This window comes from Crocodylus siamensis, chromosome 10, assembly GCF_052110815.1.
Source record: "Crocodylus siamensis isolate JL-2025a chromosome 10, ASM5211081v1, whole genome shotgun sequence".
NCBI classification, from domain to species: Eukaryota; Metazoa; Chordata; order Crocodylia; family Crocodylidae; genus Crocodylus; species Crocodylus siamensis.
The window spans coordinates 33,107,415-33,251,593 of NC_143404.1; the positions used below are offsets into that span (position 1 = coordinate 33,107,415).

General features: G+C 47.3%; 2 protein-coding genes, 1 long non-coding RNA gene, 1 other non-coding gene and 1 pseudogene across 4 annotated transcripts; 1 reads left to right on the forward strand and 4 right to left on the reverse strand.

Annotated features, from left to right (window-relative positions):
• Positions 1–5,262: 5,262 nt before the first annotated feature.
• Positions 5,263–39,247, reverse strand: ETF1 (eukaryotic translation termination factor 1). The gene is made up of 11 exons (XM_090065020.1): positions 39,104–39,247; positions 38,875–38,983; positions 20,564–20,739; positions 19,065–19,204; positions 14,766–14,904; positions 13,187–13,377; positions 12,454–12,583; positions 11,399–11,554; positions 10,714–10,778; positions 8,877–9,024; positions 5,263–7,470 (listed from the first exon to the last, which is right to left on the reverse strand). The coding sequence occupies exons 2-11, from the start codon at positions 38,958–38,960 to the stop codon at positions 7,388–7,390; spliced, it is 1,314 nt and encodes a 437-aa protein (XP_089921146.1). The 5' UTR covers positions 38,961–38,983; positions 39,104–39,247; the 3' UTR covers positions 5,263–7,387.
• Positions 39,248–39,463: 216 nt separating this feature from the next.
• On the forward strand, positions 39,464–62,865 carry LOC149856395 (uncharacterized). The gene is made up of 3 exons (XR_016444472.1): positions 39,464–40,992; positions 53,684–53,827; positions 61,833–62,865. It is a non-coding gene; the product is annotated as an uncharacterized LOC149856395 (long non-coding RNA).
• Positions 62,866–80,208: 17,343 nt separating this feature from the next.
• HSPA9 (heat shock protein family A (Hsp70) member 9) lies at positions 80,209–113,821 on the reverse strand. Its single transcript, XM_090065019.1, has 17 exons — positions 113,599–113,821; positions 112,165–112,223; positions 110,337–110,424; positions 110,064–110,245; positions 109,064–109,188; positions 103,911–103,984; positions 103,721–103,827; positions 102,567–102,729; positions 101,730–101,822; positions 98,413–98,622; positions 95,426–95,653; positions 91,087–91,191; positions 89,649–89,766; positions 87,458–87,552; positions 83,513–83,605; positions 81,612–81,752; positions 80,209–80,971 (listed from the first exon to the last, which is right to left on the reverse strand). Exons 1-17 carry the CDS (start codon positions 113,674–113,676, stop codon positions 80,912–80,914), a joined length of 2,019 nt encoding a protein of 672 aa, XP_089921145.1. The 5' UTR covers positions 113,677–113,821; the 3' UTR covers positions 80,209–80,911.
• LOC149856397 (small nucleolar RNA SNORD63) lies at positions 94,573–94,644 on the reverse strand. Its single transcript, XR_016438406.1, has one exon. It is a non-coding gene; the product is annotated as a small nucleolar RNA SNORD63 (small nucleolar RNA).
• A 6,760-nt stretch (positions 113,822–120,581) lies between the features above and the next one.
• Positions 120,582–121,268, reverse strand: LOC149856398 (uncharacterized; annotated as a pseudogene).
• Positions 121,269–144,179: the final 22,911 nt, after the last annotated feature.

Below are 144,179 nucleotides of genomic sequence, written 5' to 3' on the forward strand. Positions count from 1 at the left end.
TGAGATGCAGCAGCATCACCATGGTGGCGAGTTGTTTCACCTCCTTGCCCTGCCTAATCTGCCTTCAGCAGTGCTGGCAGATAGCGAACCTGGGATCATCTGCTGGCTCAAAATGTTCCTACACTGTGCTACTTTTCTACTTCTGGGTTGAGGGTGGGGATCCTGCCTTATTCCCCTCCTCAGCAGGCTGAGGCACAACAGCAGGAAGAGCTGCCTCAGCTGAGCCACTTGCCAGAGCCTCCACAACCTCAACCTCCTCCGAGGTGCTACTTTCCAGAGAAAAGGACCTGTGTCTAAGGGAACTTCGAGGGGTGTGGAGCACAAACTCTGATTCCTTCTTGGTCCCCAGAATTGCTTGAGCCAGGGCGCAGCCGCTCAGGTACCCTGGTTCCAGCTCCAGTTCCTCCTCTGGCAGTGGGAGGCTCACGCTGGGAGATGACACTGGGGTGGAGGAGACAGTGATTCTGCTGCTGGTACCTATTTCTGGAGTTAGGGGAGGTGGTGCAGGTGCAGGGACCTCAGCTACTGCTCCCACCTTCTTGCTTCCACTGGCAGCAAAAGCCTCACGGCTGCTTGGGAAGAGGATGTGTCTATGTTTGGGTGGGGAGGGGGATTGGACTTGCAGCTCTAGCTCTCCCCCTACCCCCTTTAGGCCCTCTCTCTCCCCTGCCAGAAGACCTGTAACCTGCTTTTCCAGCACGCTTCATATTAATCTTTCCTGTGCTGCAAAGGTATGTGTGTGTCTGACTTCTAGCTTGTTTGATTTGTTTGCTTTGCTTTGTGTAGTAGACCGTGGCTTGATTATTGATTGATTGTTAATAAAGTATATGGCATGTGTGTGTTGTTGTTCGGTGATGTGCTCTCTGTTCCGACTCTGAATGGGTGATTGTCTGCCTTCTCCCTCTTGTCTTCTGAGTTGTGTTTCTTGACTGTGTTGTGTAACGTACCTAAAATTCCTCCTCCTCCTCCTCCTTTTTCTAAGACTCTGAGTTCTGTGTTGTGTGTTAATCTCAATCTGAATCTCTATCTGACTTCTTTTGTGTTGTCTTCAGTTAGTATGTAAACTATTAAAACTAACTATAACTAATAATATTAATAACTAATGTAATAACTATATACAATCTCCTCTTCTTCTATAAATATCTGACTTCTTCTATGATCTGTGTGTGTACTGTGTGCTTCCCTGCACAGTGATGGATCACACTACCAGGGAAAACACAGCTTGTTTTTGGTTTTTTTTGCAAACTTAAAAAAGAAGAGAACAAATATAAATTGAAAGAAATGAACTGGATAAGTATTAAGTAGAGAGATTCTAAACTAAGCTAAGCTATATCCTATCCAATTCTTCCTACGAACAAAAAGGAGCGGGCGACAGACTAGGAAGCAAGTCAGGCAGTCCAGTACCTTTCTGACGCTGCTGCTCGCTCAGAACAAGCTCACAAAAGGCACAGCAAGCCTGCAGAGGCTTTTATGCTGTTTCTATGTCCCTCCCCCCAGACACTGTGATTGGAAGGGCAGTCAGAGAGAAATCACACTCACTGACCAGCTAGAGATGTCAGTCCTCCCCCCCTGCCCCGCTCCCTCTTCTAAGTTTCTGTTTCCACAGAAAAACCGCCTTTCAAATTGCTGAATCTCTTCTGAATCCATTTGGAGGCTCCAAATCAATTTGGAAAGTTTTAAGCTTCTAGCGATTCGATTCGGTGATTGGGCCTCTGAATCTCATCCAAATCGAATCACGAACCGAAGCTTCGCACAGCCCTACTTTCTGGGCCCTCAAGGCCAGCCCCAGCAGCAGTTGGCTGTATTCCAGGTTTGCAGACAGCCTCCCAGAGACAGGCATAGCTGAATGATCCTCTTATGCTTCCTGTTCAAAACACACATAGCATTTGCAAGAGCCTCTCTGAACCCAGATATCCAAACACTAAAGGATTTCAAGGACAATGATCAGGCCCAAGCACCAAACTTTCCCAGGATACTACTACAAAATGAAATGCAGGATTTAATTTTGGCTTCACGTTTATAATTTTAAAAATACAGTAGCCTTGTCTACACACCATGGAAAAGGCTGTATGTGCACAACTGCATATAAGCTATTGGAAGAACACTGATGTTCTGCAGAAAAGAAAGAGCAAATTAAAAAAAAATCTCTCAAATCAGAAAGCAGCCCTGGAAATAGAGGCATATCCAACGTGGGGGATACCAGGAAGTTAAAATGTTTTCAGTGACATCTGAAAAAGGAATACTTACCTACTTCACAGGCACTTCCCCATCACTGAATTAAGCAAACACATATTAGAGCGGTTTCCAGCACCTTTAAGACAGGAAGTGAATACTGAGAATTGGAGCTGGATGGCTCAAGCAGATTGAACACAGCTCTGAACTATGAAGTCTAGAGAATGTCTTCACAGAGAATGTCTTGCACAGAGAAAGCTGGTCTAACTGTACCACAGTTGGTTCAATAAAAGACATTACCTTAAGAAATCCTTGCCTCTTGCATAAAGAAAAACAGGCTATTAAGAAAGCCACAAGAGTCTTTGTAAGACAGTTGAAAACATATCTGCTTTGATGTGCTGTAATTACGGGGCCTCAGAACAGTCTCCAAGAGCTGCTCTAATTAAAGTGCTTGAAGCATCTCATGTATCAGTGTCCCCGCGCTTCAAAATGCTGGCAGAGGTGCTTTATCTAAAGTTCATTCAAGAAGCTTTAGATTAAGTGCCCCTGCCATCATTTTGAAGTGCAGGGATGCTAATACAAGATACAGGAAGCTGCTGGAGTGTGGCAATTTTCATGCTCCAGCAGTCTTGATTGAGTCTGCTCCAACACGCTAGAATTACAGTGCATCCGAGCACCCTCCCGGCTCGTGTATAGGCATCCAGTGTTTTAAAGTGACACTTGGGCTACTGTGCACCATTTAATGCACATTAAAGCATCACTAAAAAAGGTGCTATTTAGTTGATATGCATTAGAATAGGCTAATGCACATTAAAGTGCACATGTAGATGGGCCTGTGCTTCTTGAAACTCTTCTTGCAAAATAATTTCTCAGGTGCTTTATATTTAAGGCACTGCTTATTTACCACTTTCAGTTCAACAGAAAGAAACTTTATATACAATGGGATTTTAGAATGTCCAAGTTTGAATTTCTCATGCCATGCTACTGATGTTTAGCTTTCAGGTGCACATTTTGGAAGCCACTCTGGCTAAAACAAATACAGATGAGGGGACTTTAATGAAAACTGGAAACAAGTTTGTGACAAGGGGCTCCCCCTCAGGGCCCAACATGCTTGGCCCAGTCTGCCCTGCTCTCACCTGCCATGCCTAGATGTAACTAAATAGATGTGAAGTAGGAAGGTACCCCATTTTATGACTCTGATGCTTTGGACCAAATGCATGGCTCCGTACCATCCCTACACCATGTCCCAAGCCTTGCAGATGGCATCCAATTCCATGACTCCCCTGGCCCGTTTCTGGACTGCACTCAGCCTATCACACTCATGCACTGACCCCTCTCTGCATCCATCACACACACTGACCCCTCACCGGGTCACTCACTCACACGGTGACCCCTCACTGAATCACTTCCTCTCATTTTAGGCCTCACTCACACATTAAGCTTCAGGTCCCACTTGGTGGACCTTGGCTCTGGCCCTCCTCTGGGCTTACTCCCACAAAAGCCTCAGGACCCACTCAGTGGACTTTGACCCTCCACCCTGAGGCTCTCATTTCCCCAGGCCTGATGCTTTTCTGTCAGGGTGTGCTCCCCTAGCCTTTCCCCACCATGGAGTCACCCTCAAGGCAGTAGGGACCGAGACTTTCCAGTACCACATCCTTGCCTTTCACTGGAGAGGCACATGTGTGGCATTTCCTGGGAACTGCCCCACCACTGGCACCCAGCCCCAGCTGGGTGCAGTTTCAGGTCTTACCCAGTAGGCAGACCCTTGAGTCCTATCCTTGAGCTCTCCCCTGTTCTTCTCTGGAGTACCTCTCTACATACCTGAAGTCATTTTACCATCTCTGCCCCTATTTTGCTACAGACCTGGTCTTGTACATCTTTGCCTTCAGATGGTCCTACTTACCCCCTTTGTACAGGCACAGGTGGCCCCAGTTTCCACCTCTTGCTGCCCACACCCAAGGGACCTTTGTCCACCAATGGCCTGTCCCCACTCTCTGGCTAATCAGGGTGCCCTCCTGGGTCCTGGTCCCAGCCTGTGCCAGTGGGGAAAGCTCTCTCTGCACCCTTGCTCTCTCACCAACTCTGGGGCCTCATACTCACCTCTGCTCTTCAACCCCATTGTTATTCTATCACTCCCTTCTCCCTGGCACTGATCTACTACTGCCTCTGCCCCGAAGCTCTCTCTATTTCTCTCTTCAGGTGGCCCAGTGGCCACCCAGGCAGGCATGTCTCCCTCTAGGCCACCCTTGGGCCTTATCCAGGGATGAATGTGGGCTGCCCCAAGATCTTCCCAGGGATCCTTGCCCCAACAGGCCCCTAGTCTGGGCAGCACCAGACTCTACACTGACCCCTCTGCCCTCTAAGTCTTGGGCCTGAGCTGTCCTGCTTTCCAGCCAGTCTCAGGACCACTCCCAGCCTTAAGTCCTGGCTGCCCCTGCTTCTTGGTCTGCAGGACACCCTTGTTCCTGTAACCTCATGTGTGGGGCTTGGGACCCTCTTGAGGTCCCCAGGAATCTCCTCCATCCCCATAGTTCCTACCCTTGCCTCCAAGGTCATTTCTGGGCCTGCAGTCCTCTGGCTGGCAATTGCAACTCCCCAGGTTCTTCAGATGAAACTTAGACTGCAGCCCTCACCAGCCTCAGTCAGCTTCTTCCCTGGCAGTCACATGAAGCTCCCAACTGGCTGCACCTGCTCTGAACTGGCAGTCTACTTATCACCTGCCATGCCTGACTGAGCCTTAAAGTGGCAGGCACGCACTGTGCCCTGCCACACACCTTCCCCCTTACCCCACCTGAGAGAGCAAAGTTATCTCAGCTGGCCAGTTCTCCACAGACCCACTGTGCCCTGCCATGAAGATGTTCCTTAGCTATATTTGAAAGCTTTGATATCAGGATTGTTTAACTTCTCGAAGTTAGCTTCAGCTCACAAAAGCTTGGACAATTATCTACCCTACCTTCCACTTGACTTCAGACTAAACACGGCTAACCACCTCTTTCTAATTTCTGCTGCCCAGTCATGATGCTGAAGCCATGCTTCCCTTGGAGAGTAATTGCTGATTTTAAAGAAAAAATAATAATCAAGAGTCCATGCTATATTCTTAAATATGGTTTAATACTCTTCTCCATTTCTGTACATCACAACACCAAGATATCACTGCTTGGGATCTCTCTGCAGAGGCTATATAGTATGCAAAGGCTAGGATTTTTTCACCCCCTTTTAATGTGTTTGTATGTGTAAGTGTAATACATATCAGTATATATTGATATACACATCAATATATAATGCAATATATATCACTGAAGAGAACACATTGATTAAAGAAATACAAAAATTTGGCATCATTTCCAAACTTAAATAGTAAAAATAAAAACTACAAAAAGGAGCTGCATACCCTAATGTATCATGTGAAACAACAAGCAGTATATTCAAAAATGTAAATTTACATCCAATTTTTCTGGTCTTGTCATGTCACATTAGACCCATTTACAATGGCAAAATCCAAAACATACTGCTTTGAAGACTGTATATTTGCTTGCACTTGGGTTTTGTGCAAATCTAGAGCAGAACCAATCATATAAGAAACACTTTGATATGAGATTCCAGCTTTAATGTGAAAAGCATGTTGTAGACAATGGCAAACATCAAGCTGTTTGCTGCATAATAATCCAGGGGTACAGATCATATTGCTCACACCTGATGGTCATTTTGGATCTCTAGGAGCACAGCGTGACAGAAGTTAAGACAAACTCCCCCATTTCCTTCAAGTGAAATAGGATTATTGGAACAACAGGCAAGGATGCTGCTTGGGAACAAGCAGCTGCTTTCCACCAATGTGCTAAGTGTCTGAGGCCAGTGGAGAACAGACATTAAAGAGTGTCAAAAGTACCCATCAGAAAACCCACTAACCCAAGAGACTGCAGAAAGGCCAGACCTCTTACATCTCATGCCAAATGTCAACTTAAGCCTTTGATTTAAAAAAAGAGAGAAAGGAAGAAAGAAAGAAAGAAAGAAAGAGAAAAGGATGGAGGTATGTGGAGGGAGGGCTAGAAACATAGCCATTTCTACTGTTTAGAAATGTGGCAGGCATTACAAAACTTGCTCAAGCCTGAGTACAACAGAAGTGGGTTCCCACTTCTTAGAGCTGAGCACCCAGTTTGAATGAGCACTTAATGATCAAATGAGATACAATCCTTGGTGTGGAGGAGTTGGCTCTCTCCCAGGGATGTGCTAATGTTCAGTGTACAAGTATTAAATGGTCCAAGTCCTCCTCTACCAAGGATGTAATCAACATCTCGTTAGGTAATCCTGTGCAATACTTGCTGCTATTTAGACATTTATGGTTTCAATCAAATTTACATAATCAAGGCAGTCCTAAAATAAAGGTAAACTCTTATGAAGGAAGAGCAGAGCTTAACAAAAAGTGTACCTGACTTTATTTAAGTCATGTGTATATTTCTGCTGAGACTGGAAAAAAATGAACACCAGACCATTTTTCTCTCAAAATTAAGTCTGGCAACATTTTTGTTGATTTTGTGATCAGTGAAGTGTGTTTCCTAATTTGTGGGAGCAGAGTTTTTTCAAAATTGATTAAAATAAGATCATTTGGGAGGTTTCTACCAGCCCAGCTATTAATTTGCAAGCCAAACCTTGTAAGCCAGCACTTGAGAAGAACCTCCTCTTACTCTCCCAATATTTAGCAAATGCCAATCTATCATCACGTTTCTTCTTCTGCAGTCTAAGCTGAGAATGCCATGTAAATGGGTCATGTCACTGCAAAATGCAGCAACTGATTTTCCCCAATCAAAATAAAAAGAAACAAACCAGTAGGATCTTACTTCTATTAACTTTTTCAAGGAAGAAGTTTTACAGCAGTTAATGCATCATGAAGGTTAAAAAAAAAATCATTTTCATAAAATACAACCAATTTCACCATTGAGTAAAAGTAAAAACTGGGATTTCTTTTAAATTAGTCCGAAGTGGCATATAGGAACTTAGTAGCTTGCTGCTGTACTGACACTATGACAAACCAAAGTGTAGGTTTCATTTCTTTTTTTTTTTCTTTTTTTTCTTTTTTTTAAATCCAATGCTTGTGGATCAAGTTCTGGAAATGTTCCAATTCTAAGGCAGGGATCTCTTGTGTTTTCCACCATGAGTTTGCTCCTTGGGTTGGATGCTGGAGGGGTGAGGCACGTTTTGCCAGACCCAGGTCGACTACCTAGTAGTCATCAAGGTCAAAAAATTCGTCATCTCCTCCTTGATATTCCATTCCCTGGAAATCCACTCGGTACCGCAAGATACCTAGGGGAAAAAAAGGTAGGTCTGAGTATCTCCTTAATTCAATGAGCTACAAAAGGCTCATTACAAATTAGATGATTAATACCAGAGACTAGCATTTAGGATGTGGAATTCCCCATAGTAGGAATCCACAGATTTAGAACTTAAAAGCTCCAGTGAAGGATTTTATTCCTCTCCCTGCCTCCCCCAAATATTCAGGTGGTTTCCAGGGCGCTATATTACATGGAACAAAACATTAGATACAGGAAAAGCAGCCATGGCAGCATGGCCTTCATTTTCAGGTCAGCTAAAAAACCTGTAACATTGAACAGGTCTCCGCTGTGACACTGACCATCTCCATGCAACATCTAAACTAGTCATACACTAAGGCCAAATCTACCCAAGTTAGCTTCACTGTAAAGTTTGAGCGCCAATGATTTTACCAGGTGTGGGGACTTATCCCTCTGACCATGGTAATGCAAAATGCACGGGGCAAGCAATTTGTGTGTCTAGTGGAAAGCTATGCCTGTGACTAACCTCAAAGTTAGAAGGACACAACCTCTTAGGGTTGGCAGAGTTATAGCTAGATGGGGAAATAAGGTGTCCCAAGATAAGTCGTTTCTGCTGGTTTAATTAAGATGTCTACATTTCTGGTGGATGGAGGCGGAGTGGGAACAACAAATAAGTAAAAGATCTACCCAAATTGCAGTGGAAGTGCGCTGTGCAGCAGCTCCTTTAATCTTGCTCTTTTTGACATGCTCCCCCCACCCCTTGATTAGTGGAGGGGCCAAAGTGGCCCTGTCACTCACTCCTAAATCAGCCAGGAAGCAAAAACTGTGCTTTCAAATGACACAGTTTTTGCCTCCCACCACTGATGGACTGCAGGGCTCCAGCAGCCCCAGTGCTCACTGCTGATTGGCCAGGAAGCAAAAACAGCATATTTAAAACCATGGTGTTCATCTCCTGGCTGATCAGCAGCGAGCTGTGGAGCCACCAGGGTCCCTTTGCCAAATCAGCATGGAGGGGGTGGGGAAGTGCACGCACAATAAAAAGAACAAGATTAAAAGGAGCTGCTCCACAGCACACTTCCACAGTGATTTAAGTAGCTCATGGAGACAAGGACCACCAGGTTCCCCAGGGAAGATCAAATGGGCTATGTAGACCAGCTGGAGAACTGCTGCTAGGTAATGCACTTCATGCCAGCCTGTTTTACCACACAGACTCTTCACTATGTAGTTAAACTGAAAACAGTCACAGAGCAGACACAAATAATTCCCTCTACACACTTCATGGACCATAATTCCCTATGCAAAGCAACAGAAGTCTGGGTATGTTCTAGTCTCATGTTACTACCAGCCTGGCTGCAAATCAGATGGCACCATCAGTGTTTTATACTTGGCTTATTCCCCCTCCCCGCTCCTACATTTTACCTCCAATTCCTCCAAATCCTTTCACAAATTGGGATCCTTCCTGTGACTTGTCTGTAACGATTTCCAATGTTGCTCCAAATTTTTTGTAGTTGTTAGCAAACCATTCCAGAAGGGGCATACTTTCTATCAGTTCATGTTCCTGGCCAGTCTACACAAACATTAGAAGAGGAAAAAAGAGTCAGTCATCACCATCACTGCACCTGTTGAGGTGTCATTTCCATACCCACCCCCAATTCACTTGATGGCTTAACTAACAGAAGCCAGCACAGGCTGTGCTCTCAGCCAGGAGGCAGGCAGGTATTGATGACATGCCCGAAGTCAGACTTGGAGACACTAGCATTGTGCAAAGGTTTAAGTGCTAAACAACTGGAAGTTCTGACATGTGTGTACTTTTAGCTACCATTGCAGGGAACAGGACTGCAGAAAAATGAAAGAAATTGAACAAAGGGATCAATACAGCTGATATTTTGAGCCACCGGGTAAGTTTTGACAAGTGAATGTTTTAAGCTAGGTATCCTATGAACTTTTTGGCTCTCTATTGTATGGCAGCCAAACATGGACCCCTTATGCCAAGGAAGAAAGAAGACTGAACAGTTTCCATCTTTGATGTCTCTGCCATATTCTGGGCATAACATGGCATGACAAAAATCTCTAATATCGCTGTTCTGAAATGGGCTAAGGTACGCAGTATGTTTGTGCTCCTGAGACAGAGATGCCTCCACTGATTAGGGCATGTGAATCGCATGAATGAATGCCCAAGAATATACTCTTCAGTGAGCTAGCCACTGGCAAACATCAACTTGGATGGCTCAAACTACATTTTGTTGATGTCTGCAAGAAAAACCTCTGCAAGCTGTGCATCGAAGGCCAACGCTGGGAATCAATTGATTCGGACTGCTGAGAGTGAAAAGCCATCATGACACAGGGTCTACGTTGCTTTGAAATGGAGAGGGTCAACAATGAGATACAGAAGAGACTTTAGAGGCAGGTAAGACAAGACGGTACTTGGCACACTGGCACAGGCTTAACTGAGTTTATATGTGCAACTTGCCAAAGGATCTACTTGTCACACACTGGACTCCTCAGCCACTCAAGAAGCTGTGGTGGTCCTTGGTAACCCACAAAAAGTACAATCTCCATGATCTCCTGAGACTGATGGCTACCAATGATGATGTACCTCTACCATTATACATTTTGTATTTTAACCCCTTAAATGCCAATTATTTTTATTAAAATTAAATCTGCATTACACAATTTTGCTAGCTTACACCCTACAGATGTCTTGTGTACCCCCAGGGGTAACACATACTACAGTTTGGCAGAACCCTAGAAGTTCCTCTAACCCATGACTGGCAAGAGGTTCCACATTCAGTGGACTATCATACATCTGTTCCTCACTTACCTAGAGGCAGATTCCCCAGTGTTTCACCTGCTATAGTCATTTTGATTTGACCACTTACAGGTGTGAATGCTAATGTTTCACAGTCACTTTGCTCTAGTGCAAGGCATAGCAAAGAGAGGGGGACAAGGCAAACATCAAGTGGAAGAGGATGTGGTGCTTCCCAGTCCCCTTTATACTGGCTCCTTTGTCTATGAGCAGCTGTGGGGGAGGACCCGAAAAAAAAAAAATCTAAGTAGTAAAAAACAAGGGGCAAGTCTCAAGTTCTACTCAAGGTGAATGGGAACAACTACAGGGTAGTCCATTAAATCGCATGTTAAAGCCAGAAAAGAGGACAGCACTCAAACATTCTGCAACAAATTAAGTGTGTAGAGATTCAAAGGCCTGCACCAGAGTGACCCTTCCTGAAAGTAGTACCAAACCCAGCAGATTAAATACCTCTTTATCTGTGAAGTGGGATTTATCTTTCTCTTGTTCTGGTGTCAAATACAAGATCTTCTCCTCTATGGAAGAAACACAGTATGAGAAATTTGCTGCAACTGCCCAAAGTAAGTTAGGAGCTAAAGACTGAGAGAAGCAGTCACTAGGAGTCAGACCTCCATCTGCACAGCCCTTCTGCCTGTCTGGGGAGGCTGCTGACAGGGCAGGACAGGCTACACACATAGCCACTGCACACCTCCAATGCAAAAATGGGAAGAGGACCTGGACATTAAGGGACAGACAGAGCCACAAGGGAATGGTGCATCTACCCCAAAGGCAGCCAGACAACCAGTACATACAAATACATGTCTGGGTGGTAGAAGGATAGATCACTTTTGCCCCCATGTTATGCACTACTAGTGCATTTGCCTGCACATGAAGTCACACCTTCGCAGAGCCAAACCCTCTCCATCCTCACACAGGGTAATCCAATCATGTTCATACATCCTGGAAGACATTAACCTTTAGAAATTCCCACAGCCAGCCAGTAACTATTAGAGCCACCAGTGGAGGCAGGGGGGGAGGAAATTAGAAGATGGACTTTTGCCCAACAGAGGTTCCCTCAAATGCAAAGAGAATGTTTAATAGCTACCCACCAACACCACCCAGAGCTTTTTGGATCAGGTCAGATGTGGCCACATACCTTCAGTGCCTTGGCAGTGGAGAACGTATCTCATTATATCCAGGTTTTCATAAACTATCAGTATCTCTACTGCTCCCATTTCCAAAGCCTTTAGTGTATCTTCAACACCAAAGCAATACTTCCCTGAATCCTGACTGATTTCATCAAAGTATCGGCCTGCATTCAGAGCACAGAGAAACAGACTGTCACAAACATAGATCATGTCATATGGGTTGTTATAAAATCTATTTTTTTTTTTTAAAGCAAGTGACCACAGTAACACATTTGCCTCCTTTTCCTGAAACAAAGGCTCCTCATGCTTTGAGAGACTGTCATATGTACTCGTTCACTTGAAACTTACCTTGGATTCTCAGTGATTCATGGTCTCATTTCAAGTAAATGCTACATACCTTTATCCCCTTCAACAAAAGACAGCCTACTAGTATGAGCCTCTTACTACATTTTTGTATTGGCAGTGCATGCACCCGCTAACCAATCACAAATGGGGATCATTTCTACCAGTATCTTTAAGGCAAAGAAAATCTTAATTCTTATTTTGTTGGAGATGGAAGAGACCCGAGTAGGGATTTTCCCCAACTGTGCTGGGAGGTCTGAAACTAAGGATGACCTTCAGAAATAGGAGGGAAAGATCATACAGCAGCGGTGGGCAAAATGTGGCCCATGGGCCAGATGTGGCCCACCAGGCCATTCTATCTGGCTGGCGGGGCCCCTAAAAAAGTAAGAAAATTAATATTTATCTGCCCCTGGCTGCCTATCATGCAGCCCCCTGATGGCTTGCCAAAAGTCAGTAAGCAGCCCTCCACCCGAAATAAATGCCTGCCCCTGTCATATAGGTAGGTTGGTTGGAAATGGGGAAAGGAACTTTCAGCAAGTTCCTGTAGCAGTTGAAATGATGCTGGGAGAAGAGAAGGGCATCATGACTGATGACTTCTGCCCAAGCCTTTCTACCAGTTAGGACTGAGCTACTGCAAAGCAGGCAGCATCAAGAGCAGCATGCACAGCAATGCAAGGGATACCCATCCATGGAGTCAGCTCAAAAGGTGGTGTAGTCATACCTATTAGTTTCTTCTCTTGAATGAATTTCACGTTGGAAAGGACTTCGGTGGATAACTCAATTGCTTGATTGAATCCATTTTCTCCACCATATGAGATGTCAACTAGTTTCAGCACTTTGGATTGCAACCGCTATCCCCCACAACAACAAACAAACAAACAAAAAAAAGAAAAAAAGAAAAAGCCAGCATTAGGCAACTTATAAAGTAGCACCTGCCATAAAGCTCTCTCAAAGCCATCCAAACAAATATTTGGTGAAAATACTGAGGTTAATCTGTCTTAGTTCACTTGCATGCAGGGGTTCTGAGCATAAGGTATTTATGTACCATGTTCAGATAGCAAAACCAAACAGATGAGGTTTAGCAAAGTATAATTCTACTAAAGTCATTGCTTTTACTGTGGAACCCAGACAAGGATGAATAACCCTATAACCCGCAAGGCCAGATTTTCCACAAAGTACACTGTAATAATGGGAAGCAAAATCCAGCTCCTTGCAGGGGGTCATTGGGATTTGACTTCCTCCCTAGAAGAACAGCCCACTCTAGATTACCAGAATTTCACAACTGAATCAGATCATGCTCAGATTAAGATGTTGCAGTTTAGGATTTCTCCTGAGATGCATCTGGTGGCAGCCATGAGTCACTGCCTGTGTTAGCACTACTATGCTACTATGAACTGGCTCACTCCAGTAGATAGCTTATGCTTCATTCTGCACACAAGACTACATTTCCTCACCTGATCAAACATGTCAGATTGACTTAGTTCTGTTTTGAAGTCAGCTGATCCAGCTAAAACGAGACCAGCCACATTCACCTTGTCACCAGAAATGAACAATTGCACAGCTGTCTCTGCTACCTTCCGAACATAGTTGTGTCGCTTTTCCATCCTCAAACGAGCAAAACGCAAGGCAGACTGACCTCCTCTACCTTTAAGAGAAAGAACAGATCTCATGTAGCAAATCTGAAAGACAGAGAACTCTTCTCATGGAAGCTAACACATGATCCCAACTGGGTCTAGAATAAATTAACCCAAGGGCTGATGCAGTCTTCAGAATTAAGTTTCTACAATAAGAGGAAAAAACATCCCACTAAAACAGCATGAAGTGACTACACATAGTGTCCCATTAACAACTGATGACTCTCTACATGCCCTTTGCATAGGAAAATGTTTCACAGACTAGAAGGCAGATCCTATTCTACTCTGCATTAACTATTTCAGGGACTCAAGCAACAGCAAGAGAGCAAGGTGCACCTTGGAATAGCTGATTCAAGGAGGCATGAGCTTTCATAGGCAACCACCTACTTTGTAGGTTGAATACTACATGAACCAGCTAGACTCAAGTCAGGCAAAAGACAAGGCAGGATGGCACCTTGCAGTATAACTGGTTCAAATAGTATCTAACAAAATAGGTTGTTGCCAATGAAAGCTCAAACCTCTCTAACCCAGTTACAGTCTAAAGTCTACCCTGTCTTTTGCCTGAGCTGAGACTAACATAGCTAACCACCTCTCAGTGGATGGCAAATGTCCATGGATGGAGTCCTCCCCTCTCCTGCTTACTGCTTTTCATGACTGAATCCTAAAGCTAAGACAAAAGGGTGTTAAAGAAGTTAGGGGCATTAAAGTTGCTTCAGGGATGGACAGGGTGGAACAGGATCGCACTCAGCCACCAAGTAGATGAAAAAGTATCTGGCCCTCATGCTTACTTCATTATGTATAGTATTGCATCAATACAACACTCATTTCACGCTGGTGCTGTCTCTTGTAGGGAGTTCCACTGGTGTAAGTATGCGGGGCAAAAACTAGATGAAATAGGAAAAATTATTAACCAAGACTATGCAACAGCTGGTTAAATATATTATTCAGTTTTAATATCCTGTTCCATAATATTTGTGCAACTAACCTGCGTTTCTAGCTGTACTAAATTCTCATGCAATATTACATGAGATTTTCCTATGGTATTTAAGATCCATTATAAACTGGTGTTCTTGAGAAAGTTTGTAAGTGGCACCTAATTTTAGGGGAAGACTTCATTGGAAAGTTTCTTTTTAAAAAAGGACTGACATTGACAAGTCAACATGGTACTCAGCTATTTGAGACTAGCAAAAGACATCAGGAAAATGCATTACAGGATTCCAACCTAAAGAACCAAACCAACATTACTCATATTTCTGCTTCAGTGGCTAGGTCAGGTAGAGATTTCTTCTTGGGTGTGGAATGGAACTCTGCCTCAGGATTTAACTGTACTTTAGGCTCCTGCCCCCAAAGCTTTCCTTTCTACTGAAGGCATTTTAGATCTGTTACTGCATTGCATTACCATGCTTCTTTGGGAGATCCACAGTGAATTTGTGCAGGACTTCTCTTGTATTTCCTTGAAGAGTTCCAAAGAGTGCGCCGCTACCATCTATTACGATAAAACCGAACTTGCTGTCATCAGACAGCAGTGCCGTAAGAGCCTGAAATGAAAATAAAATATGGATTACCAATAAACACCATCTACTGATATCAGTGCTTTGGCCCCACAGCTGGTTAATGAAGAGCATCAGGCATGATACAGATTAATGAAGCCACAGATCAATGGTTCTGGCTGTTTTAATGAAGCAATCAAGACCAAATGACAAAATAAAGGATCCAAGAATTCTCCTGCATGTTGTGTATTCAAGTCTAGTGTTGGGGCAAGAGGTCACGGGTTTTAGGCTGATGGTAAGTTTTCCAGATCACTACTTTACTGCATTGCTTATAAGGGAGAGATGTAGCAGGAAAGGTGTATGTGCATGAGGGGAAAGTAGAGGAATCACAGTAAGATTAACTTGTACCTTTGTGAACCCAAATTACCTGGCCATCCTCAAACCATATTCTTCCCAAATGCATGCAAGTGGAAACAGGAACTAGTTTCCCTCCCTCCTTCCAAATGTTCCTGCCTAAAGAATTTTGCTCCATCCACTGATCTGGCTATTCGGCAGCGAAATGGATTTAGCTTCTGTTCCATCAGCCACCCATGCAGCCCAACCGTTAGCTAGGCAGCAATCAAGGAGATTCGCACTTGCCCACACGAAGATTCCCACAACACTGAGTCAAAATCCACAGCAGCCATGACAACTCTCATCTGCAGGGATGAGCAAGTATGAACAGTAATCACCCTCACATTGCCTTATTAGCTATGGGCAGAAGCCAGGGAGTGAGTGGAGAGAAGATAGCCACAACCTCTGGGGAAAAATTATTACCTCCAATCTTCTCTTATGCAGCAGCAAAAGTTAAACCAATTCAGCTTCATGTTCAGCAGTTAGCCATTGCTTCCTGCTCTAGTCAATCCTTTAGGTTGGGGTGCTCAGCCTCCAGACTGCAGGCCTGATGTGGCCCACGGGGCTCCTCACAGGTCAGTAAGTTTGGTAGCAGGGGAGGGTGACCATTAATATGGCCATACTTCCTCCTATTAAACCCCATTCCCTGCACAGCTGGTAGGAGCCAAGCTAGTCCCTCCACCCCACCCCACTTTTGGATAAGGATCAGGTCACACCCCCTTCCCCCCTGTAGGGCCATGCTGGGCCTAGCCAGGCCCCTTTCCCCCACTGAGGATGGGCCATGCCCCCTCCTGCCCAGGCTGGGCCGCACCCCTTTTCCTCCCCACTAGCTGGGTTAAGTTCCTTTCCCTGCAGTATGCAGAGGCTGGTTTGTTTGCATGGCCAGAGGGTGCCTGCTGTGCCCTCACTGGATTGGGAACACTGGCTGCATCCAGCCCATGGGTGGACCAGGCACTGCCAATCCAGCCTTCCAGACAAAAAGACGGGGCACCATTGCTCTAAATCACTCTCACCAGTTAGGACTGGTCATCTCCCAACACAAACTGTTTGCACCTTAGTTTCTCCAAAGCAGGGAGAAGCATTTCAAGTAGCCATCAAGTCAGGATCAGCTTGTTCAGTCTGACTCCAATTTTTTCCTAATCCTAGGTCAGGCATTCTAGAACTTGTAAGCAGTGCCTGAATTAATGCTCTTCCTACTCTTCAAGAGTCTCCATTATGCTAATTCTCAGTAAGTGAGGCCAAACTTGTGTGCATTTGCCCTTGAATGAACTACTGTCCACCTACATCTGCCAAGTTAAGCGAATAGTCAGAAAGCTCTTTCTGAAGTTATATTTAGAGTGGCAATAAAGGATCGGGGAAATGAAGAATCTGCCCAATTACAGACCTCTGGTTTAATACTAGAAAAAGTTATGGTTTTAGCTTACAACATAGGAACTTAAGCTGCCTGTGTGCCTGCCAGGTAACATTAATGTAGTGAATGGAAGGAACATAAAGCATCTGTCATCTCTATCCGAAGTCCACACAATCAAACCTACTGCTTTCAAGCTTAAGGGAGGGGATAAAGGTTGGGGGATGGGGAAATAATCATGGAAGCTAAGCAGCTAAGATTTGTTGAGACATCTTGGCCAAAGTAAATATTTTTATTAATATATGAGCAGTGCTAGTGAATGAGAGAAGGAAGTGGAATATTAAATTGCAATCTATTTGCAAGCTTGGATGCTTATCTTGCTGGGGTCCTTTGACCCTAGCTGACCTTCCTGCCCCTGGGGCAGGGGCTGGACTTGACGATCTTCAAGGTCCCTTCCAGCCCTAACGTCTATGAAATCTATGAAAAAAATAATTGGGATGGAGAGCCAAGTAAGTTGTATGACTGGGATGAGCGCTCCAACCAAGATATTCAATTAAGTCAATATAAATCCTAAACTTAAGCACAAATGTCAGAGTTCGTATCCCTGTTGGGAGGTTACTTCAATTCCACACTTGCAATAAAACTGGCTTATCAGATTTAGTGATTGCCAAGTAGAAAGGGACCTAAAACCTGTGTTATTTATTCAGTCTTATTTTAAGTAAGTATCAAATGATCACGAACTCCCTAGTTTCCCCTTCTTCCTCACTTTGTATCTGGATTCTGTTTTTCTAGTGACAGAGCCTAAAATAATGGCCTGTTGCTTTTATTTAGGACATTCCCTCCATTTGGGTCACACTTTTTTCCAACTACAGTTTGAAGATGTGTTCTTGTTCTTTTTCTGCAGAGCAACTACAATCCAAAATTTGTTGAGGTTACCAAATCAAAGATTCCACCCCCTTGTATTCTAGCTGGAAGCAGGGATCCAAGGAGCCAAATGTGCTGTTGTTGTATTGTGATGAAAATGTCAATGTGCCATGTAAGTCGTGTTGTCAGTCTGCACTGGAGAACAGAAGACAGCATGCTATTCCACAACCATGCCCATTCTGCAGTGCAGAACTGCAAGTAAACTACAGACATAGGGGAGCAGACAAACAGAAGGGCCATTACTGGGGCACTTTCCTATCTGTACCTACTATCACAATTTCCCCAAAAGACTGACATGCTGACCAATACAGTCTCAGCAAGGGCTACCTTTTGTTGCACTTCCTGATCCTTCTCCCTCCCTCTTCAATCTTGGGGTCTACCTTCCTTGCTGACCTTCCCTTCCTGTTCTTCCTTATGATCTCTTCCTGTAACAGTGTGCTGGTAGAGGAGTCCTAGCAGAAGTGCCTTGTTTAGTGATCAAGGTGGGGGCCCCACCTCAGCTGGCTGAGACACAGCTGTCAATGCCATCAACTTCTTACAGATTGAGAGGCTGTTCTCTTACATGTGGAGAAGCCCATGAAAGAAGAGGCAGGGATGGGAGTTATGTACTAAATCTCTCAGGAATACGAACTCAATTCCTGTAGCATTTCATTCTCAATACCACAGCACCTAGGAGGGCCAGTCACAGTCCAGGATCCCTCAAAACAAGCTTTCCAGGGTCAAAACAGTCTTACAAACTAGGAATTCAAAAGATGTGAACAGCAGCAAGCACTGCGGTGACATTCCAGCCCTATTAACATGGGTCCCACATGCTGACTTCTTACTTTAGAGAAGCATCCCAGTTTCAGGTACCAGGTAATTCTACCTCAGTTTGAAAAGGGTTTTATCACTGCAAGTCAGTCACAGGTGCCAAGAACCGGTGTTAGAATCTGTTATGAATTCTAGCAGTCTTGCTCCATTCAGCCATAGGACTATTTTCAGGGCTGTTGCAGTTTGCACTGTTTTATGGAGCTGAAACATGCCTTACGTTGCTCATGTGAGTCAGGTGAGTGGCTGCCTGTGTGGTACTTAACCACATTTTCTGAGGCTGAAGAGTTTCACACATGCACACACACACAAAAACTAGAGATAGAAAGCTGACAGCAAGATGTGTATAAAGACTAGCAATGCTAGATTAGTTTGGCCTCACCTTGTGCATAGCATGGAATAAGATTTCCACAGCACTCAAGTGTCCCCAGTTACAAAGAGAAACCTGAACCTATGGATTATACAAACTCATAAAAAAGACCCACCTGAACTATGAAGTTCTGATACAATTTGAGCCAATTTAGTCCAGGACAAAAATCCGCCTAGCAAATTAAGATTTCTGAATACTAACTGGTCATAGGCCCTTCTACAGCATTTTCCATACAAGGCAGAGTTTCTGCTGCTACAGAGAATGTGACCCCCACCACTTATGAACTGTTTCAGTTAGCCTAGCAAAGTTCTCTGAAAAACTGTTGGCTACAGAAAGACGAGCAAACAAGCAAAGGACTAATCTTACCTCTGTATGGAATTTGTTGTCACACAAATACAATGATGTATTGATTGGTTTGAATGGTTCAAAGTCTATGTTGACTTTCTTTTCTTTTCCTTCTTCCGTCACAATTGTTCCACAGTAAACAACCAGACCATTTGGAGGTACTATAAAGGACATTTTAAATAATAAAATTTAGGCTACTAAATATCAAATCCTACCATCCATCACTTAAAACTACAAATACCAGGATGCCAGAAATTAAGGCATAGATTTAGTTTGACAGCATCTATTTCCCTTTACTGTACAAATTCCCACCATAAAAAACAAAACAAAAACCACCTCTGAAGGACTTGTGTATTTGAGGGAAGAAACAAACTTAGGAGGAAAGCACAAGGTCATTTCTAGGAAATGGCTGAAAGCAGGAAACTTACAGATAGGAGAACAACTTGCTGGTAACTGAATGCTTTGTTATGACAAATACTTTGGTGGGGCTTAGATTTTTAGAATTTGTACCCAGCTGTCAAGCCATGAGCTGGGAAGCAAACATGTACAGTTTGTAACAGGTGAATGAAAACTAAACAGCTTTACCCTTCAACAAGCTTTAGTTAAAGCACCCCTGCTGCCATTTTTCAGCACAGAGACACTGATACACATGATGCTCTGGGTGCTTTAATGAGAGCAGCTTCAAGAGCTGCTCTAATTAAAACACCTCTCCCTCTCCTTCTCCACCACTCCCAGATCACCTGGATAAACAGTTCTGAGGTGGTACCTCTCTCCTGGAACTGGTCTGATCCTATAACCCTTGGCCTAACTGACCTAAATTGGGCTACTTGTCTATGCAGCTTTAAAAAGCTGCATGACTGGATCCTTCCCTTCAGAAGCACATCTCTCAGGATCAATTCAGGGTTTGACTCAAGGTACACAAGCTTTTCAAGTGTGAACATGGATACCGTTTCATGCCGACAGATAATGGCTCCCATTTTTTGTGTGGGTGACCCCACTTCCGGTCAGTTTCCAACCATAGATATTATCATTAAGTTTCCATGGAACTCACAACCAACTTCTACATTTCCCTTTTAGTGTGGGAACTGCCAGTCTAATCCTGTTGATGTCAGCTTGGCTTGTCAGTGTTATTTCAGTTCTTAAGATTTCTAAATTTAGTCTGCAAAACAAGCCTTAAGGTGGGGGAAAAGGGTGCAGTTATGACAGTGCTCAGATCCTCATAGGCATGAGGATGAATCCCACTGCTCTAAGAATGGTACAAACATGTCAAAGGCAGTAGAACAAATCAACAGAAAGGCCTTTGCACTTTAAGGGGAAAGGATTCAAGGAAGTTTCCTTAAGAAAGACATACTAATAGCAATAGAGAAAACTTGTGCTGCAAGTGCCATGAGCAGTCAACAGGCCAAAGCAACCAATTCAAGCTTGTTCTTGTCAGTCTGTGACAACAGCCCATGACTATCTCTGAGGTAAGGAAAGTTTTGAGGAAAAGTAGCAAGCATGAGTCCAAGGAAAGGCATTACCTTTGTTATAGAGTTTGAGTCTTTGCTGTACAGATGTAATGGCTCCCAGAACTGAAAGGCGATTCACTCGAGACTTTATGTTTGAGGCGGTACCAAATTCATCTGCTAACATTTTTGCCACTCGTGAAATCTGGTCTTTGGGGGGAATGATCAATGATATCATGCTGGTGCCATTGCTGAGGAAGAAAAGATTTAAATTAGCATACAGTTTACCAACACATTAAAGCAGTATACATTGATGGGTGCAAGAAGACAGGCAAGTGGATGTTATGAACCACATCCTAGGATAAACTGGGTGCCTCACTTTACCATTCACACCACACTCATTCTCCTTGCACCATCTAGTCAGCTTACTGCCTAATGCCTTTAAGGTCTTCAAAGCAGCATGTTGGGTCCTACCATAGGCAACATGTAGGGAAGGGGTGGGGGGGGGGCACATGTGCCCACCCTGAGATTGGTCGCAGCTGAAGCCACTGCTAGCTTCTGCAAGCAGTTGCCGCCCACACCTGCCCCCTCTAGCCCCCCTCGCTGCCAACAGTAGGCGGTCCCCACCACTGCTGTGGTGCCCCCTCAAGTCACAGGAGCCACCAGTCATTCATGGCTCCTAGTAGGATAGCTACCTAAATGGCACTGAATAAAAATCAGCCTTGGTGTCACCCAGTACCTCTAAGTTGCAGTTAAATCCCAGAGGGGTTTGTTGTTTAATGTGAAATGCTGAATTAACAATGGTCATATTCTAGCTAAGGCACATGAAACTTCATAGGTTCTTAGACTGGTGGCTTGCCATCTATCTCCTTGTTACCTCTTTATTCTTTGCTCTCTTTGTTCACACAAGACAAAAGTAGAGTGAAAGGCTAAAAAGTTACAGAACCCAAAGACTAAGTCTTTCAGACTCTAGTACAAGAAGCTAAAAGGAAATAAAGGTGCCAATGCATGTCAGAGGAAACAAGTTTTAAATACCATAATCCTGGTGACTGCATGGTAGGCACGTACATCTGCTCATTTAGTATTGCTAACTCCAAGAACATTCCAAAGTCCTGTCTTCTGCTCCTTGGCCTATATCCAATAAGGAGGACTTGAGCACCAGAGGCAGAACTTGGATGTTTCAGTTACACCTTGAGTTCAAAACCCCCCACCCAGCTGCTGCCAAACACAACAAGGTGGTTTCCTGTTTGACTCGAATGTTCTCTGGATACCTGCAGTTCTGCTTCTGCCCACGTTCAAAACTGCTGAAAAATAAGCAGTCCCGTCCATCACCTGCCAGGCCTGATCAGGATGCACAAACTATATGTCCTTGTGCTCGAGTCCACCCAGGCTCCCAATTTAGGCATACTCTGGGAAAGCTACTCAAACAATACTTACCCCACAGCCTGCACACATATTGTACATTTTCCAGGCATTGGGTAAAATGCACACAACAGAAACCCAGGATTCGCTCCTCTCAGTCAAGTACCCAGTGTGAGTAGAGAATGCCTGAGGAGTGGGACAGCCCTTTGAGAACTGTGAGATGGATTTGAATCACTGGGCTCAGAAGAGAATATAATCCAGGTCTCCTACTTCCTAGGTGAAAGCCCTAAATACTGAACTAACACCTGGAAGTGGAAACCTTTCATCTTTGTACTGAGTCCTTTGAAAATAGGCACTTTCCCTTAGAGGATTTGGGTGGTAAAGGACAAGTGGGCAGAGGTGACTCTGAGGATCTTTTTCTGCTTGCCACTTTGTGCATCTCAGGTTGGGAAGTCATCAGATTCTAGTCAGCTCCCTTTTCTACTGCAGTAGCAGTCTGACATGCAACATTTGTGCTACATACATAGTGGAGAAGAATTTTAAGTATCGCCGCTGGGCTTTTCATGGAAGTTACCTATTATTATTACTATTATTAACGACTTTCATTTCAGGCCACATCTGATCTAAGAACATCCAATAAAACAAATCCCTTATCTTCAGGATGAACAGTCAGTTTTAATATCAGAGCTTCCCACACACTAATTAAAAACAGCTGTGAAAAGTCACTTACACACAAGTTATTCCCAGGAGGAACTTGTGACAGATCTGCAAGCACAACTCTCAACTTCCAGGTTACATCAGCCAAGAATATTCTATACTACTCAATTAAAGCAGCTGGCTACACTGCAGAATGGCAAGTTCCTCAAGGGTGCATAACCTCCTGTCATTCCCAGCTGGCTCCTTTAAGCAAAAAGCTAATCACAATGAAAGCACCTCTTCCAAACTATGCGCTTACTTCAATAAATGCTACTTTCAGAAACAGCGAGGTACTACCTCTGAATCTACCTGAAACACTAGGAGACAAGAAGCTTCTTCAGATTACACTATTAGTGGAAATCAGTTTACTTGCTGCCTTCCCCTCCAGTCAATCAATGATGTTGTCACATCCCACACCTCCCCCTTAACCAATTCTACACACTTTGTACACTCGCAGCAAGGCCACAGAAGAGATATTTCAGATCACATGACCCCCCCACTGAAAACACTGAGATTATACACTGATGGAGAAAAGGGCACTGGTGCAGAACACAAGGAGTAACCATTGCTGAGGTTTGGTAGTCCTGTGCCTCCTGGTCTGCTACTGGCAATGTTATCTTCTCTTCAGAAAATTGTCCAATCACCTTTCAAATCCTAACTTCACTCCATGTTCTTGTAGCCGCCTACCTCGTAGAAGTCTACACATTCTTGGCATGTACTACCGTACCTCTAAGGAAAAGGTTCCCTCAGGTAAGGCAGCACATGCATTGGAGTTACTCTCAAAAGTAACTAATAGGTCTTAAGGCTCTGCTTTGTCCAGCACATCAGTAATGTCCACATCCTCCATTCAGTTGAAAAGCATACCCCATGACTTATGGAGAAGGCATTTCTCAGGTTTAACATACTTCACTTACTCAGCTAACACTACTTCAGACATTACTCTTTCTATAGAGAAAAAACAAAACAAAACAAAACAGCATAAGAAGGATGCCAAACAACCTACTGCAGTCTTACTCTACTTGAAGCTGGCAAGGAAGCAGTCAGATGATTCAGTTACTCAAGTGTCATTTTCCAGTTTCTGTGTCATCTCTCAGCAAGACTAAGATTATGTGGGCCTGTTTATTAGTTTTTTGCCAACACTCTGCTGCCACCTGCTGGATACAAGTTATCCACCAAATTACTTTTCATTAATAGACAACACAGAAGTTCAATAACCAACTATCTGCACTGTCTTTAAAACACAATGCTCTGGGTTCCCAGATTTCTTTGCTTTGTAGTGGTTTCCCTACATGGAACTGTGATCTGTGAATGCTTACAAGAGATGCAACCTCTTTCTGTAAATTAAGACAGAGAAAAAGAGAGATAAGCAAGGATTCAACAAAACACCAGCTCAAGGGAATTTGCACAGACAGTCGCTTTCTACTGAAGAACTATGTAGCTCTGACACCAATAAGATCACAATAAAACTATCAAGAAATAGTACACTGGTGCCAGCAGCAGCCTGCCACAGGAAAGAGCTTTCCCCTTCTCAAAGCAGCCACACATCTGCATGTAAATTGTGCTGTTTGACAGCAAGGTCTGCATTCATGTAAGCTCAAAGTTGTATTGGTCAGATACAGCACCTTGTGATAAACTGCAAGAGGGACTCTGGCACCACCGTCTTAAACTTGTCTAAGACTAACAAGTGGTTATTGTGAACGGTATTCTAGTTTTAAGATGGGTCCCAGGTCAGGCAGACACTAATAACCCCTTTGCCACACTGTCACTGCACTGAATGAGGATTTCTACATGCTGCACATATTACAGGGCTCAGTGTCTATTATATAACTCAAGTGATGTTATAAAATATACTCTTCAGAGTGAGCCAGGCCCTAACCTAGGTAACCTGTACTCAAAGTCCACTGCTCAGCCTTCCCTATTTTCGTTACTACGTAACAAGTGGGCGGAAACCGTTTCAGCACTTGCCAGACCTAACTTTTATACTGAGGTGTGAGGAACTGTGCTTCACCATGCAGTGTTTGCTTCAATTAAGTCTTATAATATAGAAGAACTCCAAATATCAAAGGCTTGGCAGGAGACATGGAAGTTATTTGGATTAAGGGAGGGCTCACACTGGCAGCTCAGCACAGAACTCCTGCTGGAACTGGCTCTTCCTGTTCTTGTCCTTCCAGGCTGCCTGTGAACCACATAAGCCTGAAGAGCTTCTCTCACATACAGGCACACTGGATTTATACCTCTAACAGACAGCTATTCTAAGATGTCTTCCTCAATGTTTTTAAGCAAGGTCAAAAGCTTATCCTACATCAGCTGGAAGAAGCTCAGTCCCTGGTGAAACCCTGCTAAAAGTTGCAGCTGAAGCCCTTGCGCTACAACTCATCAGGGAACTTTTGAGCTGGTACAGGCACAATCGCTGTCACCTGCAACAGGCAGGGCAATTTGTCTGTATGGCAGCTTTTCTGCATGAATCAGTGTGCCAAAGGTATCTGCTCAAAGGAGTAAGCACCCTCCATACAGAGCAGCAACAGATGGGGCAAACTACCGTACAGGGGAGCTGAAAGAAAGGCCTGGACAGGTAGTTAAACATGCTTGGGGGTTCTTGTCCACACAGCAAAAAATGCAAGGCAGCAATTATGTAGCAGTCTGGCAAGGTAGAAACACTTGACTTGATTAGTTACCATGGCACCCAACCATGCTGGGTGCCAGCCATGCCAGCCAGTAATTGGTAAATTAACTCAGAATTAGTGTGGCTTGGGCCACAGCACATGCCAGCATTAGCAGTTCCAGAAGAGCCAGAGAAGGGCAAAATCTGAAATGTCTCCCAGGTTTCACTCCAGCACAAACTGAATAGTCACAGTGGCTCCCAAACTGACAGATTGCACACCAATTTGAAACCATACAACCTTAAGTACCACCAACAATTTTTTGTCATATAAAGTAGTTACAATAAATCTGTTAATGCATACCACTGACGGGCTGTCTGAGTACCACTGGTGGTATCCGTACCACAGCTTGGGAACCACTCCAACATGCTTTCTGGCCTCCCCATGTATAGCAAGTTCTTCTGAGGTTTTCAAAAAGTTCTTAAGGACCTGGGCAGTCTACTCTGTAGTCTGACTGTAGCCCTGGAGTCTTGCTATAATTAGAGCTTTTATTCAGTTGCGTAGGGCATATAACCAGAGGATTTTAGTTGCAGTAAGGCTTAGTTGTTGGTGCTACTAAGGTAGCAGTTATCACTCCTATTATTATGTGATTTAATCATTTGTTAGCCATGTTCTGCAAAGAAAAAGTGAGCAGCAGTGGTTTTTGTAGACACCCTCCTCCACTCAGGCTCCAGGGTGCTCAAGAGTTTCCCTGTTATTATTTTTGCCTGCCTTGTAAAGTTTTGCTCTCCCCAAGATATCCTCAGGTACCTCAATGTAAGCTATGGTGGCTTCCATAGAACTTGAGGCTGCAAAACAGTGCATTGTAAAGGGGGCTGATATGAAACAACAGGCAAATTCTCAAGGAGGAGAGCATGCAGATAGGCATTTTGTCTGTCCTAGGTGCCACACGGCAAGCATTGACAGCACCAGAACCCAAAGCTGCCTATAGATATGCTCATTCATGTTCTAATGAGAACACTGTTGCCTCACCATTACGTGTCTTAAGCCCCTACACGTTTTCAAAATGGCCGCAGGGGCACCTATGTAAAGTTCATTCAATGAGGTTTAGATAAAAGTACCCTATGGCCATTTTGAAATGCACAGGGGCTTAATAATACATGTGACAGTAAGCCATTTTAATTACAGTGGCTATCCAGGAACCACTTTAATTAAAACACCTGCCCAAGCACATGTATAGGCAGCCCAAGTTTTCCATTTTCATTTGCAGAAAGTATCCTAGTATCACAGGACAAGCAGTAAATTGCATTTAAAAGCAGCTGTGGAGCCTCCTTGTGAAGAGGTCAGCTCATGACAATTGGCATTTAAACCATCTACTCAAAAAAGTGACTAGGTTGCATTGTTTCAAGATGTCATAAATACCTCAAATTCTGCTCTCACCCCACCCTTCAAGTTCCACCTGAAAACCCAAGTGGAAACTGCCTTATGAGTACTGAATATCCCATACCGCATTGTCTCTAAAATGGCTGCCTCCTATCCCAGGCTCCCATATTTATCGTTTTTTTTAGTATTGCCAGCTTTGCTCTCAAGTTTTCAGAGCACTAAGTAGACAATGGCAAGCAATGGGGTTTGAAAGTTAAGCTTGCTCACACCTGCCTCCCTGAATCATTGACTTGTGTTAGCAGAAGAAAATTAGCTTTTTAACACTGGACTAAGCTGAAGTGCCAGAGGAAGCAGTTCTGCCAGGATACATACAGCTAACAACTGAGCAGCAACTACTCCACAGTCAGTTTTCACAATAACACCACAAGTACCTAACAGACATAAGAAATGTTTGTAGTTCACTAAACGCGTTAAGTACAGAGCTGGCTTAAGTTTAAAGGGCAGTAACATAAGAGATCACCACTCCAACCAAGCCTTTCATGCTACCTAGGACTTTGAAGGGAACACTACATCCTTATTTAGGTGCTAGACTGTCAAGTATTACAGCAAAAGCCACAGGATGCACCTACTGATTTTAACTACACTCAGCGAGAAGGCTAATGGAACCACTGGAAACAATGTTTTGGGACAGGATAGTCACCCTTCTGCTGCAACTGTACTGTCTCCCTCTAAAGAGTCAAGAACTGAAGCAGAGTTCCCTCCAGGTCCCAGCTGCTAAAACTGCAAAATAGACATGCAGGATATATTTCACCGGTGCTATGTGCCCCGTAAGTGCGCAGAAAGCTTTACAGGCAGTATTTCACTTGGATGCTTTGCACATTTGTTCAGCAGGCCACACTTTTGAATGAATTTCCAGAGGCAGTACTGGCCTTGAGATGCATCCATGGTATTTGCAAAAACAAGGAAAGCTGCACTCATAACAGGATAGGTCAGAGAAAGCAGGTGCTAGCTGGAAATTCACCAGCTTGCGAGAATACTGCTGGTCTCCAACCTGTCCTGCCACACTTGAGCCCAAAGGTCTCACTACTTTCTCCTTCCTACTAACCCGCTGGCAAAAGGAGGTGTCAGGCCATTTTCTCTTTGAATGCTCCAGCAAGGACTGACACAGGAAAGGGATTGCAATGCTGCTTAGTGGGAAAGCCACTGGTCTCAGGCCAGTATATGTGGATTCTTCCAGCTAATCAGGAACATGAAAAATACCATGAAATTTATTCCAAGAAACCAGATTCCCTGCCATTAGATTGGTAGGTTGCAACTTTAGATTTTGCTTCAACTCAGGCTTCAGCTCTCCTTATTGCATGCATACTTTGTATGCAATAAGCAGCAAGCATTTTGTACCTCCCAAGACAAGAGTGGGTCAGCAAGAATGCCTCAGTTTTCCCCCATGGCCCTGCAGGCCAGATCCTACTGCCTCTTGACTTCATTTCCCAGATTATACAGCAAATAATGCCAGTTTGACATTTTCTACCTATGACTGTCCTGAAGAAGAGATTGCACACCCCCACTGAGCCCACTTCTATGGAGAGATGGATGCAAGGGAAAACAGTCCCCAGGCCTTTGGACTCTACAGAGGAGTCAAGGACGAAGACACAATCCTAGACTAAAAGGGAAGTGACAAGGCTTCCTCCCTGCTTGTACCTCACTCCCTGCAGCAAAGAAGGGATGCCTCCAGATATGACAGATGGCTGTTCAAGTGCAGGAGCAGAGGCCATACAAGCGAACGTCTTGTTGTGGGTCAGGCAAGGTAGTGCTTTCCCCCAAGCAGTTCCTGGCCTGCTGCCAATGTCTGACTCCTGAGCTTGGCAGACATCATTCCTCTGGGGTAGGGGAGGAAGTGAAAGAACCAGGTCACATACCTCTCTCAGAGAGAATGAGGCCAGGTGACTCTGTTGATCTCTTATAGCTGCAACAGTGCATGCAGGAGAAGCAGATGCTGGCAGGATCCTTTCCATAGCTCCCAAACAACAGAACACTTCCTTATGGAGGGACTGGTAAAGCCAGCAGCAGTCCCAAAGGAGCAACTGAGTTCCTTTCCCTGCTCTTCTCCAAACTCCAGGTTGGCCTCATCCCTTCCCAAATTAATACGGGTCCTATAGTACAACTAATGCTGTTCTTGTCATTCTTGTACTTGGGTCCTGGCTGGAGCCCAAGGTGAACAATCTCCAGAAGCTCCAGCTGAAAGGGAGCCCCCAGCTTCCCATCCAGTACTGCTGCAGAGCACTGGAAGCTGGCTAGCAGACAGCTCCACCCAAGAGGTTGCACATGAGGGGTGGGCGGGGTGTTCCTTCTACATCTTACACAGGACTGCAGGTCCCCATAGTTACTACAACTTTGAAATTTTTGGGTGAAAGGCAATACATTGCCAAGTATCACTTCACAAACATGTTTTTACAGAAAGCCCTGCTGCCCTGGATAATTCAGATGCAGCAGGGCTGGACATCCAGTTACCAGTTACAGAGGTGAACACATACCTAAGTCCCCAGTCTGATACTCCAATAGAGTAACTGCAAAGCTAGATCTGCACCACTTTCATTTACTATACTCTCCAAGTCCAAAAGCTTCCCTCCTTTAGGCTCATGGCCCAGTTGGTACAGTGCATGACTGGAGCGACAAGTCCAGATTCAAGATATTCATGCCCCAAGGGGACACGGAATAATGAAGTGATTGAAAAACAACTGCCAGGAAGGCCAGCAAGCACATCTCTTTTTAAAGCTGCTCACTTGCACTTTCACCAAGCTGCTATCCTTCAGTGAAGTCAGGGCCCCATTCATAAGCTATGTATGAACACCTCTGTGGACAAATCAAGCTGTCAGGCAGTAATTCACACACTGGCATGAAGGGATATCACAGGTCAAAACTGCCAAGAGTCCCAGATACTTCTCTGCAAGCTCCTTCCTGAAAATATAGCAGTTTTCCCAGACCAAGCAGGCATCAGAGCCTGGCAATCGGAGGCACCCCAGACCTCCCCATAGCAATCTAGCAGCTCCTGGCTCTTGAAGACAAGCAGCCAGGTGCTCTGGAGCACAGCTCTATTATCTGTGCTGTTGAGCTCTGTCAGAGCAAGAGAGAGTCTGGAAGAATATAACATGGGTATGTTTGACTCCCAACCTGGTCATTCAGGCTGGGAGTCAAAAGCACCCTTATGTGATGCTGGACACACAACACCCTTGAACAGTACTGCCTAAAGAAACTGGTGTCTTAGACTTGCTAGCTGGTGCACTGGTCAACTAAGGCAGACCTCTGATTTTTGGAATAGGCCTCCTTCAATAAGGGCAAACATGTAAGGGCAGGCTGCCTACTGCAAGGGGCATTAGCACAGGGTTGTCAACCCATGCTTCACAGATCAGGATGAACAAGCCTATTACATGGTTAAGGGCAAGCTCTCATTTGGAGAAGTAGGACTGCCCTAAACTAAGATGGCTAGGAGGTGACTAGCCTCCCTCCCATTGTAGTCTGGCCTGTAATATGTGAAATACTCTAGATATAGACACAGATGAGGTAGGGAAAAATGTAGCGATCAAACATGCCAAGGGTAACGATCTTTTTACAAATGTCCCAAATCATTTCCATGCCTCTCAAGCAACTTACAGTCTGGCTACTACCTTCTAACCTTTCTGCAGCTATCCATGACCAAGAGGGAGTCAGAGTTAGTTATACTGCACCAGCCCCAACAAGATGCAATCAAAATGCAAGCTGGTTAAGTCCGACCATCAGGCTTTGCAAAGCACTTTCCGAGGTTTAACCTAAGCACTTCCATATTTTAACTGAAGAAGCTACATTTAACATGCCCATTACAAACGACAAGCACAGGAGCAAGCGTAAAGTTGGGGAACCTTCTCACTATACCTTTCACTTGACTTAAAAGATAAAAGGATCAGTTAACAGGACCAGTTATTTGGAACAAAGTAAAGTGACACCAACCATAGGAACTAAAAATGTCTTACCTATATTTCCTACTGGAAACAAGCATCTTTAGCTGAGCTACAGCAGGGTAACATTTTACAATTGAGACAGTCACTAATCAGATATTCAAAGTTCAGAGAGCAAAATGAGACCTGCACAGGCAGAATAAGTCACCTCAGAGAACTCACATCACTGACTGATGAGAAAGGAATGACACAGAGTTGGAGTCCATGTCACCACTGACCTAGAGCTCCTGATGTTGGGTTATTAGCATCCCCCAGAAGGTGCTGTTTTATATGTCACTGGCAAGTGGGGACTCCAGGCATATTAGCAAAAAACTTTTAGTGCACTTCTCTTGTCTACAACAGCTCTATATATTTGACTAAGCTAAGCACCTTCTCTACCTTCTGGAAGCCTTCAGAAGAAACTGAGAATTCCTCTGACCCAAGACAAATGACTCATCAGCAACTAAAGTAAATCTCATATAGCGTCTCTTCTGGATTCTTGTACAACAACATTCAGGCCCTCTTGTCCCAACCCTATTCTCAGTATGAACATGCAGTTATTTAAGAGAAGAATGTCCCAGTAAAACTCAAGCAAAGAGGTCTCAAAGCACCATGTCCTTTCAATTCTAGATGCATCATCATTTGAGGGAAAATGGGAATGAGTTATTAATATAAACCCTCAAACTTTACAGGCCTAGAAGGGCTAAAGCAGGATGGAGAACCCTCTTTCCTGCGCTCTGAGAACTATCCAGGGACAAAGTAACATTACAGCTCAACTCATCCACCTCTCACTGCAAAGGGACTGCATAATACAGCCCTCCAAAACAGAAGACAGAAAGAGCCACAGTTGAAAGCAGTAGCCTAACTAAGGTGGGTGACTGGGGGGGGGGCGAGAGAGGAGAAGACCTGCCAAAAGTGCTGCTGGGGCTAGAGGGTGGACAAATAAAATAGCTTTTGCTGTATTAGTCACCACTGCCCCTGTGTGCAGAAGCTGCCCTGGGGCCCAGCTGCATTCTTATGCTGCTGGTTGAAGGAAGAAACAATAACAAGGCATAGGCAATGCCTAAAAGGCCCCAAGGACATACAGTTATGTGTTGCTTGCAAGTTGCATTTTCAAAAATGCAGTGATGCTTCTGCAATCTCCCCGTTACTCCTGCATCAGCTTTTCCACAGGAGACTGGCATTCCCTTCTATGTTACTTTCAGGTTCTTCTGTTCCCCAAAGTATGCTGTCTTGCATTCCTCTTTCCCCTGAATAGCATTTCCCAAAGCCCTGTAAGTCTAGTTTTGCTAGGATTCTCCCCTCCAGTAGGCACAAACGTTGTCTGGATGACGAAATAACTGCCAAATGACTAAACTTGCACAATGAGTAGTGCTATCTTCTAATCTAAGAGAAACTCCCCTACAGGAGACTAGATTATGATCTGGGTACCATCCCCAGATAGCTTTGTAGCCCATACCTATTTAGTGAGAGCAACCTACCACCTCTGGGTCTATCTATTCACACCTGTCTCAAGCCATTTGCAGAAAATATACACCCTGCTAACTTAGTCCTGCCTCCTGCTTCAGCTCCAGGTCCGCTTCAGCACAGGTCTGTGGCATTCTGAGCTTGTCCCACTACATCAGAGTGAAGCCCATTTACTAAAATTTTATTGCTATCTTTTCACAAATTTCTTATTCTTTTCTCTAAGAGGCCTGCAACATAGGCACTGGAGCTACATGGATGCAGATGCAGCACCAAAATCCTTACATCTCTCATCTTTATGAGCTCTCACAGACACAGAGGCCATACAGACGAACACATGGGACATTTTGACACATGCTGGGACACAGCACCAGCTGTGCAGGTGCTTTTAATTAGTGAGCCATACTAATTAAAAGTGCCCATGCATCACATGCATCAGCAGCACTGCATTGAAAAAATGGCAGTGGGACACTCTGAACTAAAGCTCACCGAATGTGTTTTATTTCAAGGTGCCCCACTGCCATATTTTCAGCACAGAGACATGCAGTGACACTGATACACATGGTGTGGAAGGCTTCCAGAGCACATCAGTTTCTTTGCTCCGGCAGGCTCAATGAATCAAGTCTGCTCCAATGGCTGGATTTCCAACATGTCAGAGCAGGCACCACACACATGTATAAAAGCCCAATGGGGTCTGCAGAAACTGATGACACAATGAAGAAAGAGCTACACAAATGCAGACCCTGCTTCTCAGGATACAGAGGAAGGGCAGGGCCAAACTGGAGCCTTAGGTTTCAGTTAAGAGTGCAGGGCAAATACCTTCTCCTGTGGCAAAAAAAGAGAGCTCTGAAGTGACATGTTATGTAGGACATAAACAGAAACCAGCACATAAATAAGGAAGTATACCCCAAATTGCTCTATTCCAGGTTTGGTCTCCATTTAAAGTCTTTTCTCAAGCTACAGTAATACTGATCCAGACCACAATTACTCCCCGTTCCTGTACAAGCACCGCATTAGGGTACTGCACAAATTATACCATCAACATAGTTACAACATTAGCACTGAGACTGCTTTATTACACCTGATGTTGGCAGAGTGAACCATTCATAGCCAAGATGAATTGAAGCTTCCTGAAATGAATATTATATACACACAAGGTCTATATAAAGAGACATCAGAATTCAGAAATCCAAATAGATATCATACCCTCTCCAATGCAGCGTGCTACCACTCTGATGCCCTGTGGTAAACACCTTCCTTTAGTCAAAGCCCCATCAAACATGGCAGCAACAAGGCAACAGTCGTTGTGGGACCTTTCAGTTGGATGCATCACTCCCATGTGTGAAATAAAGGCAGCCTTGCAACAGCCTTTGAAATGCTAACTATATGCTAGTTAAGAAAACAAAGAAGTGAAAAGTCCCAGCACATCAACCATCATGCCATCCATGTACCTGGCCCACCCCGGTTTCCAAAGCCAGCAGTTTTCTTGAAACTCCTGTGTCACAGTCTTGCCAAACTGTCAGTTCATGAGAATGACACGGGGTAAACATGGATCAGTTCTACATGCTTTGTTCTGCCATGAGTCAGACCAGACTTGCCAACATGCCTTCAGCCAGGGTAGATTTCAATTAGCATTGCACAGGGCTGCAGCAGCTTAAGGCTACTCCTGAAACAGGTCCGTTCCAAATGGATCAGGAACTGGCCCCATGGTCCAAAGGAAAAATTCAGCTATGGCAGCTTTCTGCCACACATACTAGGTCCCACCCTCAACAAGATATAGGTCACCTAGCTGGCACTCAAGTATAACCAGTTTTGAGACTGGTCCTCAGCTATTAACCAGCCAATTCTGCAGCTGCTCCAGCACACATGTTTGCACTTTGATCTTTTTGCTTTCCTACATTAGAAACGGAAGAGATCCGCTTGACAGAACCCATCTCCCACTTTGCTTGTGGGCAGCTCTGGGAACCTTGATCAGTAAGTTTCCTCTACTCAGTGTTTTCCCTGCTTGGTTTGGCTGTGTTAAGACCAGCATTTCAGAACAGGTAGCCTGTGTATGAGAAAGGTCAGAATTAGTTTACTGATTTTTATTATCTGCAAACAACTGCACCACTCCACAATACAGTTTCATACCCCCTGAACTACCCACCAGCTCAACTTCATAGAAGAGCCAGAAATACTAACTGCCCCAAAAGGAAACCTCTTCCCTTGGATGTAGGGAATGACAGGTGTTCAGGACACAGCAGAGCTCCTTAAGGGCTTAGCCATTATGCTGCAGCTCCAGGTCTAAAAGTTCATTCCACCCACACGGAGACGTTGTCACATTATGTGCATGATCAGAGCAGCCTGCAGAAATTAAGCTTTTTTCCCCCTTCTAAAAAGCTTGCAAACATGATCCAGGTGCAAGTCCAACAGTGGCTTATGCCCAAGTCTGCAAGGAGATTGCTCAGTGTTGCCTAGCAGATTTGGGTAGTGGTGACAACAGCTGAAGTTACAGGGATTCTGGTTGTTTTTTCTGCTACCAATTCATTGACCTGACCACAGAGGGAACTCAAGGATCAGGCTAGTTTCACACTGCTAGTAGGAAAGCTGTAAGGAACAGCAACACAGGCAAGCATGGGAATTATGCAAGGTGGGGCTGAAGGGGATCACCAAAATAAAGCTTAAGGAAGCAACCATTTCTTATTCTTTCCTGTCTCCTGCAGCAACTAAACCATTCTGGCTAGACAGGGAAAGTGTTCAAGACCCTAAGAGCCAAGCAGGGTTCAGGAGAGAGTCCCTTCCCACATACAGTTCAAGCAGAAAACCTGCTAGCTACAGACTTATTTGAAGAGTTGAGTTCCTGTGAAGGGCCCAAGCACAACCCTGTGCTAAGAATCTCAGCAAAGACCCTAGCTGCACGTCCTGCTACTCCAGCCTCATCTGCTCACTCACACTATCCAGCAGATACTTGCCTCACAAGTACCCAGCTATGTTCTGGTTAGTTGGATAGAGACTTATTAGCTTCCCATAAGACCAGAGTGGCAACTTATCAAGACAGGGGAGAAGGGGAAGGGGAAAAGGAGAGGGAAGAAGAAAAAGTGTAGCCATTCCTAGTTTAGAAGGGGGACAATGAGCCCAATTGCTGCAGCTGGAGGGAGAGAAAAGTTTCCAGCAGGGAGAGAAATGTTTGACTTTGGAGATTTTTGCTAACCAGACATTGATTTAAAAAGCTGTATAGGCAGAGCCATCCCTAGGGGTTTGTGGGACCTGGAAGGGGGGACAGGGAGGCAGGTGGTGAGCAGCCAGAGCTGAGCACAGCCTATGCAGCACCGACTGTGGGGTCTGGGACGGTTGCCCTGATCTGCATCCCCTACCCCAGGGATGACCCTGCATACATGTCTCAGCAGCAACTGCTACCATTGTGCCGGACACGAGATCCAAAGTTTTATTAGGATCCCTCAACTGTATTGTTGCTGGCTAGTCTACATCTGAAACATTTGGAGTCCTGTTGTGTTTTCTTAGGTTTCTGGTTGGATACCTGCTTCTTACCTCATCTGACTGAGACAGGCTAGAAGCATTTCTTGCTCTTGCACACATTGGCTAACCCTTTTGATTACATCTGGTACATTTCACTGAGATTTGACAGAAATGGTCAAAGGGAGGGCAAAGCTACCTATCTTCTTATCTGGTCACCTTAACAAACTAGACCCCAGATTTCTTGTGCCAAACACGCCCCTTGCCTACACCAACCTCAGAAACACCCAGCATGTGAAAGTGTTTCTGGGTCATTGTGAAAAGCAAATGAGTAATAAAGGGTGGGGACACAATATAGTCCCTGCCTTCTGCATCACCCTGCTTCTCCAGGGTTCTGCCCTCCCACCCACCCAAAAATCCCCAGAGCACATGGTCTAACTTCAGAGGAAAGGGAAATGACTCTCCCAAGTACAGGAAAAGCATATTCCTCTGGTTGAGATTTCTTGGGCTTCCCCAGTGGAAAGAGCTGCTGAATCTGTAACTCCCCATAGAAGGGCCTGTTCCAGGTTGGAAGAGCAGAGATGGGGCTCCCTGCAATCCCATATATTAGAGTAGGACTTGCTCTTGTCTACCTGACGAGCTTCATGCAGACACCTCGAGCCCCATCTAGGCAGAATCTGCTGAACTTGCAGCTGGCTGCAAAAAGTAGAATCCTAGTGAAAACATGGTAGATAGTGTGACACATGAGCAGGTCTAAGTAACCTCTGCTGACACCTACCAATTCTTCACTGGGATTTTGCTATGTGCCAGGTGCATACACTACTGTCCCCCATTTCTCCTTAACTGCATTCACTCTGTTCCAATGGATTTTTTAAATCAGGCTAGTGGTGGCCCAGCTCTCTCATCACGAACCCTGCAGCAGCCATTTATTCCAAATGCAGAATTACCACCAGAAGAACTGCAACTCTCACCTAGAGCTGCTTATAATAATACATTTTAAAACAGAGCTCTCACAGGACAAGGGTTAAGACATTCCCCTCACACAGCCCAGCCATTTTTCACAAAGCCAAAAAGAACCCCTCGCTGTCTGGAGCACAGCATTTGCTTTCACAAGCAGATCTCACACAAATCTGACACCCTCTGTCTCCTCTAGTAACATATCTACACTGTAGCTCATGTAGATGGGTACAAGCCAACTCCAAACCAGTAAGCTCAAGCTCTGCCAACAGCACAGCCACAACAGTACACAACTCAGTGGACTACAAATTGCACCTGAACAGTTAAGTAAATCCTCAAGCATCTGACACTGCTAGCAGTACCAGAGCTAAGTGGCTGAAAGCTGGCTCAAGTACACCTAGACAAGTAGCAGACATTTACAGTTTCCTTATTGTATTCTAAATCCATAAGCCATCTTCACTAGTTATGCACGAGTTTCAAATGCTCCTTCCCCTTGCAGCCACATAAATTTTGGAGTCTTATTCCCTGGAAGCCTGATCTAGCCAGCAATCAAATACATTGACTGGTAAGAGTCCTCAAGAAAAAGCAACAAGCTAAGAATTTAATAGGATCAAATTTTTAAAAGGTTTCACTGCCTGTTTTGTGGAACTGGAGTTCTTGTCTCCAACACAGGGAGTTGGTCACAGTTTTGGCAGACAGGAATACTTAAAGATAAAAACAAGATAAAGTAACAAGCACACAAAACTCTACTTAGCTGGCTTCAGAATGGCTTGAAATTCAGGTAGAGCCCTCTATACTTTCCGCAGCCCATTCCTCGTATCCTGGATAGAACCCAGCTCTCCTTCAGAAGGGTCTGGAGGAGCCTCCGCACCAACTGCAATCCAACATTCTGAGAAGGCCAGCTGGCCTGCAACAACTGGGCCAGTAACTGCACATCCCCAAGCAGGGTGCTGGACACGTGGCATGCTCTGGGTGGTGTTCTGCAGCCAGGAAGAAAGGCAGCATTCTTCTTAACCCCTACTTCTCCTAGAGGAGCAGGAGCCATCTCCAATCACAAACACAGAATACCTGGGGTGTCTCCATTGCCAGACAGCTGAAAATAGTTCCTCCTTCTTAGACTAATCTAAGCCTCCAGAATACAACACAGGCTCACGAGAGTACCACAAAGACAACAAAATACCTTTCTGAAAAGGGAAAAGATCTGCTCCAAGAGTTACTTTGGTTAGTAATTCTTTATTGCCATGTGCCGAAAGCAGACACTTTGTTTTTCCTCCCAACCTGGCTTGCTTGCATTACGTATCCCAGCCCTCAACAAAGCTTTTATTTTCAGCCGAAATCTGAATCACTGAAGGCATCTGCTTGTTTCAACATTCTGCTTAAACAAAAGAACAGCAGAATCTCGTGAAGAATGCCAAACCTTCAGCCCTTCCCTCCCAGCTGGCAATATTGAAGCCACTACAAGTGAAGGAAAAGTATCAGACAGTTTCCAAACTGACACCCGTGCCCAGTGTGCTGAACTTTGCTTGGGTGCAGTCATGCAGTGGTTACTTTGTGTACAAACCTAATGCTCCCCTGAATTTCAGGTAAGCTGAGAACATACCCACCTTCAGGAACTTCATCTTGAACCGTGGCTGCCCAAAATACACCACACAGCAACCGCCAGACTTGCTTAGTGATATGCCTGCATCTCAGGTTACAGACTACTAGTGCTAGGATAGCTCGCTTTTCGCCAAGAAAAGTATCCAGTTACTACCAACATGCACTAACAGCTAGTTAACTTATCATAACGGATTGAAGCCTAGGTATAAAAATGGCCCCTGCATCTGAAGGCTCACATCATGGGACACCATCATATTTCTGATGCTCTAGGTAATTCAGGGAGCCTTTGGGTTCTAGAGCCTCCAACTTCATCCAGAAGTCTTTGCAGATTTCTTTGCTAGGACATGTCCCAGCAAAGAATTCAGATACTAGAGCAAGCTTTGGGGATCTGGCCCGAAATCCCGTCTCCCACAGCAGCCAAAACGGCGCCTCAGGAGACAGCGCAGCAAACCCCGCAACTGATCACAACAAACGGCAGGCCCATGGAGTGAGAAACCAGCCCCACTTTAACCAAGGACAGAGGCTCCTGACAGGGTCCCCCCTGCCATGGTACTTCATGGCTGAGTGCTCCCACCCAGGCAGAGGTGATAGGACACCAATGGCAGCAGGGAGAGCTGTGCCTGCTGCCTGCCCAGCCCCATTACAGAGATGTTGCAACAGAGATGTGGCCCCTGCTCCCTGCCCACACCGCACACCCAGAGAAGTCAACCCTTGCGGCCCCGACATGGTGCGGCCAGGGGACAGGCGCTCCCCGCTGGGGCCTCGCCCTGCGGCGGCGCTCCCCGCCGGCGGGAGAGCCTGCGGCCGCCCCGCCCCGCCCCCGGAACAGGCTGCCGCCCGGGCGAGGGGGAGGCCGCAGGCAGTGATCGCCCCCCCGTCCGCTCCCGCCGCCGCCCGCGCTCACCCGCGCGCCGCCTCCAGGCTCTTGATGAGCTTCTTGATCTTCCAGATCTCCACGTTCCTGTCGGCAGCGCTGGGATCGTCCGCCATCTTCTCCCTCCGCCTCCTCCTCCCTGCGGCGGCGGCGCGGGCCCCCGGGCACAGACACAGCGGTTAGTCGCGGCCCCCGCTTGTGCCCCCCATCCCCGCCCGCCCGCCCGCCCACCCGGCGCGGCCCCCGGCGCGGCTCTCACCTCAGGCCTGGGCCCCCCGGCGGCGGCGGCGGCTCCTCCCTGCGCGGTGGCGGGGCAACAAGGGGCGCGCGGCGGCGGCTCTGACGTCGGAAACCGGCTTCTCTCCCCCTCTCGGCGCTGCATGTGTTGCAATCTGCTCACATGGGGCCTGTGACATCACTTCCGAGGGGCACCGGAGAGGAGGGGGGACGGGACGAGCGGGCGCCGCCAATCGCCGCTATCCCTTTCCCGGCTTCCTATTGGCTGTTCTCCTCGGGCCGCGCAGTCCGCGCTGCTATTGGCCAGCCTGTTCGAGCCAGGGCCCTCCTCCCGCACAGGGCATCTCGGTCTCTGCAGTTCCGCAGTGGCGGGAGGGAGCAGAGCGGCGCTCTCGGGAGCGGCTCGGATCTCGCGAGATTTCAGCAACGCCGCGTCAGGCTGAGGAGCCAGGCTTAAAGGGCAACGCGCCCGTCTCGAGGCCGTGGCTGCGGGTGGGGCCCGCCCAACTACAAGGCCCAGGCCACGTGACTCCCCACGAGCAGGGGCTGCACGGGTGGAGCAGGGCCCAGGGGTGATGTCCGGCTGAGGGCGCTCCCGCAGGTCGCAGCAGGCCTGGTCCCCAGAGTCCTGGGGCAGAGGAACTGGGCTGAGCTCATACCAGGCCCCGGCCCTGGGGCCGGAACGAGCTGCGCCACGAGCCGCCTCCCAGCCCCGAGCTAGCGCCCTCGTCCCGCGGAGGACCTGGAGGCGCCGGCAGCCGTCGGCCGGGCGCGTTGGGAGGTGCGGAGATGACCCGCGGACCCACCTGCTCGCGGCGCTGGGCAGGTGTCTGCTCCCGGGGCGCCTTAGGCGCAGGCCAGGAGCGGGGCTTTGCGGTGCTGGCAACGAACAGGTGGGATCCAGTTGTTGGGAATCCGGAGTCCGGTTTGGAGGGAGCAGCAGGCCCCGTGCTCACCTCGCCGTCTTGTTCCAGCCCAGGCGGATGGGAGCCCACCCTCCCCTGGGAAAGAGACTCCATTTCCTCACACACCTGGTACCAATCCTCACTAGGTCCAACAGACTCCTGCATAACCTTGTATTTTAGCCTGTAGCTCCATGCAGCGAGCTTTGTTGCGCTCACCAGTGATCTGCTGATCTCAGAGATTTCCGTGTTCTTTGCTGAAATGTAGGAACAACAATTTTGCCTTTTATCCAGAAGTCTGAAAACTGTTTCCAAACATCCATGAATTCAGAGCTGATCAGCACACAGCTTGTGGGTTCATATAATTGCATCAAATCTGAACTGGGGCGTTCCTCACCAATGTATCGCCTCCCCAAGCACACAGGCCCACAGCCATCTACACAATGAGAGTGCAGACACTGTGTTACTTGTTTAATCCCAGCAGTCTCCCAGCCTCAATCCCTGAATTATAAGAATAACTGCTCCTGTCGCTGGGGTCACAGTGCTCAGAAATTCATTCTTCCTTAAATTGTTAAGCATGTTTTGGAAATGCTTCTCTTTCTGTTGCAAAGATATGGCTTCACTCAATGATCTAAACCTGGTGTTTGTGCCTGGAGCGGAAGCCGAATGCTGGGTGTCCTTGGCCTGTGGATCCACGCAGGCCAACTACAGAACAGTCTCAGGAACAGGGACATTTACATAGAGCCACAGAGCAGATGCACAGCAAAGGTGTGGTCACAGAACAGAAACTCTGCTGACTTCTACAAAGGGCAACTGGGCACCCCACTCCTGTCCATACTGTACTTGCCACATCTGCACTGGAGGATGCAGCCTCTCAAGTACACAGCAAGGAGATGGAAAATAGAGAGACTGAGGTCGATCTAGACCTTTGGAAAACCAGTCGCTCTGTGAAATACAGTGGGGTTGGGATCATGCGAGAGGAACCAACCAGACAGAGAAAGGAGCTTAGGCAAGTGCAGTGTTGTATGGGTTTTTGTTTTTTTTTTTATATGCCCATATTTCCTTTCATGTTGATTCTTATACCCCCTGCTTGGAAAATGGCAGTCTTTTGCACAGCCTGAGAATGAAGCAATGGGCTTTTAAAATTGCTTTGGTATTTTACAAACACCTGCTAGTTAGAAAACAAGATGAAATTCTGGGGCCCCTGCAGGACACGTTAGGAAATTTGGTCATCACACCAGACGACAAAGCCAACATATTTAACGATTTCTTTGCCTCCATTTTCCTGAGCAGGGACCGGAACAGTCACCCCGCTGTTGGGCCCCCTCAGACTCCACAGGAGGCGCACCTAGGCCAAGGGTTAGTAAGGAATTAGTTAGGGAACTTCTGGAGGGACTGGATGTATTCAAGTCAGCTGGTCCGGACAATCTCCCTTGAGTACTGAGGGAATTGCCTGAGGTCATTGCAGCACCCCTGGCACAGATTTACGAGCACTCATGGTGCTCTGGGGTGTGGTGCCAATGTGCTTCCCATCCTCAAAAAGGGGAAGGAGGAGGACCCGGGAAACTATAGGCCGGTTAGTCTTATTTCGATCCTGGGCAAGCTTTTTGAGAGAATTATTCTGGCGTATATCCACGAGGGGCCAGCAGGGTTGATTATGCTTAGGGGCAACCAACATGGGTTCATTAGCGGCAGGTCCTGTCAGACCAACTTGGTGGCCTTCTATGACCAGATCACCAAATGCTTAGATGCAGGGGTAGCAGTGGACATAGTCTTCCTGGACTTTCGGAAGGCCTTCAACACTGTCTCTCACCCTGTTCTCATTAAGAAACTGGGGGCCTGTGGTGTCAACACCCACACAGTCAATTGGGTCGCCAACTGGCTGGAGGGCCGCACCCAGAGAGTGGTGGTGGATAGGTCATTTTCAACCTGGAGGGATGTGGGCAGTGGGGTTCCACAGGGCTCGGTCCTCGGGCCCGCACTGTTCAACATCATCAGTGACTTGGATGAGGAGGTAAAAAGCACCCTGTTCAAATTTGCTGATGACACTAACATGCGGGGGGATGTGGGCACACTAGAAGGGAGGAATAGGCTGCAATCGGACCTAGACAGGTTACAGGGGTTGGCGGATGAGAACAGGATGGGATTCAACACTGACAAGTGCAAAGTGATGCACCTGGGGAGGAACAACCGGCACCATACCTACAGGTTGGGGAACTCCCTTCTTGTCAGTACAGAGGCGGAAAAGGATCTTGGAGTCATCATTGACTCCAAGATGAACATGGGCCAGCAGTGTGGGGAGGCAGTCAGGAAGGCCAGCCGTACCTTGTCATGCATCCACAGATGCATCTCAAGCAGGTCCAAGGAGGTGATCCTCCCCCTCTATGCGGCACTGGTCGGGCTGCAGCTGGAGTACTGCGTCCAGTTCTGGGTGCTGCACTTCAAGAGGGATGTGGACAACATGGAGAGGGTCCAGAGGAGGGCCACTCGCATGATCGGGGGCAACAGGGCAGGCCCTATGAGGAGAGGCTATAGGACCTGAACCTGTTCAGCCTCCACAAGACAAGGCTGAGGGGGGATCTAATGGCCTGTTGGAAACTAGTCAGAGGGGACCAGCAGGCACTGGGGAAGTCCCTGTTCCCCTGAGCTTTGCCAGAAGTGACCAGGAATAATGGTTACAAGCTGGCAGAGGGTAGATTTAGGCTAGATATCAGGAGGCACTTCACGGTCCGGGCGGCTAGGATCTGGAACCAACTTCCAAGAGAAGTGGTGTTGGCTCCTACCCTGGGGGTCTTTAAGAGGAGGCTAGATGTACACCTTGCTGGGGTCGTTTGACTCCAGTACTCTTTCCTGCCATGGCAGGGGGTTGGACTAGATGATCTACTCAAGTCCCATCCGACCCTAGAAACTATGAAACTAAAGGAGTAGTGTTGGCCATAACACATCAGAAAGGCCTTCTGCACAAGAACAATGTGATCTGTATGCTAGGGCATCTCCTCATAAGTGACTTGAGAACACTGAGTGGTACCTTTGCAGGTGAGTTCCTGGGCAGTGGAGGTAAGTACTTGACAATTTTTTTATTTTAATTTTTAATTTTTTTAAAAAGCAGAGACAAAGCTTTACCCACAAGTAAATATCTAAAGGTAGGACCCCAGTGTGAATGGATCTCTTGTGAGAGGTGGTATGTCTAGCCCAGGGTTTTCACTTTTCTTTAGCTTGCAATGTAAACAGGGTAGGTGAGTGTTTTGATCACGTATATGCAGGTATCTTTTTATCCTGGAGGACAATTTCTAAATACATTTTCTGGCAGCCATTCTTTAATCCTCTCCCTGGGATTTCTAAGAACAGCAGTTTTGTTTCTTCCACCATGATAAGATGTCTTATGCCACTCTAGGATGAGTCCCAGTGGCACCATCACTATGAACAGCCAGGCAGCAGACAAATTGAGCTGACTCCAGGATGTCTTATAAGCAACTGCTTTCTCAAGGCCTTTTTCCTCTCTGAGTGAGCTATCAGCTATCACCTCCCACATTGGTAGTAAGTTATCAACAGTCACTGCCCTGTTCCTATACTCCCAACTTGGGACACTTCCACCAACTCTTCTCCCTTATGAAATTTCAGGGACTCTGTACACTATCACCAGGCCTGCAGCTGCACAGAGGTCCTGAAGCAGGTGCCCAGAGAAAAGGCTGCCCCTTTGCTTATGGCCCTTAAGCTCTGTAAAGGGAAATATCTTAGGGAGGAGTCCTCACAGTTATCTCATCCTTTCCACTACTACTATACGTCTAACAAACTCTATCTGTATTTTATCAGTGTGCTTGGCTGGAGCGTCTTTCTGAAGTAGGGCCTCCATAACCACTGAAAAACTGATCTACACGAGACAAAAAGATGTTCAAGGGCTGACAGGGCCTCTGGGTATTTCAGCTACACAGAGACAGAGCGAAGAGACTGGTGGAGGGACCACCTGCTGGAGAAACCAGGCAAGGACCAGGGATGGAAGGACCAACCCTTGAAGAAACAGGCAGGCTGGGAGGTACCAAAGCCAGTACTCAAGGACACCCTGCCACTCTGTAGGGAACACACTTCAATGTTTAAATTCAGCAGAGACCAGTGCCAGGTGCTGCTCTTAAGGAGAAGTACAAAAGAGTGAAAAAACTGGCTAGGCGGCAGCATAGCAGAAAGGAACCTGTGGTTAGAGTGGATCACAAAGTCTGAAAGGCATGAATATGATGTTGTAAAAAAAGTAAATCTCATTCCAGAGGTAATTCCAGAATCATAAGAGGTTTGAAAAACATGATGTACAAGGAAAGGTTGAGGGAGATGAGTTTGTTTGTTCTAGCATAGAAAAGGGGAGATGTGATAAAAGTCATGTAGTACATAAAAGGTTGTAATAAAGAGGACTGTGGTCAGTTGTCTATTATGGCCACTGTGGAGATAAGAAGAATTTGACTTGATCTTGCTGCAAAGCAGGTTTAAGCTGTATACAGAAGAAAGTGTCATGAAATCCTGTAGCAGGCTCCCTACCTAGGGACATTGTGGAATCTCCTTCATTGGAGAGTTTTAAGAATAGATTAAATGAACATCCATCAGGGATGACTTAGGCATATTTGACCCTGCCTCAGTGCAGGGGGTTGTACTAGTTACGTTTGTGAAGAATCTTCAAGCCCAACCTTTCTGTGAATCTGCATTCCAGACTGTCATTGAATGAAATGCCCAAAGGGCCCCTCAGCAGCTCCCTTGCACACCACTCTGTGTTCTGTGAACCTAATGCCTCTCCCAGTGCATGGTGTAGGCATTTTCACCACCACCTGTTCCAATCCATGTCTGTGAAACAAGTAAAACTAAACCTATAGAAGGCTTTGATCAGTATAGGCTCCACAAGAACCTTGCACTTTCCTTGCTGTTGTTCAGACGTATAGCTTCTTGAGTTAGGGCAGCAAAAGATCAGGCTCAGTCCCGGGAACCAATTTCAACACTAGAAACAGGATTGGAAGAGGCCTCCTGGGTCATCATACTCATTTTCCTGCATTTGTAAGTAACTGTTAACCATAGGATCTCCAAAATCACCACTTCAAACCCGCACCCACAGCTGCAAGGCACAACGCTTGGAACACCACTACAATATGCTACAAGTTAGAAGGAAAGATGAGGGCGCTGGCAATGCCCTGCCACCTCATTGACAAGGAAGTAGTTGACTAATACACACCAGGAAGATCCTAGGAAAAGGATCGTGACCTATACTACAGAGGAAGGTAAAACCCCTGCAGTCTGTGGTAATTTGTCCTAGGAGAAAAATTTCTGACCCCAAATTTAACAATTGGACAGGCCCTGAGCAGAACAGCAAAACCCTCTAGCTAGGAACCTCTGAGTTTCTAGTGGCAGCAGGAGTATCAGCATACCACAGTCGACATGAACATAGTGATTTGGGAAGAATGCTAAAATAATCTCTTTTTCTGCTCTCAGAGGCAAAGTGTGCAAGGAGGAGGCCAGAGTGGAGCTATGCATCCTATGTATTGTCCCTCCTCAGTTTGGAAAGGCTACTGATTTAAAACACCCTGTTTCCTAAATAGCAGAATCTATGTAATGGGTTTGCACTCCTGTGTGGTGACTGCCCCTGCTAGAGCTTTTTTATACCTGAACTAGTTGGCCACTGCATAACTACAGTTTAGGGTTGCAGATTCCAGAGTGGGATTACTGCCCACGTTTTGACTGCCAAAGTAGCTGTCATTTCAATGCCTCCATGCTGAAGGGCTGGGCAGAGCCCAGCACATAATTCTAGGAATACAGCTTTTTTCATTTGAAAGATCTGCAGCCAGTGCCGATCCCAGCATATACAACTGGGCTGAGCCCAGCACACAACTCTAGGAATACAGCTTTCTTCATCTGAAAGTTCTGCAGCCAGTGCTGATCCCCCAGAACTGCTCTGCAGTGCAATCCTGCTACTCAGTGCTTGTTTCATGTGCCAAGAAATTCCACTCTACAGTGTTTAGCAGGTCAGCGAGTGCCTGTAGCACCCACCCATTCTCAAAAAGTCCTGTGTCATCCTCCTCAAATCCCCAGTTGCTGTTTATAGTAAGTATTAGTGCCATTTCAGTTCTTCAAGTTTTGAAGAATCAAGCAATCTGTAAAATGAGAATTCTGGTGCTGGGGCAGGATTCATGTTGAAAAGGTGGATGCAGAGAACATGGTGGGATAGAGAAAAGATAGTTGTTTAGGTACTGATTCCCTGGATGCTGCACAAAAATATGCCACATTGATTACACTGACTGATGGTATGAGGGACACTGGGATGCCTATATCTGTATAAGCATGATAATGTACTACTATAGTGCACCACAGCTTCAGCAGTCACTGCTGCATATGGTGAAGTGGTGAAGCTCCAGTCTAATTGCCCAGGTCTGTATGTTCTGTTGACCTAGAGCAGGGGTGTCAAACAACGGGCCCCAGGCCTCATCCAGACTGCAAGGGCTCCTCCTAATCTGTCCATCAGGCAGCAGTGTGGGTTCAGGCCAGGCAACTACAAATAGCCATCCTCATGCAGCACGAAGCTGGGGCCATGCAGTGACATAGAGTTCTGACCAGGCAGTGACCTGGAGCTGGGTCACGCAGCAGCACAGAGCTATACTGGGCCAGAGAAGACAAATGCTTCTGGCTCTGTGCTGCATGAATATGGCTCCAAGCAGCCATACACTCCTGGATCCATGCTGCTGCATGCCCTTGACACTTCCAACACGTCAGAGCTCCATGCCATTGGGCAGCAACATGGAGTTGAGGATATGAGGCTGTACAGAGCCATGTTCATGCAGCTGTACCTCCTCAGCTCCATGCCACTGCCCAGCGACACAGAGCTCTGGTCAGGTGGCAGCATCAGGAATGTGGCTGCATAGAACTACAGGGCATGCACTTCTGGTGGCCCACATTGCAATGGTTCCATGGCCAAATCCAGCCTGTGTGATTTTTCCAAGGCTGAATCCAGCTTGTGGTATCCAGCCTGTTTGAGACCCCTGGTCCAGAGCACTGTCTGTTGTAAGCCAACCCAACAAAAGGCAGCATAACTTCTAAATTCAGATAAACCCTCAGTGCAATCCAGTAAATACCATCCACAAAACAGTTCCTACTTCACTTACAATGCAGGCAGCTCTAAGGATTTTAAAAGGTGTTAAATTGCTATAGAGTTTTCTGTTGAAGTAATTTAATTCAACTGAAAAATAATCATCCAGTGTAGACAGGCCTGCTATGTGCCTAGTCCTCTGATTTCCTGGATTCCACTCTGAGCCATTGCATTGCTTAAATCAAACTAATACAGATAAATTATTTGACAAACTGTGTAGCTCCATTTCCCATGAAGAAGACACTCATCCACTTCACAGATGGATGGAGTGATGATGATGAAGAAAGCTGGCCAACGTCACAGATCAAATCAGTAACAGAGAAGCTAGCAGCCAACCCTAGATTCCAGAAAACACTCCCTCACATAGTGCACCCTTCCTGGTTCAGAAAGACAAAAATCACCAGAGCTCTGCTTGAGCCTATTTAAGCCTATGAAGTTGTCAGACTATGGAAACAGTTCTTGTATCTTTGATGCCAGGCCGCAGAGTTGTGTGTGAAACAACTCAGACTCCAAATATTTCCATACTAATTAATGCTAATGATTCTTCTTTTCTCCTTCTTCCATATTTTTGGATGTGGGGATAGTAAGGAGATTTGCTCAAAAGGGAAGGAAAGAGATTGGCAGGATGAAGACAACAAGGCAGGAGAGATCATAAGAGGAGCAGTTACAGAATGAAGCCGAGTTGAAGAAATTGGCAGGAGTGGGATTTTGATTCTGCAGTATGACACATTCAGACTTTAAGTAAATGATTACTTAAAATAACATGTTTCTCTTCTGACCCAATGGGTGTTAGGCTCATGGCAAGGTATAACTTTTATGAGCTCCCTGGCTCAACAGCTCCAACTGGCTGGACTGATGTTAAGGCACAATCCTTTGTGAGATCACTGGACAAACATCTCTTGATCTGATGTTAAGGCAAGGCACTGGCACCACGGGAAAGGTTTCTGTTGATAAGTGCCTCAGCACCTCTACCTTGTTGGGTTGATTTCAAGAGACAGATTTCTAAGAGGTTATTGGACCAGCACCTGTAGCTTGGTGGTTTTATATGAAAGCCCAGACATCTGGGATGTCTGTGGCTCAGCACTTCTAGCCTCAAAGAAAGTGCATTGACTGGCTACATACCTCTGTCTGAATCAAGGCAGAAGATGTCAACTTGCATCTATGCTGGAAAAAGGTGGGCTTACATCCATGTTACTGATGTGTTAGTCAACCGCAGCTTACTTTGACCTCATTTCTTAATCTAGACAAGGCCACAGTTACTAGCAGTAATTGGGGTTGGGTATATTTATCTGAATGAAGCATTAGTGGCATATTTAGGACAGCCCAGAATGTGTGAAAGCTGCAGTGATGGGAATTTCACTGGGTCAAGTTCCAAGTTTCTCAGTTGCACTGCAAGGCCTAGGTAAGAAGCCTGGGAGCAGCCAACTCCCTCTCCAACGAGTGATGCCCAACATGGAGGCTGTAACTGTATTTGCCTTCATTATTCCTTCTGCTCACTTGCAGCCCTTGGTAACATATTTACTGAGCAGCAGTAAGAAGTTTTAAGTGCCACTGAAATAGTGCTCAGCTTGCTCAGACTTTGAAATATGGTACTAATGAACATTCAGTGTCCATGGTGACTTAGCAAAATGTATCAGCAGGTGCTGTAGGCCCAAACATGCCCAAAGAGGAGCCTCCATGCATACTTCCTCCACTTCTTTGTCCTTTGGGTGCTAACTGCACTCTGACACCCCTGTGGACTCTCCATCTGGGCTCCGAGCTGAGTGCATTGCAAGGCAAAAAGAGTTCTGTTCTGGGTTCCAGCCAGCGTAGGAGGCCCTAACTTCCTACCACATGGTTTATTTTGCTAATTGTTGCCCCTTAGAGCTCTAGCTGTCAGGTGCTTTCATCATGGATTAGGACACAAACTAGCAGGCATGAAAGTACTGGGACCAAACCAAACCTATTAAGCAAATAAATGTGTCTCGTGTCATAACCTAGGAAGGGTGACATGGGCTCTAAAGGGCTGCTGAAGGGAAGGAATGCCAAAGTTGAGTGTCATAGGTGAGAAGTCCCTACCTGCAGCCCCATGTAAGTGCCTCCCAGCCAGGACAGGCTGGACTCTCAACTTCCCCATGCCCACACTGTTTAGGTAAGGGGAATCCATCTCCTGCAGCAAGACAGATACCAGAGGGAACCAGTATCTGGCCCAAGGATGAAAATGAAAGTTTAACTCCTCCTCTTTCCTGCCTTCCTTGAAAGCTCCGACCTGAAATGGGCCACCTGGTTTGGGCTAACTCAGAATACACCTGGGACAGACAGACCCAGGGCTGTCAGGAGACCCTGAATAAATGGACAAGGCATCACCAGTTTCAACAGTGGAACTGCACAGACTCAGAAGCTCTGACAACTCCAATACCAGGCACAGTAATGTTGGTCATAGATTACTCTTACAAAGCACTTTTCAACAGCAGGTCTCAATGTACTTTTCAAGGACAGTCAGTAGCACTATTCCCATTTTGCAGATGGGGGAAATGAAGGCACAGAGGAAGCCATGATTTGTCCAAGATCCTCCAGCATGCCAGTGTGAAGCCAGACACACAATCCAGGTGTCCTATCTCCTACCGCAGTGCTCTATGTCAGCCAGAACCAACCTTTCTGGCAGGTGTGCCACAAATTGCCCTGTGCTCCCTGCCTGATCTGGTGCTGTGCTTTCTGTACCCTCCCACATCTGCCTGTTCTCTCCCATCCTGCTGCAAGTCACATACAGAGGCTGCTCATGCCACTTATGTCACACACACATGCTGCAGGTTGGACACCCCTGCTCAAATCCATTCTACCCTCCGCCCCACCTTGAGTCTTGAAAACTGTGGGAGGAGCATTCATGTGACCTAGCAGTAGTACTAAATGCTGCTCTAAGGTCCATGTTTTTGTGGGGGAGAGTTATAGCTAGCTCCATAAGGAAGGGACTTCCAAGCACACACAGGAAGGTGGAGAGTGCTTATTAAAAGGGAGCAATGGATACCCATGAAGACCCTGAGAGAGCCAGTCTTTCTGCTTTGCTTGGTACTATGGGAAGTTCTACACCAGCAGGTCCACTGTTTTGATGCTATAGGTTATCTTTGCAGGGACCTTCCTCCTAAATGAGGGTCTTATGTATACTGGGGCTTTCTCTTATGTTATCCACTGTGTGTTCAGGGAGCCCTTCAACCCAAGTGGCTTCAGTCTACCAGGAATGAGTCAACTGCAGCAGAGGAACTGCTTCCTTAGCTTAAGTTGCTTGTCTTGGGCAGCTATTGCCTGTGTTCTTGAGCTGACTTTTGTATCCCTGAAAGAAAGGCTGTATTTGTGCTGTTTGCCCAGTCCACTGAGTGTTGCAGCCCCTCCAGTAGTGCAGTCCCCAGCAGAACCCAGCTGTGCTGTGGATTAACAGCCTCAGCATGAGCCTCTCCAGTCCTTTCCACTAGCAGGTGGCTCTGCTTACATGTCAGTTCCCAAAATGAATCACTGAGTTACTGTCCAAGTAACAAATGAAAAGTTTCAGAACCAGAAAGGAGTTTCCCCCAGATGAGTTGAGACAGCAATTTCCATAAACACACATTAACAACAGCCTGACTGCCTGCTGGAAACGGGCCCAGTGCACTCCCTTTATTCAGTGCTGGCTTTAACACACTTGTGCTGCCCCAAAGTGCTGGCTTCGGGTAGCGGGGGATGTTCATGCTGCTTAAACAAAGCAGTTAAATGCAGTTCTGTTCACATGTAGTTGCTTCTTCTAGAAGACCAGAAGCATCTGCCCAATATAGGAAGTATCCCATACCATCACAGGGCTACTGCATGTACGAAAGCATTAGACCGGTCTGTTTGATCAGCTTCTGTGCGTTTGCTGGCTCTTCCATTCCTACCTCAGCTGATGAGGCTTCATCAGGAAAAAAAAAAAAACAAAAAACAACAGGTGCATAAGGTTTGCCCCAATTAAAAAAACCCCAAACATTGGTCCATCCATTCCAGTATTATGCCCCCAGTAGTGCTGCCTTAGGCCCAGATCCTTAGAGGTACTAAAGTGCCTAACTCCCCTTGGAATCAATGGGACTTAAGTGACTAAATACTGTTAGAGATCTGGGCCTCAGGTTCCAGAAACAGGAACCATGTAAATACATAGTTAAATAGAAGCCATTTTGCTTAATGCTTCAGAGAAAGGCCACAAAAACAAGCGCTTTGAATCTAGCTCATTCTGTTGTGCTACAGACAGAGGAAAGATTTACCTTGCATGGGAATATAGTGCTCTCATAACAGGAACAATTCTCAGGGTGAAAGAATAGTTCATGCCAATCCCAGTCAGCCCCAAATTTTTTTTGCTGAAATTTCCAGTGTGTGAGCCAGTTAGTACCAGTTGCAGTGCTGTTTGTATGATGTGGACAAGCTGTCCATTGGGAACAGGGAATACATTATTTTATGCACCACGTGTAACTACAGACTTGTACCAGCATTCCACCAAAAGGCTGTGGACTGGAGTCACACAATGAGAACTATTCTCTGTCAATACTGACCTGGCCTGGGTTTGAACTCATCCCACAGAATGGCTACACAATGTCTGTTGTAGACATGTGTGAAAGAAGGGCAGCCTCACCTTTAAGTTCCCATACTGAGACCTGGCAATATTGCTTCAGTTCCCAGTTCTACAGGTTGCTAGTGTGACCTTGGGCAAGTCCCTTAATCTCTTGGTTGCTGTGCCTTAGCCGCAGGACTTATATTTACACCAGTGGTCTTAATATTGGTGTAAACAGTTGGAACAGACCTCAGGAAATGTGCTCCACTGCAGAGTGGCAGACGGTCACCTCCAGAACCAGGGCTGCTCGCAACACAGCAGTACCAGTTCCTCCAATCTGGCTGCAGAACAGGTACGAGGGCCCTGGCAACTCTGGAGGAGAAGGAAGGAGGCGGCAACTGGAGAGGAGGCAACTCTACACTCTCCACGATCCAAGCAGGCTGAAGGAGCCAAGCAGTCCAGGAGGAAAAAGCGTGGAGTGATCGTCATAGGCGACTCCATCCTGAGAGGTACAGAGGGCCCCATCTGTCACCAGGACCCCTCAACATACAAGGTCTACTGCCTACTGGGGGCAAAGATTCAAGACGTGAAGGGGATGATCCAGGCTGTGATCCTGCCCACCGATTACTACCCCATGGTCTTAATCCATGTGGGTACTAGTGATGCAGCCAGGAGAAGCCCTGATCACCTGATGGTGGACTACCACGCTCTGGGGGGGGTGCTAAAGGAGACAGGTGCACAAGTGGTTTTCTCTTCTATCCTACCAGTGAGCGGACGTGGAAGATGACACACAACGTGCATCATGGAAACCAACTGGCGGCTTTGGGAATGATGTCTCAAGGCAGGCTTTGGCTTCCTCGACAATGATCTACACATCCTCACGGAGTGGGGCTTAGGAGTGGCCGTGATCTCTCTAGCGCCCCCTACTGTGCCAAGTAGGCGATCCAACACCCTCTTTCTCGCCCACCACGGCTTGTTGTTATATGGTTTTAGAAGGGAGGCTGCCTCTTGTCGTCTTGGACACGGTGCTAGGATTGTCAGGGCTCCTACTCTGTACAGAGTGACCTGGTGCACCCCAGCCTTATGGGCTATGCGTGCCTCCAACCTCCCCTTTAGCATGCCCCAAGCCTTGCAGATCTTCCGGACGTTATCCCGTCAATCTACCTTTCCTAGAGGCCTTCTCTAAAGGCCTCCACCCAAATGTTCGCTCTTGCCGGGCTCTCCACTCTCAGAATGCGCCCTCTCCCGGGACTTCTCTCTTACAGACAGGGCCCTACTGGGGCCTGCCTCCCATCTGTCCCACGGTCACTTACACTCGGGCCTGTGCCTAGCGCTTCCCGCAGTCACTTGCACCTTGTCACCCGCACTTCTCATGGTTGGGGCTCAGGTGGCCATAGCCATGCCTGGCCCCCTGGCCCACCGTCTGGGGTCTTACACCCTGCTCAGGCTTCTCCCAATAGGGCTCAGGCAGCCGTAACCTTACCTGGCCCCCTATTCCGTATGAGTGTGCCCTCACTGGCACCAGGAACCCCCACCCCGTTGGGGCGCTCCTATGAGGCCTCCTTCCACCCCTTATAACCTCACCCGATCCTCCGGTTCAACAATAACAAACTAGGGAATATAAGCCAAAAGCCAACCAGCTATCACTCAAAACAAACCCCCTGGCTAGAACAAAAATGCTGTGCCACCATGGCTCACCTTCCAAGCCTCCCTGTCAGGGTTCTCTCCACCCCAAACCATGCTGCAGCCGCTCGGGCGGTCAGGCTGCTCTTCTCTGCTCTGCGTCGCTCTGCACTACTGCTCCTTAGGCTGCCAGAGGGGAACTGCTACCTAGGCTTCGGCCTGGGCTGTTTATGAAGGCCCGGTCCTGCCCCCATCTGGTCACCTGACCAGTGTGGTTGCCCCAGCAACCGGCACCTGAGCTGCCCTGAAGATTGGCAGCTGCCCTTCTCCCTTCTTAGGAACAGGGCACCTGAGCGCCCCTGTGACAACCATGACAAGAGACATGCTCAGATGGGATGGGCTCCACCTTTCCCCTAAAGGTAAGCGTGTGTTTTCTTCTAGGTTGGTGGATCTCCTCCGGCGGGCTTTAAACTTGGCTCGTTGGGGGAAGGGGAAGAGGAGGGCAGAGGAAGCCTTGGACTGCCAAACCAAGCAACACCCACAAGTACAGCCCAGCCTAGACTGACGAGCGAAACATATACACAGGTAAGCAACAGGGGCCAGGGCAATGCTGAAAATAGGGGGCCAGTGCACACATCCACAGGAGGCCTCAAATGCCTCTACACAAACTCTCATAGTGTGGGAAACAAGCAGGAGGAACTTACCCTCCTGCTAGCTGACACGAACCCTGACATAGCGGGGCTCACTGAAACGTGGTGGGACCCAATGCATGACTGGGCAGTGAATATCAAGGGCTATAGGCTGTACAGGAGGGATAGGACAGGGAGGAAAGGTGGGGGCATGGCGCTCTACATTAAGGAGGAATACACATCCTTGTCAATTAGCAAAGAATCAGAGGAGCGGCACACTGAAGTGCTCTGGGTTAGGATACAAGGCAGTCGAGGGGAAAGAGATTTAACGGTGAGGGTCTACTACAGACCACCCGACCAAGGCAAAGAGCTAGACCAGGAATTTTCAAGTCAGCTCATGGAGGTAGTTAGGTCAAAGGACGCGGTCATCATGGGTGACCTGAACTTTCCAGACATCTGCTGGGAAGAGTGGTCAGCCAGGTCTGACCGCTCACGTAGGTTCCTAGCCAAAACGCAGGACCTCCATCTAACCCAAGAGGTGCACAGCCCCACCAGGGGAGATGCCTTGTTGGACCTGGTGCTAGCCATGGGTGACGACCTGGTGAGGGGGCTGTGGGTGCTTGACTACCTGGGCAACAGCGATCATCACCTGCTGGAATTCACCATCCAGCACAAGGTGGCAAAGGCCTACAGAAAGGCAGCAGCCCTAGATTTCAGGAGGGTTGACTTCAGTGAGCTAAGGAGAATAGTTGGGGAAGCACTGAGGTCCTGGAGGGGAGGGGAGGGGAGGGGAGCCAGGTGTCCAAGAAGAGTGGTCACTCCTTAAGAAGACGATCCTCCAAGCCCAAAGGGAGGTAATCCCAACACGGATCAAAGGGAACAGGAAGGCACATAAGCCCCCATGGCTCATCAGAAGCATCCGGGAATGTCTCCTAGCTAAAAGGGAGGCGCACACCCAATGGAAGGGAGGGGCCATCACCAGGGAGGACTATACTGCGGTTGCTCGGGGATGCAGGGAGGCAGTCAGGAAGGCCAATGCGGAGATGGAACTGGGACTAGCTACCCAGATCAAGGATAACAAGAAGTCCTTTTTTAAATACATGGGGGGCAAAAAGAAGGTAACGTGGAGCCCCTGCAGGAAATGCTAGGAAATTTGGTCGTCACACCAGATGACAAACCCAACATATTTAATGATTTCTTTACCTCCATTTTCCTGAGCAGGGACCGGAAGAGCCACCCCCAATCTGGGCCTCCCTTAGACCCCAGGGGAGGCGCACCTAGGCCAAAGGTTAGTGAGGAACTATTTAGGGAACTTCTGGAGGGACTGGACATATTCAAATCAGCTGGTCTGGACGATCTCCACCCTCGAGTACTGAGGGAATTGGCTGAGGTCATTGCAGGACCCCCGGCACGGCTTTACGAGCACTCGTGGTGCTCTTACGTGGTGCCAGAGGACTGGAAGAGGGCCAGTGTGGTTCCCATCTTCAAAAAGGGGAGGAAAGAGGACCCAGGAAACTATAGGCCAGTTAGTCTTACCTCGATCCTGGGCAAGCTTTTTGAGAGAATTATTCTGGCACATCTCCATGAGGGGCCAGCAGGGGAGATTTATGCTTAGGGGCAACCAACACGGGTTCATTAGCGGCAGGTCCTGTCAGACCAACCTGGTGGCCTTCTACGACCAGATCACCAAATCCTTAGATGCAAGGGCAGCAGTGGACATAGTCTTCCTGGACTTTCGGAAGGCCTTCAACACTGTCTCTCACCCTATTCTCATTAAGAAACTGGGGGCCTGTGGTGTCGACACCCACATAGTCAAATAGGTCGCCAACTAGCTGGAGGGCTGTACCCAGAGAGTGGTGGTGGATGGGTCATTTTCAACCTGGAGGGATGTGGGCAGTGGGGTCCCCCAGGGCTCAGTCCTTGGGCCTGCACTGTTCAACATCTTCATCAGTGACTTGGATGGGGGGGTAAAAAGCACCCTGTTCAAATTTGCTGATGACACTAACATGCGGGGGGATGTGGGCACGCTAGAAGGGAGGAATAGGCTGCAATCAGACCTAGACAGGTTACAGGAGTGGGCGGATGAGAATAGGATGGGATTCAACTCTGACAAGTGCAAAGTGATGCACCTGGGGAGGAAGAACCAGCACCATACCTACAAGCTGGGAAACTTCCTTCTCGTCAGTACAGAGGCGAAAAAGGATCTTGGAGTCATCATTGATGCCAAGATGAACACGGGCCAGCAGTGGGGATGCTGTCAGGAAGGCCAACCGCACCTTATCACGTATCCACAGATGCATCTTAAGCAGGTCCAAGGAGGTGATCCTCCCCCTCTATGCAGCACTGGTCAGGCCGCAGCTGGAGTACTGTGTCCAGTTCTGGGTGCTGCACTTCAAGAGGGATGTGGACAACATGGAGAGGGTCCAGAGGAGGGCCACTCACATGATCAGGGGGCAGCAGGGCAGGCCCTACAAGGAGAGGCTAAGGGACCTGAATCTGTTCAGCCTCCACAAGAGAAGGCTGAGGGGGGATCTATTGGCCTGTTACAAACTAGTCAGAGGGGACCAGCAGGCATTGGGGAAGTCCCTGTTTCCCCAAGCACTACCAGGAGTGACCAGGAATAACGGTCACAAGCTGGCAGAGGGTAGATTTAGGCTAGATATCAGGAGGCGCTACTTCACGGTCAGGGCAGTGAGGATCTGGAACCAACTTCTAAGAGAAGTGGTGCTGGCTCCTACCCTGGGAGCCTTTAAGAGGAGGCTAGATGTACACCTTGGTAGGGTCGTTTGACTGTAGTACTCTTTCCTGCCATGGCAGGAGGTCGGACTCGATGATCTGCTCAGGTCCCTTCTGACCCTAGAAACTATGACACTACAGTGGCAGTATAACTTACTCAAATGTAGTGTAGAATTACCCTAAGGAAAAATCAGTGGTAAAATCCTATTGGTATAAATTACACTGGTATATGTGTCATGTATCTTAACTTACCAAAGTAGCCATTTGCTTAAGGCAAACAAGCTCTTATCTGCTCTATTACCACCTAGTGGGTGCATCTACACGAGATGCTTAATGCACAGTAGACAAATTCTACTATGCATTAGCACATCATGGCAAAAGCCATGCTAATGTGCAGTAGACTGCATTAAGCATAACAGAAAGACTGTGTGCGTTTGCTACTGCGCAGTAGTGCTGGCTACTGTGCACTTAGCACGTCATATTAGGGGTACTCAATTTAATGCACAGTAGCAGCAGCCCATTAATGCATGTGTAGACATGCCTAGTGGCAGCTGATGAAGTAGGCCATGGCCAATAAAAGCTTAAGCCTTTCCAAATGAGTTAATTGCTATCTGTGAGATGCTACCATGCCCTGTCTTCTGCCTAATGGTAAGGTACTAAAATAGCATCTCCTGTGGCAGTTGCCTTAGGAGAGCTGGTTCTTGGTCTGTTCCCAATTCTGGCATAATTTACAAAAGTGATGCAAATTGTATCACTGCATACATGACATGCTTCTGACCCCTCAGTTCCCACCTCTGTTTATCTTGTCTACTCAGACTGAAAGCTCTTGGAGGCCTAGCTCTTATTTTCTGTGTGCAAGTGTGCACAATGTGTCTGGCACAATGTGGCCCTTGTCTCAGTTGGCAGCAGAAGTGTAACTTGACATTTTTGGTGCTCAAACTGACATGGAGGGGAACACTTGCCTCCTCACAGGTTGCTCTAGCACGGCAGTGGTGCAACAGGCTGCTTGAGCACAAACTCCCCCAACACCAGCTGTGGCGGTGGCATGGGCTCCCTGGGAGCTGCCATTCTGGTGCCCCATTTGAACTAGCACCTAGGACTGGTGCCCCACTTGCCTACCCCCTAACAAGTCTCACTACTGATTAGTGTAGTAATGACTGATGTCCCCACAGAACTTTCTAGGATTAGATCAAGTATTGCCTCATCTGTAGCTGTCTTCATCATAATAGGAATGGACAAGAGTCAGGGATGTAGACTCATGGACATTAGAGATGGAAGGGGCCTGGTTGGTCTTCCCATTGGTACTCCTTGCTGGCGCAGAACTGTTTGCTATGGAACGAATGTGACACCTCTGCCAGGTCTGTCATGCAGCACCTCTAGAATGGAACAGTGGTCACGTGGCCTGTTACGTCTGTGAAGGAGAGTGTTTCGTAGTCCTCGGCCTTTTGCTGTTAGGGAAGATTCCTTTGCATAATTCCACCTCCTGGTGCTTGATTCCAACATTCCTTACACATGTGCTGTGGGCTGCAGCTGGGTCATCAGCAGCACACAACAGCTGTCTGCATCTGGCATGAACATAAGCACTGGACCTTGACTCAGCTTTCCAGCAGCACCCATCCCTGGCTTGGGTTAATGCAAGCTGAAGATAAGCCATGCGACTGCCTGGAGTCCTTCCAAGCAGCTGAATGACAAGAGCAGGGAAGCTCCTTGCCTAATGCCCACAGAGCTCAGATAGTGCTGTCTATGGGGCCAGAGACACAATCAGGAAAGCCCAGTTAGCTCATCACACCCAGCTGGCAGCCGATCCCCAAACCCTTGTTTGGAGAGGGGCTTTTTTAAACTCTTCAGGTTGGTTTTGTCACTTGGGAGCTACACTTGGGAGACTTGTGTGCAAGAGAGTCCTTACCTCCCAAACAGCAGCCACAGAACCTCTCACATTTAGAAAGAGCATAAAGCCCATCATTTTTCCCCCAACTGGGATAGATGAAGGATACAGATGGGGGCTACTGCCACTGATTAAAGCTACATTGAAGAAAAATGCCTGAAAATTATGTGATGGAAATTATGACCCTGACCCAGTAAAGCACCTTAAACATTAGTAACATTCGTGGCTTAAAAGGGACTAGTCACATGAATAAAGGTAAATACCTATTTAAGGTTAGGTTTAGCTTCCAGGTGCCTACAGTATAAGTCAGGAGTGATTCTGCTGAAGTCAGTACAGTTACCTGCTTCACCTGACTTGGGGCAGGGAATGACAAAACAGACTTTCCACAGCTGATACTAAAAAATGGGGTGTCACTCAATGTGCAGAATTACATTCTGCTGCTCTCATATCACCAGTAGAATAAATCAGACTCTCTACCAAAAGTTGTTTTGCTACCTTGTGCCCTGAGAGTCATATAATATATGACATGTTCCAGCCCAGAGATGGCTACACTTTAAAACAGAAAAAGCGATATCTGTCTGTAGTGTAAGGGCTGATCCTGCAACCCTCTGTCCATGTCTGAAGAGGCAGTTTTGGGACTCTTCCTGATGAAAGGTGGGGGATATTATTTTAAATACAAATGCAAATATCAGGAGGAAACTAAATGGAAATTGTCTGCTTCAGACTCTTTCCACCTCCCTGCTGCCCCCAGAAGTTAACTACCAAGAGACAGGATATAACAACAGGCATTCTGCAGGGGACTGAACTGTGACTAGCTCATGCCTCTGGTAAGCGCACTTAAAAGTTTGCAGACTCGCAGGGCACAGCAGCCCCCTTGGCTCAGCAAAGAACTAGCGGACATCCTGCACCTAAGAAGAAAGACCTACAAAGGATGGAGGATGAGTTCCACCTCCAAGGAGTAATATTCTGCACTGGTCCAGACTTGCAGGGAGCGAACAAGGAAAGCCAAAGCTACGATGGAACTCCAACTGGCTACTAGTATCAAGGATAATAAGTCCTTTTTTAGATATGTGGGGATATGGAGGAAAAGCAAGGGCAACATTGGACCCTTGCTAAACCAGATGGGACTACTGACCACCGACGCCCAGGAAAAAGCCAGCCTACCAAATGGGTACTTTGCATCGCTCTTTTACCAGTCCCATCTGGCGAGTGGGCATGGCCTAGGCAGCAGCTCTGTACCTAAGAAATCATTTCAGTCACAAAGTGAGCAAACATGTTTACTGCCAGTTTGCCCCAATTCCAAGTGATATTGTACCGCAGCAAGCCATCAAACAGCATTTGCCCAAGGTCTTCCCGCCTGTACAAACAGCCGTCCACAATAGCACCATCTAGTGGTATCCAGTAACGTAACAGCTCATTCTTTCTTCCCTGGGAACAAGAACCAGAAAATCACCCTTCCCTGAGTCAGTCTGCAGGGTGCCCCCCACCCCACCTGAGAGAGGCATGTTACTCCAGGGGCATCACAGCCAGGCTCTGCACCCAGGGTGGCAGTTGCAGTGGCAGCGGAGCTGGCAGTAGCAGCAGCTGCCGTTCTTGGCCCCCTCTAAGTGGTCACCACCAGCTAGTGGCCACTCACCCGTCACTCATCATCACTCTACTGTAGTACTCCATTGCTGTCCCATTCCCCTCTAACTGGGAAGAGCTGTGCTTCATGCCCTCTACTGCAGGTTTTACAGCCCCAGCCCTACTTGTGCTGCAGACATTCCCACCTCCTGTAAGTCTGCCATCTGTGCTTGCTGCAATAATTAAGTGGGACTTTTATACAAAGCATTAAAAAAATTAAAAAGAATTATGCATCTGTAAGAAACACATTCTGAAAAAGCGCAACATTACGGTTGTATTATGCATCTTCCCCAAGGTTATGTACCAGATAAGTCTCACTGAAATTGGCCAATCCATTTTCTTTGCAAACACATAAACAAATCTCAAAGGCAGATGAACTCCTTTCCCCTCTACAGCAGCTTTGCTGGGAAATCCTTCACAGTTAGGTCCTGATGCTGAACAAAGCAGTCAGAAAATGAAGGGAGCCATGTGGGACTGGCAATAGGAATCTGCTGCTGATTCTCTGAATGGCAATGTCTCTTTACAGCTGTTTCACATACTGGAGGATACTTTCCTGCCTCCCAGATGGTGCAGAAGCCTGGTCACAGACAGTGCTACAGCAATCAGGGTTGCATGCTGCAGGCTTTCCCCTTGCTGCTGGCAGAGGATGGGGCTGTCCTGTCTCACCCCACCCCACAATCTTCGAAAGCTGCTGGGAAGGCTGTAGGATTTTCTGTCCCAAAGGCATAGCAGCCATGTAGAGGGAGAGAGAGAAATGCACCAGAAAGGCAGCTGCATGCAGCACGCTCCCCTCAGACCCAGCTGCCTCTCCCACTCTTATCCCCATCATCCCCAGACTAGTGCTCTCTTTTCCCTTCCTTACACTCTCTCCCCTTCAGTTCTTTTTCTTGTCTCCATCTTCTCATCCCAGTCACTCCCTCCTCCAACCTACCTGTCACTGCTTCCCTTGTCTAACTGCACCAGAAGGGAACACCAGGGGTAGAAAAGAGCTCTGTGAGCTAAAGGATTCTTTGCACAAGACAAATGATAGTAAACAAGCCACAAACACATGTAGACTTGAATTAGAGGCTTCCAAGCATCAGAACAATGAGATTCTGGCCTCCAAATGGGAGGACTTGGGGTGGGGGACAATAAACCTGACTGTTTGCCATAGGAAGGGGGATCAGTTAAAAAAGGGGATTATTTGAAGTGGTTCCATCAGACTCAGTGACCCAACAGATCCCTTCCAGCTGTAACTGACTGACACTAATGAGCAAAACGATAATCCTACCTAGATGCATGGGGTCATTCACTCCTCGCAGAGCACTGGCTTGTACACCTGCTGTAGGCTCCCACAGATGTCACCATACCAGTTTGTATTTCCTTTCCATTTTCTTTGCAGCCACAATGGCTAGCAACATGTTACTGTGATCATATGAAATGCAACTTTGGGAGCACAAATCTGCAGCATGGGGTTTGGTACTGTCACAAGCTGTAGACCCACAGATGTGGCTGAGGTTGTTCCTAGTTTCTTATTCATGGTTACTGTTTCCTTTTTCAAAGCAAATCCTTACACAGTTAAAAGGCTGTTAGTAATGAATTACACAGGCTAAAGAGTTGGGATTTCATCAAAATGTATATTTATTAATAAAAATGTAAAATAATATCCTATATCAAGTATATAGTTCTGAAAAAAGACCTGAAATTAGGCTGACATTATGACACAAAATCCTTTCAGATCACCCCTAACACATCTATGCTACTGGAGGATACTTCTGAATAAGTCTGAGGAGGTTGCTGCCTGACCTGAAGCTTGGTTTTTACATGCTAATCTACAACTGATAACCCCCCAGGGCTGTGAGTATATACCACTACATAAAGAACTGCATTTAGGTTGGGATTATGGGTGAAAATCCTTTTTGGTTCACCCCACAGTACAAGACTCTGCCACTGGAGGAGTCTCCCGAAGAAGCCTGGGCAGAGTCCTGCTCGACCCAAAGCTCAGTTTCTGTGCCAACACACAGCCCCCAGGCCTGAAGAAGCAGGGTTTGGGTTAGGATTACAGGTGGAAATCCTTTTTTGCTCACAGCAAAACACATCTCTGTCATTGCAGGGCTGAAGAAGCATGGTCAGAGTTCTGCCTGACCCAAAGCTCAGTTTCTTTGTGCGAGGCTGTCGACTCAGAGGCCCCAGGTCTGTGTGCTCTGTACAGTACACTACATAAATAGCATCAATAGTTTTGGGGTAGGATTATGGGTGGAGATCCTTTTTGGGTCACCTCAAAACACAGATCTGCAGGGCGCTCTCCCATCAGGGCACTTTCCTGAAGAAGTCTGTGTTGAGTCCTGCCTGACCAGAAGCTTGGTTTCAGCATGCCGGGCTGTCAACTTGCAGGCCCCAGGCCTGTGTGCTCTGTACAGAGCCCTGAATAAGGAGCTGGGTTTGCGCTGGGGTTATGAATGGAAATCCTTTACAGATCACCCCAAAACATGTCTGTGCCCATAGGTGGAAGGAGAAAAAATTATTTGGGGGGGGGCTGAGTGCGCGCACATGTGAACACACTCTACCCCACCTCACCCCAGCAGGTAAGTCTATGGGGAAAGGGGCAGGGGGAAGGGAAGGGCCATGGAGGGGCAGATCATGGCCCCTGTGGTGAGGAAGGGATTGGGGCAGAGGAAGGGGCAGGAGTGAATAGGGCCCCAGCTGGGCCCAGTGGTGAGACAATCAAAGCCTAGGTTGCTTTTTCAGGGGAATGGGGGAGGCTCCTGGTGCTGTGCATACCCTGGCAGAGGCCTGGAGGGCACATGCCCCCTCATCTGTGTGCAGGGCAGAGGTGGATGCTGCTGTGCACTGCGCTTTGTGTGCTGCAGCTGGCTCAAGAGTCATGCAACACCATGTGCATCCCGATGTGGGAAGGGCAGGGGGTGCGGTTCAGCCCAGCAGGGGCAGGTATATGGTATTGCACTACTTCCAGGGCAGCTGCAGTGGCATGCAAAGTGCAGCAGGCGGCAGCAGCCACCTCTGCCCCATGCACATATCGGGGGGCACATGCCCCCCAGGCCTCTGCTGGGGTGTGCACTGTGGCAGGAGCCCACCTCACCCCTGGACGAACTCCCCGGGCTCTGAGCATCCCACCACCCGGCCCGGCCGGGGCCCTATTCACCCCTGTCCCTGCACCACACCCTCCCACACTGTGGGGGTCTCAATCTGCTCTCCTGCCAAGCCTCTTCCCCTTCACAAAGAAAGCAGATTGAAAAACTTGCCTGCCATGCTGGGCAGCCATACACCAGGGCTGCAATCCTGGCTGCAGCTGGGCTGTCCTGCAGCCCTGCCTGCTGCCCTGCGTTTGTGGGGGTTAAGCTTTCTGAGCCCTGGCCTTCCACTGCCTATGTTTGTGCCATCAGGATACTCTCCTGAAGAAGTCTGGACAGAGTCCTGCCTGACTTGAAGCTCAGTTTCTGCATGCCACACTGCCAACTCACAGGCCTCAGCCCTGAATAACAGGCTGGGTTTGGGTTGGGATTATGGGTGGAAATCCTTTTCTGGTCATCCCAAAACATGTCTTCACCATTTGGGCACTCTTCTGAAGAAATCTGGGCAGAGTCCAGCCTAATCCAATGCTCAGTTTGTAAGTGCCAGGCTGCCAACTCACAGGCCATGCCTATGTGCTCTGCACCTAGCCCAGAATAAGGATCTGAAGATGGGATGGGATTATCAAGTAAAATCCTCTCTGGGTCACCTCAGAACACACATCACTGCTGCCTAGACTCTCCTGAAGAATTCTGGGAGGTTTCTGCCCAACCCAAAGCTCAGTTTTTGTGTGCCAGCCTCTCCACCAATGGCACTCCAGAGCTACTATTACATAGCACCCATTGAATTTACATAGCACCAAATGAGATGATTTGGGGCTGGGGTTGTGTGTGAAAATCCTTTCTGGATTACTCCAAACCGCATGTCGCTGTCACTAGGGGTCTCTTCTGAAGAAGTCTGGCCAGGGCACTGCCTGACCCAAAGCTCGGTGTTTGCATGCCAGCCTGCAAACTGACGGCCTGGCACTCACAAACAGCTTTGGGTCGAGCAGGACTCTGCCTAGCCTTCTTTGGAAGAGTCTCCCAATGACAGAGATGTGTATTTTGGGGTGATCTGAAAAGGATTTCCTCCTGTAACACTAGCCCAAACCCAGCTCTTTATTCAGGTCCCAGGGCCTGTGAGCTGGCGGCCTGGCATGCAGAAACTGAGCTTCAGGTCAGGGAGGACTTTGACCATGCTTCCTCAGGAAAGTCCCCGATGCTGTTGTGGGGTGACCTGAAAAAGATTTCCATGCATAATCCCAGTCCAAACTCAGATCCTTATTCAGTTTTCATGTTGGTATGCAAAAACTGAGTTTTGGGTCAGGCAGTATCCTGTTCAGACTTGTTCAGCAGTGTCCCCGATGGAAGAGAAGTGTGTTTTGGGGTGACCCAAAAAGGACGTTGGCCAGCCTAATCTCAGGTCTTTTTTCAAGTCTATGTACTTGATACATGATATCATTTTACATGTTTATTAGTAAACACACATTTTTATGACAACCTAACTCTTTAGCTTGTGTAATTCATTACTGTCAGTGTTTAATTGTGTAAGGATTTGCTTTGAAAAAAGAACTGGGAATAAGGAACCAGGAATAAGGGGCTGAGAACCAGTAATCATGACACACACAGTGCCGTGGACCTGAATAGAAGCCCCCAAGCTGCTGTTTTGCAGCACCTTTTCAAACAAAATTTTCCTTAGGGGTTAAGCCTTTGAAGGCTCCATACTAGTATGCATGCAGCCCAGGTTTACCCTCCCTTCACATGATGGCTTCCTGGAGGCCAAGGAAAATGGCTTCAAGGTGCAAAAAAATGGGGGCATGGGCACAAGAGACAAGTTGGAAAATGATGAGAGAAACAAGTCTTCATCTTACCCTGCATCAGACACTGGCTGCAGCCCTGGTAGAACACCATGAGGGTGTAAGATGCTCGATCCTTGAAGCCCCAGGGACAGGGAGAGAGGAGGCATGGTGCTACTGCTTCTACAGACTTGTAAGAAGAAATGGTCTGGGCTCCTAGGATCTCACAGTCTAACCAGGGTGGGAAGGGGAACCAAAACATAGAGTGGTGAAACAACTGGCCTAGGGTCATTCAGCAAGTCATTGGCTGAGCTGGGGATGGAACACAGACCTGGCTGACCTTCTCAGGAGACCACCAAGCCCATGACAAGCAATAATCATATACCACTAGAGAGCAGTAACACTAACCAGCATCTTCCTCATCCCTGAAGTCCTCAGACACTAAGATGAAACTTATAGAAAAACCTACAAATGAAATAATTGATGAATTCCCCTCAGTAATGACATCACTGAGGAAAGCCAGTCTTAGGTTTGCTGTCTGTCAGTGATAAATACTGTATGCTCAGTGCACATGCAGATGCAGGTCACAATACAGCTGACTGCACGAGCACATCTCAGCACCACTGTGCACCCAGACTTGCCTCTACCTTCTCTTCTCAAGCAGTCCTTTTCCCTCTGCCTCCAGATAGTTTACCTTGCCTGGGTGACTGATTCCATCCAGGCTGGAAGGGGGGACATGCAGTGAGGAAAACCCGGTGACATTCTTGCTCCACAAGTTAGTGTCCCAGGCTAGAGCAGCTAGACTTCTATGCAGAAGGCCATGTCTCTCTGTGAATCATGGCCAGTGGGTTAGGGTTTGTATCTTGGACTGTTCTGCCATCACTAAGGCCAGAGGTAGATCAAAGGTGGCGCCTGGCCTTTGTGGAGCAGTTAATCTTTTTGTTATTATCATTAGTTATGAGAAGTTCAATGCTTTAGTGACCCAGGCAGCATCAGGAAAGGACAGTCCCCTTCAGGGTTACCACGTTTCGTGCCTTTTACTTCTCCTCCTTCCCCATCCTCCTCTTTCCATTTGGCTTCCAGTTGCTCAGAGCTCTCATTCCTTCCTGCAGAAACCCCATATTTCCACTTATCATTATCCACTTTACATTAATGCAGCCACAGTTGAGATCAAGGGCTCATCAAGCCTCAGGCTCTACAAATATAGAGGAAAAGACAGTTCCTTCCTCCAGTCTAAACAGACAAGATCCACAAAAGATGAGAGAAGAACAGAGACTATGTGACTTGCTCGGTAGTGGCAGAACTGAAGAAGCCCCCAAGTCTGAGAACCAAGTGCTGATAACTTGGAGAGGGCTCAGAGACGAGCCAAAAGAAAGATTAGTGGACTAGAAAACATGACTTATAGTGAGAGGTGCCAGAAGCCCAGTTTTAGATTAACTAAGGGCAGGTTAAGAGCACAGAGGTGGGGCAAAACATAACTCTCCATGGAGATGGTAGAAAAGGGGTAACACAGGGATGATGAACTCTTGTCTGTTGCTTGTTAACACAGGTCAGGGAGGGAGGAATCAGGGCTAGTGCTCTTCTGGGCCCCACATGAATAGAGTCATTGTGTATGCTTGGAAAGAGGGGGAGAATGAATGGAGATGGGTGGAATTAACACAGAGCTTTTCTCCACATTCTTTACCTAGGCAAGGCCTGCATAAGTCACTAGAATGATAATAAACAAAAGGCATGGGCATCCCTGTTTTCCATGCAAGTGTGGCTGCACATCAGACCTAGCACAATTTACTCAGCTCTCAGATACAAATGTGGCCAAAAGCCTAAGGTTTAAAAAAGACATTCCTTGCATTCTCAGTTCTAGTTATCTTGCTTCTATCTTCTCCTGGTGAACAGAGTAACTCTGAGCGCTAGAACAGGGTGGCTCACAAACTATTTCTTGGACAAATTTTGAGGGAATCAGCGGGTGTAGTGATAGAATAGCTGTGATTATGATTTTCTCAGAATCATTCTTTGCTTGAAACAATTCATCCCACAATTCTGGGTGCCTCAGTTGTTTGTGAACAAGTCCTTGTGAGCATTTCACTGTGAATACAACTCCAGCAGTGCCGGTTACTGCTTGTTAGCTGCAAGGTCACATGGGCTGTGTGCGTTCCTGAACTGAATGAGTGCCAGGCAACAATTCAAGATTACAGTTTGAATGCTTGTGTTTGCAATTTACTCCTTGCAATATTCTTCACCAATCACTTAGAGTTTTGTTTCCACAAGCATTTCTCCCAAGAAACCCACTCCACTCTTGTACCTCTTGTATCTCACTCTTGCTTAGCACTTCCAACCTGCTTTACATTTCTAAGGTGCTGTGCCAGCAGTAACTAGCTCTATCTCATTTAGTGGATCAGAGAGTGTGACTGCTGTTTATTTTACCTGTCAGATCCCCTCTGAAGTAGGCCTGGCTGGAAAACAAGGTGTCCATTTCTTGACAAATTCTGAAGGCTCAGCATTTGTTTCTATTCCAGTGCAGAAAGACACCAAGCTCTTCTGAATGCTTTTCAGGTGGAAAAAGACAACCTTGCCTAGAATAACACTTACATGGTGGCTGGTTCAGAGCAGAGATCTGCATGTTAATCTTTTACAGGCCAGCTGAGTGCCCAAACCATTAAGTTGCTGGCTGTGGAGAGAGAAACGACAGATACTTCTCTTTCTCCCTGTCTGCACTTTCACCTTTTCTTTTATATTCAAAGTTTTAAAATAAAAAGAAGTTTCTGCACTCCCTGCTCCTAGCTTCCTCTGTCCCACCAGTGTGGGCAGACCACACTACTGGAACCTCTGGGGAATCTTTAAAGTCGTAAAATAGGTGCAAATACCCTCTCTCTTCCCCTTTCTGCTTAGAGGCATGTCATCTCCCCTTGTCCCCCACCCCCAGTTCCCCTGTCAGCCACTGCTTCATCTCTGCTGCATCTCTTCAGCTGGGAGGCAGGGAAGCTCTAGAGCCAGCAGGGCTGAGCAGGGACTGAGCTCAGCTGGGGGGGACAGTGGCAACAGGGCACCTGGAAAGTTCCTGGAGAGTTCCCCCCACCCTGCCTGGTCCCAGTGAAGGGGAACCCCTGCCCACTTCTGCTGCCCTTGTCCCCATCCCCAGCTGAGCCCAGCCCCTGCGCAGCAGGCAGGACTGGCTCTGGTGCTTCTCTGCCCTCCAGACAGCAGGGAAAGTCAGGTGAGGGAAGGGGCGGGGAGGAGGCATCTCTGAGTAGGACGAGGAAGGGAAAGAGTATTTCACTTGCTTTAGGAACTTTAAAAAGTCTCTGAAGTCCCGTGGTGTGGTCCAATCCAAAAGGGGTGTGCAGCTGTGCCACTGCATCCCCTTTGGATCCACCCTCGTGGACCTAACAAACCTTCCCAACAAGTCGCAATGAAGCCAGTATATTTCAATAGAAAGTTCCAAAAACTGCATTTTGTTCAGAAGTTCCCAAGCAGCCTTCTCACAAACTGCTCCTCAAAGCTATGTAATCTCTGAGGCTGGGCTAGTACTTAGTGAGCATGTCTACATACCATTTTAAATTTACTGCATATTAACTTACTGTGAAGTAAGCAGGAATAGGTCAGCATCTACATGTGCAGGCATTAAGGCGCATTAACATAGTTAGTTAGTCCCAAGTCAGTCTACACACACACTGTTACTGTGCAGTAAGATGTCTACACGTGTTACCGTGCAGTAATTAATCAGGCATAAATTTGATACCTGCATGATGCAGGTATCAAATGTATGCTCAAACTGGCTTAAGTCACCATATTTACTGCACAGTACGGGCATGCACGTATAGATGCATGCCCATCTGCACAGTAATTTTGGAGCTTCTGAATTCAGATTTGACCATCGTTTCCCAGGGTACTCCATCATCAGCTATAATCCCTGCCTGCCACCATAGTTACTTATTGCTATTTTTAAACAGGGGTAAAAATAGGCTCTCTGTGTATTAATGAAACTGTCACTATGCAGCTGCACCAAGCAGCCCGGTAAAGGGATTGAAGAGCTGTTCTGCTTCCTGGCCTCCCCCTGTGGCCTACTGCAGTTAGTCACTGAGCTGGCACTGGCCTTTTTATTATTTCTGTTGTCAGCCAAAATGAGGAAGGGTTTGGGGCAGGAACTCTTCTTCACTCTTTGTGGCTAGTGCATTGGAGTCGTATCTGGGTCTGCCTGTTTGATGGTGCCTCAGTAGAAATGTATTGTGATAGATTTGAAGAGGAGCTTCTTTTCCTCTGAGTAATCGAAGCTTGGAATTTTCTGCTTCCCTGACACAGAAGCCAAATCCATCTGACTAGGCTGAGGAAGGGAATGCAAAACAATTTGTGATATCTTTGGGTGCAGCTCTAGCAAGCACCATATCCAGGGAGGACCCTCAACTTCAAGCAAGAGTACAGTATTTGATTGATTGCCATGTCTAGAGTTGAAAGGAATTTTCTGCCAGGGCTGGGGGATTCATCCATTCACTCTGGAACAGCGTTAGTCTTCCAAAGCACTGCCAGTCAGACCTGGTCAGAAATATTTGCTGGGAACTCTGAAAGAAAATTTTCTTAGACCAAAGACTGGACCTGAGTTATACTGGAGGAGAAGGGGGAAGGGCAAATTTGAGAGAGGTCATCAGAGAGAACCTAGCAAGAAGCCTGAAGGTAGAGGAGGAGAAGATTGAGGAGTCAGATGTTATTGAGTCCATGAACATGTGCAACATACTGGAAAGGATGGGTTTAGTTTAGTCTCTACTCACCCTGCTCACAGAACATGAGTCTAGTACAGCTCCAACTAAAAGTTGAACTCCTTAACTTAGCTTCTACCAGCTCATTCTGCTGGTTCATGAAATCCCTGCTTCGATCCCAGATGTCTCAGCCAAAATGGTGATTGCCACACACAGACAATATATTTAATGGTAGTGACGTGAGGGGAGGAAGGGCATGAGGAAGAAGCTAAGGAGCTTAATGTGGCTCTTGATGTCCAGGATGAGACAAAGTGAGCAATGTGAAACAAAGGGATAATCAGATTGATGGCCTGCACTTGCAGTCCTGTGTTTTGGCAAACTTCAGCCTTCTGTGTTCCTTCTTCATTTCCTTTTCTGACAGCGTACCTCAAGAGTTTGTTCTTTGGCATCTAGCCACCACGTGTAACATCAGAGCTGAGGGACTCTGACAGCAAGAAAAACGTCTCCAACTGCTGGCCAGTTTCCTTTGTAAGTTCTAATGAATGCTGCAGGTCCACAAGTCAGTAAGTAGCACAGCTGGCAGCTTCAATGTATGATTGTCTGGAGCAGGCTGGGACATGCCACCCTTCCCAGGCAAAGAGGGACTCCCTCTGGTTCTTTCATTCTCTTCAATGAATTTTAGACTTTGCATACAGGAGGACATACAGGAGGCAGAGGTGCATACAGGAGGCAGAGATGCCTATATACTGTCTAGCCACCAGGCAGCTTCAGGTGGTTTCCACTCAGACTGCATGGAAACAGCCTTCAAAGGGCCATTGTGCCAGCTGCAGATTGCCAGAGCACAGCAACACTCCTGTCAGTCCTGTCATGCGAGCATATCTGATGCCACAGTAGGATGAAGGATTTGCTGTGCAATATCTATGCCCAAGAGGGATTCCTCCAGGCCTGGGAAGTCTTTGGCTGCTCAGTGAGGGCAGCTTTGTAGCTGCTTTGTGCCACAAGACCAGAGTAAAGGAGCACTGGGGTGGGGTGGATGTATCTGGCCCTTGTTTGGAAGGCAGTAGAGCACCCTAATGTTACTGTAAGCACGGAGACTGGAAACAGGGAAGGGCTGTCAGGAAAACCTGAGGACATGCATGATAATCAATGTATGGCTCAGATGCATGATAGCAGAGGAGGGAGGCAGAGTGTGTTGAAGACGTGTGTTCAGGTGTGGCAGGGAAAAAGTACAACGTGCATGGCCTTCTGAAAGAATTTCCCTGGCTGCGATGCCAAGGTCACTGAGAATCCTGGCTCTCTGCCATGTATGCGCTAGCTGTTAGATTTAAGCCTGCTGCCCCAGGGCTGCTGCCTCCATCTCCCTACACACACGGGATAGTCAGGATTCTTTGGCTCCTTGTTGCTAGTTCCACCCCAAAGTTTTGCTTTGCCAGCATGCACACACCCCAAGCCACAGACAGGAGCCTGCACTTGTGGGGCACCCCCACTGAGGAACACTTGGAAGCAGGGATTTATGTGCAAGTTTACAAGAGAAGAGAACTGGCTGTAGGCAGTTTTTTACATGTTAATTAAATGATGTAAATCAAATGCAAATAGGAGGCCAAAGTTCTGCTGTCAGGCATATGCTGGAAAGCCAGCAAGATTCCCCTTTTTCACTGGGGTTATTCCAGTTACACAAGTCTGCTAAGAGCACAGTTTGGCCTGGAGAGGTGTGGGAGGATCTGATCCAGCAATTTTTCATCACTAAGCCATTCTTTGTGCAGCTTGTAGCTAACAGTAGCACGTTGCTGTCTGCTAAGCCTGGAATAAACACTCAAAGCCAGATCCTCATCTGGCATAAGGCATTAGAGCTGTGCTGATTGCCCCATTTATGCCAGCTGAGGGTGAGGGTCCTGCCAGTCCTCTGGGGTCAAGTTGTGTTCTAATGAAAAGCAGGATGAAGTAACAGCTTCAGGTAGGGCAAGCCTGCCAAATCCTGCACAAGACAGGTCATGATAAAAAACCCAGCCCTTCTGCTGTTTGTCACCAGTTAAACTATCAGAGGAGTGGCAGCATGGCTCTGCCCAGCAGCTGGAGGGGAAGCACCATGTTTCCATGAGCTCCATGCTGGTGAAAGGTGCCAAACTGACAGGAGAGGGGACTATGTTCTCCCTGTCCACTGAACAAAAAATGCAGCAATGCCAGCTTCCCTCTTCTATACCTAACCTAAAGGAATCATGGTAAGAGCTGAGAAGGGAGTCTACAGGGAGGCTACAGGACCTGAACCTGTTTAACCTCCACAAGAGAAGGCTGAGAGGGGATCTGGTGGCCATCTATAAACTGGCCAAGGGGGACCACCAGGCAATGGGAGAGTCCCTGCTCCCCCAAGCACTACCAAGAGTAACAGCCATAAGTTGACTGAGAGTAGAGTCAGACTGGACATCAAGAGGTGCTACTTCAGTCAGGGCGGCTGGGATCTGGAACCAACTTCCAAGGGAAATGGTGCTCGCTTCTACCCTGGGGGGTCTTCAAAAGAAGGCTAGATAATCACCTAGCCAGGGTCATTTGACCCCAGCACTCTTTTCTGCCCATGGCAGGGCATCGGACTTGATGATCTGCTATGGTCCCTTCCGACGCTACCAACTATGAAACTATGAGTCCAGTCAATATGGCCTCTTTAGTTCTTGGCTGCTCTGTTGAGACTAACAACAGAGTAGTAATGGATTTGAGGATGTGAACATTTTTGTCTTGGGGAACCATAAAGAGGACACAGCCATCCCATCTCCATCTTTCATTTATATTCTCATAATGCCTTAGCAATAGCTGAACAACATGACCACTTGAACAGAAGTCAGACAACAGCACTTTGGCCCAAATAAGCTGGCTTTGAAATTGTCACCTATGGTGATGAATATAGGACTTGAATATTCTGAAGTAATTTACCCCACAATAAATTTATTATGTAGCAACAAGGAGTCTCATGACCAGTCTCCCAAGTTGGCTGCGTCAGTATGTGGCTATGAGGCAGCACGGTGGCTGATTTGTACTGAGCAGATGCTAACCCCTGCTGTGAGGCTGAGAATAGGGAAAATACAACATACACCAGAGTAGTTCTCTCCACAGTAAATTTATTTTTGATTTCCTCAGAAGTAACTTTAACCAGAGAACAGTATTTCCTTCTGGGTATATGTTGTGCCATGAGTCTGCACCACCTCCCTCCCACCCCTTTAACTATATTGAGAATATTCTGGACTAAATGTGTCATTTATTCCCATGCTGAAATTCTGCCCTGTAGGTCTTGATCATTTATTTCTGAGTCTGGATCTGCTTGCCTACTGACAGCATGATGTCTAAGGAAGTGTCACTGGAACCTTGTGGATACTGTAGCTTTGTTCAAGCACCTTTGAATTGCCATTTCTGCTTTAGGGAAGAGGGAGTACACAGTTTTTTTTAATTTTGATTTTTTTATACAGTCAGAAGGGGTCACAAATGACCCAACAGAAGCCCACTTCTAAATATCAGGAAGGTGGATTACATACACCGTTACAGCATTCATACATGGGGACATGTATTTATGCATTTGATGAGAATAAGATAGAGATAGACAACACCATCCACTTTCCCTGTTACTTCAGTTGCAACCTTCCATTTTCTACTCTAGGAAGTAACCATGTGAAAAATATCATCATATTTAGCACCTCTCACACTCAGTCTGGATTTGATTTATTCACTTTCCAAAGAAACTTTCTGATGCATGCATAACCACCAATGCAGATTCTGCAATCAAAGCTAAATTAAACCATTCTGATGATAGATGAGCCAGATTACAAAGCAGCTCATTTCCCCCAAGCTTAAATTATTTCTGCAGGGATGAAAAAACAGTAGGAAAGGCTGCAGCTGTGACTGCTACTTCCAGGGAGCAGATCTGTTGAAGTAAAAAGGCATCTTCTTTATGTAGTCATGTTTCAGAGCAGAAGTGTGCTTTGCAAAATGTACTGACACAGCACACCCTTGTGACAGTTATGGGATTCAACCAGAGGGAAAGGAAAGAGAGCCCCATTCTCCTCGCCTAGTATTATTCCTTGAGAGAATGTTACAAAATTACATTTCAGCCAAGGACAGTTATGTGTGTGGAAATGAGTCAGCCTTGAAATCAATGGCCAATAAATATGCCCTTCCCAAGGCAAATGAAATAACGCCCACTACAAATGGGTTCATAAATATGTTGATCCAGATTTCGAAGCTCCCGAGGAACTCTGGGAGGAGCCTTTGGAGCTGAGCTGGCTAAGAGCTGACTCACATTCGGACCTGGGGACTTCTTAGCCTGTCACTAATGTTCAATGAATACATTTTACTGGAATCCCAAGCATCTTAATGAATGAAACAGTGCCTTTCTGTACTACCTATTTCCTCTCCATATAGCTCATTCTCCATCTTTCCTTCTGTCCCGTATGTACTACTCCTTGAGGTTGTAAGACTGTAAAACAAGGGGTGACAAACTCAGTCAGAGTCCTAGACTGTAAGGCTGGTTCCAGATGCAGCAGTGGCAGGGTGAGCCATGGTGGCAAACATGGCCATTGTTTACTCCCTGCTGCAGACATGCATCCCCAGTGGGGCTGTCCTACCCCACAACAAAATTCCCAGCCTTCTAGGAGCCCCATGAACCAGAGAACAAGCCCACTGGCTGTTTGTTTGATGCTCCTGCTGTAAAACTTAGAGGAGCAGCTAGATTGGATCAGCTCTGCAGTCCACCCAAGCCAGTACCACATGCTTCAGAAGAAGGGTACAAAAAACTCAACAGCAAGCAGGTGGGGATTATTAGGCCCCACATTGTTTCCTCCCGATGCCAAGGATTAGAAATTGGTGGAAGTGTTGATGCACAAGTTCAGCATGCCCAAATCTTTCATTAGCATTGTCAGTACTCTCAAAATAGCATCAATAACCTTGTTTGAGAGGTTCCTCCAAGGAGCCTTCTGATCTCATTTTCTTATTCAACTGGGCTCATGACATCAGTCCTTAAACATGACATCATACATATTGCCTATTCTTAAGCCCTGAGTGGGGAACCCTTTATGCACCCGGCAAGCACATGGCACAAGTACTGACCCATAAAACCCTCAGTGCAGATGCAGAAAAGACACCAAATTATTATACAGGATCCAGCACAAATTATCGAAGGAGCCTATTAGCATTGCCCTACATTGGGACTTTCTAAAATGAATATGAATCTATATTAAAGGATGACAGAAAGCAATGAATCTAAAATATCCCGTCCTTGTGCTGACGGATGTCTTCCCAAACATGCATCTCCAAAGCAGCTATTGCTTAGGACACTACTCCCTTTTCTAAGTAGTGGCTGAACTGCTGTTTCTCTTACCATCTCACTGGTTTTCCCGGCAGGGAGCTGTTCTCATCATGAGAAGGAATCCCTTGATTCCATCCCTTTTTACCTGTTTCAATGACTTGTTTTCCAAGGGAAAGGCAAAGTTAACAACATTCCATTAGAAAACTCCTTCCTGCATGACACACATCTATCTGTAAGCTATTACAGCAAGATACAGGACTCATTCAAAAAGCAAAGGTCAGCTTTCATCAGTAATTGAAAACCCAGAAGGCTGTTCAGGCAATTGTGTTCTCATTAGATGCCTTTTTCCTGATGACAAGTGTGAACCAGCATCAAAAACAAGCTATTAGCAGTTAGGACATCAGAATTCCATTCCTGCTGAGCTACAAAGGTAGCAGATATGTCTTTAGTACTACCTAAGATCCAAACTTGCCAACCATCTGCCTTACAAAGCACTCAGCACCCCAACCTGTCCTATGCAGCATTTCAGAACATTAGGGCCTAAGACTGAGCTTCTTCCCATCCCTTCCCCCAACAACAGGCTCAGTACTCAGGAAGTCTAGTAATAGTCCTTTTGCACCTCACTTTGTGTCCCTGCTGCTTTAATAGTAGAGGGTGGGTGAGACTCCTAACACAGAACAATTTGATTTCCTTTTCCTGTTCTAGGAATCAGTCTTCCCCCTATTCATCTCTTTTGTTTTCCACCTGCTTCTGCATTAACTTAACAGGAGTAGCTCATGTGGCTTCGAAAAGTTGTCTTTAACTGGCCTCAAAATAAAGCTGTAGTGCATCACTACTTACATTGCTAGGTATATTTCTATTTTAAGAACCCAGCCACCACCTCTTCTTTCTAGACTATGGCTAGGGACAGACATTATACACAAACCAGTTCAAGTGATCACAAACTGGTTTAAACCTGTAACAGAACAGGTGTTCAGTGCACATAAGCCAGTTTGAGAATGGCTGAAACCAGTTTGAGATGAACCTGGTTGAATGTAGTATCAGACTTAACTGATTTGACTCAAACTAGTTTATGCAATGACTGTCCCAGACCCCTTGCTGGTTTACATTAAATCAGACTCCCCCAGCATCCCAGCATGCTCTCTGGGTTGGACGTGGCTCTCTGCTCCACAGGAGGGCTGGCCCCTCCCCTCTGCTCCCTGATTGCAGCGGGGGCAGTTTCTGCAGGCATCTGCCTGTTTTCTGTTCCCTGCCTGCCCCCCAACTCTCTGCTAAGTAGGCATCCCTCACAGACACCTCTCAGCATTAGCTAGCAGACCACATGCTAGCTACCTCATGGCACAGGGGATAAAAGCAGAATCAAGATAGCTGGTAATGTCCCTGTTTTCTTAATTGGATGATAAACAACTGAGTTAGGGGTGATAAACATTCCCCACTAGGCCACTGGGGGTGGGGGGGACAAGACAACACCCTCCCTAATCACAGCATCCTGCTGGGGCCTGGCCACACCCCCCTCAGATCAGCTCTACCTTACCTATACAAGGGAAGGGATGGCTACTCTAGTGCCCCCCCCACCCCTTCTAGCTTTTAGCCTGAGCCACTGCAGGCATGTGCCTGCATTTCTGGGATGCCTGTCTAGTTACAGAACTGATTTAGCCTAGCTAGGTTAGACTAACCTGCAAAGACTGAATCAATTCAGGCTCAGGCTTTTTGCATATCTGTCCCTAGCTTATGTGGGGTATTACTTTGACAAGACCAATAAGCATAGGAAAGAGATCAGAGCTGATAATCTAGTTTTGTAAACAAGGTTATTCTGATTGCTAAGCATTCCCTGCCATTAGCAAATTCTACATGCAGAAAAGCATCTAGGGTCATGACATGGAAAAGCTAAGCCTTGATTTAGAGCAACCAAATATATACACAACTACACACTTCTGCTGTATACGGACCTATAGCAACTGTTGCTCCAAAATGGGGAAAACACAGTTAAACAGGATGCTTGCCCATGAAGGTTTAAGCTTAGTTTCCGAGTGAATCCAGAGTCCTTGCGTGTTCAGAAAATAATGGAAAACCTGGCAAGGCAGTAGCACAGCAGAGCTGGCTTCCAAGTCTGAAGAGGTCCCACCTAAGCATGATCACCGTGTTCCTTTGTAAGAAATGAAGAAGCCTCATCCATGCCACAGCAGAACCTTATTATGTTGCTGGGTTTGGCTCTCTACCATCCTTCATCCCAGGGGTGTACAAATTAGAGCCCATGAGCCATGTCTGGCCTGCCAACTGATCCTATCCAGCCCACTAACCACAGCCTGAGAGGGAGGGCTGTGTCATTCCACTCTGCTGCAGCCAGGACCAGCCTGGGCTGCACAGCATGCAGACTTCTTCACCCTCCCCTGCGCACACACCCCCTCCCCAGCTTCTTGTTGGCACCAGGGCCACCGGACTCGCACACAACAGGGCGTGATCCAGTATGCCAAGTAGCCGTTTCACCCATCACAGTGAGCTACTGCTGTTGTGGCAGTACTAGTCCATACTGGCTACAAGGGGGCTTGGCCCAGAGCAGCCATCTGTAATATTCTGTGTGGCATGATGGCAGCCGCAGTGGCTTATGGTGGTGGGAACCGGGAGGGCTACTTAGCATACTGTATTGTGCCCAGTCCCATGCAGGCCCAGCTGCCACAGTGCCAGGATTGCATAAATGCAGCACCAACAGGAAGCTGGAGGGAGGAAATAGATGGCGGGGGGAGGGTAGGCAATGGATGCAGAGACAGAGGAGTCTATTGCAGGGGCCCAGCCTGGGCTGTGGCAGACCAGTGGCACAGCTCTCCCTCCTCAGGCTCCCAGCCACAACCAAATAGAGTAAATTGCCTGTCCCCACCCCCAACAGCTCACCAAATTTCTAAGTGGCCTTCCATTCTAAATAATTGCCCACCACAGCTCTATCCCATTGACAAAATGCAGGTCTGCAAAATGACCAGGAATACATAGAGCCACAACAAGCAGCTGTGCAGGGCTGCTGATGAGCTCCACCTGAGCAAAGAGGTGCTAACAGCTGAGTGGCTCATCCTCAATTCAGCAACCTTCTGTAAGCTAAACAGGTTGTGAACCCTGCCCCGCCCCCCCACTACGAATCATCCTAGCTCTGCTGGAGAAGCCAGAGCCTCAGTCCAACTTGTAAATGGTTTCTCTCAGCCACTATTGTACTGGGTCCTTTTTGTTACTTCATCCATGGATGTCCAGGGCTAAAGGGCCTTCTGGCATCATATCACATTTAGATTGTAATGAAAAGGGAACTAAATAAGGGCTGTGATCCTATGATTTTTCTTTGGGAAGCAGAAACATCCTTTGTTTCTAATGGATACAGTCCTCCTAATCCCAGTTCACTTGAATGAATACCCCAGATAAACAGGCAAAAGGCGTCTTTGGCTACCAATGCTTCCACTTAAGTAAAAAAAAAAGACAGCATTGAAGTGCAGCATGCATCACCACTACCCTCAGTTTCTCTGCATGTCTTCTCCTGTGCCATGACAACCAAAGTCCACTGTAGTCTGCTGCAGTGCCTAGGACCACCTTTACATCTCTCTGCACTGAAGAGCTCAGACCCTCTTTCAGTGAGAACGTGGATTTTTTTTTTAAAGCTACATACTTGTGTGTATTCAGTCTTGTCACTGTCATTAACACTGCAAATATTTTAATCTCCACACCTTTGCCCCACTTTGGTATCATCAGATCACTGTTAATTTCAGCCCTGCCTCCCCTCCATTATTCAAATCACCCCTGCATTAACCACTTCACCAAACTGTTCCCTGTACTACTACAGTAGATAATTTGGTACAATGCTATTTATTATTCTTGGTACCAACCTTCTACCAAATTTTGCAAGTAAGACAGGCTGTGTCAAGTGCTTTTTAAAAATTCAGGTATTACATCTGTTCCACCTTATACTGCATTTTTAGATTAGTACTCCAGTCTTTGACATATCCCCGTTATTTAATTTGGAAGTGAAGGCATCTTCACCGGACTGCTTCAATTAAGCAGCAGCACCTGCAGATCAGATTTACTGAGTGCAGCTAATTATAGCTTTCCATCACATTCAGACAATGCACTAGATTTAATGGACTAGACATGCTCTTAATTTCTCTAAAAAGGAGTTATCTAAAACCCATTAAAAACTTCTTTTTCAGAAGAAAAAACAGGAGAGGAAGCAATGAGACTCCAAGCTGACAATCTTGCATTATGACACCAATTGTGAGCAGCAGCACATGAAGACAGGCTATATTCTGGGGTGCAAGATAAGAGCAGCAGCAAAATGAGCTTGCTTCACACTGTCAAGAATAGGGTTGGTGGATAGGAGGAAATCTTGATTTATGGTTAGGGGTGGGTTCAGCAGCAAGGGATGTAGGATGCTTAAACGCTTAAGACAGGAGCTGTGAGGACTGGTGGGAAGGCTGAAGGCAGTAAGATGGCTAGCATCAGAGGCAAAGGGAAGATGCTCATCAGGATGAGAAGCAGCTCTGGAAAGCCAGCAGAATCAAATGTTTGTAGGGTAGGTTCATACAACACCTGAAGGGAGAAAGCAGTAGGCATGTTTTGCAACCCAGATGACTGGATTCGATTTATCCCGTGACCTCTGTTCCATCAGGATACTTGGGAGCTAAGAGAATGCCATTATCAGTACTGCAGGAGTTAAGTATTGATTTGCTTAGACTGCAACATTCAGGAAGCATTTTTATTATACAAGATAATTTTCTCCTTGCCTCCTCATAAAAACTAGACACTGAAAGCGCTTCCCTGCTGCTTCCCTTCCTGGCAGTACACATGAAGGATTTCTAAAAAATGATCAAAAATGTTATCAAAAGTGTACCCAGCCCAAACAAGCAGACATTTATATGAACAAGTCATAATATAAATGTATAGCACAAGTGCAGGAATGAGTATTAACCCTCATGCCTCACAGCACAAGTCAACCACAAATGTGTGAAGTAATATCATATGGATTTGTTTAATCTGTAACTGTGCATTTAGGTTTCTTGCACCTTCCTACTCTCCAGTAGTTAGCGATTCAGTGGAACCACTGGTCTGTTCTAGCTGAGCAATTCCTAGGTGTCAAGAAAGTTACACAAGCGTTAGCTACCAGAAAGGTAGCAGAAACCTTAAGCAAGGTGCACTAGGGAGTTTAACTGTTACTAAAGTTAACCAATTCCAATACAGAGAAACTGTTCAGATTCATGCAGTCTGGCCACCAACAAATGCCCAACACCAAGAATCAGTTAGCCAAGAATGCCAGAGGAACTGGATGCTTCCTTTATTTAAAAAAAAAATCCAGAATGGATCCAACAATTTTGTCATTAGGGAAGTTGTTTTATCATAAGCAGAGAACAGACATTGGATGGAGCAGAAAGCTTATGCAAGCAGTGCATGTAACTTCAAATGTGGTCTTATTTGCCAGGAAAAAAAATTACACCTAAATTAAAGTAACCCATCTTCTTCAATACAAGAATACTAGGCTAGCTGCAAAGCTGAACGCTCTCTAGCAATGTAGCTGGGCCTGCCACTGGTATATCCAGGACCTATTACACTCCGCTCACAAGCACTTGCTTCCAAGAAGAGGATCCACAAGTGTTTCAGGCTCCACTGGACACCTGTCCCCACCCCTAGATTTGTGACATGGTTTTAAGTGTTGGACAAAATTCAGTACACCGTCATGCCCAGTATTAGGAATAAGTGATCAACAAGTCCCCTGGCTACTCAGTTTAATGTGACAGGGCTGAACATGTAGAACTCTCTCATGAATCAACTTTCAAGTGATGATTATCTAGTAGACACTTCACTAAATTTATACATTAAAAGAAATTATATATATATATAGAATACTGCCAAAACACAGTAAGACTGAATTCTGCCCACTTCTGCTCAGGAAAGTTCCTTGTCTCCCAAGCTTCAGAACAAATCACCTTCCTCTTTTCTCCATGAGACTGTGGCTTTTACTGTTTCTCCTCTTTCTGGTCCCCAGAACTTCCCGAAGTTTCTCGTTCAGCTGCCATCTGTGAAAGATTCAGTTGATTAGTTGCAGATAGATAGCTTCCAGCCTGGAAGCAGGTAATGGAGGTTGTTCTAGACAGGTAAGAATTCTTGCATGAAGATAAAGGCAAAAAAGCTGTTTTAATCAGAAGTCTCCTGCAGAACCAGCAGCAACTAGTGGTTAGAAAGGTTTAGCAGTTTCTACTATTAAAAGATTTTCAGAATTACAACTGGTCCTCTAAATACCCTTTGCATACTCAACATGTAGCCAATATTAAATCCTTTGGACAACTGACCTGTTTACCCAACGCCTACGTATCTTTGTGCATAGTTTCAAATACTGTTTTACAGAGTTTTGCCACAACTTAGATTCTACAAGATAATTTTATATAGAAAGGTAATGTCAGCAGTGACAGCATAACATACACACACTACCAAAGAGCAAAGAAAATGAGCTACACAGTCAGTCAACATCTGAAGTCACATTTCATTTTTTCTAGGTGTCACTAATGCAACACTTACTATTCAGTGGGAGTTGAGATACAACTTCAAATACTACCTCCAATATTCACCAGTTTCCCATGCTAAATGTTAAGTTTAATTTGGACTGATTCCCTCTCCCGGTGCAAGTTTCAATGCAAGACAGAGGTCTGGAACACCTACCTTTTTGTATGCCATTTCAAAGAGTTTCAAAGAGGCCTGCTGCAGGCTGGATGCTGCCTGTTTTATGTTCTCTCCTGTTTCAGTATCTTTACGAGCCAGAAGCTCTCTCATTTTAGCTATTTCTTCTTTCAACTTCTGGCACTGTAAACAAGTTACAAAAACTATTAGGTTATCTTGCATGCAAGTTAATTAAAACTGTGTTATTTTATTTATATCTACCTCACTGGTCTTAGCAGTCTCAATTTTTGATAAATACAATGAATGGAAAACTCAAATTAAGCCATAAAGCTTGCAGGAACAAGCAGCTTTTCCAGTTCCCAATGGGCATGTGTCTACAGCAGTAAAAGCACCACAGCTGGCATTAAACTGGTCGTCTTGTTTGCAATCTCAGCAGAGATGCAAAAGACTGAATAGGCCATGGAGACCAAAAGGCCCCCTTTGGATGAGAGCTGGTCTCACTGGCACATTGCATTAGCTAATGACAAATCACCCATGAACCACGAGCAGTGGAAAAAGATGTTCTTCATTTATACTTAAGGTTCCATGAAAAATTTAGGAAAGTTGCTATTCAGCACATTAGGCCCTAAACAGTTGTATGTGGGAAGAAAAGAGAGGCAAAAGCAGTATGGTCCTATCCCAGTCCCCATGGCCATCTGTCAAACCCGTCACACAATCTGGCACTTCTGTCAGACTGGCACGCTGCTGGAGGGGCAGGATTTAAGAAGCAAAGTTACTGTAGGACAGCTGCACCTAGAGCTGTGAGAAGGTGGAAAGCTTGATCAGTAGTGCTTGCTGTCAGAATGTAGGCAGCTACAGTTAATCCTTTACATTCAGACCTGCTGAATGTTGGAGGCAAGATGTTTTTGAGGCCTGAGCCAATGATAGGCTTCTCTTCCCTGATCAAAGCTTCTTAATGTTCTTTCTAACAATGCCCATCTGGTATTCCCACACGGACAATGGTAGAACTGTACACACTTCCCATATACTTCCCGTTTTGAAAGCTAGTTAAGCAGTATCTTGCCTTGTCAGATGCTGCTGCCCTGGAGAAAAATAATTCTAAATCTTGTCATTGCATTCCCCAAATCCCTGGTGAACTCAGGATTGTCTTAGAGAAACCCATAGTTTACATCTTCACCAAAACCAATCAAAGGCATTTGACAAGAAGCGCCATTGTCCTAAAACCCACAAGCCATTTGTAGTCTTTGCACAATACTGATAGTCAAGAGATTTCCCAGCTTGTGAAGTAGATTTTAAACTTTACTTCTGAAATTAATAATGCAGAGACGAGACAGTCACTTTTAGAGCACTATTAAAAGTCCTCCTTTGATACAAGCATGACTCGCTCAAGGCATGGAAGGAACACCTGAGCTAAATTAGCTGGAAGAGCGTAAGTTGCCTCCAAGTTTCTAAGGGCTGCATACCCGCTATTTACAAACTCCCAGGACAAAACAGAAGCCTTGATTTAAGTTTCTTTGCCTGTAAGGTAAGCATTTTTTTAATATTTAATTTTTAGAAGAGAGATTCCCACTCAAAAAATAAAGGCTTCTAACAGACCCAATATAGAGTCAAATCAAGGGCCTAATTCATTTAAAAGCCTTTCATTAAATACAGTTCATAGGTCACTCCAAGTTTCAATCACTCAGCTCAGGACTGGAACCAGGATCTTTGCTATTCTAAAGATGTCCACCTTATCAGCCTCATTTGCCTACACCAACTGAAATGAAAAGCAGTTAGTCAAGGGCAGTGCTTGTTTTCCAGAGTTAGACCCCTTCTAACTGGAAAGTCTGTCTCTATCATGTCCCAAGCACATGCAAACCCCAAGAACAGTGTTAGATCAAATTTTCACCAGAACACTACAGGGACTCTTGCCTCCTTACACAAAGGAACAAGAAAACACGCACCTCATCTGCTGGAAGTTGATCCTTAAATTCCTCCATCTTGGATTCTGAATCATGAATTATGCCTTCTGCCATGTTTACAGCTTCAACCCGTTCCTGAGTAAGAGAGTTCAGGTAAGTTTACACATTGTTCACACCTGTCACTATGTCAACAGCAAAGAACTGGACAGCTGAGGAGAGTCACAATCAGTGAAACTGAAGCACAACCACTAATCCCCTCTCTGAAGATCTTCTTCCCTTCCAAACAAAGCAAGCAGGTCACCTGCAGGTACATCTGTGTCTGGGAATGCAAGATGACAAGCCTCATACCACTGGAAATTTTTTCTCTACTTCCCCAGATGGCTGAGGCCCAATATGACATAGCATGGCCTACACATGGGAAGGTCAAGCAAGTTAGGCAATATGATGTCCCTGGTCTATTGTTTTGGGCCAGACAAGGCAGCCTTAGCGTTCAGAAGACACTACTGAGCCTCACAGCAGCCACGGCATTAGAGTGAACTTTGTGCACTGTGACTTCTGGGTCTTCCAGATTTGGTCTCCCAGATGGTTTCTGCAAACCAGATTTGTTTGTTAAGAACTCCAAGGACATAGCTTTTCTGGTGGGCAAGATGACCAGAATGTAGCCCAATGCAGGGCTTCTTTAGAGAGTACAGAGTAGTTACCTGCTGACGTGTTAATGCAGGTGTCAACACAAACTGCTGCACTAGTGACAGCAAGCTGGGTGATCTACTTGTTTGAAATACTGCTCCACAGGAATACAGTTACAAAAGGTCAACAACATTTGCCAACATTCTCCATTATTTTCTACTGGCTGCTGCACTGTCAGTAATTCATAGCTGGAAGACACCTGCTCTCAGCCCACCACAACTGGCAACCTGAGCCAGCAGGGTGAGAGGAGAACCAGTATTAAGAAAATGGACTTCAGAGATTAGACTACACTCATTCATGGTTGGTTACTCCAGGCCAGGGGTTCTCAACTTCAACCATTTTCTTCCTGAGAACCAGCCCAGCTCACCAGCCCCTCCTGCCTGGCCCCAGGTGCAGCGAGCGTGGCTTAGCAGTAAGGATCCCTAGGGCTCCACACACCTGAGCAGCAGCAGCACTGCAGAGCTTCACCCACTTGATGGAAGCCGTGGGGCTGGGCAGGGTGAGCCTACCCCGGCCCTTCCTCAGGACTTGCCTCAGCCTGGGGAGCAGAGGCATTTCCTCCCCAGACAGGATGGACCCCCCCCAAAACCTGCCTGCAGCACCCCAGGAAGCTATGGAGCCCCAGTTGAGAGCCACTGCTTAAGGCCATGACTCAAGTAACTTAGTGGGCAGCACAGGAAATCTTCCACTGCTCTTATCTGTTGTATAGATGATTCAAGAAGGGGAGTACCATTTATGGGCTGTCAATCCACCAGCACATGGGTGTCAAATTGATCCAGCCCTGTGGATTGGATAAGGGGCATAGGTCCAGTCTGGTGCAGAGGCCAGAAGTGGCAGCACATGTCCCAGTGATAAAATATGGAGACAGCAGCCACGAACTTTCAGAACATCTCATTATACAAGCACTACCTCTTTATAAAGACTCTTTGCCAAATGGGGTATTAAAAGTATTTTATGCCTATAATTCTCATATGCCAGAGTCAGGGCCTCCGGGCTGCAACAATTCTGAAGCATAAAAGAAACAGCTGTAATTCTCAAAAAGATTCAACTCCTTTCATAGAAAGCTGTTTCAAGCATTCTCTTTTCTCATGCTGAACCTTTCACTAAAAAACGTCAGATTTACAAGAGCTGCCTGAACAAGATTACAAGTTATATATAGAACATAAGTAAAACATCTACAGCATCTACAATTTCAGCAATCACTAAGCATATGCTGGTGCCAGAAAATACAGCAGCTCTTCAGCACATCTGCTTAAATCAACATCCTATATTTAGTAGTGTAATTCATTAGTATAACCCTTATTAAGCCAATTTAACCCAGGCATTGACATTATGAATCTCATAGGACTGAAATCATTCAGGTATAGGAAGAGGAAGTCAGTAGGGACTCAGTGGCCTCTCCTACCTCAAAACAAACACCCAGGCTCAGGGCAGACTCACAGACAGAAGTCACCACCATTGGAAGGGACAGGATGTTACCCTGCATCAGCTACTCAAAAGGAAACTACCCTGGGGCAAGGTGGAAGCTTGTGATTACCTTCTACAAAGGCAGTTACTGCAGAGCAAGTGTTGTGTAGGTAGAACTCCACCTTCTATGCCCCAGGATAAGTTGCTTCTACCTTGATATTTAGATGAGATCTGGCACTCAAGGTGTTGATGGACCAGGCTTTTAAACAAACTATATACTAGAACTACACAATGCAGGGGACTACCAGTCAGTTGAGGCATCATTTCAAATTTTACAGAATAAACCCAAACATTTCAAGAGGCTTGGTGAATACAGTTTTGACTGCAACACAACAGGCGATATTTATGGACAGACTTCCTTAGTCTAGGGGTGGATGACCTATGGCACATGTGACACATACAACTTCTGCGTGGGGTACACACATGATCATGGGAGCAAAAAGCAGAGCAGCAGATTGGGCTGGGGAAGTGGCATTCAGGGAGGGTGCATGGCTTAGTTTGTGGTACGCCTTCCAAGAGGTTGGCCCCCACTGCCTTAGTGTATGAGATATTTACCCTTAGTATGCCAAGATGCATGAAAAAAAACCATACATGACAAAAAGTAGATTCAATTAGATTTTTCAAACTCAGTTCAGGTCTCATTAATAGGCAGGCCAGCTTGCATATGGCTGGCCGGCCGGCCATCTAAAATGCTTGGTCCGAGACAGCACAGGACTGAGCTCTCCTTACCCATTCAAATTTGCAGGCACACTCCAGACCTGGAAGCTTGCCAGTGAGATGGCTCTAGGTTTGAGAAAAGGGGCAACAGACAAGCCTGGAACAGCCTCACTGGCAAGCTTCCAAGTCTGGATCGTACCCATGGACTCAAGATTGATGGAGCATGCTCAGCCCTGTGTTCACAGGACATGTTGCTACAAAAGCGTAGGAAAGCCCAGCTTGTCCCCTCAAACATTATGGATTGCTTTAAATTGCTGATCCTATATTTAAAAAGAGGTCCCAAAATCTGTGCATTTAGGTGCCTATGTATTCTTGCACAGTTAATACAACTGCATGTATAACTCAGAGATAAGTGTATAGCTAAACAACCATTTGCACATGCACAACTAGTGACCCTTAAGGCCTCTTAATCTGACCCTTACGCATCAAGATAGAAGTTCTCAAGTAGAGGAAGAGATTGTGTGTCTAGGGACCTACTTAAAAATTGCACTTTTGCAATTTTTGCAGAAACTGAAAAACAGCAATGTCCATGAAAAATGGCATTGGCCACAATTTCCCAGGAAATCAACCAAAAGCCCCAGCTTCATAGAAATAAAATGCTGGCTCCCTAGTGGAAGGAGCAGTCCTCAATGCTGCTGCAGCACAGCCTTGCAGCCCACCTGGAAAGGGAAGGTACCAGCTGGTGGGTTGGCACAAAGGGCAGCAGACAAGATGGCAGATGCCCCCTTGTGCCTCTCTGCCAATCAGTGCCAAGAGGCGAGGCTTCACAAAGGGCAGCCAACAGCCAAGATGGTGACCACCCCTTCATCCCTCCTCTGCCTAGCACCTCTCCACCAATCAGTGCTGAAGGGTAGGGCTGCTACAAAATGACTAAAAATTGGCTCTTTGGGTTAAGACCAAGCCACAAAAATTGCTTTCTCTCACTGTGAGTTAAGTAGGTCCCTACTTATGCCCTTGTTAGGTAAGCTCTCACACCAATACTACAGCTGCACCTGGTAGCTTGCGCTGCCACATGTCCCCAAATACAGTGCAGTTTCAGAATAGGGAATGGAGACTTATTAACTGGCTGGTAAACTGGTCCTTAGTAAAGACCCCAAAAACATATCATCAAGTTACCTTTCTTCGCCTATCTTCTTCTGCATATTTCTCTGCATTCTTCACCATGTTTTCAATTTCATCTTTGCTGAGACCACCAGAAGACTGGATCACAACTGCATTAGAAAATAAGGATTAAAGCTGAACTATGTACTTTAACTCCATCTTGAGGACAAAGCAACTCTCCTTAGTGAGGAACCCACACAAGGTAGCTTGCATTGCCAGGAATACTTCCTTGTGCCAATGAGCAACTTAAAAGTAGTATTTGAGTCAGTGTATTAGCAACCTTAGAAATGCCTAGTACAAAACAAAGTAGGAAATCTGATGAGAGAAAGCAAAAATAAAGAGGTTCATTCTAGGGATCTGAAAGGTTAAACTAGAATCATATTTATACCATTAATGCATTACAGTTAACATTTAAAACAGACCATGTGTGAACTATCACATGGTATACTGGTACTACTTGTCCAGACTACTCTTCCCCAGAGGCAGCCCAGCCTGCCTTTGCAGGCCACTTGCCCCCTTCCACCAGCAGTTCACACTGTGTAAATAAGTGCTGGGGCCAGGGGTGGTGGGAAAAGGAAGTGGAGCCCAGCCCAACCAGACTTCTCCCCAGAGGAGAGGCAGGGAAGGGGAAGCGGAAGCAGAAGCGCCACTTGTGTCTCGCCCTGAGGCAAGCAGAGCAGGTGCTGGCTACTCTGCAGGTATGTATTATTGGTTAAACGGTTGACCAATATAATTGGAAGAGTTGAAATGGCTAATGTTTTAAATAATATTTACATCCCTAGTTCATTCCCAGCACTGCATACAATAATTGGAAGAAACCACTTCTCTGATCTCACATGCAGAGGTGGTACTAACTGATGACACGTGACATTTCACTTTTGGTTTGGGGAACAATCCTCAAATGTACTTTTGAGGGGATGAAACTACAGCAAAGCATATTACAGTCCTTGAATAACTGCAACCTCATTAAGGTTAGTGTTTTGTACAGATTCTAGTTAGTGTATCCATGGAGATGTAACAGGAAGTACAAGGACAGAACAGTACTGGAAGAGCACTGGGGTAGAGAGGAAAGAGTATCTGGCACCTCAGATCATGGCTGTTTCCAGTTCTCAGACACTGCTTACATAACAGTTTGCAAGTTCCAAACTTTTCTTCAGTTACTTCAACTGAAAGTGAACCTGTGTACCTGGTCACTAGGCAAGGGGGCACACTGGCCTACAAGGCAACAGAAGGAATCATTTTACCAGGTCATGGGAGTTTCCTTTCTTTTTTGGAAAGTGGGCCAACCCCCTCAGAAACAAGCCACAAGAACATTCCCCACCATGACTCGCTTCCATTCCCTTCAAGGACAGAAACTTGTCTAGTTCTCAGAGCGCACTAGTTTAGCCTTTGACCCAAGTAGTGCAAAGACATGTAGCCTCTGTACAGCTATACAATTTCCTTGGATGTTTGAAGGATCCAACAGCTGATCTTATTTGACATTTCACAAAGGGTCTTTTGCACACATCACATATGTAACTGAGCAACAGACAGGTTGCTTTTGAGTCCTCCTGACTGAAGGGAGGACTTGAACCCTGGCCCTATTTTTCCACCAGAAGCTTCAGTTCCCAAGGCTGCTTACATACAGGACTCATTTGAGTCAAGGCTTGGCCAAATCAAGACATGCTCCCTGGCTGGGTTTGTAATCCTTGAGGTAAAGTAGTAATACGTGCAGGTCTGGGAACTCACTAGGGGCTATAGTTGAATTGACTCTGATCTCCAGCCATATGAATTACAAGCAGAACTTTTGAAGAGGCACAGAGGACAGTTAGAAAAAGGGTGGTTATACTGAATATACTGTGTACTACTGAGCATGCAAAAGCATGCAAGTCAGAGGACAACCTCTGGATGTCTAACAGTGGAAAAGATACTGGGTTGAGTGTAGGAGCTGTTTCTTCAGTGTGCCAGAGTTCAGACCAATTTGTTACTAGCACCATTTCCCTCCTATTTCAGTTGACTATGGACTGCCCTACATACATCTCCCCAGCCCTCATTTACCTGCTTGTCATCCTCACTTGCTTAACCATGACTAATGAATGGATTATTTCGTTAGAGGCACCTAACACACTGCTGGATATCAAGGGATTAATACCTCCTTTATCCCTCAGCCAGCTAAGCATGTTTATTGTTTCATACATTTCCCTCCCTTTTTGGAACCCACACTTACTTTGCTGCTCACGTCCAGTCCCTTTATCCTTGGCTGAAACATGAACAATACCATTAGCATCAATGTCAAAAGTGACCTCAATCTGGGGCACTCCACGTGGAGCTGGAGGAATTCCAACCTGCAAAAATCAAAAATGGTTAGCCATCAGCTCCCCCAGACAGGGGCTTGGTGTATACACCTTCACTATGTACACTCTCAGCAAAGTGTAAACTCAACTAGCTATTAACTAAAGCAACCTCAAAGCACAGTCCAATATATGCCTGTCAAAGACTCATGTAGTGAATTAGCAACATCTTGACAGATTTAAATTGGAGAGACTTAATTTAAATGTGGATACAGATTTCTGCCCACAAGTTACAAGAACAAATTTGGCTCAGAGAACAGCAAAGCAGAAGCCAATGCCATTTAGCGGTTTTTACCTCCTTGTACACATCAGCTTCACTTTCCTCTAGCAAAGTGCTTAGTTCTACTTTGGGCATGGCCACCTCACCTTGATATATTTGGAACTACCACATCCAAAAGGTGAAGGTCTGCCCAGGGTGCTTCTTAAGGAGATCTTAACCTCTGCCTTATTAGAGGGCTTCTTCTTACAACTCATTTACAATGGGGTTGGTCAGGAAGGAAGAATCTGACAGTCTAGCAGAGTTCAGGAGCCCAGATAAGCTTAGGAGGACCAAATGCAAGAGCCACTTTCATAGCCACTCTCTAAGACGGTGGCTAGAAGTAGGCACAGAATTAACACAGATTTCCATTTAATCAGGAAGATGCATCTTAACAGGCTGATCAGTTGATTTTGGGTACATAGCCAGTTATGCTGAAGTGCAATTGCTACAGGCTATGCTCATCCCTGGCACATGACAATTATCTAACTAAGCTGTTCCAAAGGGATTTGAAAGGAGGTGGTGATGGGCCTCCTACAGGCTGCCTCAGGGAAAACCAACAATTGAGAAGCAGAAACTGAACTGATTTAGATCTTGGGGTCAGACATAATAACCTAGATCTGAGCTACATAAATCAGTGCCTGAGAACAGAAGGCTATAGAAGGCAAGGTAACTTTATGGTCCAGTGATGTACAAGTCTGGTATTACTCAGGGCACAGAAAATGCAAGAATTTTAAGACTGAAATGGATCAACTGGGCCACTTAGTTGTTTCTCAAGGCAACTTTATGGGCTGTCCTGTCCATAAACTTAGTCTAACAAGTTTGAAGGTTTAACTTTTTTTGCTGCCTCCTTCCACTGCTACTGGAATACTGGATCCAGAATCCCAAGATTTACACCTAGAGGGCTGCTTTATTTCTCAGAAGTAAAAACAAACAAGACAGTCCAGTGACTTCTGTTTCAAAACATCACTTTCAAGAGAAAGGGTCAAATGAAAATGGAGAAGGCTTTGAACTTAGTATTTATGACCTTAAGCTTAACTTGATGAGAGCCAACATACCAAAGTGAACTGGCCCAGAAGCTTGTTGTCATTGGCCATCTCTCTCTCCCCTTGGCATACTTTAATCTCCACTTGAGTCTGCCCATCAGCAGCTGTAGAAAACACCTGCAATACGTAAATTAAATTGGTTACCGCAAAACTACTACAGGACAACGCAAGACATAAAAAATAGGCTAAGCTGAACAGATAAGAAATGATTAATCATGCATTATTCCCCCATGGCTCAAAAGCTTATAATAGTAGGCAACTGTCAATCTTCCAGATCATGGTGCATGCATAAGAGGTCTAGACAGGCGCCTGATGAATCCATTTGTATGGAGCCATACAACCATCATACCAAGACCTTCAACATGTACACGTAGGCAAGCGTACAGAGGAGAGGAGGCTTCCCAAGACCTATCATGCCCCCTTTACACTACTGAGACAGAATCTTAAGGTCAGATCAAGTCCAGACGTTCAGTGCCTTGATGGCTGCAGCTTCTGACAAAGAAAAACAGATCAGAATTGCTGCTGACTGCCCAATGCCTTCCTCAGTGATGGCACGTTTCTGTCAGGGTGATGGATGTCCCTTAGCCTTTCTCCAACCAAGGAGTACCCAAAAGGCAGTGGGATCTAGGATACTGAGGCACCCTATACTCACCTTATTCTGCACGTTGCAACATTGTGGTATTTTATAGGAGCTATCCCTCCTATAAAAAACTAGCAGGCCCTCTAGTTGGGTGCAGTTTATGGTCATACCCAAGAACAAAAGCTTAATACAGCAAAAAAAGAAGACATACCAGCAGGTAACAGGGCATGATTTCAGTAAAGCTAGGCTGCATAATAATTGCATAATTTAACCCGGGCAGGCTCTGTGCCTCCACCTCCATAGGGCTCTCAGCACTCTAGCTGGGAACTCCATGCAGAGGCACCAAGCTTGGTGGCATGCAACCAGACAGCTGGTGAATGAGGTGAGCTCCTGCTTGCAGGGGGTGTTGGTGGGAGGGGGCCCTATCACCACACATGCATCCCCTCACCACCACCATGCAGGAGGAGGGGGAGGATGCACAACCTTTGCCACTTATGGCAGCAGCGGCTCGGGGCACTCACGGCAGCAGAAGACAGAGCCCCTGCGGCACACGACTCCAGTCGAGTCCTGGGAGCTGCACATGGTGTCACACAGACCTCCCAGCTCAGCCTGCTGGCACGCGCCTTCAAGCCAAACTGGGCTGGCTCTGTGTCAACACATGGGGCAAATGGCACTGAAGGCAGGAGCCATGTGCCGTTGGACTGGACTAGCTCCATGCCTCCACGTGGGGCTTCCAGCACTCCAGCAGGAAGCCACACATGGAGGCACAGAACCTGCCCGCCCTGAACGCATACAACTCCATGCTTCCATATGCGGCTTCTTGCTGGAGTGCTGGAAGCCCCACATGGAAGCACAGAACCCACCTAGCCTCATAGTACGCAGTTCACACCTGCAGTGCTGTGACCCAACTTGGTCTCACCTGAAGATGCGTGCTAACAAGCCAGGCTGGCTCCGTACTATGACATACAGCTCCTGGGACTAAGCTGGAGCCACATGCTGTGGCCATGAGCATTCCAAAGGCCCACTGCTGCTCCCATCAGCAGGGGCTACGCACCAAGGCGGAGGGGCAGGGCACACCCACCCAGATGGGTTTTTTGGTACAGATATTAAGAATATCCCTCAGGCCCCAGGGGAGGCACACCTAGGCCAAGGGTCAGTGAGGATCTAGTCAGGGAACTTCTGGAGGGACTGGATGTATTCAAATCAGCTGGTCTGGACGATCTCGACTCCAGAGTGCTGAGGGAATTAGCTGAGGTCATTGCGGGACACCTGGTACGGCTTTACAAGGACTCATGGTGCTCTGGTGCAGTGCCAGAGGACTGGTAGAGGGTCAACATGGTTCCCATCTTCAAAAAGGAGAAGAAGGAGGACCCAGGAAACTATAGGCCCGTTAGTCTTACCTCAATCCTGGGCAAGCTTTTTGAGAGAATTATACTGGCACATGTCCATGAGGGGCCAGGGGGGAGATTATACTTAGGGGCAACCAACACGGGTTCATTAGCAACAGATCCTGTCAGACCAACCTGGTGGCCTTCTATGACAAGGTCACCAAATCCTTAGATGAAGAGGCAGCAGTGGACAGTCTTCCTGGACTTTCAGAAGGCTTTCGACACGGTCTCTTACCCTGTTCTCAGTAAAAAACTGGGGGACTATGGTGTCAACACCCACACAGTCATTGGGTCACCAACTGGCTGCAGGGCCGCACCCAGTGAGTGGTAGTGGATGGGTCATGTTTGACCTGGAGGGATGTGGGCAACGGGGTTCCGCAGGGCTCGGTCCTCAGGCCCGCACTGATCAACATCTTCATCAGCAACTTGGAGGAGGGGGTAAAAGCACCCTGTTCAAATCTGCTGATGGCACTACGATGTGGGGGGGGATGTGGGCATGCTAAAAAGAAGGAATAGGCTGCAATCAGACCTAGACAGGTTACAGGAGTGGGTGGATGAGAATAGGATGGGATTCAACACCGACAAGTACAAGGTGATGCACCTGGGGAGGAAGAACCAGCACCATACCTGCAGGCTGGGGAACTTCCTTCTCGTCAATACAGAGGCAGAAAAGGATCTTGGAGTCATCATTGACTCCAAGATGAACATGGGCCAGCAGTGTGGGGAGGCAGTCAGGAAGGCCAGCCATACCTTGTCATGCATCCACAGATGCATCTCAAGCAGGTCCAAGGGGGTGATCCTCCCCCTCTGTGCAGCACTGGTCAGGCTGCAGCTGGAGTACTGCGTCCAGTTCTGGGCACCGTACTTCAAGAGGGATGCAGACAACATGGATAGGGTCCAGAGGAGGGCCACTCGCATGATCGGGGGCAGCAGGGCAGGCCCTATGAGGAGAGGCTACGGGACCTGAACCTGTTCAGCCTTCACAAGAGAAGGCTGAGGGGGATCTAGTGGCCTGTTACAAACTAGTCAGAGGGGACCAGCAGGCATTGGGGGAAGTTCCTGTTCCCCCAAGCACTACCAGGAGTGACTAGAAATAATGGTCACAAGCTGGCAAAGGGTAAATTCAGATTAGGCATCAGGAGGCACTACTTGACTGTCAGGGCGGCTAGGATCTGGAACAAACTTCCAAGAGAAGTGGTGCTGGCTCCTACCTTGGGGGTTTTTAAGACAAGGCTACATAAATCACCTTGCTGGGGTCATTTGACCCCAGTAGTCTTTCCTGCCATGGCAGGGGGTCAGACTTGACCCCAGAAGGGTCAGGTCCCTTCTGACCCTACTACCTATGAAACTATGAATATAAGATGAAATGTAAGAAAACCCCCAGTAATTAATTGTGCATAACTTTGATGTTTTTTGCACACAACTTCCTGTGGTATAACTGTCCAAGCTGTAGAATAGATCCAGTTCTAGTAGAAAGGCAGTGTGTAAGAAAAGAGCATATATTCCTATGAACCTAGACCTAGTGTGTGTTGTGCTCAGTAATAAGAGTCTCCACATGTTCCATTCTCTTCAGAATGATGTGTTGATATTACATCATAGCGCACACAATTTGATTCTGTCCTGAACCAGAGAAGCAAGACATTCCTTATTACATGCTCCCCAAGAAGTGGTAGGGAAGTTGAGGCAACATTAGTAACTAGAAACATTTACATGCACAGCCCTTATGGAGGAAAAAACTTATTCGCTAATTCATTAATCTACCCGTCTTTACCTCCAACTCACTTAACACTGCCTAGGACTTTCTTTGGGTGAAAAGGGACCATCCTAGGATCCCTTTACTCACCTCTCTAGAGGCCACACATTGAATCCACAAGATGTTTCTTCTCAGCCTCCAACAATCGCTAGAGGGTGACATGAGGCACAGCCTCTCTCCTGGGCAGAGTACTGCCTCAATAGGATTCCCAGCCCTGTGTAGAGAGGATGCAGCTTAACCCTGTACCCAACAGTAATAGCACTACACCAGGGCAGCCACACCTTCTCTGGGTGTACTTTTCCAAATGCTTTATACCTCTTCTCACTCTGCCTCTCTTCATATGCTTTCCAGCCCAAATATCAGAGCTGTGCTACCACTTCTAAACAAAATGCTCTGCCAATGGTTCTGCCACAAGTGTCGTAAGACTGATAAGCCACAAGGCAACAGCATCAGCTTCATTTTCTTGCGCAGCAAGGAAGGAGAAAAAGTTGATACTGATTGTTGTCATTAGGGGACAAATACAAGGATGAGGCAGGAGTAAGCCAGACAATCCCTACGCACCTGCAGTTGTGCCAGGACAGTGGCACAGAACTCCATTCACAACCAGTAACCTGGGTGCTTTAACCTCACCTGGCTCTTTTTCGTGGGAATAGTGGTGTTTCTGTTGATAAGTTTAGTGAAGACACCTCCTAGTGTCTCAATTCCGAGGGAGAGGGGAGTCACATCTAGGAGCAGTACATCGGTAACATCACCAGCCAGCACACCGCCTTGAATGGCAGCACCAATAGCAACAGCTTCATCAGGATTAACTGCTTTGCTAGGAGCACGGCCAAACAAATCCTGCACAGTCTGCTGCACCTAAAAGGGTACAGAACACAGAGCACATGTATCAAAAACTAATGCCACACAGGACTGCAGCCATGTGTCCCTCTCAGGCTATCATGAAAGATTTGAAATAGGGGTCCCTTCATGCTGCAAAGTCCCCAGGCTGGTTCACTTTTCTTCCTCACTACTTCTGCAGCACAGAGTCTGAACAGTAAGAGACTGGATTAAATTTCAGGAGCAACTTGCTATTCCTCCTGCCCCGATACCTTCAGGTGCTCTAGTGAGTTTCCACTGGTATACTCACATCTGCCCTGCATCTATATTATTTACAAGGGAAAACCCAAATCAACCCTTTCTCTACAGCACCATTTTCAAGCAAATTAATGGGCAGTGAAGCAGCTATACAGGGAGACAAAGAACAGGTCTCCAGAGTTCAAAGCAAATTCTGGATAATACTCCCACCTCTGCTAAGCCCCAGCCCACAAGAGTGACATAGCAACATACTTGAGCTAAATGGAGACCCCACCTGTGCACCAGTTGAGAACTGCTTCCTGTAATAATTAGCATATTCCTAGTTTATACTCCTGAGGGCTGTCAGTTTGGGGAGTGAAATGCAGTGGCAGTCACAGTACCCCAGGGACAAGCTGCAAAAGATAAGGATTTCTTGGGGCAGGAGGGGTGCATTAAAAAAATGAACAGTCAAATGGGAACAGTAACTCCACCCCCTTATTTAATATGCTTTTTCACTAGAGTGGTGAAACTGTTGTTTTAGCAGATACTGTGTTATTAGCATGACACTGCTCTGCTTTTTCAGGACATGCAGATGAAGATATATTGGATACAATACTGAAATATTCAGGCAATAATGCAACTGTTTGCAGCACTACACACAGTTCTCAGTTCTTTTCCAAGGGAAGGCTCCTCACAGCCAAGACTAGTATGGACTTTCAGCAGAAACTCACATCTCTCTCCAAGTCAACCTACAGAAGTAGTCACCATTTTATGTAAAGGTGAGCACTATGCTCACAGGGTATACTTCAAGCAGATCACTAACTCTTCAATGTGAGACAGCTTCCTATACACAAGGCTTAGCCTGTTACCTATATTAAAGGCTATGTAATTAACTGGAAAACTTTCCCCTTAGGGGTATATTTTACAAACAGAGGAAGCATTACTTCTAATCACAGACCTGACATTTTCCTAGAACACTAGCCCTGAAAGAATAATCCAAGGAAGGTAAAATTTCACTCCTAGCAAAGCTGTGTAGGAGAGCTGGGTTCAGTAGGAGAAAGCTACATTGTATGCAATATGCAAGAACAGGTCTTGGTATGCCCAGCACCCAGCTGAGCCTGCAGTTATAGCTCTGACTACAGATATTCAGGGAAGCATTATGTAACCTTGCAAGGCCACAGGTGCTGGGGAGATATAAATAAAGAACTGATATTTAACCACTATCTTCCACCCCAGAGGATACTTACTGCTTCAGAAAGGGCTTCCACCACTACTGAAATGCAGTCACTTCTAGAGTGCAAGGAAGCAGCTGTTACACAAATTACAGTATTATACAACAGATCAAAGGAAATCAGCATATCCAGCTGAGACTGTTTTACAGGGTAGGGTGCAGGCACCCCACACTAGGACTCAACCTGGACAGCTGTTACTTACCTCCTCTAAAACGACCTGTCAGTGTCTGATGAGAATGAAAGAGAAAGCCAAGATTGTTCACCAACTGGCTAAGCATGTGTTGAACATCACCCACATCTAGGCTGCAAGAGGCATTTGGCACATTAGCCAATTCAATCCCAGTCAATACTCTGCACCACCAAAGCATTCTGAAGCCTAGGCAATAACTATAATTGCATTAAGACAGGGAAAATCCTCAAACAGCTCTTGGAGCAAAGCTGCTTTTACTGGTCTCCAAATTATGAGGAGGAACTAAGGATAGTTGCACAGGCTGTACTCTTAAGACAACACTGCACAGAAATGGTCACCATCAAGTTCAAGGCAGTGGAACAGTGCTCTGTATATAATCAGAATGGGACAGCGCATCAGCACAAGCTACCACATCTGCAAAAAACTGAGCATTAACAAAGCAAGCTGGCAAGTCAGGTTGCTGGTGCCAATCACCACAGTACACAACAGCCAAGCATCTAGGTAGCCAATACAAGACCACATGGTCACCCAAATAGGCTAAACAGTGCCTGGCCCAGGGAACAGACATTCATCTAGTTATGCACTAGAAGCAGGTTATGGAATGGATCTGTTGTAATTGCTGGCTGTGAGCATAGTGCTCAATAATGACAAAGGTAAATTAATTGGAAAGAAAAGAAGAAGTAGTCAGAAGAGTTGAAATATATTAGCCAGTTCAGACACAGCTCTCTGTGGCTAGAGAAAGCCTTAAATTCTTGCATCTCTATGCTGTTCATGTTTAATCTACTACCAGCCAGGAATAGAATTCAACTTCTGCCAGCTATAATTTGCCTTTGTAAAATTTAAACCCAGCCCACAGCATCCTCCTGAGAAGCCCCCATCTCAAAGGTCAACACAAAAGCAGGGAACAAAGTCACTTACATTTGTTCCACTCCACTAGCATGTGCCTGATATTGCCCTGTGTTCTGCAAGCTGCAGGTGGCCCTAACATAAACCACTTCCAAGACTGCTGGAATAAGGGCTTCTCCTTTGCAAGTCCCCTATAAAAATCCTTTTGCTCAATAGGAGACTTCGAGGGCGAGGAGGGGGAAACCCCTGACAAGCAGAATTAGTGTTGCCCATTAAGAGGGAATGAGACGTACCTTAGGCATTCTGGTCATCCCACCAACCAAGAGGACTTCACCAATGTCACTCTTGTTGACTTCAGCATCCTGCATGGCCTTCTGGCATGGTGCTACTGTCCTCCTGATCAGATCTGCAACAATCCCCTCAAACTGTGAACGAGTCAATTTCATATTCAAGTGCTTTGGTCCAGAAGCATCCATTGTAAGATATGGCAAGTTAATGTCGGTCTGAAACAAAAGAATCATCCAGATGTCAGAAGTGGGAGACAACGATCTGAAGTTTTCAGTGTAGCCACTGAGGGAAGCTATCAATTTTAGAGACAATGGGTCCCTACATGAAGCTTAAGCCTAAGTAGTTCTCACACATCTTCTGCATGTTTAATTTACTACCCCCCACAATTGAGACTGATCACCCTTTATAAAAGGTCCCATTTATGCAATGTTTATAAGGAATTAGTAAAAGATGCATTAAGCACAGCAGACAGACCTGAACTGCTAACATCAAAAGTTTATAACCAGAGATAAAACAACCTTGCATAAGCTGGAGAAAATTTATTAAATAAAACTTCCTAAATGGAATCTAGTATTTAACATTACTTAACTTCTCCAGGGCTAACAACAATCCCAGGTAGTAGTATTTCCGGCTTACTCAGTTTTGGATTTTTTTTGACATGTTCCACTCAAATTTTATTTTTAAACTAAGGCTGCAGAAAAAGGATTTGCAACTCTGCAGACATCCATATGAAAACACAAGGAACAGCAGTTGGCCCTTTGGTGCACACCCAATATGCTTGAATCAAAAGGTCCATATCTGACCCTCTTGGCACTTATCTGGGCTCTCCAGACCATATTGCCTTGAGACACTAACCAAGGCTCTCTTGGCCCTAACTGCATCTTAAGAGCTCTAATCTAAGTGCGGAGGTGTGGGGCAGGAAAGGTAAGTCACATTCAGGTGGACAAGTATCAGAATGGCTGTATTACCAAGAAAAATGCTAGCCAAATATCATTTATTTATTTCCTAATATTTTATATAAGGCAGCCTTTTTCCCTTTTTGGTATCCAAAGTAATACCTGTTTGATTCTCAACATACCTAGCTTATCTGCACTTAACATTACAAATATACATTTCCTTTGATTAGTGATACAAGAGTTTAAATAGACCCACTGGATTTCGAAAGTTCACAGCACTCATTTTGAATCAATGCACAGCAAAAATCATAGCAACATGCCGAGTCATGTCTTGCTGGCACAAACTCAGTGGACTGTTTGTAAAGTCAGAACTGATCCCTTATTATGGATGGAAGCCAAACTCCTTCCTCATACATAGCAGCATGAATAAAACCAGACCTGCCTTAAAGTTGGTAATTTTACTGCACCGTTAGGAGTTAAATTAGCCAGCTTTTCCTGGTACAAATGAATTGCATTTTATGGCTCTCTTGTCAGCTAGCAAGAACTGTGTTTATACCTTAGACCAGTTGTTTTCAAACATTTTTTCATTTGTAGACCCCTATAAATTATGAATGGAGTTGTAGACCCCTTTGAATTGTAAGTGTGGGTATTTATATACTTTTGATTGGATCAGTCATCTTTTACAGACACCTTACAAGGCTGCAGACCCCCTGGGGTCCACAGACCAAACTGAAAACCACTGCTCTAGACAAAATTATCCTTTGTGACCCATCTAAGAAACATCCTTCCTGTGAGCTACCTTCTTTTCCAATACAAGAACCATCCTGTGACAGAACCAGCCTAAGGACAGCTGTGGTGCCCCCTAGTGGCTGAACTAATCTGGCCTTTGCTCCAGTTCTGCATATGCCTTTTTGCTTTCTTTCCTGCCATGCCTTGATATAACTTTTCAGCACATTGAAAGGCTATCCCAAAACCCTGGAGTGATTTTGGTGGTACTATCCATAGGTTCCCTTCCTTCCCCTGCTGGACCCTCAGTCTTCCTTACTACTGTACCCTCCTTTCACCAACAAAAGTCCCTCTACTGGCTGCTTTGCACTACTCATGCCCTACTAGCACAAAACATGCCCTCTTGGCACTTATCTGGACTCTCCAGACCATATTGCCTTGAGGCGCTAACCAAGGCCCTCTTGGCCCTAACTGCACCTTAAGACCTCTAATCAGGGCCTCCAGCTTCCCTCAGCCATGCCCAAGCCTTGCCAGCATCACTACTGATTGGCTCAGCTGGGCCCACTCAGCATTAGCCACCTCATGATCCTCGTAGAGCCCAGACACAAAGCACCCCTCAGGCACCCTCCTGTGGCTTCCAGACCATTCCTATAGCCACAACCCATTCTTCCAGCAACTTAAACACAAAATGCAAACAAATTCAATCTCTAATGCAGGGTTGTACCCTCACCTTGGGTCTCTATGAACTGCAAACTCCTGGCTATACTGCCAGCTTACCTACAGCCACTCCTGCAGGTGGGAGTTTGCCTCCATTTGGGGAGCAGGGCCTGACAGCTCTGGCTCAGAGCTGAACTCGTCACCTTCCTGGTCACATGACACCCTATCTTAGCTCCCTTACTGAGCCTAGGTGATCCCCTTTAGTTCTAGGGGCTGCCTGCTTCTCTGCCACAGCTTGCACAGATGAGCTGCTTCTTTAGTAGCTGGCCTAAGCTCAGCTGCCACCATCAGAATGTAGCTCAGGCCTGCTGCTCTCTCCTCTTAAAGTAACAGCAGCCTTGGTCCCCACTGCACACAAATCAGGCATGTTTGAGAGAATCAAAGAGCTGAAACAAGTGGGTGAGATATGGTAGAGTTAATATGCCTAGCATGTGCAGTGATTAGTCCCCTGTGTGCTGGGTGTTTTTTGTTTTTTTTTTAAAAGGAGAATTTATCTTCTTTTTTTTTTGCCATTAGGCAAATAACTCATTCAGTTAAGTTCTCAGTATGTTAAGATGAGATTTTGACGTGCCAAAACAAAAGCCAGTGTAATAGAAGCAGGATTATCAAAAACTCTATTCCTTGATGGATTGTACAGTTCTGGTACTTGGGAACAGTTCTACAGGAGGGAGAGAATGTTGTCTGGGGTTATAGACAACAGCTAACAGACTAACGTTCTCATGTAAGAGGCAGAAACAGCAGCACCCACTGGTATTCTAAGCCTTAAGCAGTCGCATTACCTATACATGCTAATAACCTGAGAAAATTTAATATCAAGACTATTTTGCCAAAGTATTTTCCCATAAATTTAGTTTAGTTATAATAAAGTTCCCCCGACACTATGAAGAGTAATCAAATTACCAGCAAAATAAATACAATGCCATGTTGTCTTTAGCGATATGCCAAAGTAACCCATGAAGTGCTTTGAAATCTAGACACCTTACCTGCACAGATGAAGAAAGCTCACACTTCGCCTTTTCTGATGCTTCTCTCACTCTCTGAAGAGCCATGTTGTCTTTAGTCAGGTCAACGCCAGTCTAACCAATGAGGAGAAACATGCATTAATAAAGAGGCTCATTCTCCAAAACTCATGATATTCTCCCACAAGAAGAAAAAGCATCTCAAGTCTTTTAGAAGGTTGCAAAAACATGGAACGATACCTTGTGGTTTTTGCTGATTCCTCATACTTTTAGCCATAGATACACATTCTACTTAACACTTTATAAACGCCTGTTAGCTTCAGCAGCCTGCGATGCAGTTACCTAGTGAAATAACCACTAATAATTAAACGAATGGGGCACTGACACTGCAATTTGCTGAAGGCAATACTGGGCGAGTTAAGAAGTTAGGATTAATATGCTCACTCCCAACTGTTACCACTATACTCCATCCACTGGATGGGCAGTAATGTCGGAAGCAGTACCAGATGCACCTGGCAACAAAATCTGTATTCACACAGACTGACTTGTGATAAAAAACAGAATCCTATATGAAAAATAGAAATCTTGCTATCCTGTTTGTCCTTCAGGAGATGTCAGCTCCAATAACTCTACCTCAAGCTAAGTTTCTAAAGGCAAATACAAACCAAAAACCAGCCCAACAATCTCAGTTTTATACTTCTAAAGCTGAAGTTCATGGTCTAGTATACATCCAAAACCTGGAATACTCCATGGCAAAAAGAAATCTTCATCCTTCCCTAAAAGTTGTATTTCTTAGTTCACATTCTTCACAAGTCAACACGCAACTTGGGATGTTATTTTCATTGTGCAGAAGTCTCTTACCTCTCTCTTGAACTCTTTAACAATATACTGCAGCAAAGCCTGGTCAAAATCTTCACCCCCTAAGAAAGTGTCACCATTGGTTGACTTCACCTCAAAGACTCCCTTCTGAATTTCCAAGACAGAAATATCAAATGTGCCACCACCCAAGTCATAAACTGCAATACTAAAAACACAGAGAAAACATGTCATTCCTACACATTAATAGTCTTTTGAGTAACATACAGATAGAGCATCAAGATGAGTCTGGACACCCCCAGGAAGTATATACCATTTAGAGATTACTGTCTAGGAAGGGGAAGGCTGTTAAGATGGTGGGCCTAATCATTACATTCCTTTTGCTCCCATTTCAAGACTGCCGATTGTTATTTGAACTCTGAAAAGGATCTGAGGTGTGACACTAACCTATGGAATCTCAGTATCTGCCTTAATGCAACATTCACTCCTTTCCTCTGTGTGAAAATTACAGAAGACTAAATTTTTCCCTGAAGAAGCCTTCCCTAATAAGGCTATCAAACTTACATTATGAGCCCAGTCCTGCATTCCTTGCATACCTGGAGTTTTCCCTGAGCTCCAATAGGACATCTGGGATGACAAGGACTGCAAGATGGTCCAATTATGTAACTCTGGTAATTGTATAGTAAATAAAGAAAACAAGGGAATGCTTCTCCAAGGGAAGGCTTTAATACTTTTTGCTCCTAATGAAAGGAGCAGAAAGGCTAGAAGAGGAGAGTGCAGTTAAAAAGCCATAACATTTGTGTTAAGAGTCTGCATTCACAGTCTTTACTTCATATAAAAAACACAAAACAAAATCACAGGTATGGAGCTCACATCCATGCTTCTCAGTTACGACAATACCTTTTGGGGGGTGGCGAAACACGGAGAAGCAAAGGATGCTCACATGCTAACATAAAGGAACATAAGTTTACTTGTTTATAAAGTCTGTTCTTGACAAGCTGGTGAAGTAATACCGATTCAAATACGTCATGTTTATTTTTATCCTAACAGGTACTAAAGAAACCAGTGTTTCAGGGCACAATCTTGGCTCTTATGCATCAATTAACCAGAACCTGGGTAAAGATTCTGGACCACACGTCAAAACAGAACTGCGCAATGTTGTGCTAAAGAAGAGGGCATGGTTACTGACAGACACTTACACTTTGTCTTCAGACTTATCTAAACCATAAGCCAAGGCTGCAGCAGTTGGCTCATTAATCACTCTCAGAACATTCAATCCAGCAATTTGTCCAGCATCCTTGGTAGCCTGAAAAAGAGAGGTAATTAGACAGAGAGAAGTTTAAGCCTCCGCTTAGAGGCTGACAATATACAAAGTGCTTGTGAACCTACCTGCCTCTGAGAATCATTGAAATAAGCAGGTACTGTGATAACAGCATTTCTTGCCGAGTGTCCCAGGTAGTTTTCTGAAACAGAATGCCAAGTTATTTTAGTTTTTTGGGGTTTTTTTTAAATATATTTTGTATTTGCTTTTTACTCCCTCTCCCACGAATACCAAGTTTTTATCCTGGGGATTGTAACCATTAAGGCTGCATGAAGCTTGGGATGGTGATTCGATACGGAGAAGATTCAGCCCGATTCACTGGCCGAATTCCAAATTGAATCAGGGGACCAATTAAAAGGTCCTAATCAATTCAAAGCTCTCTGAATCTTTGCTCTCCGAGTCTTTGGAAAAGATTCAGAGAGCTTTGATGATTCGGGCAGTCCCCAGTGGCTGCAGCAGGGAGCTGTAGCTGGATTCAGAGCTGGGCTGGTAAGTAGGGGGTGGGGGCTGGGGGGAGGGGACCATGGGAGACCCTGCCAGCCCCCCTAACTCCCATGGTTGCCCTGCCCATCCTAACTCCTGGTATGTTAAAAAAAGCCTCAGTGCTCACCTGGTGCTGCTGGGCAGTGAGGTAATCTCCACTGCCTCTACTGCATGGGGGGACTCTGCATGAGCCCCCTAACCTTTCCCCTCACTCCCCAGCCTCTCCACAGGTGCCCCACCCAGGCCAGCTCCGGCTCTTTAAGAAAAAAGTAATGGAGAAAAGCCCTGGGACTCACCACTCCTGGTGTGGCTTCAGGGGGCTCATGGAAGAACCCATGTGGTACAGGGCAGCAGGGATCACCACCCCACCTGGCAGGAGTGGAGATTCCAGGGTTTTTCCTCAGGTTTTTTTTAAAGGGCCAAAGCTGGCCTGGGCAGGGCACCTGTGGGTGGGCTGGGGTTGGAAGGCTCAGGCAGAGCCCCCTATGCAGCACAGGGCAGCAGGGATCACTCCCCCACCTGGCAGCACCTGCTGAGTCACAGTTTTCTTTTTAAAAAGAAGCGACCAGAGCTAAGGCAAGCAGAGTAGCCATGGCCAGGCTGGGGGGGATGGGCCTGGCTGATTCAGAGATTCAGCCGCGGAATCATTTCAGGACAGTAATTCAAATCACCGAATCAAATCACTGTCCCCCAAATCAGCTGAATCTGAACCAAATACTAGCAGCTTTGCACAGGCCTAGTAACCATCCCTCCTACATGACCACATGTCCCAAAGGTTTTCACACTGTGATGACATAGAAGAAACTCAGCCCCCCGCCCCTCTGCCACAAACAGCAGAGCACAGCAAAACATTCTGTGCAATCTACTAGCAAAGAAATTTAGTACAAATTTATCCAAGATGTTTACCGCCTGCTTTGCTTTTATGGAGAGGGTGGAAAACAAGCTTGACTATGTTTTTGTTCTCAAATGTGTTTTATTAAGATTATGCTCCTTATTCATGTGGTCTCATTTTTATGATGTGTTTGTATAAATATTTTCCACAGCAATTTATACACTATTGATGTTTGCAAATAAAAAAGGTAATTTATAGTTCATTAGAAAATGTAATTTTTCTGACACCTTCTTAAAACGCAGCCAGTTTTAAATACAAAAAAAAAGGGAAAAAAGCATCATAAAGAATGCAACTGCCATGTAAGCTAGTGTCCTATCTCACACAAAGGAAGTGTAGATGCAGGGGGAGAGGATGAACAGGGCATGTCCAGGATTCTCCACTCCTTGTCCTGTCCTATAGCAGCTTCCACCATTCAGAGGTTTGTGAAGTTTTGATTCAGGAACTTCACTGCTATTATGCTCAATACAGGTTTCCCTCAATTTATGCAGTACATGCATTCCTGGAGAATGGCACATAAATGGAACTCACATGAAGTGAACCCACTTTACAATGTAATAAATCAGGATAGGTTCCCATGGCGGTGAGAGAAGAACGGAAGGAGTGAGGCTGGGACTCCCCTGTGCCCAGGTTCTGCTTGTCCGCATTCACCTCTGCTTCTAGGCTGTGCCATGTCCTGGTGCAGGCAGCTGGTGTCAGCTGCTCCCAGGGCTGCTCCAGTACCGGCTGGGACGAGTGTAAACAAGTGGAGCCCCAGGCAGCATGGGGCACAGCACTCACCCCAACCCCAGGAATGGCTGACACCAGCTTCCTGTAGCAGCTGGGCTGCACCATGCCCTGGACCCCCCGGGGCTCTGCCTGTCTTCACCCCAGCCCCTGCTGCAGCAGCCCAAGGAGCAGCTGATGCCAGCTGCCTATAGCCACTGGGCTGCACCATGCCCTGGTACAAGCAGCTGGGGTCAACTGGGGCGAGTGGCACGCCCTGTGCTGCCCAGGGCTCTGCTTGTCTGCACTCACCCCAGCCCATGCTGGAGCAGCCCCGGGAGCAGCTGACACCAGCTGCCTGCACCAGGGCAAAGTGCGGCCCAGCGGCTACAGGCCACTGGCTTTGGCTGCTCCCAGGGCTGCTGCAGCATGACCTGGGGCGAGTCAGGACAGGCAGAGCCCCAGAGGCTTTGGGGCATGGTGCAGCCCAGCTGCTACAGGCAGCTGGTGTCTGCTGCTCCTGGGACCAGGTTGAGTGCCACGCCCCACACTGCCTGGGGCTGTTTGTTCACTCACCCCAGCCTGTGCTGGAGTGGCCCCAGGAGCAGTTGACACCAGCTACCTGCACCAGGGCACAGCACAGCCCAAGAACAGAGGTGGGTGCAGAGAAGCAGAGCCCAGGCATATTGGGGCAGGAAGGGGGGGCAGGAAGAAGAGGAGACAGGTGGAGCACAGTGCAGCCCAGCAGCTGCAGGCAACTGGTGCCAACCACTCCTGGGGTCGCTGCAGCCAGGGCTGGGGTTACAGTGGCGCCAGAGCCCTTTCTGCTCCCCCCCAGACTTACCTATGTTGGGGGGAGCCTCTATGCTGATCACATTAAAAAAGCAAATTCACCTTCCATATAACGAATTATGGGTCTAAATATGCTCACTGCGGAAGAGCAAGTTAACATATAAAGAACCTGCATAAAATCGAGGGAAACCTGTACCTACTGATGGAACTTTCCTACATGACCTTGTCCAATCCCCTTTTGAACTGAGTTAAACTATCACCCTCCACAGCAACCTGTAACAACAAGTTCCACAAATTTATTATACACTGCATGAAAAAGCTTCCTCTTGTTGGTCTGAAGTTTACTGTAAGGGTTTTATCATATAATCCCTAGTTCAAATATTTTAAAGAGATCATAAACAACAAACCCGTATGTACTTCCTCTGCACTATCATATTTTAAGCTTGTCACACTTACCCAACCCCCTAATCATTTCTTTTCCAAGCTAAAATGTCTTAGCCTGTTTAGTCTCTCCTCACATGGAAGTCACCCCATACTCCATCACTTTAAGCTACTCAAGTCTTTGGAGGGATAGTGCTCATCTCAAGGGTTCTCAACCTCTGAGCATTATGTTAACTGAATCACAAAAATGGCTGGAAGGGACCTCAGGAGGTCTAGTCCAACCCCTCTGCTCAAGACAGGATCATCCCTTATGTAAACCATCTTACTCAAGTGCTCATCTAACATGCTCTTGAAAAACTTCCAAGGATGGAGATTCCACAACCACTCTACATGTGTTCCAATGCCTAACTATTTGATTTGCTCTCAGAGTATTTCATCCCTTTCAAGTGTAATTTATATAGCCTTTGTGCTGACTATATAGTGTGAGCAGACCAATATAGAAGAGGGCTCCTCTACAAAGCCAAACAATACTGTTCCCAAAACCTGGAGGTGGTCAGGACCTTCAAGTGAATCTGTTCAAGCACCTGCACCTTCCAGCCTGTGTTCAATAGATGTGTGCAGTTAACAGTTCAACCATAAGGTTGTGATCTTTGCATGCAAATACAACACATGCCTACTGTCTCACCTTGCTGAACACTTTGGCTGCTTGCAAGTGTAAAAAAGAAAACCAAACAACAACAATAAAAAACACCACTACACTTTACTGGAAGCAGCAGCATGCCCAGCTCCACAGCACCTGTATAGATCAGGCACTTCAACGGGGCTTTTTAGCACTTCTATATAAAGTTGAACCAATCAGCTATTAAACAGAACTGCCAAGAGTCCCACTAACGCATCTGATCTATAAAGACATCGGGGGAGCCGCGTCCAATTAAGGTGCTGCCTCTTCTGGACTCACTTGGGATCATGCCGAGTTTAAAGTAAAGTAAAGCACTGGGTTTCTTTTAATGTCTGCAAGCAGCCTTATGTTGGGGTACATGAATGTTTTAAAACCCAAACTGCTGATCAGAAGTCACCAATCCTAGACTAGATGTAAAATTATCATAGTCTCACTGCACTGTATCGCCGTTCACAGGGGTTTACCTTGAGATAATGATAGTGATTGAGGAAGTACACTAAACTGATCATTCCACCTTTCTCTGACAGAGCTCCACACTAGCTAGGCAGGAGAGCCTCAAGCCATGAACAAGAACCATTTAGAACATCTGCCACCTAGAGAAAAACCAGCCCTCAAAAGTCATTTAGGAAGCATGGCTGCCATGTAAGATGACCTGGCACAGCTCAACTTGTACAGGAATGCAGGGAAAAGCCAGAATAGGGAGCTAAAACACTATATAATTAAGGGCATTTAACCCTTCTAGAATTGGAAGCCAAGTAATTGCTGAGTATACCCAGAGCCCAACCTACCCAGTAGCCACTGAAATATGACATGAACACAGGTTCCCGGGAGGTAGATTGCAAGAAAAAATCACTATCATTATCTCAAGGTAAACCCCTGTGAACGGCAATACAGTGCAGTGAGACTATGACAATTTCAGGTATCTGCATACTGAGAGAAACTTCAAGTAAGAGCTTCAGAACAGTGCACTGTGAGGGTGAAACCCCTGCAGATACCTAACTGAACTACTACTTAATTGCTGTATTCAGCTTCAGTAATATGCTATACCTCAGTTCTAGTACAGCATACACCTTGACTGGGTCAATATGAAATTAAGGGCCTTTCATTCTCCATTAAGCTATTATAACTTATCCCCACATAACCAAATCCACCACAGACTGCAGAATCAGCAAGCATCTACAAGACGGAAATTACTGCGACTGTACAACAGATTTGCCAAGCTCCTGCTACCAATACCGCGGTTATATCTGTGTTCAAACAAATCAAACACTCTTGCATTTCATCATACAAACCTGCAGTTTCCTTCATCTTCATTAACACAAAGGCACCAATCTGGCTTGGAGAATACAGTTTCCCATGAGCCTCTACCCAGGCATCACCATTGGACGCACGGACAATTTTAAAAGGAACGTTTTTACTGCAACACAAGAATTTCACAGCTTAAACAATGCTGTATAACTGATACTGAATATATTATACACCCCAATATTATTAACCTGAGACAGGCAAATTTTAGTTACTGCAGGATTTTAAAACATCCTATATTCAGCCTCAGCTTTGATGGTGCAATTTCTATGTCATTTACTAACATTCTAGATCCCAGCTACTGCAAACAAAGGACAATACTAAGCAAAGTTGGCTGGACTAACTTCCTGACACCAGCTTAAGCCAAGGTCATTGGTTAAGTTCAGGGTCAACTAACTTGCTCCTTTACCCCCTCCCTAATAAATAGATTGTCACTGTCTGGTAGCTTTCAGAGAGAAGTATTTACTCAAATGTAAAACAGATAACTGGGACACTACCTGTGCCAGTGCTGCTCGATATCTGCCTCATTCGTTCTGTCCTAGTACTTCAAATATACTCCAATCTCTGTCCATTAAGCTTCACACTCTCCTGTCCACTTTTCCTCTGTGCATGGGGGCCAGTCTGTGGGCCCAATCCAGACTGGCCCCAGGAGCCAGCATCCAGGGTAAGTCTGGTAGCACATACCCTGCCTGGATCAACCCCTTGTGCCACATATAGTTCAAGCACTAGGTCCACCATAAAACAGCTAGTTACATTCATGATTATGCCTCTGAAGACCTAAAAATGGTCAGCAATAAATGGAGTGAAATCTGGATACACTTTTGGGGAACATGAGCGATTAGCCCACACATCAGGAAGTACACATTCCGAGTGCCACTAGGTACAAACAGCACTTTTCTACCACCTAGATTAATTATGGCTGAGATCATGTATTTGCTGCACCCTGCAGACTGTTCAAAAAAAGGAAATGATGGACATTTTACTTACATGTCTTTTTTTACTTCAGGATCATCATAGCGCCTCCCAATGAGACGCTTGGTAGCATAGAACGTATTGTGTGGGTTAGTGACTGCCTGCCGTTTAGCTGGCATCCCAACCAATCGCTCACCATCAGTTGTAAATGCTATAACAGAAGGGGTTGTTCTGGCACCTTCAGAGTTTTCTAGCACCTAAGAAAGAAAAAGTGACAGGCTGTAACAAAGAAAAATGGTTTGCAACACTAGAAATCCTGATTTGCACTAACAGTTGGTAGTAACTTGCCTTTGCTTGTTTTCCTTCCATAACTGCCACACAAGAGTTAGTTGTGCCCAAATCAATGCCAATGACGGCACCCTTGATTGCTTCTGAGCTGCAAAGAATATTTAAGATAAAGGTTAGGGCTTATTGCCAGGGAAGACTGAGAAAGCTAAAAAAGCATCCTACACTGGAGAGGGGAGGGCCAGGGGGAAGGAGTCACTTCTACCGGCAGGTGAAAAAATAAAGCTATACTACATGGTTCTGTATTAGATCTGGTCATTTCTTACTTGTAATACATCCAATCCCTATTTTATTTCTTTATTCTGTGGTTAAATATACTGGTCTTCACCAATTCCTAGCACCTTGCTTTAAGCATTAGGAATCTATACCAATGAGCTTGTCTCTAAAACAGACATCAAGACAGTTCTATTCTCCCCAAACATTTCATGTGCAAGGCCTTACTTCTGCTGATTGAAGTACATTGAAGTAATATTGTTCTGAAGTAGAAAGCTGATCACTTTGATTTCTATTCAAAATTTTTTTTACAATCATGCACCTAGTTTTGATTACAGATTCCGATGCAGAAGACTATTCCCCTAAACCAATGGTTTTTAACCTTTCTAGACTAAAGGCACCTTTCAGAAAATGCCAGGTCTTAGTTTTTACTCATTTTTTTTAACTGCAGAAAACAAAGAAAACTGTTCTTCTGTTGCAAAGAACTCAGAAAGGCTAACGGATCAGATGATTTCAACACTACGGATTCCTATTTGCAATCTCTGCATTCATCTTCGTGAATGATGTTTAGACACCTAACAGGGCTAACACTGCATGGCATCCTGCAGCACCCTTGAAAGGTATATGGTTAATATTAGAACTCAATGGGGGTGGCAGAAGTAAAATAAACTGGGAGATCATAGTATCAAGTGAGCTGTGACATGCTTTAGAAGCAACTGCCTGAAGATAAAATGCTATAAAAACACCCATTTCTGTTTACTAGGCAACACTAAGTAGGGCAAAAAGTGCACCCCACAGATAAAAGGATCAACTCAGGCTTTGTGATTACCCTGGGCCTGGAATATTAGGAGCAACAGCTAGCTTTCTTTTTGAAATAATACACACAAACATTTAAGTCCCGATGGTTCATAATAGGAGTAGTATTTCTGAAGGAAGTTAATTCTAGGGAGATTGTGATTTGAGAGGTATTGAACATGTTTAACCTAATTTAGTGAAGGTTTTTTCATCCTTTTAATAAGGTGCTGTTAATTCTCTATTAGAATTTAAATTTCCTTCATAGCAAAGCCTTCTGAGCCCATATACACACACACAGATAATGTGGAGTCAAGGAAGAATGTACTTGACAACACGCTGTCAGTGATGACTAGAATAATTTATTCAACTGCAGTGAGCCTATATAGGGAGGGTTTGCACATTAGTACATATACTATTCTGTACAATTCACTTTACTGAAAAATCTCAGTTTGCAACCCTTTTAACTATTAGGATCAAAATGCTTATTTGTTTAATCTTCAGTGTAAATCAGTCATTACTGATTCCAATGAGACCAAATGATAGATTATTGTTTGACTTCATTTAATAACTTTTTGGGCTCAAATAGGTTTTTGTTCAGAACCTTGAGATGTAAAAACTTATAGTGTACAGAAAAAAAAAATTGTTGTTAAGCTTCATATTTTTCAGTGCCAGCAACTGCAATTTTGTGAAGTCTCAGTTTTTTTGAGCTACCTATACATACATCTGACTGAGACTATTAGAGCACGTCCATTTATGCATCAAGCTTTAGGCTTTTTCCAGTTTGTTTTTTTTCCCCCCATTACCAAAAAAAGAGAATACTTACGCATATTGTCTATGTGATACTGTTCTGAGGACATTCTGACTGAGACCGTTCCAGAATGCCTATAAAATAAAGTCACAATAGAATTGTAAGAGCTTAATTTTGTTTCCGATGATCACATCTGGTATTTTAAAAACAAAACAATGTTACCATATAACAATAGAAGTTGAAATATCTTTAATCCAACTAACTTTGCATTTAATCTTTAATATTATTTTTTTAAAACCATATGGGAAACCAAGGACAATTTCACTATATCATATATCCACAAAACAAGTAGTATTGACCTAATCTTTTTTGTTTTTGTTAATTGGTATGGAAAGGGGCCTATATTAACCTGGACTGGCAGATTCGCTCAGCAGATCCTTGCCATGACTAGACATAAATTATGGGAAACCTGCTAAAATATATAAGTGTCCCATAACAGCAAAAGAAATATTAACTGACTTTGCTGATTTTTTTCAGAGGCATTATTAGACTCACTACCAACAATCCTTCAGTTCATTTTGTGAACTGAGTTCAAAGGATGAGACACATTATTCACTTTTAGCATCTGAGTGAGCATCCTTATGAGTGGAAACAAAAGACTGTCTTCATGTAATGTTAAACAAGGGGAACCTCCATTCCCTGAACACATCTTCTTATCCCGATGCGAGGAAAAAAAGGCAGTGGGCAGGGTCTATCACAGTATTTTGTGTGTACAAAATAAGGAATTAGGTTGGGGTGAAATCAGTGAAAACAGCCTCTACTGAGACAATTATTAACTTTAAATTCCTTAAGGTTTGTGTTCAGCAACTTCCCCTGCCACAAAGTGGACATAATATTTTGTCTGTCTGTGCTTAAACTTTTTAGCTTCCTTATTCAGGACCTTTGTTACAGAGTCAGAACTCACTTTAATACTGAGAGAAAGCTTAAATTTACTTTTTGAGGGAACTGCTTCAACCACAAAAAGGAACCTGCAAGTGCTACTAATCAACACCCTCACTTCTCTGGATTTAAGAGCAGCTCCTCAAAGGCTCCCTGCCCTATTAGTGCAAGCACAGGGAACCAGAAAGAACAAAGAGGGATCAAGCGATCCGGCTGCCGAGCATAAGCCACCGCACACCCACTCGGGACCACGCGGGACCAAACCAGACTCCTCAGCTCACGCAGGCCCAGACAGCACCTCGGCCCTGAGAGGACGAGTCCCATCCACCCTAGGCCACGTGCTTTTCCCCTCGTGGAGCCTCCACCCTCCGGCTGGCAGCGAGAATCACAGCTCCGCCAGGGCTGCAGCCTGGGCCCAGGCTCCGGGGCTCCCTGTCCCCGGCCGCGAGGCAATCCCGCCCTCAAGGCGGCAGGGAGATGAAGCGGCTCCAGCAAGGTCGCGGGAAAGCGAGGCAGGTCCCGGCCCCGCAAAGCCCGGCCCTGCTGGGCCTTCCCACGAAGGCTGCGCACCTGCGAGAGGCCAGGGGCCGCGGGACCCGGGAGCAGCAGCAGGTGGAGGCGGGCGACGGCGCGGCGGGCAGTCAGCATGGCGATGGCGGCTGTCGGAGAGGAGGAGGAGTGCGGCGGCGGCAGTAGCGGGCAGCTCGCGGCTCTTCTAGAACCTCCTCTCACGTGGGGAAGAGGGAGGACCCGACGGGCTGCCCCTGCCAAACGCCTGATGGCAAAGCACCACCTCCACCCGTGGCCCGCAACAAACGCCCTGCAGAAGCACCGAGCGCTGCCTCCCCCGACCTCCTGCCCCTTGCTGTAGGCGAGGCCCCCTCTGTCTCGCTGATCCGCGAGCAGCTTTCCGCACAGGCACCGCTACGGTAGCCGGGGTCCTGAGTGAAATTACGCCCTCAAGGTCGGACGAGCTGCAGCGCAGGAAGATTGCAGCGGTCTTGCGTCAGACCGGATGTATTGCGCCTGCGTGGGTTGGAGTCAAGCACCACCCTCCCCGCTTCGCACATGCGCAAGCGAGGCAAAGACAGGGCTATTCCCATTTGGCCCTACTGCGCATGCGCCCTTGCAAGGCCCGGGGCGCTCACGTGCGCAGAATGCAGGGCGCCCGTGCCGGGGATGGAGTTAACGCGCGTGCGCGCTGGGTAACTGAGTCGGAGTCACGAGGGAGGGTGCCAGTGGGGAAGGAGTGACGCCCCTTTTGGCCCAGGGGACTTGCCCGGGGCCGTGTAGCGCGTAAGCGCCGCCGCGGGGTCCGTAGCCCCGACCCGTGCTCGGAGCCGCGGCGTTTCACACGACTGGAAGTCCGAATTGGGAAGGCCCCGTGTGTCTGCGGGCAGGGGCCCTTTCCAGCGGCCAGCCCCTGTCCGTCTGCGTGCAGACACGGCCCAGCTTCCATTTCCCGCCGAGATGCACCCGCGTGCGCGGATACGATGTGAGCCGGCCTCTCACTAACCAGAGGGGGGCAGCACGCAGCCATGGTAAGCTGCGTCTCCTTCAGACTTGTCCCAGGAATCATGACCAGGATGAAAAAGGACTTAATTCAAATAACTGACATGTAACTTGCAAGTATTGGCAAGGCTGCAATTAAGCAAAAGCACACTCAGAGGGAGCTGTCCTCTAGCTTTGTCTGCAACAGTCCATGTTTTTTTTTTCATCTGCAGCATCAACGCAAGAAAAAAATGGCTGTCCGATCCTGCAGAAAATGAGCTGTTAATTCTTGGCTCACACTAACAGCACACAGTGTCATCAAGAAAGCAGCAGGCAGATAAATACCTTTCAGTATCCTCTGGGGGTGCTGTAATAACAAGTGAAGTAGGAAACTCTTTAACAATTCATACTGGGGGCTAAAAAAATGTCTCCAAGTGATGGCAAAAGAGAAGCTGAAATGTCCTTCAGCAACTTTTGGGGCAGTGGTATGCTTAGAGGCAAGGATTTTTGTGTGTGATATCTTTTACTGGATCTACTCCATAGTTAGACAAGTTTTCAAGTGCAAGGCATTCTTCATCAGGTCTACCAAAACGCTACAAAACGCTGGTTTAATATTTCAGAGTCCATTGATTTTAGCCAAGGATCACATTCCTGAAAAGTCAGGGCACATGTTTCAGTTTCCAAACAGGGCCCTACAACAGTGCATTTTGCATTCAAATCCTTGTCCTAGTCAGTGTCCTTCTTGACCTGGTCTGCCACATATCCACCTCTCCTTCCTGTTCCTCCTTAAACCACACTTCTGTGAAGCGCTTGTCCTCCTGCCAAAACAAGGGCTAGAAAGGAAATTAATCAGTGTCTTGGACTTAATTGCAAATATGTTAAAACACTCCAGAAAAGCACCCGGGCAGGTGGGGGCCCATTCTGTAAGAAACTGAGCCTGCTTGAAAGATGCTCAGTTTGCCCTCATTTTGGGTGTTGTGAAGAACACTCAGCATCTTGTAAAGCTATTTCATATTTGCTGTTTCTGGAGCTGAGCAGTTGTAGAGGGTATAGAACCTCTGAGCAGCTGGCAGGAGGAGCAAAGGCTAGAAACTAGGACTATTCTGTTTTGGGGGTCATTTTGTGATGCCCTGGGGATTTTGACATATCAATGATCTCCCAGATTGCCTGTCTTGACCCAGAGTACCTTGCATGTTTCCTTACAAGCCTCTCACGTAAGATCTATGCAGTGAACCCTGGGTCCCAGAATGCAGTGGTATAGAAATGGACAAAGGGACGGCTGTTTGTGAATACAAGTAACTGGCTTTATGTTAATTAGCATGGGCTTTGAGGAGCCGGGTTTTCTTAGCAGCGTAATCCTGAAATAATGGAGTTTGCTAGTGAGGAGAGAGAATCCACAAAAATATTCTGCCACAGGGTCTAGTGCTGCTCTCACAGTAAAACTTTAATTGCCTTCAGAGGAAAAAGGATTGGGTCTTACAGACTTTCTATGAAGCTTAAGCCATATTTACTTTGTTTTGGGAAACATCTTGTCAATTCATTCTGCATCTGTCTTAAGCAGGCTCCCCTGTAACAGGCAAAACCAAGAGGGCTACATGCAGTCTTCAATAAAACAAATCTGTATAAAGCATCTGTCATTGCTGAAGCAGCTTAAATCAGTAGACAAATGTAACAAGTTCTGCAGGGAGCTATGCATTAGCTTCTCCGCGGTAATTTTTTCCTGTCTTTGACAATTCGATGGTGACTATTGTTCTGTAGCTCCTACGTGTATGTTGTAAAAGCATTGCTTTAGCTGCCCTGGTATGGATGGGTGCGGAGGTGCAGCTGTCAAGGCTGCACTTCAGTCACTTCCGTACTCACTGCAATGAAGTCCAAGACACTGATTGATCAAACATAATATGGAGTCAAGCGTTACCCATGTATCAAGGATCCAAATGTAAAAATAAGAGACTAGCTTTTGTTTTATGTGATTAGAGATCTGTCTTAAAACTGGGTCCTCATTCTCAGTGTGCTTCACATTGGGCACGTCTTCAAGTGCAAATGCAGTGGGCTGAGTTTACTCTAGAGTAATCTAATCTGGAGTAAACCCATCCTGAGCAGGCGCCTACACATATGTGCATTTGGGAGCAGGTTTGCTGTTCCTGGCAGCAGTCTACTCCCATACCCCCTAGCCCTGTGCTGGCCCCCTGCAGCAGCCAGGAAGAATTGGAGGCTTCAGGCGCAGCTGCCTGCAACTGATGGACGTCTTTAACCGGCAGCCCTGTGTGCTGCTCCCTAGCCACTTGCCTTCCTGGAGCAGTCTGCAGAGCACTGTGCGAGAATGCAGTGGCTCTATTGCTGGAGTCTGTGCCCACCACCATGGCTGCTCCACCCCCAGGCCCCAGCAGCAATGTCCACTGCCCCAGACTTGGGCTAATCACCCTGCTTAACATGCTGGCCTGCTGTGGTGATTGCTGCCTGGCCCAGGTCAGTCATGGCCCTGGTGCCCCCCACCCCCCACATAGCACAGCCACTAGGCCAGGCTCAACACAATGTCCTAGGCCTCCTGCCACTGTGCTTCTGCTGGCCTGACCGTGTGCTGCTGCCCAGATCCCAACCACGGCGGTCCCTGGGGGGTGGGGCAGATCAGGGTGACTGCCCCGGGCCCTGCGATTTGGGAGGCCCCATGGAGTTAGGCAGAACGGCCGTGGCGACACCGCACTGCCGCTGCCGGCTTTGGGTCCAGCTGCTCGCTCGCTCCCCCCCAGCCCTGCGCTGAGTGTGCCAATGGCAGCGGCAGCTTCTTTGGGTCCAGGGCACATAGGATCAGAGCGGGGGTGGAGCCCTGCATGGGCTGATTTGCCCCGCACCCCACACCCTGCTCGAGTCAGCTCTGATACCAACGTCACCACCAGTATTGTCCATGTGTTCCTGGACCTTTAGCCCTGCCACCTGTGGGCCCACCTGGCCAGCCAAGACTGGTGGCTGCATGTCCTCCAGACCACCTGGGATGACAAACAGTGGCTGGAATGCTTTCACATGACCCAGGCCACCTTCCAGGAGCTCCTCAACCAGCTCCACCCACAGCTGGAGCAGCAGGCCACCACCATGCAGCCGCCCCTCCTGATGAACACCCAGCTGGCCATTGCTCTGGCCACGCACACCAGTGTCTGCCACGGTGGCCACCTCTTCAGTGCAGACGGAGCAACTGCCAGAAAGGCTGACTTGGAGGTGTACAGTGCCTTCTAGGATGTGCGGGGGCACACCGTGCTCCAGGTGCATGACCCCCTGGAGGTGGTGGTGGGGTTCTGCACCCTAGGCTTCCCACAGTGTATGGAACCCTAGACAGAATCCATATCCCTGTCACCTGCCTGCCCTGCAGTGACTGCCCCTACTACTGCTTCCACTCCATGCTCCAGGCCTTCATTGAGTACCACAGTGCCTTTACCAAAGTGAGTGCAGGCTGGGTGGGCAGTGACCGCAATGCCTGTGTCTTCCACAACTCCTTCCTGCCAGCCCTGGTGGAGAGCAAGCACTTCATGCCAGGGGTACTGGACTTCCAGCTGTGCGTGGTGGAGGTCACACCCCGCCTCACTGGGAACCCTACCTACACTGTCCTCCTCTGGCTCATGTGGCCTTACGCTGACCACCTGGACCCCCACAAGGCACACTTCAACTGGTATCTGAGCCAGGCCTGTGTGCTGATGGAGTGCACCTCTGGCTGTCTGAAGGGACACTGGCACACCCTTACTGCCTGGCTTGAGGTCAACGAGGCAAGTGTCCCCAGGTCATCATTGCAGCCTGTGTGCTGCATAACATCTGCCAGACCCAGGAGGAGCTGTTTTACGAGGCCTGGGCAAGGGAGGTACAGTGTGAGTAGGACACCTGGCACCAGGAACACCAGCTGTGTTGGCAGCAACAGTGGAAGGCCCTCCCTGGCAAGGGCTTGGGTGAGCTGCTCACCCACGAGTGGCGGCCAGGGCACTGGGTTCAAGAGGCACTGATTGACAAGCCCCTCCTGCACTCCCCACTGTAGGTTGCCTGGAAGGCCAGCCCCAGATCCCAGCCCTACCACGCACCCCTAGCACCATGCTCACTGTGGACAGTTCTCAGAAAAGGACTTTATTCCCTTCCACAAACACAGAGTCCCGCTCCCTCCACTACAGCAGCCACTGTCCCCCCACTTCCCTTCCAAACCACACAGTCCCTCCACCATCCACCCCACCCATCAACAGCAAAGCAATTTCTTCCCCATGCAGACTATGTCCATATGTGTGCCCTTCCAGGGTGGCAGGCAGTGGGGTGGTGGCACCTAGGGGGCAGAGCCCAGGGGCAGGTGCCCAGTACCCTGGCTTCAGACCACATCTCCAGGTGTGATAGCAGGCACTACTCTGCCAGTGTGACTGGCTCCCCCTCCTGTGGCCAGTGGGTCAAGCCAGCAGGGCCTGCATGCGGTACTGGCCCTGCTGCAAACAGCTCTTTTTCTGGGGAGACATGGAGCCAGGGTGACAGGTCAGGGCCCAGCTGTGAGGCTGGGTGGCCTCCAGGATGGGAGCTGGGGCAGGGGCACCTAGCTGGTAGAGGCACCACTGCCCCTCAGCCCAGACTTACAGGGGCCCTGCTGCTGGGCAGTGGGTGGCTGCTAAGGAGCAGGCAGAGCTAGGGGCAGGGCAGTGGATGGCATGAAGGCAACCACCAGGGTCAAAACAGTGTCCAGCACCCAGCAGTCCTCCACCATGGTCTCCACTGCCCTGGCCACCATGGCAGCCTGGAGCTCCTGGGCCTCTAGGTGCCTCTCCTCCAGGGCCAGAAGCCTATTTCAGAACTAGTGGTTCACCCAGTCCCTCACCACTTTGTGTGCATCCCTCTCCCACTCACAGGCGACGTCCTCCATGCACCAGGCCTGCAAGTCTGCCAGCCACTCCTTGGTCATGGTGACCAGGCAGTCCAGCAGCCAGGTCTGGTCCTGGGTCCTATGCTGCCAGAGTTGGCACGTACACATGGCCCTGGCTGAGGCTGGTGGTGATCCTGGCTACCAACCTGTGCCTCTCCCCCATGTGTAGTTGCATGTCCTACAAAGCCAGAAGAAAGAGATTGTTTGTGAGGGTCTGCAACATTTCTGAGACGACAGGCTCAATACCAAAGGGCTGTGTGCTACCCGGTCTCAGACTGGGGGTCATACATGCATGGGTGCCCATGGACAACATGGTAAGTTAGCCTGGCAGGCCCTGGCACAGGCAGCTGCTGGCTGAGCCCCCATCCTTGGTTGCTCAGCAGGGGCAGTTAGGCTGCTATGTTCTGGCTGCCAGCATCCTGCCTTCTCTACCCCCTTCCCAGGCTGGGACAGGCCAGGTTCCTGGCAGCACCTGTTGTCATGGCTCCAGAGCCCCCCAGTTCTCCTCCAGGCCATCCTGTCTCCTGCACTGCCATCAAGCCCACAGAACCTGGGGGGGAGGGGGGAGGGGGTAAGTGGCTCCCAGATGACTGGGATGCAGAGCTAGTGGCACTCCTGCCGTCCCCAGAGGTAGCCCTTCCAGAGGGGTGCCCTGGGGCCAGGCCCGCTCTGTGTCAGCTCTGCGCCTCAAGCATGCCCTTACTGCAAGTGTCCCAGGCACACTGCAAGAAGCTGTTTGTATGGACTAAGAGGTTCCTGAACCACTATGTCCTGTGGCTGCTGGTTGTCACGGTGCCCCAGGTGCACCTGCAAACCTGACTCTGAGCCTCAATGGTGCAAAGGGTAAGCCCACACTGTCTTGCAACCTCTGTCACCACCTGGAGGCTGTGCTATATATCCCTGCCCCGCCACAGACAAGGACAATATAGCTGCTGGCATTGACATGCTCCTCCGCATGCAAGAGGCCCATGCCCACCTTGCTGCAGGGGCACAGACTACTCAATAAAGTTTTGCACTGTCATCCACTTCCCTGTGTGCTCTGTGTGTGTGTGGTGGGGGGGGAGGGAAGGGAAGGGTGGGAACCTGGGTGCCAAGAGAGGGTGTCCAGACCAAGTGGGGAGGGAGGGCTGGGGCAGGGGCAGGGGCAGGGAGGGCCACTCCCTAGTGCGGGGCTTACCAGGTAGGTGTGTCAGGTGTACCCAGCAGCCTGAGTCAGTCCTTGCTGAGGGTGAGGACATGTGGCTTCCAGTTGTGTCTGGAGGTGCAGAGGTGTGGCGTCCAGCTGCCTTGGTAGAGGCCCCCTCCAGGGAGGAGCTAGAGCTGCTGAAGGCCAGCAATGCCTTGGCTGTCCTTGCCTCCTGGGCAGGGCCACGTGTCTGGAGCTGACAGGGCAGGTGCTGTCCTGGGCTCCTGGAGCTGCTGAATGAGGCCAGGGGCAGGGACCATGCCAGGATGGGCTCCTGGCGGCCCGAGGGGCCCTCCCCTGGTGACACATCATTGAAGGTGCCAGGCCACAGTGGAGGCTCAGGCAGGCTGCCTGTGCTCATGTACACAGCATTGCTCTGGCCAGAGTCGCAGGGCATGAGGATGTTGTCCAGCTTCTGCATAAAGGGTATGGACTTATGGGCAGCCCCCACACGGCGACTGCAGCCAGTGATGGTGACCCATTGTGCCCACATGGCCTTGACCTTTATGTGGCACTGGCACAACAGCCAGTTGTGCCTGTGTTCCCGCATGTGGCCTAGCAGCCCCTCATAGATGTGCACATTAGAGCACCCCCTCCATGCAAACTGGCTGAGGACCTCAGCCTTGCCACAAGGTCCACAGTCTCCTCCTGGGACCAGTTGTGGCCCCAGAAGGCAGCATCTGCCATCGGGGAGGCATAGGAAAATTAATGCACAGGCCAGTGGGGCCTGGGCCCAGGGGCTCCCAGATGCCTGTGTTTCCTTGGAAATGGAAGATTTTCCCTTGCAGACAAGCAACAGTCTAGCCAGCAAGCAGTCCAGCTTGAGGTGTGGCCAGGAACACAGCCAGGCAGTGGTCTACAGGTAAGTCCAATAGGAGGGAAGGAGCTGGGGGGGGGAAGGGGGTAGATAGAGGTCCCCATGGTGAGGGAAGGAGTGGAGCTGGGGCTGGGGAACCTGGGGCCAGGGCAGGGAGTAAAACAGAGCTATGGATGACTCATCCAGGAGGTGGGTCGGGGAGAGAGGATGGCTCCCCACTGCTGCACACATCCTCCTGCCCCTGTGTCCCACTGCTGTGCCCCTGTGTCCCAGGATCTGTTCCCCGCTGCTCCTGCATGCCACCTCCCAGGGAAGCCTCGGGAATGGAGGTACAGTGCAGTGAGGAGGAGAAGCATCCTCAGAGGAATCGGCTGGGGTGAGGGGGTAGGGAAGGTCCTGCGAAGGGGAAGTGTGTATGTTTGTCAGGAAGTAAGAGTGTCCCCAGGGGAAAAGCAGCAGAGTGGAGAGCCGTGAGCCCGCATAAAGCAGCCCAGATCTGCCCTTGTCCCTCTGGGCTCTGCTTTGGCCATGGTGGCTGTGGGAGAAGGGGGGTAGGTGCAGGGGGCGGAAGCAGGGAGGAGAGGCAGGCATATGCCCCCCACCCCCCCAGGCCAGCTGGGTCCACCCAGTCTCCCCCACGAGGCATGAAGACCTACCCCACCCTTGGCAGCGGCAGCACCAGGAGAAGAGGCCCTCCCCCCGCTGGAGCCCAGCTCCCGCAGGGAGAAGGGGCCTTCAATTTTGTGTTTGCTCAGGGCCCCAGTAAACCTTAATCCTCCTTTGCTGGGCATGCTGCAATGGCTCCCTCGACAACTTGCTGGGCCTTCAGGCAGCAGTCTCAGTGTTGGTAGGCCTGGGCAGGTATGTGTAGTGCCCAGTGAAGGGGCACAGCACAGGACAGATAGGTGTGCAGTGATTCTGTGCTGGGTACCAGCAGCAGGGTCCAGGCAGGCTGCTGTGGGTGGCCTGGGGCACACTTTTAAGGACCTGGGGCTGGTCCAGGCAAAGAGCTGTCCCAGCCCTGTGGTCCTGGGGCTAGGTTGAGGATGGCCCCCTGGTGGTGGGGCTGTCCGGGAGCAAATTTGCTCCTGGTCAGCATCTGCATGAGCATTACTGTGTAGTAAATACTCGGGAGTTAATTTGCTACTTGTATTTACAGGTAGAAAATTAACTCATGAGTCGAGCAACTTACTGTGCAGTAAGCATCTGTAGATGTGGACAGTGACGCTTACTACACAGTAATTTGCTTTACTGTGCAGTAAAGCATCTTGTGTAGATGCACCCACTGTACAGTGTAACAAAGTTGGGGTCCCAAGGGTAGATATGTCGCTCCCCGGTGGCTCCACAACTGCCCCAAGGCTCCATCACACCTTGTCTGCCATGCCTTGATAGAAATAATGATAGATAGGGAGACTGTCCATGGACCTTTGCATGGCCCTGGTTCACTGAATTCCTGCTACGGTCTCTGGCAACCTACTGGTCCCCACTGGTCCTCAGGCTCCTTGCTGGGCCTTACTCAGTAACTGTGCCACCAGAGGGCACCTCAAGCCTTAAAGGGTAATTGCATGGCTCTAAATCCTTCCCTGCACCACGTCCCATGCCTCACGGGTGTTACTGTCATCACTGTTGGGGCTTCAGCCTCCCTGGCCTCTGCCCCTTTAATCTGGCTAGGCCTTCTAGCCTAGGCCCACTGCGTTGGACCTGGTTTTGAGGCTGTAGCTCATATTTTTCCCTTCCATCACTTGGCCGCAAGCCCCTGTCTGCCAGGCCCCTGGCCCCTATGTGGCTGCACCCCTCTGGAACTGGGTCCCTGGTCCCAGTCTCTGTGTCTCACACTATGGCTACTCTGGGTTCAATATTCACTAGAGCCTTGAACCTGCCCCTGGCAGGGCTCCTGGTGGTTATGTGCCCCTTGGGCACTAATGGGACCTCTGTAAACCTCCCCTATAGTCCCAACCCAAACTGTTGGTCTAAACACAACATAAACAAAAGGCCCTGGGCTACAACATAACCTAAAGGAATAACAGCCTTCTGTCCCTTTAAAAGTGTAAGCCTTCACTCACTAATACAGCATCCTGGGCTCCTTATGAACTCCCTGAGCCTCACCGTTCCTTCAGGCACTGAAGTAGTTGGCCCAGCATCCCTGGGTTGCTCTCCTGGAGAGACTCCCCCACCAGACCCAGTCTTGGGCTTATATGTTTCCAGGGCCCTGCCTACATCTGGTTCCTTGACTGCCTGTAGGTGCCTGCTAATTACCCAATTAGCCTGTTGCCCTGGTCACCTGCAGCTGCTGCTTAGCCTGTGGCGCTCCCTAACTGAGCTGCTATTATCTTAAAGTAACAGGGAGCCTCAGGCTCCCTGTTACATATATGGTACATAGTAGGGGAAAAAACATTCATGGAGTGGATGTATTCATGGAGTGGATGTATTTACATGCTTAAAGTTAATCACACTTAACTGTTTGCTGGATCAGGGACACAACACAGACAACAGAAGGGCTGGAAACACAGCAGTGACAATCAGAGGAACATAAGGCTGCATGAAGGCGAGGGGTTCGTAGATTGTATATTGGCTATTATTAATTGGCAGATTAACATGGCACAGAAAATGGGAGACTTAATAAATTATTTGAAATAGGACAGGAATGGATGTGTAAATGGATTTGGTGTAACTACTTTTCACAAAGGGAGAAGACAGATGTCCCAGGCTCATTACCACAGTATTTCCATTGGCTTCAAGAATTTCTCTAGATTCGCAGAAGTGCAGCTGAATCTAGCCTAGGGTTATCATGTTTCCAGGTCCAAAAAAAAGGACACCTGTTGGAGGGCAGGGTGAATATGATGGTCGGGGGGCACAGTGACATGCCGGTGCCCTGCCCCTGCCCATTCTGTTGCCTCTCACTGACAAGCCACATCCCCCACCAGCCAGTGTTTCTCACTCCCAAATAGCAGTACCCTGCCCCCAACCCCTTGCTGGTGCCCCTCACTCTTGACCCACAGTTCCCTGGTGCTGCCAGTGCCCTGCACACCCAATCCATGGTCTCCTGTCCTGTGCCCTGTGCACCTCACTCCTGATTTGCAGCCTCTGCCCCCCTGCCAGCCCTACTGGTACCCTTCACTCCTGACCTGCATCTCCCTGCCCCCTAACCCTGCCAGTACCCCTCACTCCTGACCCAAAGCCCCCTGCCCCCCAGCCCTGCCAGTGCCCCTCACTTCTGGCCTGCAGCCCCCTGCCCTGGTCCCCAGCCCTGCTGGTGCTGCTTTCTCCCAACGCGCAGACCCCTGCCCCCCAGCCCTGCTACCCACTCAGCTCCTGCATTGTGCAGGAGCCTGCTCTCTCTTAAATACACTCTCTCTCTCTCCCCCTCCAGTGCCCATGCAGGGAGCACATGACCCCTGACAGCCAATCCCCAAATGGCCAACCTGGGAGAGCAGAAGAACAGAAAAAAACCCAGTACTGGTGACACATAGGTGGTGCACGCGGGTCCACATGCTCCCCTGTGATATTGGTAGTGCACGCCGTGACAGAAGCTGCGCCTGCGGGCAGTTGCCACTCACTGTACCCCTCCGCCCTTACCACTGACACCGTTGGTGGCATCTGCAAGCAGTTGCTGATTGCCACTGGCTGCCACTGCCACTACCACTGCTGGTGGCATCTGTGGGTGGTCGCTGACTGCCAGTTGGCACTCACCCCCTGCCGCCAACACCACTGCAGCCGCCTGTGGGAGCTGCTCGCTCGGCCTGCCCCCACCGCCGATACTGCCACCGTTGCCTGCAGGAGCTCGCCAGTGCCATGCCCCTGCTGCCGGTGATGCCACCTGCAGGCAGTTGCTGCACCCCCCCAGGCTCTGGGGGCACGCGTTGTTCATGAAACCTGGACATTTGGCTCTTTTTTTAAAAACCTGCCCAGATGCAGCACAGCGGTCCAAAAAAGAGGGCACGTCTGGGAAAACCCGGACATATGTAACCCAGATGTACCCAAGTGTGTACCCCCCTTTTCCAATAGAAGGGGATGATTAGCAGGGCATATGTCCTGGGGGTGGAAACTGCAGCTTGCTTGCAGCTTCCTCTTCTCTGGTGTCTCTATAAAGGAAGACCAGAACACAGTATCTTAACTATATACATGGTTTATTCAGATGCAAAATAAACAGGAGGGGACAGAATAAACTGGATGGGTGATAAAGATAAATATTTACATATAATACATTCAAATCAACAAATAACAGAACAGGTAAGTATAGCAGTCCCCAAGACCAACAAGAGAAACCTCACCCACGAATCCTCAGAGGGTAAGTATGTCCTAGCAATTGATGGGTAAGCACCCCCAAAATGTAAAGCAGAACAGTTAATAAACTCTCCAGAATAGAAAACACAACAAGCAAGTAACAAACACTCCAAAATATAAGATGTGGTAATCCCAAATACCCACCTCCTCTAGAGGAATCTCTCTCCCTGTAGCCTAAAACCCCTCTGATGGGGCTAGCCACTGTGTCCCTCCCTGGTGGGAAGCCCCTTGCCCGAGAACTCATGCTCCGCAGTGAGCAGGGGTCTAGCAAGGTTCCCAGTGCTTCATCCCCAGCTAGGCAAGTGGCTCCTGCACTGGGTGCTCTGTCTCAGTCCCTGCATGGGATGCATGGCTCCAGTACAGGCCTGCTGCGCTGCGCTGCACTGCGGAGCCTGCGCTGTCCACAGGCCCTCATGCCCAGCAATGGGGAATGGGGCCCAAGATGCCCTCTGCCCCCTCCAAGGGCCCTTGGAGCAGGGATGCTGTCCTCATGCCCGGGTTGGAGACCCGAGCCTCCTTGAGCAAGTCCCAGGGTCCCAGTCCTTCTCAGACCCTCTGTGCAATGATGCCTGCACTGTCTGGCCTCATGCCAGGGTTGGAGATCTGAGCCACCTCGAGCGGCTCCCAAGGTCCCAGTCCTTTGCAGACCCTCCATGCAGTGATGCCTGCGCCAGCTTGCCACACTCCCTTGCAGCAGGGGGTTGGGGACACAGCTGCCTGCCGCTCCCATTTGATGGTGGAGTCTTTAGGCTCTTCAGGGCAACTGGAAGCACCCCCTTGGTAGCTCTTCCCAACTCTTCCTCAGCCCCAGCTTCTTCTTTCTTCTCTGTCTGTCAACGTCTCTCTCACATGCTGTGCATGCAGCTCCTTACATACACTTTTGGGGCTCTGCCCCAAGACTGAAGACTGGGTAATTGTGGGGAGATGGAGCGCAGTCTTCAATTAGGTCCACTCCTCCCCTCACCCTGATGTAGGGGTGGGGTGGACTCCTCCCAAGGCTCCTCCCCTGCTAGTCTCTGATTGGTGGGTTTGGCCCACCAATCACTTTGGCAGTTCTCTAAGCCTGAGGAACCCGGCAAAGATAGGCAAGGCCACCACATATGGTAACCCTAATCTAGCCCAGAGAGTGCTGCGATAACGTAGGGTTGTTGGTTGTGGCCATGTTGGTTTAAGGACATAGGCAGGCAACGTTCCTGGGGTAGATGTGATACCTTTTATTAGACCAACTAAATAGTTGGAAAAAAAGTTCTTTGCAAGCTTTCAGGCAAAGTTTAAGCCCAAAAAGCTTGCAAAGAATTTTCTTCTAACTATTTAGTTGGTCTAATAAAAGACATCACATGTACCCAAAGAACCTTGCCTGCAATAACCATAGTACATTTTATCCGATGCATTGGTGTGAATTTTATTGCAAACCTGCTGATAATGGCACAGAAGATGAAAATAAACTGCAAGGTTACCTAGAAACAATAGAACAAGTAGAAAAAAATGAAGTGTGCTGTAAAATCTGCAGGCACTAAAGAAAAAATCCTTCTTGCTGTTGAACTGGCAGTGACCTGTTACTCAGGCTAAGAGTGCAGGCTGCAGTGGGGAACAACAAACCACATTTCACCCTTATATGACTGCACCAGTTGTCATGGGCATGTTAGGTACCTTCAGAAATCACAATAATGAGGGCAATTAGCATGTCACAAATGAAAATTTCCAAATGATATATTCATAGGTCCAAAGGAGAAAAAGAGAGGTTCCACAAAAATTAGTTCAATTTGGAGGTGGGGGTCTCTGTACAAACAGCCATGTTCAAAGAGGGCTAGCCCTTTATATGCTGAGGTTAAAGAAGATACATCTACAGATAGTTTGGCCTCTGTCCTTAAGTCCAGCAGTCTAAGTGGTGGGAGCTTTGACTTGGTAATAGTTACACCCACGACACAACTTTTAGAATATCTTACATTTAAACTGGAGAAAGAAATAACTTCATGTTTTATTCCAGAGAAAATACATATTTGTTTCTGTGATGGAGTGTTTGTTCTAATCCCCAACAGGGCAGGACAGGATGAATGGTTTCTCCTAGAAACAAGGACCAAATCCTCATTTTGTTGCAAATGTCATATCTCCTTTGATTTCAATGGAACTACACTGATTTACATCAGATAAAGATCTGGTCCATGAACCTAAATTCATTGTGCAACTCCTACCAAAAGAGTCAAGCTTGGAAAGAAGATGCTCTAGCTGTCATTAATAATCAGCAGGAAATGGGACATAAAAGGGAAAAGGCAGGCACCAGAGATGCTGAGTGAACAAGGCTGCCTTATCTTAGAAACACTGGATCCTGTGATCAAGCCACAAGGCTCACCCAACAGACCCCTCAAATGGTACAGCCTGACTATGACTCCCCTGTGAAGGACACTCACTTTACAGAAGTTTGTATATCCCCAGGAACAAACTGTCAGCTGAAACTTGCCACCGTTCCCTTTGTTGAGTAGTGCTCTACCTTTTCCATGCACCATTTAAACTAATTGGGGTATTTAAGTAGTGGGATACAACTCAATGCAAGTTAAGACAGTAGAATCAGGACCTCTTGGTTTTGACAAGGTTGGCCAGGTAGACCAATGAACACACAGAGAACACACAGAGAAGGATGACATAATTTCTATTCCACCACTGAAGCCAGACAAAGGCAATTCCACAATAGTGTTTCAGGCCAACAAGAGCAGGCTTATTTTCCTGGAGATAAATTCTTCTTGGTCCACCAGTCAGCGCTTCAGTGAGATGATACCTATATAATGGCTAGGGCCAATATTACTATTGATCTTACTAAATACCCAGCAAATATTTTCAGGGATTCTGAGAATGAGAAATTTAACTTTAATCTGGAAACAGTCATTTGGCATAATAAAAAAAAATCAATATTCAGTGTGAGTTTAAATTAATGCAACCTACATAATGTGCAGAATGTAGCAGGTTACTGTACAGTAGAGATAAAAGAGACTTGTGTACCTGGATAGCAGGATGGCTTTGGAGACTAGTATAACTGAAAGAATTGCAGTGAGGAAGCATGTCAACCCATTGCCTGAGTGGTTTTAAGTCTTGGGGTGTCACAGATTTAGGATGGCATGGTCAGGAGTTTGGGCACAAGTGTAAGATATAACAGCCTGGGTTCAATTCCCTACTCTGCCATAGATTGCCAATGTGACTGTGACTAAGTCACTCAGCCTCTCTGTAGCAAATTTCCCTCAGCAGTACAGGGGGAATAATACCCTTGAAGTACTGCGGGTAAATACATAGGAGAGGGAGAGGTGCTCATGCACTAAGGCAGCAGTTCCCAAACTCTGACAGATTGTGCACCATCAATTTAAAATGATACAACCTTAAGTACCACCAGCACATTTTTGTCGTATTTAATAATTATAATAAATCTGTTAACACATAGCACTGACAGGTTGTCTGCGTACCACTGGTGGTACCCACACCACAGATTGGGAACCACTGCACTAAGGTAAGAGGCCATACAGGACTCTGAGGAAGACAGACTGCTGCTCCTGAATTCTCCACTTCCATACCTGTATTACTGTAATGGCCTCCATGGGCACATCTTCAAGAGTGTGTTCCCCTGGGGACAAACAACAGTGGCACAATATGTGCTGTTGCTACTTGTCCCCAGGGAATGACCGTGAACATGTGTTCTGGCATGTGGCACACTGCCTCAGGTGGGGTAGGGGAGTCTAGAGCCAGCACCTACGCAGCACCCAGCACCCTTACCTGGGGTCCCAGAGGCCTCCAGGGGCTGCCTCTGTGGCAATCTGGCAAAAGAGAACCTGGCTGGCAGCCAGAATATGGCTTCAGCCAGCCAAACTCCAGTTTGGGGTAGTACACACTACTACCACACGCTGCCCTGCATTTTTTTAGGTACAGGGAGTTTTTTACACTGGGATTTCCCAGTGTGGCCCTCCCTGCAACCCCCATGCTGCAAATTAGCAATGCAGGGAATGCTTGCATGTGTGGCACGTGTGGTGCTGCAGATGGGTCTGTGACGCTGTATACCACATGTGCATGCTCATTTGGATGGGCCCCTTGAGAAATTTCAGCTGTGTACCTTTTGGCAAAGGCTAACCTGGGTACATAGCACTTATGGTTTGTGTTCTATGTTGGTTCAGCCTGCTTTTGAGTATAATTCAAAGCCAATTAGCATGTGTAAAAGCCTGAATAGAGGGACCTGGTTGGCTCACTGGAAGCATTGTCATTACTATGGACATGAGCCAATATTTTTTTAATGAGAGTAGTGAGACAACAGGACTGAATCCAGTTTCATTGCAGCCCATGAAATTTTGCCATCAACTTCATTGTGGGGTAGGAGTACACCCAAGTAACAAGGTTGGTAACTTTGGTCTGGTCAAGGTCCTGGTAGCCACTGTATTAGAACTATCATTTGGTGTTGGTCAGAGTAAATACACATTTATCTGAGCTACAGAACATGGCATGTCCACCTGGTAGGGAGTGCATAAAAGGCCAACAAGAGCCAAGGAAGTCCATGTTGAATATGAGATGCACCTGTTCTTAAATGAGCTAGCTCAGGTCCCAGAAGCAGTATACCCACCTTAGTGGAGCAGTCTGCCTGGGATGATATGCCCTACTGCTAGTGGGTTTCATTAGTTTGGGCACAGCATCATGCTAATATAGGTATACTGCTGCCAGTACCTGAGCTATCTTGTTCACAGGCAGCACAGGTATCTGCACAGCACTGCATTGCACCATGTAGTCATACCCTTAGCCTCAAACTGCTGTAACTTCCTCAAATACCATATAACATTGCATGACCATTCTTCCCTGGACCACCTGCTTTCCCGAATTCTCCTTCTGATTAATCCAGTTTTGAATGATTATCCCCTGCACGCATTATCCTTCATTCATCTGTGTTGAATCTCTATTACATTTCACTTGTGGTTCTAACCTCTCTGGTTTCTCTGTGATCCCTCTGTCCTTCCTGGTATTTTTTGTGCCACCCAGGTTAAAACCCTTGGCACTTCCAATAGTGTGATGTTAACTCCCTCTTCATTCATTAAGGTGTAAATGAGACTATATGAAATATTAACCTTCCATGAGATACTTATCCACCATCTCAATACCTGTTCATCAAACATTGCCCTTTGTTTGGCTCCTTTGGCCTTAGGACAGCACTACACTACACTATTCTATTCTATTCTATTCTATTCTATTCTTCTCAGTCCACCCCATTACCACAATATCTGAGCCCTTCTACCCAAACCACTGTGGTGCAATCTAGTTGTGTCCTTCTGTGACACAACTATGGTGGCCACAGCCTGGATACGCTGGGCATATCTACATGTGCAATTATAGAATCATAAAAAATTAGGGTTTGAAGGGACCTCAGGAGGTCATCTAGTCCAATCTCCTGCTTAAAGCAAGACCATCCCCAACAAAATCATTCCAGCCAAGGCTTTGTTGAGCCTAGCCTTAAAACCCTCCAGGAATGGAGATTCCACCACCTCTCTGGGTAAACCAGTCTAGTGCTGACCACTCTCCAAGTGAGAACGTTTTTCCTAATATACAACTTGAACTTCCCTTGTTGCAACTTGAGACCATTGCTCCTTGTTCTGTCATCTGCCACCACTGAGAACAGTGGAGCTCCATCCTCTTTGGAACCACCCTTCAGGTAGTTGAAGGCTGCTATCAAATACCCCAAGTCTTCCCTCAGTCTGTGTGAAAAATTCTGGTGCATTACACTACACTCCTACAAGCACCTGAATGTGGGCCTGTTGAAAGCAAATGTTTTTGCCATGGAAGCAGTTCAATCTAGGGCTGCTTCTGCTCTGCTCTGCCCCCCTACAGCAGCCATGAGGAGCTCCAGGCTCCCCCTGGCTGGCAGGGGGCACAGGGGCTAGTTCCACTCTCCATGGAGCAGGGGAGACCTGTCCTGGCTGCTGTTCCAATCTCCACATGGCTGGGAGAGCTGTCCCAGCTCAGCTGGATGTTGCCTGCCAGCCACATGGAGATTAGGACAGGTCCCCACGAGGCTAGCAAGCAGCATCTCACCAAACTGGGACAGCTCTTCCCACCCCCTGTGGCCCCTTGCTGCATAGATGGACTGGTTTGCTCCCAGTCAGTGTCTACACGTACAATTTGGCACATTAGTTTAATGTGCCACTTCCTAGTACCTTTCTCTACAGGTACAGGAAAATGGCATATTAGATTAATCTGCTGCACAGAAATTGCTATGCACTTGTAGAGGTGATGTTATACTGTGCATTAGATTAATCTAATGCGCAGTAAAGTGTCTTGTGTAGATACATCCACTGTGAATAACATTGAGTCAGCTATGAGTCACATACTGGCCTTGAACTAGCTACTCTTCAAATGAATGAAAATCAGTCCATTGATTTCAAGGGAATCTGTATGAGGCCCGCTGAGCCCAGACCCTGAACACATTTCTTTTTTTCAGTTTGTACAAATGATTGCAGCAGCCTTGTATTGAAATCAACATGCTGATAGGTACATGTACATTGAAATAGAAGGTTTAAAGTTTTAAAACAAAATCTGATCTTGAATGAAAAGAACAATCGTTTCCATTAGGTATGACTATATCAACCTCTCTTCCTATCCCTGACTTCAAAATATATTTTGGGTTGTTTTTAGTGTACTTGTTTATTACAGGCAATCAATATTGAAATATTTTATGAAAACAGCAGAAAAAGATTCAGGCTGGGTATCTGGCCCCTCCTCCTTGGGTGCCTCTACGTGTGCAAATGTTCCTGGATGGGTTTACCACCAGGCCAAGGTCAGTCTCAGCCCTGGCATCCCCACTGCATGGTGCAGCCACCTGGCCTGGCTCACTGTGGTGTCCCAGGCCCCCTGCCATCACACTGCTGCCGGTTGGACCCCATGCCGCTGCCTGGACCCTGGCAAGGATGCTGACGAAGCATACCTGGATGCCATCGCTGGTGCCTTCCATGCACTTCTGGGCCTCCTGGGCCTCGGGCCCCACTGCCTGTGGGCCCAACCAGCCAGCCAAAACTGGTGTCTGCACATTGCCCAAAGCACCTGGGATGACAGGCAGAGGCTGGAGGCTTTTACATGACCTGGGCCACCTTCCAGGAGCTCCTCAATCACTTCTACTTGCACCTGGAGTGGCAGGACACCACTATGTGGCCACTCCTTCCTGCAGACACCTCGCTGGCCATCACCTTGTTCAACCTGGCCACACCTGTCAGCCTGCAGTACATTGGCCACTTCTTCGGAGTGAGCAAGGCAACCTCTGTGGAGGCTGTCCTGGAGGTCTGTGGTGCCCTCTAAAACATGCTGGGTCACACTGTGCACCAAGTCAATGACCCCCTGGAAGTGGTGGTGGGATTAATAGCACATGTAGACACACCCCCTGAGGTACTACTGGAGTCTCCTGGAGGTCTTGAAGCAGGAGTGCAGGGCCTTAAGTTGCTCCAGCCCTCAGTCTCAGCAGCCCCATTTGTGATATTATGCAAAAAGAAGAGAAAAGCCAGATAGGCCCTGCTCTGCACAGCTGCGCACACAGGCACAGCTGCTTTCAGGCTCCTGGGACAGTTTAACTGAGGGGATTTAAAATGCCTGATTGAAAATTATATGGAAATATCTCCCTGTAACCAGGCAGCAGCTTCTAATGTAGGGTTCTTCCACTGAGTCAACAGAGACATCCATGTTAGTCAGGAATGTGAAGGGGTGGCATCCCTGACTGACAGAGTTGAGCCAACAGAGGCCCACAGGACAGATACATGATTTTACTTGGATTGCTTATTTTGTTTGTGGGGGGTGGTTTCCCTGTATTAGAACAGAGCATATCTTTGCTAGTACAACACTGTTCACATTAGAAGTGCTTAGCTAGTATAGGATACCACTACTCCAATACCAGTAAGGCCACCCTAGGAGTGGACACAGGCTTAGGTACTACATCCCCTTATATGAGATTCAGGGAAACTACTGGTGACTGGCACTGGCAGGTGGGTGCAGTTAGCCTCACTTTCTCTGGATGTAATGGGAAAAAATGGAGGGTTGGGCAAAAAAGGTTGTTCTGCTGACACTGAGGTATCTTATAAATGTTTTATTCCTTTTACCAGTCTCAAAATCTACTAATAACATACCAGACCAAACCAGTCCAATACTTCATACATGCTCTGGAGAATCTCACCTGTAGACTCAGTCATATTATTTGACTATGTAATAAGAATAAAGATCTAGTTTTAAAGTCCTCTTTTTGCTGGCAGAATAAACCACTGTGGTTTGAAAACTGTAGGCAAAATTTTGACATTATATATATATACTAGCTAATTGCCCATCAGGAATGATGCAGGGGAGTGTACAGGGACAGAGCCCTGTGCTCCCCCCAGTCTAGGCCTGTTCCCCCTCTACCTCCTGCTGCTTGGGATCTGGGTTTTCTACCCCCTCCCCGATCCAGTGGCAGGAGGAGGGTAGGAGCGAGCCCAGACCCAGTGCAGGGGAGGACTGGGCCTGAGGGCAGGGAGAAGCTGACCTGCCGTGGCAGGCGGAGCAGTGGGCCTCGGCTGACTCAGCGGTGGGGGTGGGAATGGGAGGAGCGGGCTCAGAGCCAACATGGGGGAGGAAGTGGTGGGGGAGGAGTGAGCCCAGGCCCAAGGGTGGGGAGGAGTGATCCTCCTCCCCTCCTCCAGCTGCTCCTGCATTAGGCCAGGTTGGGCCATGGCCCACTATTCCCTTGCCACCACCACAGCAGGCCAGCTTCTCCTCCAGCTCAGGCTCAGTCCTCCTCCTCCCGTGTCAGACCTGGGCTCACTCCTCCCCTTCCCCAACCACAGATGTTGCCATGGCACGCCCGCTATTCCCCCAACTTGCATCGGTCCTGCTCCTCCACCCATCACTGCCGTCATCCTGTGTTGGGCCCCACAGATGGCAATAATGGAAGTGGGGAGGGGCACGCTGACGCCAGACCCTGTGGCCCCATCGCCTCCCTGCCACGGCATCCCAACCCTGCTCCCCCCCACCACACCACTGCTGCCATCATGTGCAAAAAGTAAGGTGGGAGGGCGAGGCCAGCTCCGGTGGCCTGCCCCCCCAGCCCCGCTCTATTGTTGCCACCTGCAGGGAACAGGGCAGGGGGGGCAAGGCCAGCACTGCTGGCCTCGTTCCCCCTGTTCTGTCCACTCCATTGCCCCTACCTACAGGGAGCAGGGCGGCGGAAGAGGCGAGGCCAACTGTGCTGGCTTTGCCCCCCACTGTCCCTTTTTTCCCCCCATCATGCCGCCAGCTTCTGTTTGAATCCTTGTTCACACTCTGATTGGCTGTTTGTTAGCCAATCAGCACATGAATAATGCGTTACAGACAAACAGGCAAACAGACAGATTAAGACTTTTATAATATTAGAATGGGCTGTGGATTGCTACTGCTTATTTTCATAGATTTCATAGACATTAGGGCTGGAAGGGACCTTGGGAGATCATCGAGTCCAGCCCCCTGCCCAAAGGGCAGGAAGTCAGCTGGGGTCATAGGATCCCAGCAAGATAAGCATCCAATTTACTCTTGAAGGTGTTCAATGTAGGTGCTTGAACCACCTCCGCTGGCAGACTGTTCCAGACCTTGGGGGCTCGGACAGTAAAGAAATTCTTCCTTATGTCCAGCCTGAAACGGTCTTGCAGGAGTTTGTGACCGTTCGACCTCGTCATCCCTTGGGGCGCTCTGGTGAACAGATGTTCCCCCAGATCCTGGTGGTCACCCCTGATAAATTTATAGGTGGCCATCAGATCACCCCTGAGCCTACGCTTTTCCAGGCTAAAGAGTCCCATGTTTCTCAGCCTATCATCGTAAGATCTGTTTTCTTGACCTCTGATCATGTGCGTGGTTCTCCTCTGGACTTTCTCAAACTTCTCCACATCCTTTTTGAATTGTGGAGCCCAAAACTGGACGCAGTACTCCAGTTGCGGCCTCACCAAGGCTGAGTACAAGGGGAGAATGACGTCCCGGGATTTGCTCGAGAAGCATCTATGGATGCAAGCCAGTGTTTTGGTTGCTTTATTAGCCGCAGCATCACATTGCAGGCTCACATTCATCTTGTGGTCAGTGATGACCCCCAAGTCTCTTTCTTCTGTAGTGCTATCCAACGTAGCACTGCCGAGCCTATAAGGATGCTGCAGGTTTTTCCTCCCAAGGTGGAGAACCTTGCATTTTTCAGTGTTAAACACCATCAGGTTCTCGTCTGCCCATTTGCTGAGCATGTCCAGGTCAGCCTGGATCACCCGCCTATCTTCTGGCGTGGATGCTTTGCCCCAAAGTTTGGTGTCATCGGCGAACTTGTCCAGTCCACTCCTGACTCCAATGTCCACATCATTAATGAAGATGTTGAACAGTATGGGTCCCAGGACAGAGCCTTGAGGGACCCCACTGGTCACAGGGCACCATGATGAGTGACTGCCATCAATTACAACTCTCTGGGTCCGACCACAGAGCCAATGTCCCAGCGGGTTGTGGTGGAGCCAAGGCCACAACTGGGCAGTTTGGCCAAGAGGTGATCATGGGATACCAGATCAAAAGCTTTTTTGAAGTCAAGATATATGACATCAATCTCTTTTCCCTCATCCAGGTGGTAGGCCACCGGGTCATAGAAGGAAATGAGATTGGTCAAACAAGACCTACCCGCAACAAACCCGTGCTGGCTATCCCTAGGATGTTAGCCTGGGCCAGTCCCTCAAAGATGGCCTCCTTAATAAACTTTTCTAAGATCTTCCCCAGGATAGAAGTCAGGCTAATGGGCCTGTAATTAGCCGGATCCACTCTCCTCCCTTTCTTGAAGATCAGCACCACATTGGCCTTCTTCCAGTCTTTGGGCACTACACCAGAGCGCCAGGAGTTTTCAAAGATCCGTGCCAGAGGCTGGGCTATGACGCTCGCCAGCTCCTTGAGTACCCTGAGGTGCAGATTGTCAGGGCCAGTTGACTTGAAGGTATCCAGCTTCTCAAGATGTTCCTTCACGAGGTCAGCATTTATGGAGGGTAGGGGATCCCCATCACCCGGATCTCCCTGTCCCATAGCAGGCATGGGCGTCCCATGGGACTGATGAAAGACTGACGCAAAGTATCTATTTAATAGGTTGGCTTTTTCCTGGGCGTCAGTTGTCAGTTGCCCCATCTGGTTTAGCAGGGGTCCAACGTTGTCTTTGCTTTTCCTCCGGCTCCCCACATATCTGAAAAAGGACTTTTTGTTGTCCTTGATGCTTGAAGCTAGTTGGAGTTCAGTTGCAGCCTTGGCTTTCCTGGTTTGCTCCCTGCAGGACCGGACCAGTGCAGAATAATCCTCCTTGGAGGTGAATCCCGTCCTTCATTCTTTGGAGGCTTTCCTTTTTAGCCGCAGGAGGTCCGCTAGGTCCCTGGAGAGCCAGGAGGGCTGCTGTGCCTTCTTGTTGCCTTTCCTCCGTGTTGGAATAGTTTTAGCTTGTGCATTGAGGATAGTATTCCTTCTCTGTCCGTGAAGCAGAGGTCAGCACAGTATGGCAATACAGATGCAAAGCGTAACTCTGAGGGCAGGGATTTGCTTTCTGTATTTCAGTTCTTTCAGGCCTGTTTGCTTAGATCCAGTTTCCAATTAGAACTGAGTACGAGGTATTGACTAAGAAGTGAAGAGACAAGAAAACAAGTTAGAGAGGAGGTTACTGGGAGCTTTGTTGACCATGCTCTTTACATTTTAAATGCATGCCAAAATGGAGCTGAAAATACAATGATAACATGTACATACGAGACAGGCAGTGGGGAAATACCCAAGCTATTCTAATGTGAATATACTGTGTGGAACAGCAGGAGGGACCAGGGCAGTCTGCAGAGCTGTCCTGTTAATTTGTACTGTAACTTCCAGAAACCCTCAGGGCTGGGGGGAAAAAGGGGGCAAGGAAAAAAGGTAGAAGCTGCTTGAGGCTTGAGGAGGGGGAAGACAGAGCAACGTGTGCATGGAACTGGTCAGCTCTACACAAAGGAGTGCACAGTGCAGCTGGAGATCTCACTGGCTGGGGCAGCCAGGGCTGTGGACTGAAGGAGCTGGACTCAGACTTGGGGGCAGCTGCAGGCTGCTGTTTAAGCACTGTAGAGACTAAAGGCTATTCTGGGGACACCTCCAGAGGTATGGAGGGAGGGGGTAGGAATTAAAGTGCTGAGTGTATGTTACTACAGTGTTTACCATCTACCTGTTCTCTCCTTTTGGCCTGTTGACTTGTGTCCCTAACCGCTATGATTTTCTATATAAAAATGGGAACTTCCCCTTGTTTCCTGTGCCCATTTCTGGACCTGCAGTGTTGGCACACTACTTCATATCAAGTGATAGCCTTTGAGTCATAACAAGTCCTTGCAGGAATCAGAGTATCTCCTCCCTGTACCACATGCCAGGCAGAAGTGCACCACAGGTATATTCCAGTATGTCTGTAAACCTCCATACATAGGTCCCTTTAAGGGTGCAGACAGAAGTGCAGCTCTGTGCTGTAACTGAGAAGGCTTTGCAGGAAGCATTTCAAGGTACAACGATCCCCCAGACCAAACAGAAGTTCACTGTTGGTTCCAGGGGCGAGGGGAATCTAGCTGCTGGCTGTGAGCCTCCAGCTGGTTTCCCCTAGCAATGGCCCCTCCTCCCTGCCAGCCTGTCCCTTTTTCAGAATGGGAGGGGGGAAAGGGAGCAGAGGGAGCTTGATCTAGGGGTTCCCCAGCCAGCTCTGGAGGGTGGAATGGGTGAATTGGATCCCCCTACCTTGGGGGGCTCAAATATGCCCAACCTACCCCCAGTGAGAGCTGAAAAAATCCCAGACTCCCTCCACTCCCTTTCTATCCCCCTCCTGTCACATTTTGAAACAGCTCAGATGCTGGGAGGCAGGCAGACACAAGTTACAGAAGATGCTACGTTTTGAAATATCTCCATCAGGTTTCAGATTTTTGTAGAATTGGGCCCTTTTAAAGTACTTTGCAGCTGTGCACTTCTGTTTGGTTATGGCTTTAAAGCACTTTCAGGGGCCAGATCAGGCAAAAATTGTCACTTCTATCTGCACCCTAAATCCCTTTGTACCCACAGTACTTCTCTGTTGTCTCACTGTGGGACTGAATTTTTCTCTTTGGCTTTGGAGTTGGGAAGGTTGAAGTGGAATTAGATTATATTGGGGGCCTTAAAGTGGGGATTCTAGTCAGAGTTGGGTTGATCAGGATCCCATATTTTGTGGAACTTTCTTTAACAAATACTGACTCTCTCATTAAGGGCTTATCAGCAGGAGGGAAGTCTGTATTAACACAGGGTACTTATAGATGTGTGGGGACACTGCTCTGACACGGTGTAATTACAGTGTGTCGGAGCAGACTTGATTAATTGAGTCTGCTGGAGCGTGCTAATTAGCACATTCCAGCAGACTGCATCTCATGTATTCAGTGTCTCTACACTTCAAAATGGCGATGGGGGCATTTTAACTAAAGCTCATTGAACAAGCTCTAGTTAAAGTGCCCCACCACCATTTTAAAACACAGGATGCCGAATAAACAAGATTCTGCAGGCACGTAAATTAGAACGGCTCTTGGAACCACACTAATTAAAGTGCCTCCCCTGCAGCATATGTAAAAATGTCTGTAGGTACTACTACACTTGATCTTAGCTGACAAGAGGCCAAGAAGGGATTTGTACTAGTGCCAGTACAGTCATAAATGCCAAATAGCACTCTCAACTTACCCCGTAACACACTGGGGCATGAACCCATTTCATATAGTACCACATATATTCCCAAGAAGGGCTGCATTTCTGTGCCTATGGCAGAGCAGTTTTCCCTATGCAGCTGACACCAAAAAGTTTAATAAGCAGATGCATGGCTTGGCTTGGAAGCATTCTAGTTTTGCACAAAAGACTGTGCACTGAGCTGCCTCTCTCAGATCAAATCACTTACATCAAGAGGAGGATAAGTTTAGCAAGGACAAAAGGGACTGAGGGACAGGTCTTTTTAGTTTTTTCCTTTCCATCTCCTCCTACTATTAATACCTTTCTGAATTTCTGAGTCAAATGCAGCTCCAGGGCTGTATATGCAGCTGCACCTCAGGTATAGTGAAGATTGAGGACACAGCATGGTGGTGGTCTGGTCAAGAGCATCATCCTCTGTCTGCGTTGCCATCTAGCTTGAGGCAAGACAAAGAACCACCCCTTCCAAAAGTATTTCTCCACTCCTTTCACTGTTAGAATAGTGAGACAGTAGAATAGACTGCCTATGGAAGTTGTGGACTCTCTGGCTAGGGACAGATGTCACACACAAACCAGCTGAAGTGATCAGAAACTGGTTTAAACCTGTAACAGGACAGACATTCAGTGCACATAAACCAGTTTGACAATGGCCAAAATTGGCTTGAGATAAACCTGGTTGAATGTAGTAGTATTAGACTTAAGTGATTTGGCTCAAATTGGTGTATACAATGTCTGTCCCAGACCTCTTGCTGGTTTAAATTAAATTAGAGACCCTTAGCACCGTGGTATGCTCTCTGGGCTGGGTGGGGTTCTCTGCTCCACAGCAGGGCTTGACCCTCCTCTCTGCTCTCTAGCCAGAACAGGGGTGGGGCGTGGCCAGATGCTGGCCTGCCATGGTCCCTAAGGCAAATTCCTCCCTCCATGTCCCCTCTTCCCCCCGCCCCGCTGGAAAATCCTGTGGATCACAACTGGGGTTAGCCAGCCCCAGCCACACCTTTATGGCTTTCCTGCAGCCAGGCAGAGACAGAGTTAATTCCTCCCTCTGTTCAGCTTGCCTGCAGACAGGGAGGAGATTAATTCCACAGTGGTCCCACAGCAGGGGAGGGAAGCAAGACCTGCACCTGTGAGCCCAAAGGTAAGACCTTCAGGATCATACTGAGAAGTGGGAAGTGTTGGCAAAGACCTGACAATCATCACACGTGCTGGAGATGGAGTTAAAAGAAGTTGCATACACCTTCTGGCTGGAAGTTGCAGACCAAAGAATGCAGAAAGCTACATTTACCTGTAAAACCTAAACAAAGCCTTTCTGAATGCCTGGCTGTAAGGAGGCACTCTGACCTCAGGATTAGAAAGACTTATGCAAGACTTTCTCTTAGTCTAACTGAAAATGTAAAGCAGGAAGACAAGTTATGTATGCTGTGTTTTACTGGGCTGTATCTTAGCTTAGGTGAAGAATTTTGGTAGTTTCCTCTTGTATGCTTTGCAAATTGCTGTGTTCAATATATGCTTGCTTCAGAGAAAGGACTTATTTCCCATCCCCACTCAGTCTGGCAGCAGCTCTCCCCCCACCCCCAAGGCAGGTGGCTGGCATCCTGTGTGCCGTGCTAGCTCTGGCTGCTGCCTGGCCATGCCCACTCTGCTCTAGCAGGGAGGGGTGAGAGCCTTGGAGGGCGTCTCTCTTCCCTCCCCTTTGGCAGTGGGTGGCAGGCATGCTCTAGCACCTCCTGGCTTCTGGCTTGAGCCACTGCAGGAGTGTGCCTGTGTTTCCTGATTTAACAGAGAATGTCTGTCTAGTTATTAATCAGTTTAAGCTGCGCAGCTTAGACTAACTTGCAAACAGTAAATCAATTCAGGCTCAGGCTTTTTGAATGTCTGTCCCTAGCTTCCATGACTGGAGTTGTTCAAGAAGAGCTTGGACTGCTGGTCAGCATTTCTCAACTTGTGGGTCATGACCCAAAAGTGGGTTGCAAGAATATATGAAAGGGCTGTGAACAAACTTTAAAAATGATCAACAAACTTAAAAATGGATTCTCCATTAAAGGAGAAAAACATGGGAAACTGTGGGTTTTCCTTTGCAGGCTGGCAGAGTTCCAGCCTGCAAGGGGCTGCTTGAGGCTCCCCACGCTTCACACATCCACCCCCTGCCCCACACACTGGGAGGCTACTCAAGGAGCTGGCAGGTTACTCAAAGAGCTGGCAGTTGTCATAGCTCAACAATTGGCAAAAATATTCAAAAACTCGTGGCACTCAGGTGAAGTACCTGAAGACTGGAAGAAAGCCAATGTGGTACCCATCTTCAAGAAAGGGCAGAAAGTAGATCCCAGGAATTACAGGCCAGTCAGCTTGACCTCAATCCCTAGTAAGATTCTGGAGAAAATTATCAAGGAGATCCTTCTGGATAAGCTGGCTGAGGGCAACATCCTGAGGTATAGCCAGCATGGATTTCTCACGGGTAGGTCTTGCCTGACCAATCGCATCTCTTTTTATGACCGGGTGACCTATCACCTGGACAAGGGAGAATAGATTGACTTCATATATATGGACTTTTAAAAAGCCTTTGATCTGATGTCCCATGACCTCCTCATGGAAAAACTGGCCAACTGTTGCCACAGTCTGATGGCTGGGTAATTGGCTCTGAGGTCGGACCCAGAGAGTAGTGGTCAATGGTAGCGAATCATCATGGCATCCCCCAAGGCTCTGTCCTTGAACTGGTTCTTTTTAACATCTTTATCAATGATGTGGACATTGGTGTCAGAAGCACACTGGCTAAGTTCACCAATAACACTAAATTTTGGGGCATAGCATCCACACCTGAGGACAGAGTAGTGATCCAGGCTGACTTGGATAAACTTAATAACAGGGTGGATACAAACCTGATGACATTCAATATTGATAAATGTAAGGTACTCTACCTCAGGGAAAAAAGACCTGCAGCATGCTTATAGGCTTGGCAGTGCTACGCTTGCAAGCACCATGGCTGAAAGAGGCTCGGGGGTCATGACTGACCACAAGATGAACGTGAGTCACCAGAGCGATGTCACAGCTGGCAAAGCAAACAAAACTATGGCTTGAATACATAGATGCTTCTAAAGTAAATCTCAGGATGTCATCCTCCCACTTTACTTGGCCTTGGTGAGGCCACAGCTGGAGTACTGCATCCAATTCTGGGCTCCACGATTTAAGGAGGATGTTGAGAAGCTTGGGAGAGTCCAGAGGAGAGCCACGCGCATGATCAGAAGGCAAGAGAATAGGTCTTATGAAGAGAGACTGAGAGCCATTTGGACCAGGAATTTTCAGGCCAGCTGGCAAAGGCACTTAAGGCAAGGAATGTAGTTGTCATGGGTGATTTAAATTACCCAGACATCTGCTGGGAGGAACAGTCAGCCAGGTCGGACTGTTCCAGGAGGTTTCTGGTCGAGATACAGGACCTCCACTTAATTCAGGAGGTGCACAGTTCCACCAGAAGAAATGCCCTGTTGGACCTGGTCCTGGCCACAGGCAACGATGTGGTAAGGGGCCTCCAGGTTCTTGACAACCTGGGTGATAGCGATCATCACTTGCTGAAATTCACCATCCAGTGCAGGGTGTCAAGGGTCTGCAGCAAGGCGGTAGCCCTAGACTTCAAGAGGGCCAACTTCAACAAGTGGAGGAGATTAGTGGGAGAGGCTCTGGGGTTCTCGAGAGCAGGGGAACTCAGTGCCCAAGATGAGTGGTCGTTCCTTAAGGAGACGATACTCAGGGCCCAAGGGGTGACCATCCCAACAAGAAGCAAGGGGGGCAGGAGTGCCTGAAGGCCCCCCTGGCTCACCAAGAGTGTCCAGGAATGCCTGAATGCCAAAAAGGTGGCGTACAACTGGTGGAAGGGAGGTGCTATCTCCAAAGAGGAGTATACCTCCTCTGCTCAGGCCTGTAGGGGGGCTGTCAGGAAAGCTAAGGCGGATATAGAGCTAGGACTAGCATGCAAAATCAAAGATAATAAAAAGTCCCTTTTCAAATATATAGGGAGGATGAAGAAAGCACCGGGAAATGTGGGGCCCCTGCAAGATTCTCTGGGCAATCTGGTGGTTGCGCCAGAGGAGAAAGCAGACCTCTTTAACCAATTCTTCACCTCCGTTTTCTTGGGCAGGAACCAGGACTTCTCCACAATGATGCAAGACGGACGCAAGGGGAATGCCTCCAGACCTCAAGTTGGGGAGGACCGGGTTAGAGAGCTTCTGGAGGGGCTGTACATGTTCAAATCAGTGGGTCCAGATGCTCTCCACCCCAGGGTGTTGAGGCAGCTAGCAGGGGTTATTGCAGGGCCTTTGGCACAGCTTTATGAGTGCTCATGGTGCTTGGGCCAGGTGCCAGATGATTGGAAGATAGCCATCATGGTTCCCATCTTTAAAAAAGGGAGGAGGGAGGGCCCAGGCAACTATAGGCCCCTCAGTCTTACCTCAATCCTAGGGAAACTCTTTGAGAAGATCATCAAGGAGCACATCTGCAATGGGCCAGCTTCAGGGATGATGCTCAAGAGCAACCAGCACGGTTTCATTAGGGGCAGGTCATGTCAGAACAACCTGATTGCCTTTTATGATCAAGTCACAAAAGCATTGGATGCAGGTGTAGCCATGGATGTAGTCTTTCTGGACTTCAGCAAGGCCTTTGACACCGTCTCCCACCCCATCCTCATTAAAAAACTAGGCAACTGTGGCATTGATGCCTACACAGTCAGATGGATTGTAGATTGGCTGAAGGGTCGCACGCAGAGAGTGGTGGTGGACAGGTCATATTCGACCTGGGGAGAAGTGGGCAGAGGAGTCCCC

Coding starts and splice junctions, on each gene's coding strand:
- HSPA9 (XM_090065019.1), bottom strand. CDS start 113,676: ATGCTGACTGCCCGCCGCGCCGTCGCCCGCCTCCACCTGCTGCTGCTC. Junction 89,767..91,086: donor TTCTGGGCCAGTTCACTTTG/GTATGTTGGCTC, acceptor TGATTTTTGCAG/GTTGGAATTCCTCCAGCTCC. Junction 80,972..81,611: donor TTGAAATGGCATACAAAAAG/GTAGGTGTTCCA, acceptor AATCTTTCACAG/ATGGCAGCTGAACGAGAAAC.
- ETF1 (XM_090065020.1), bottom strand. CDS start 38,960: ATGGCGGACGATCCCAGCGCTGCCGACAGGAACGTGGAGATCTGGAAG. Junction 13,378..14,765: donor GGATCTCCCAAAGAAGCATG/GTAATGCAATGC, acceptor TTTCTCTTAAAG/GTAGAGGAGGTCAGTCTGCC. Junction 10,779..11,398: donor CCACTGCCAAGGCACTGAAG/GTATGTGGCCAC, acceptor TTTCTTCCATAG/AGGAGAAGATCTTGTATTTG.